This window comes from Barbus barbus, assembly GCF_936440315.1.
Source record: "Barbus barbus genome assembly, chromosome: 9".
NCBI classification, from domain to species: domain Eukaryota; kingdom Metazoa; phylum Chordata; class Actinopteri; order Cypriniformes; family Cyprinidae; genus Barbus; species Barbus barbus.
In genome coordinates this window covers 23427626-23571804 of record NC_136737.1, presented here as the reverse complement: position 1 = coordinate 23571804, position 144179 = coordinate 23427626, and the positions used below count along the sequence as shown (strand labels likewise).

The 144179-nt window shown below is 36.8% G+C and overlaps 6 protein-coding genes and 1 long non-coding RNA gene across 11 annotated transcripts; 5 read left to right on the top strand and 2 right to left on the bottom strand.

Annotated features, from left to right (window-relative positions):
* Positions 1-26759: 26759 nt before the first annotated feature.
* Positions 26760-37574, bottom strand: LOC306874546 (protein SEC13 homolog). The gene is made up of 9 exons (XM_079424680.1): positions 36085-37574; positions 35017-35061; positions 34813-34928; positions 34239-34390; positions 34017-34150; positions 32197-32330; positions 31197-31317; positions 30824-30970; positions 26760-27430 (listed from the first exon to the last, which is right to left on the bottom strand). The coding sequence occupies exons 1-9, from the start codon at positions 36085-36087 to the stop codon at positions 27320-27322; spliced, it is 963 nt and encodes a 320-aa protein (XP_079280806.1). The 5' UTR covers positions 36088-37574; the 3' UTR covers positions 26760-27319.
* On the top strand, positions 36322-47459 carry LOC306874545 (cullin-associated NEDD8-dissociated protein 1-like). Its single transcript, XM_079424679.1, has 15 exons — positions 36322-36518; positions 39188-39331; positions 39542-39696; positions 39769-39892; positions 41074-41330; positions 41521-41626; positions 42491-42636; positions 42791-43077; positions 43164-43305; positions 44525-46027; positions 46155-46250; positions 46347-46516; positions 46651-46815; positions 46954-47061; positions 47148-47459. Exons 1-15 carry the CDS (start codon positions 36451-36453, stop codon positions 47370-47372), a joined length of 3696 nt encoding a protein of 1231 aa, XP_079280805.1. The 5' UTR covers positions 36322-36450; the 3' UTR covers positions 47373-47459.
* Positions 47460-48315: 856 nt separating this feature from the next.
* LOC306875344 (large ribosomal subunit protein eL32) lies at positions 48316-50701 on the bottom strand. Its single transcript, XM_079425846.1, has 4 exons — positions 50614-50701; positions 49889-49989; positions 48914-49095; positions 48316-48489 (listed from the first exon to the last, which is right to left on the bottom strand). Exons 2-4 carry the CDS (start codon positions 49982-49984, stop codon positions 48360-48362), a joined length of 408 nt encoding a protein of 135 aa, XP_079281972.1. The 5' UTR covers positions 49985-49989; positions 50614-50701; the 3' UTR covers positions 48316-48359.
* A 1287-nt stretch (positions 50702-51988) lies between these two features.
* Positions 51989-59054, top strand: LOC306875341 (protein SSUH2 homolog). 5 transcript variants are annotated; one of them, XR_013784728.1, is made up of 14 exons: positions 51996-52051; positions 52357-52409; positions 52658-52747; positions 52837-52906; positions 53892-54021; positions 54109-54169; positions 54263-54381; positions 54467-54529; positions 54622-54704; positions 55354-55446; positions 55835-55940; positions 57193-57300; positions 57784-58729; positions 58844-59054. XR_013784728.1 is itself a non-coding variant. In XM_079425843.1 (13 exons), exons 1-13 carry the CDS (start codon positions 52029-52031, stop codon positions 57925-57927), a joined length of 1143 nt encoding a protein of 380 aa, XP_079281969.1. In that variant the 5' UTR covers positions 51989-52028; the 3' UTR covers positions 57928-59054. The 5 variants fall into 5 exon arrangements, 2 of the variants coding, with proteins under 2 accessions (XP_079281969.1, XP_079281968.1); XR_013784729.1 differs by having other exon boundaries at positions 52003-52051; positions 57784-58536; XR_013784730.1 differs by having other exon boundaries at positions 52003-52051; positions 57784-58653.
* On the top strand, positions 58917-72559 carry LOC306875342 (protein SSUH2 homolog). The gene is made up of 12 exons (XM_079425844.1): positions 58917-59184; positions 63333-63428; positions 66064-66148; positions 67865-67994; positions 68090-68150; positions 68216-68340; positions 68514-68576; positions 69291-69370; positions 69450-69542; positions 69758-69863; positions 71586-71693; positions 72018-72559. Exons 1-12 carry the CDS (start codon positions 59109-59111, stop codon positions 72150-72152), a joined length of 1158 nt encoding a protein of 385 aa, XP_079281970.1. The 5' UTR covers positions 58917-59108; the 3' UTR covers positions 72153-72559.
* A 1114-nt stretch (positions 72560-73673) lies between these two features.
* LOC306874513 (semaphorin-3D-like) lies at positions 73674-134133 on the top strand. The gene is made up of 18 exons (XM_079424627.1): positions 73674-73960; positions 100224-100420; positions 121083-121243; positions 123079-123141; positions 123441-123560; positions 123752-123845; positions 124456-124584; positions 125607-125749; positions 126576-126690; positions 126798-126867; positions 127331-127475; positions 128599-128821; positions 129530-129618; positions 130540-130581; positions 130831-130988; positions 131915-131979; positions 132249-132382; positions 132474-134133. Exons 2-18 carry the CDS (start codon positions 100285-100287, stop codon positions 132885-132887), a joined length of 2301 nt encoding a protein of 766 aa, XP_079280753.1. The 5' UTR covers positions 73674-73960; positions 100224-100284; the 3' UTR covers positions 132888-134133.
* A 6656-nt stretch (positions 134134-140789) lies between these two features.
* On the top strand, positions 140790-142323 carry LOC306875213. Its single transcript, XR_013784721.1, has 4 exons — positions 140790-140871; positions 140984-141325; positions 141444-141569; positions 141681-142323. It is a non-coding gene; the product is annotated as an uncharacterized lncRNA (long non-coding RNA).
* The last annotated feature ends 1856 nt before the right edge of the window (positions 142324-144179 follow it).

The window sequence follows — 144179 nt, the reverse complement described above, 5'->3', positions numbered from 1 at the left end:
TAAAATGTACCTTTATATGTGACATACCCTTTTTAATCATGATCATACAAAATGTATTATAATGTTTTAAAATGTATTTTCTACATAAGTGTAATAATAATTGTCATCATAATATGTATTATTATAAAACAATATACAGATATATAGAAATATGCATATTATATTTGCATATAATGTACATTTAAGTCAAACTTCCAGTCCAATGAGACATCTGTGCTGAGTGCCTGTTCAGTCAGTGACAGTGAAGCACAGGCTCTTGGAAAGCAGCACGTCAACCTGCCCATCAGAGCTGCAGGCAGGGCTTCATTTGTGCTGGAACAGACCCAATCTAGATCCAGCTCCTCCGCAAATACACCAGGAACCTTATTTATAGTTGAATTCACCTTTAAATAAGACATTTATGCTATAATTTGTACACGTATAGCCACACCTAGTAACAGCATAGCATTGCTCTAGTAACCAATGTTGTCTATGACTTGCGATATCACTGTATCACATAGAGAACTCATGCTCACTCTGTAAAAATAAATGTGAGTGCACTTGTTAAACACACTCAAACACTTTCCATAATCAAGCTGACAGACGGTCATTATTTCTGCACCGGTCTGATCTCCTCATGCAGCAGTGGCTGGAAGGAGGCGGATCTCTGAAGCTCCGGTTTAACATGCTTGCTGTGAACGTTAGTGGCCTGAATCTTTGGCCGATGTCAGTCATGCATGTTTGCGCAGCTGGGGGCCAGCGGGGTGCACACGAGCACCACTGGAGCTGAAGGTACCACAGGGACGGCTGACAATAACGCCAATAAGGTCTGATCCCAAACGCAGGACACTGGGAAACCTCAGCTTACTGACTGAGCAAAATATATGAGCTGTCTGGTCTTTGGTAGGTTTACTGCCATGTTATGGCAACACCTTAGAAAACAGCCATAAAAGTTTTATGAAAAAAGCTAATTAGATTTAAATTATTAATGATATTTTTAGAACATATTATATATTTAATCAGAAAGGGTGGATCAAAAAGGGACCGAGGCGCAAAAAGCTGCAAATCGAAATGATACATGCATGCCATATCGGATCGTTCGAGAGCTTACAAACTCCCCATCCGGAAGCGGCACACCGATTAAAGATCGGGATGGCAGGGCCTTTCCTACTCAAGAAGAACGTGAGCGTAGGTGGGTTGAGCATTTCAGGGAAGTCCTAAACCAGGCAGCGCCAACCATGGCATTCGATCCCAGCCTCCTAAATGCTATACACGATCTGCCAGTAAACCTTGATACAGTCACAGCAATGGAAACAAAAAATGCATTCTGGGCACTCAAGAATGGCAAGGCTGCAGGCCTGGATGAGATCCCACCTGAACTACTTATATCTGGTGACCAGTGCCTTGTTGATGCCCTGACAGATTTGCTAAATGCTTGCTGGGCAACCTCAGCAGTCACTGAGGAATGGAAACGAGGTATGATCATCACGCTTCAAAAAAAAGGTGATCTCTCCAAGTGTGATAACTGGCAGGGTATTACCCTTCTATCGGTACCTGGAAAGGTATTTTCTATTGTCCTTCTAAACCGCCTCCAACGAGCTGTCGATGCCTGCCTTAGAGATCAACAAGCGGACTTCCGAAGTGGCCGATCCTGCATTGAGCAGATTTTTGTTCTGCGACAAGTGATTGAACAATCGCTGGAATACCAACAATGGATCTCATTGAACTTTATTGACTTTGTAAAGGCCTTTGACTCAGTGCACCGAGAAACGCTATGGAAGATAGCCCGGGCTTATGGAATTCCATCTCAATTTGTAGACATCTTTCGCAACCTTTACCAAGGCTCTCAATGCTGTGTATGGATGGAAGAAGGAATAACTGATTTCTTCACAATTGAAACTGATGAGCACAAGGGAATGTGCTTTCACCGATGTTATTTCTCCTTGTCATTGACTTTGTCACCCGCCACTCCATCGACCACCTGCACATTTACATATTTACCTTTAATATTAATCATTTTTAGAAGAATATTAGTTTTGGTATATAAAATATAGTAATATTTTATATTAAAATAGTAAATAGTTTATAGTAAATATTTATTTACTATAAAAAATAATAAATAAAAAATTCAAATATTTTCAAACCATTTCCTCACAATAGAAAGACTACAGATGTATTTCTATAGGCTACTTAAAATTAAATAAATAAATAAAAAATAAAGTAACAATAATAAATAAAATTAATAAAAAACACTGCTACCAGTACCGAGTGCAGTGACCAACTGTGAGAAATTTTCCCAGCAGGGTGTTTATTGTTTTTTTTGTGCTGGGGTGAGGATATCATAAGCAGAGGATTGGGAGACAAAAGCAACAATAGGCATGAAGCCCATGTCCCTCACAGCTAAACCCCGAGGAGATAGTCAAGCAGCTTTTGATGGATGAAAAAAGAAAGTGTATAAAAAAAAAGGCAAAGACATAAAAGAATATCATTTATGAAAGGCTCAATTAAAATCCAATCCTTTCTGTCTTGCAGTTTGTCTCAATGCATTGCAAAAACTGCTGCTGGGAAAAACTACCACGAGTGAGGGAAACGACGGGAGCTTTAATTCAGTGTGATCGATGTAATGGTAAATAGATTCCTCAGACAAGCACTATTGATCACATAAAGAGCTGAACGCTTCACAGCAATCATCTGTCATCTTCTGGAGGTCTAATATGGCGTGGTGAGAGAGGGCTCTGTAATCATGGGAATTATGGGAAAGATACTGTGCCATTACTTAAGTATTATATATTTTCATTCTGGAGGCTGAAAGTCAACATGAAACCATCCACAAGCCTTTTTACTTCTGAAATATGATGAAGTAAAACAGGATATTACGAAAGAAAAAAAAATAGTGTTCTATAATATTATCAGAAATTAGTTGGATCGTGGGTGGATGTCAATTTTTGTTTGGTCAATTACTACTAGTGTTGTTACTGTTAACTAAAACTACTAAAATTATTTTGCTAACTAAAATAATATTAAATAAATATTACATTACAAACTTAAAAATGAGAAATAAACGGAAATAAAATTAAATAAATTCTAGATTATAAATAAATATTAGATTACAAACTTTAAAAAAAATCCATTTAGGTTGAAGTAAAATTATTAAAACTGTAATAAAAATATATCAAAATTAAAATAGAAATATTAACAACGAACAAAAAATAATAGCATATAACAGAATTACTAAACTATAATAGCTAAGAAATCAAATTTTAGATTAAAAACTTAAAATTTAGAAATAAACTGAAATAAAATACATTTAGGATGAAGTACTGGAATTACTAAACATGAAATAAAAATATATTAAAAGCAAAATAAAAATAATGTCAAAGCACATAAAAAAATAAAACGATAATTCAAAATTTTAATAAATACTATAATATACTATAGTATATAAATAATTTGAAAATAAAATTGTTGTAATGTTGTGGCAGTAAACAGCCTCAAATGCCTGTGCCATTAAACAGGATGTTTTTATTCAAGCAGATATTTAGTATTATAAACCTGTCAATGGTTTAAAAACGATCTAAAAATCAATTTTAACTTTAACTCACAACAGAAATTCATGAAAATTCATAACTACATGAATAGTTATGAATTTTCATTTTGCTAAATCGATGTATGAACACTTACAATCTAATTCATACATTTTCGTAATTCCTGTGCAGGTTCGTAATGTGAAAATTGTGTTGAATGTTGCTCAGCCTTTACAGTAATTGAAAGATGAAAGAAAGAAAAAAACATACTTTATGCTAATGCTAATGCTATAATGCCCCTTGTGGTAACACTGAGGAGGTAACACATAATTGCGTTGTTTCTGAACTGCGTTCTGATATTTTGGAAAGCAACAACATACAGTGGTGTGAAAAAGTGTTGCCCCCCTTCCTGATTTTTTATATTTTTTTTGTCACACTTTAATGTTTCAGATCATCAAACAAATTTAAATATTAATCAAAGATAACACAAGTAAACACAACACGCAGTTTTTGAATGAAGTTTTTTATTATGAAGGGAAAACAAAATCCAAACCCACATGGCCCTGTGTGAAAAAGTGCTTGCCCCCTAAACCTAATAACTGGTTGGGCCACCCTTAGCAGCAACAACTGCAATCAAGCGTTTGCGATAACTTGCAATGAGTCTGTTACAGCGCTGTGGAGGAATTTTGGCCCACTCATCTTGGCAGAATTGTTGTAATTCAGCCACACTGGAGGGTTTTCGAGCATGAACCGCCTTTTTAAGGTCATGCCACAGCATCTCAGTAGGATTCAGGTCAGGACTTTGACTAGGCCACTCCAAAGTCTTCATTTTGTTTTTCTTCAGCCATTCAGAGGTGGATTTGCTGGTGTGTTTTGGATCATTGTCCTGCTGCAGAACCCAAGTTCGCTTCAGCTTGAGGTCACGAACAGATGGCCGGACATTGTCCTTCAGGATTTTTTGGTAGACAGCTGAATTCATGGCTCCATTTATCACAGCAAGTCTTCCAGGTCCTGAAGCAGCAAAACAGCCCCAGACCATCACACTACCACCACCATATTTTACTGCTGGTATGATGTTCTTTTTCTGAAATGCTGTGTTACTTTTACACCAGATGTAATGGGACACACACCTTCCAAAAAGTTCAACTTTTGTCTCGTTAGTCCACAGAGTATTTTCCCAAAAGTCTTGGAGATCATCAAGATGTTTTCTGGCAAAACTGAGACGAGCCTTTGTTCTTTTTGCTCAGCAGCGGTTTTGGAACTCTGCCATGCAGGCCATTTTTTCACACAGGGCCATGTGGGTTTGGATTTAGTTTTCCCTTCATAAAAAAAAACTTTATTTAAAAACTGCATGTTGTGTTTACTTTTTCCAACAATTTTTCACACCACTGCATGAAAATTAGCTTTTGTAGCAAGAATTTACTGTGGCAAACAAAAACCTCTGTAATTTTTCTCTCCCTAAATGCTCTTGCATCTTTCACAAAAGTATGCTAAAGCCTAGCGGTGCATTTCAGCTAAGCTAAGAAACCTATGTGGCCAGAAAGATGCTTTTGCTGCAGTTTCCGTGGCATCCTGCCAGTTTCACAGCACAGTGAATGGGGTTAGATGCTGTCTCAACACAAGCTTTCATCTTGGATTATATTCTTCATCTCGGCGAGAGGAGAGTCTGCTTCTCCTGCCCTAGAGCTCTCTTTAGCGTCCGCCCACCATTGCACAAAAAAGAGAAAGGCTCCCCACAGACATCTCTCTTGAACATCATCACACCGATAATTCAGATTCCTCATGTTCCACTTGTGTGGCGTAGGGGCAGATCAGGAAAGCGTGAGTGCTCACATGAGACAGATCTGCCAGTTCGAGTCAAAGGTTGAGAGGGAAAAGATCCTTTCGCACTCCACTGGGCCGAATGGAAGCTTTGCACCGATCACGAACGTTTAAAATCACAAGTGCTGCAATGTATTACTTTGGTTCTCTGGAGACACACCTGCTCAGTCTCAAAATCTCACCAGAATTCACTACATGATCACATTTTGACTAATAATATTACTTACACATTACATGTGTGTCAGATTAAACACAACCAAAAATTACCATGGTATTACTGTGTATGGTAATACCATGGTACATTTGGACAATATGCACTCTGGTACTACCACTACTGTTTGGGAAATGTACCATGGTAGAATTATGGTATTCTTGGAAGAGCTATATGAAAACCATGGTGTGAATTTCAGTTGTTTATTTTAAAGTACCATAGTATTACCATTGTACTTATTTTACACTAAAGGATGGAATTATTCCACATCTACCATGGTTTTACCATAACATCTTGTAAATGCACCATGGTGATAACTTGTTTTTAAACATACCATATAGTATATATATATAGTATAAACACCACTGTATATTGGTTATATTGTCACTGTATAATAAAACTGGTTTTAAACATCTAAACGTTAATTAATTTTCAGCAACATATAATAAAATATGACTTACACACAGAAGAGTCTTTGAGGTTCACGTGTAAGACTTTGACTGTATGAAAACTGAAGGTTTGTGCTGAAGAGATGAGAATAGGTTGGATGTTCTTTTAAATGATACGCAGACCTCAAACTCAAAGCGACAGGCCCCTGCTGTCAGGGAACTGTTGTGTGTGTGTCATGTGTTCCTGCCCCTTGTGTCCATATTTGGTTTGTTTCCTGTCATGTCATTAGTAGTTCATTCTGTTCAGCTGTGTTTGTCTCGTTAGCTATGATTTACCGGTGTATATTAGTCCTGTCTGTTTAGTTAGATGTCGTCTGGTCTACTCGTTAATCCCGGTGTGTGATGTCCTTGTCTGCCTTGCCTTGTCCTGCCATGTCTTGATGTTCAGTAAAGTATGTTCCTTGAGTTTCTATCCTCGTCTGCGTGTTCCTGGTTCCTCCCTCGTGTGTGCACCGTGACAGAAGACCAGACCACAACAGTAAGCGGCGCCCCTTCACCTCGTTTTGTTTTTCGTTTTTAAAAGTCTTTTGTTTGTTCCTGTTTGTCTGTCCCTCGCGGCATGGAAGTCGCCGCTCGTCATCCTGCCTTAGCCCGCGTCAAGTGGGCGTGGGAGTTTGGTGGGATCACCGCGAGTGCCGCGAGTCCGCTGGCCGCGAGCCCTGAAGTCAAGCCCGCGGGATCGCCGCTGAGTCAAGCCCGCCGATCGCGGGAGATGTCCGCCGCTGCCCGCGGCTATCCCAACCTCGCCGCTCACACCGAGCCCGCCGTTCGCGGGAGTTCACGCCGCTACCTGCGGTTCACCAAGTCCGCCGTCCGTGGGGAAAGCCAACCCACCGTCGGCGGCTTCACCGAGCCCGCCGTTCGCGGGAGATCAACGCTGCCGTCCGTGGGGAAAGCCAACCCACCGTCGGCGGCTCCCCCTGTTCACGCCGCCGTCCGCGGCTCCCCTGTGCACGCCGCCGGTCCGCCTCTGACTCAATGCCCGCCGGTCCGCCTCTGACTCAATGCCCGCCGGTCCGCCTCTGACTCAATGCCCGCCGGTCCGCCGCTGACTCAAGCCCACCGGATTGCCGCTGACTCAAGCCCACCGGATTGCCGCTGACTCAAGCCCACCGGATTGCCGCTGACTCAAGCCTGCCGGTCGCCGATACCCTCTCCGTGGATCAAGTCCACATGTCACGGCCAGGAGAGCCGTGTTTGTGTTTGTTGTGCCCACAGGAACATTTTAAACTTACCTTGTCATGCCATGTCTTGTCTTGTCCATGGAGACTCGTCTGGGGCAGGCGGCTCCTTGAATTGTGGCCATGGAGGCCAGTCGCAGCCGCTTGCCCCCCCTGTCGCAGAAGTGGAGGAGGTCGCTGAGGGACCCTGTGAGGGCCCCTGACTCCTCGTCATGCCCAGAGGAAGACTCAGCTTCCTAGCCAGCCCAGGAGGGCTTCTGGTTCCTGTGGGATGTCCTGTCCTGTTTGTCTGACCCTGGAGGGTTTCTGTCGTGTCTTGTCGTGTTTTGTCTGTCTAGCCCCGGAGGGCTCCTGATACCCCCTGGATTCCCCATGGAAATTTTGGGGGGGGGTAGTAGAGCTCTGGGTGGAGTGGGTGGGCCGAAGAAGGATGCCATGGCCACAGTTACCACCTGCCATGGCCTCCTGAGCTCCCTGCTCCGCCATGGGTCCTGTCTGTCTGTTCCGCTCTGGAGGTCCCCGTCCTGTGGTCCGTGTCTGTCCTGAGAGGCCTCCAGAGCGCCCACCCCCCCTCCCCGATGGAACTGTTAAGGCTCGGGACGAGCCTTTCGGGAGGGGGGAGTTATGTCAGGGAACTGTTGTGTGTGTGTCATGTGTTCCTGCCCCTTGTGTCCATATTTGGTTTGTTTCCTGTCATGTCATTAGTAGTTCATTCTGTTCAGCTGTGTTTGTCTCGTTAGCTATGATTTACCGGTGTATATTAGTCCTGTCTGTTTAGTTAGATGTCGTCTGGTCTACTCGTTAATCCCGGTGTGTGATGTCCTTGTCTGCCTTGCCTTGTCCTGCCATGTCTTGATGTTCAGTAAAGTATGTTCCTTGAGTTTCTATCCTCGTCTGCGTGTTCCTGGTTCCTCCCTCGTGTGTGCACCGTGACACCTGCAGCCAGAATGACAGAACGCGTCGTGGTTCCCCTTCTTGATCTTGTATCTTGGAGCCACAAAGCAAGTCATCTAGAAAGGCAGAATTACACTGAATAATGCCCATTATGCGGGAAGTAAACAGCAAAAAGGCACAATAATGAGTGCTAGAGACTGCTGAACGCAAACTACTGCGCTGAGAGCCGAGGATAACATCGCAGTAATAGCTAATTTAATCCGATTCACTGAAATATGCCTCCTTAAGACCCAATTAAATCAAAGTTTTGTGGTTTTTAGTCCACTTCTGTTAGAATTGAGGCTGCATTCTAGTGTAGTCCTATAAATTGAAAGTATATTTTGGCAAAATTATTAACACCGCCTTATCTTAGACTTCAAATTTGATTCACATAAACAGAATTTGCAAATCAGTTTATTAAAAAGGCAGTTTAAGCTAACAGACAATGCTGACAATAACAAGTTATATAAAACATCTGTTAACAGACCACAAAAACACATTGAGACCAAATGATGTCAATAAATATATAGAATTACCCTTAATAGTGACAAGCTTTAGCTTTAGCAAGCTAAAACAGCTATTGCTAACTGCTGAAGACATGTTCATGCAGTTTTGCACTGCTTAATGGCCATCTGCCTCATTTTTTCAGAATAGGAAGTATCAATTGTACTAAAGCCAATACACATGGTTGCCATTGCACTCAAAAAAGCGAGAAACATTTCACAGGTGGAAACAAACATGCAGGTGACAACATTTCAACAAGCTTGATTAGTTATTGTTAAACAGAGTGTGTTTTCCTGTACAGCAAAAAACTGATAACAATACTCGACCAACATTTTTCAGTGGTTGATTTGATCGTTATAGCTAGAAAGGTTGGTGGCTAATGGCTAATAAATTGCAGCTGAGTATGTGCTGCAATTTATTCGCCTAATACAATTTGATTACAGCACATGAGACGCATATATAAGCTGAAATTAAAAGTTTTTACTATAATGACATCATTATCAAATGACACAACTGATTGGTTCTCTCCTGTATCTGTAGCCAATGAGCTCGCTGCTCAACATTCAAATACTTGGCTAGTGTTTGCTGTAGCAGTAGCATACTTCAGAAACCCTCCAACAACCCTTCCCCAGCTCCACCTGTATAGATCTGTTACAGGGTGATTATGTATGCTATGGGGGTTATTCATGTTATAAGTGCAACAGCAATATTTCTTACATGCTCACAGCAGCATGTTGTGGATGTATTGGCAGTAGCATGTCTCGATACTTGCTCTGCGGCAGCAACAGCAGCGTAGCATATCCATTCCGCCAAGACCAAATACATTAACATTGTCATGTACTGTTACCATGCCAATCCCTTTAAGAGTTGTCATGACAGAAATATATTTAGGCTGTTGGTACATATAGTAATGGATGCAAGGCAGAGCTAAAACACTTTTATCAAATGACCAAGCAGCAGTATGTTAGAATCTCAAAATTCCCAAATATCTGGAAATATTTCAGTCTATAAAAACTGCTTCATTATAAAAAAACGGTTTTAAAGGTTTGCACACAAATCAATAAGGCCAGATATATAAAAACAGTGCCTCGACTCCTTGACATCAACAGATGCACATATGCACATATTATGGATGGCAGCGGGGCCAAAAGTCATTAAATGGAATGAGTGAAATTTGACCTTGTCAACACTGTTCCATGTCCAGGGTTTCTGCAGGATTTTTAAGCTAAAATGTAAGACTTTTTAAGACCTGCACAAATAAAATGAATACCATATGAGTGGGGTAGGGCAATGTCTATAGTACCATATTAAACTGTAAAATGACTGTAAAAAGCATAATTTACTATTCAGATACAAGTTTTCACAAAAACAAAAAGTTCTATAAAATGATAAACTTTATATTTTTAAGAAAATGGATAAGTCAAAAGTATTAATAATATTGATTTTAACAGTTATTATCAATAAATTATTATATAAATTAACATGCATTAGGGGTGTGTGAAATTGGCAAAAAATGATATCTTGATATTTTCTGGGATTTCATCGATAACGATAATTAGCCGATATTTTGCTAAGTGTGTTATTGTGCTGGTATCTTAAAGATTACCGTGGACAGCTGACTCCTGAATTCTTTTGATATTCTTCATATTCTGTGTGGTCAGTTCACAGCAGTGATAGAAGTCTTTTCCAACAAGTTTTATGGGCATTTTTACCTTTAAGCCACTTTTTTCTAAAAGTGTGCATCATCTTTTGAGTCAAATTCTTGCATTTGGGCTGTTACCAAGCAGCAATTTATCTTTGCAATGTATCTGAATTGGCATTTAGATGTATTTACACACACTTTAATGCAGCTCAGAGGGACATGCTAACCTGCAGTTACAAATGCATAAATGATATTTTGATATTTGAAACATAAAACATTGAAAACTGATGTTTGAAATTATGATACTTTAATATGAGATACTTTAATGTGATATTAAAACGGCAAATAGGTGGCAGTAAGTAAGGGTTAATAAATGAGTCATTACGATTAAACCGAATCATTTAAACGGTTGATTCATTCAGGAACCAATCACTGTCATGTTGCTCAGAGACACAAAACAGTGCTGTGGCTGTGTTTGGAATTAATTTTGTTGTAGAAATGGAGCAAAAGCAGGAAATATGGTGTCTAAAACGTAAGTCTCTTAATATTAACTTCTTGTTTATTGAACTGTTGCATAAAATCAATATCACATTTGTAACCATGCTGATTTTTGGAGAAAATGTCACTTTTCGTGTGATATTAACTACATGAAATGATATAAATATAGGCTATACATTTTCTGCCCCCATATCTTAAATGATGTGATCATTCTAAATGTATTTTAATAGACTGAATCGTGCAGTGAAACTCGTACACGCACTAGTTTAACCTCTGTTAACTGATTCATTTCTGCATTTGGCAGAAATATAACGGTTTTCCCGGTAAAGACAGAACACAAAGCAGCGCAGCACCGGACTTTGAACTTGCAGCGCTCATGTTTATTTAATGAAATCATAGCCTTTTGAAGTTTAATCGTCATGTTCAGCCATATAGCAATTCTTGTCTTTCCGTCTCCAAATGTAAGACCTCTTGAAATCATAATTAAGACTTTCTTGTACAATTTAAGACTTTTAAGGCCTTAAATTTGATACAACTAAATTTAAGACTTTTTAAGACCCCGCGGAAACCCTGTCCAGGATTCCCCAACGACACAAAACGCGCCTCATATCACTGTATTAGTTGACTAAGACCTCAGATCACTTTACTGATGATTATGCGAACTATATCGACAGTTAAGCAGATGTAGAATATGAACGAACGCGCAAGGTTTCACGCTGTTTCCCTCAGAAATCGGTTAAAGAAAACGCATTACGAGGCTCAGTAGCAATGACAGCTATTATTAGGCTTGTTTGAGATGCGCCTCGCCTCATCTGAAGTGTAGGCGTCTACAGTGAGGGGAGGAGTGAAATAAGCGCAGTCAAGATGGACAGTTCTGACCTCTCGAAGTAGATGCCTACAGATACCTACGAGATCAAAGGCGGATATCGCGATAATCTCACTCCTGTGCTGTGCTGCTGATAAACGTGATACCCTACCTACCACGTCGGATTGTGCAGTCAAGCGCAGTTGCTCTCCACCGGTGACACCTGCACTCGACTGCACAATCCGACACAGCTGCCTCGCCGTCGAGAGAAAAACAAATAAATAATAAATAATAACATATTTTTAAATAAATAAAAAAAAATCTGAGTTACATCCACCTTGTTCTGACGTCATGCTTACCGGTGCCAAAAAACTCTCGCAACAGCTAAAATGTTTTATTTAACAAAAAAAATCATCTGATTTCATGTGATTGTGTATTTATTTTAAATTATGCTTGAATATTCCCAAACTATGACAGTGCGATTGTTACGGGGTTGACGAGACGTGAGACATGCGGATCCATTTGCGAAGCTTTATTATAAAACAAGGTCATATTCAGGCAGGGTCAGAACACAGCAAACAGGTATGGCAGGGGCGAGACACAGAGCAATCCGTAGAGCAAGCGTGGGTCGACGATCAGCAAACAACATCCAACAAGACAAGGCAGAGAGATAATCCAGGTACACGGGCAGGAATCAGAAACACAGGAAATCTAACTAGGAAAACAGGGAACGCTTGGTAAAGTAGCTAGGCTAGACAGTACTCGGCAGTGACACAGAGAAAGTCCAAGGCTTATAAAGCTTATAAAGCTGTGAGTGATTAGTGAGTGCAATGGATGGTGGGAAATGGAGTCCAATGTGCTGTGTAGTATGAAAGTCCATGTGGTGAGCGGGTGACCTCTGGTGGTGAACAAATGGAAATTCATGGCCAGGATTCGTAACAGCGATCCCTGTGTGAGATATGTGATTGTTGTCATATATTATTTCTATAAAAATCTACAATACATGTTCTGATGTACTGTCGATATAGTTTGCATAATCATCAGTAAAGTGTGTTCTGAGATCTGAGGTCTTATATCACTGTATTAATTCACTGAGGTGCGTCGCTGGGGAATCCTGGAGTGTGACATATGAGGGGAACCCCAGTATTACAGCACAGCGTCACACAAGCCATGATACAAAGTTACAGAATCTAAGCAACCGAAAGCAATATATGTCTTCCTCAGATGTAATGTTATTTCTGTACTTCAGCGTTGGGTAAAAGCGCATTATAATCTCCTTTGAGGTAGAGAAAGCTGCTTACATGTAGGCTACGGGAAAAAGATGTTGAATTAAACATACACACAATCAGCTTTTCCACGTTTATACTGGTCCCGATAATCAAAACTTCTACTTAGTGCTTGCTCCATTTCTGCAAATCAGTTTTTGTAAATGAATGATTTGATAAACATATAGCCTTCATCAACAGCCGCTTGCGCCACCTGCTGGTGAGTGGCTGACATCAGCTGGAGATCATGCATCGGTGCTCTACTGCTATTCCTGTGGGTCCCGGATGTGCAACGCTGAATTTTCTGCAGAATTTTAACCACTGAATTTGTGACAGAGAATTTGGAAAGTGAAATAAAATAACCGAAATTTGCCTGTCGAATATAATACATCGTATTTTTAAACAGGCTGAATATTTTGGAAGTGAATTCTGGAAGGTGAATATGAATTATTGAATTTTTAATTACGGAAATGTGTGTGAAATATTTTGAACTTAAATTTTCACAGCTTAAATAAACAGCTGTTAAATTTCAGGACCTAAAAATGCAAGTCCTGGAAATATAAGGCATTAAAATGCAAGCACTGTTAATTGTGTTAAATTAATTTTCGATTTGTGGAATTCAGCATGCTTTATGTTTCAAAAACTATTGTCATTATTCTGCTTCCATAGTTGTGCACCTTCACACTTGAGGTTACGGTATGTCAAATACAGGTGCACTGTGAATCAAATGAACTGAAAAATAGCACAGATCGCTTGACGGAGAGTGAAACTCTGAAGCACTCAGCCAGAGTGTTTTGTTAGTGAAAATATATCTGTGCTTAACTTATACTTAGCCTCCAACTCACTTACTAGCGAGTAAATTTATTAGCCATTGGCTAATAATTTATTAGAATTTATTAGCCATTGTCTAATATTAGACATCACTTAGTCGCCCAGAGTGAAGATTTAGTCACATATGCGAGTGATTTACTTGTATTGTAGAGGGTTGTCCATCTTCACCAACACGCAAGTTCTTTGATAAAGCTCTGCGCTCACAACAGTGCAACAGGGACCCCTCTCAAACAGTGTCGTGCCGTGTTCCGAACGTTGTTTAAATGACATACACCGGTATTGAGGTATATTAAAAATTCATATCATAACAAAAATAAACACTGGTATTCAGTATGAACCGGTATACCGCCCAGTACTACTGGTATGCATGTATGGTAACACTTTAGAATACTGTTCCATCATTAATTAATAACTACACAAGAACACATGAGTAACGCAATATTAGCACTCTAGTAACTAACAAGAAACTCTGATTAATGAATTAGTAAGTGATAGTGCTTAGTCAAATTTGGTAGTTCACTATTAGCTAATCGTTTTTCATACCTCCCTAAGGACTACTAAGAACTACTATACAGGTTCATAATTAATATGAATAATTCATAATGTATAATTAATTCTGAAGTAAAGGTCATGGTAACCCACTAGTAATGACTCAAGTATTACCAAATTCTTCTGGAATTACTAATTATTTGGATCAGTATTGATAACTCCCTAGTAATGACTGAAATCATTGTAAACTTTTAAGAGTTTTGTGAAGTATTGGATAGTAACTATTCAGGTGGTACTACATCCTTCTAGAGGACTTACTAATTTTTTGGATCAGTATTCTAAAGTGAAGATCGTGATAGCTCCCTAGAAATTACTGAAGTCATTGTAAACTTTTGAGGTTTGTGTAAGGTTTTGGTTAGTAATTCATTTAGCTAGATTTGGTAACATTCAAATCATTACTAGTGGGTTATAGTGATCTTCACTTTAGAATACTGATCCAAATAATTAGTGGTTCTTTTAGAAGGAATTGTTATTTCTTGAGTCATTACTAGTGGCTTACCTTCATTTTAGAATTAATTATACATTATGCATAATTCACATTAATTATAAACCTGTATACAGTAGTTCTTAGTAGTTCTCCAGGATATATATATATATATATATATATATATATATATATATATAAAAATAGTAGTTATTGATTAGCTAATAGTGAACTACTAGTTTCAACTGAGCGCTATTACTTACTAAATCAATAATCAGAGTTCCTTGTTAGGTAATAGTAGTTACTACAATGTTAATAGTGCATTAGTGACTTGTTCCTGTATAGTTATTCATTAACAAAGGATCAGTATTCTAAAGTCTTACAGCTTGTATGTAAACATCAGACATTATATTTGTTCATTAGGGAAAATGCATATTAGGTAATTGTGTGTGATGTCAATCTTATGTCATGATTTGTCATGTCCTTTTTAATTGTTTAGTTCAACGTTTTTTCTCAGATAGCAAAGTCTTAATTTACATTGTAAAATTATTTTACTTAGCACAGTAAAGGATTAATATGTGGGTAAATCTAGATGTAAATCTGCTTTATAATGTATTACACATTTGAACATGGCCAGAATGAGTGAAGTGAAATTAGACAAACTTGGGGGGGCGCATGTCCTAAAAGGTTGAAAACCCCTGCTTTACACAAACTACACAAACGCTGCGAAAACTAACACCTTAACATGGCCACAATGTGCGGGTCTCCACATATAAAAATAAATGCATTCAAAATTGATGCATTAATGTGGACAAACAGTGACCGTTGATACAGTCAAATTTCACTCAATCCATTTAAAGACTTTTGGCCCCATCCACCCTCCACAGTAAATAAACCAGTAATAGCTTATATAAACACTGCCTCGATACTGCCTTGACATCAACAGATGTACATTTAGTGCACAAGCCTGACAGTCAATTTAATGTTGATAAATATATAACCATTTTTGCATGTTTTACACAATGTCGGCCTGTTTAATCTGTGCAATATAATAGTCTGAATGACAATATAAAGGACACAAATATTCTGTGCCATTAACAATGTAGTGTAGCACTGGAAACATTCAGTCCAGTCTGTCCTCGCTCCTGTAGTTAACACTAATTACACGCTTTGCTTCCTGATACAGTGTGTACATTTATAGCATTCTCTTTATCTTCATCCTTTACTTAAACCCTCATAAATGCCATGGCAACTCCTTTGTGAACAATAGCATTCAACATCATTTATTAATTACTTTAACAAAATTAAAATAGCGCTGTAGACATTGGGCTGAGATAGGAAGATGAGCACAGCGAGTTTCTGAAAAGAACAAGACTATGAACAGTAGCTGAATTTTTTTACAAATAACAACAAAAGAGTAGCTTAGCCAAACATTCTGCTTAATGAAAACAATGTTCATCAAGCAATAATTTACACAGCCCTCTAATAAGTACAATAAAATACTGAGTAACTTACACTTTAGACACAATATTGCCAGTTAAAAAAGGCCGTTTTAAAATAAAAATGCACTAGTGTAAATAGGGCCATAAAATGTTTCCATCCAGAATTTTTTTTTTTTTTTTTTACGAATCAGTTCAATTATTGATTCAATAGACAGTCATTTGTCACCACCTACTAGCGTAATGATGTAACTTCTAATCAAATCCACAAAAAACCAAAAACAATTTAAACTGTTTTCATACAACACAAGAAATAATGTCCTTTTTCAGTGCAAAAAGTTGCACAGCATAACTTTAAATCAGAAAGTTAGACTAAAGCTAAAATTGAGTGAAGTTTTCCAAAAATATAGAGTTTGTTGGTAATAACTTACCTTTGTAAGTACACACTCACACCAATGCAGGAAAGATAAAGAGGGCGATAGTGCCAGCGAAAGTTAGAGGAGATAGCCTGTCCATAAATTTAGTTTTGTAGACATTTATTGTCTGAGCCCGACATTGGTTTTGGTCATTGCAGACACTCGCCCAGTTATTTCATTTATCTCCACAGATAAATGAACCGAGGCAAATGTATTGAGCTGTAGGAAGTGTCAAGCTTTAGTATCTGTGTCGACTATCAGACAGTTTCTATTAATTAAAGATTGTGAAAGTGATTTTGTTTTTTCAGGTTCAGAGAGTGGGGGTTTTTTTACTTTTACTTTAGGACTTAAACTAATGCAATAAAATTAAAACTATATTTAAGGATGTCTTGTATCCATTGACATTTTAAGAAAGCATCTATAACATAAGTCCACAAAAATATGACTTCTCAAAAAAAAAAAAAAAAAAAGGTCCAGTGTACAGTGCTAAAATGTACTACTATAGCTTACCTGGCGGATATCGCTAAAATTGACACTTTGGTTTCCTGCATTTCCTCGCTGAAAAAACAAAAACAAAATCTGTAATGGTTTTACTGGTTATAATGAGAATATAACTTGTAATTGGTCATCTTCTATTGGTGGCTTGTTAAAACCAATAAATCCTAATGGAATATGTCCCAAAACACAAATGTTTTAATGGTTAAAAGCTGATGATTTGTAATGTTTGTAATGGTATTTGTAGTGGAAACTGCTTAGAATTTTTTGTGATGGTTCTATTGTTTTTTTGTTTTTTGTTTTTCAGCAGGGTTATAACATCTGAGAGAGCTAGCTGTTATTTGATTAGGTTGATAATACCTGAAGAGAACTAGCTGTTAGCATTGCCATTCATCTCAAAGCCAGTTAGCTTAGTTGTGGTGTTTCAAAGTCAAAGAAAATTTAAAAAAGTTATTTGAAGGGATAGTTCAACCAAAAATAAAAATTCAGTCATTAATTATAACCTCCTGTTGTTCCAAACCCGCAAGACCTTCGTTCATCATCAGAACATATATTTACATATTTTTGATTAAATCTGAGAGCTTTCTGACCCTCCATAGACAGCAACACATTCAAGACTCAGAAAGGTAGTAAATAGTCCAGTGACATTAGTGGTTCAACCTTAATTTTATGAAGCTACGAGAATACTTTTTTGTGCGCAAAGAAAACAAAAGTAACAACTTTTTTCAACAATTTCTTCTCTTTCATGTCAGTCTTTGGATAAACTCTCACAGGTAAGAATGAGTTGGTTTATTACAGGTTTATAAAATGCTAACTTTTTGTCGCGTAATCTAACAACTTTGTTTTGTTGTATTGTGGTAGCTTAGCAAAGTCTTTTGCAGATATAGATTTGACACTCTTTGACCATTCCAGAATGATGGACACGTACATATACCCGCCAATAGAAATAACTGCTAATGAGGCATCTATATATGTTTATCTACGTCTGCATATTCCAACAGCTGCTAATGTGGCTATGCTAATCTCAACTCTCTGCTTAGGAAATAGTGTTTTCCTGCATGGCTTCGACAACATACAGCAATAACTGTCCCATGGAGTTAAGAATGATATTATTCTTGTTTATAAAAAGACGTTTAACTGTAAATGACAGAACAATTTGTTTCTGAAGAGAATACAAGCAACAAATTGCCAGTGAGAAGGTTTTAAAGGTTAAATGCTGCAACTCATCATAAACGGCTGCAGATGTCACTGCAAAAGAGCACCGCCGTATGTTTGTGAACTAGCTGAACCTCACATCTCTGACTAAGTGATGATCAGCAGACTGTCTTTCGCGGGAGCTACCCTCCCTGTGGTTGTCTGCGTTTACAGGCCACTGCCTCTTAGAGCAATCAGACCCCAGCAGGCTTTACTGCACAAAACCAAGCAAACCCGATAGTGTGTGTATGAAGGCATGGTAGATCAGCCATCGGTGTCGCTCATCACAATGTCAAGTCCGAGCAGGGTGAGTCACGGTGAGCCATATTCCCGGTCACAAAACACTGACAGTACCACACCAAACCACTCATGGGAAACAGCACAGGAAATAAACTTTCCAGACCTTGTATATTATAACGGATTGAAAACGAAGCTGTATTTATCTGCTTGGGTGAGTCATCAAATCACATTACCCACAATTCCAATGAGTGACCTAGATGAAGATTAGCTAATGCTGCTGACACACGTCACATGGCAAAACCCGCATTCAACACAGTCTGTTTGGGGGTTGGAGTCATATATATCCCTCCCTTCCCATGATGCTCTGCAAGGGAAGTAAGTATGAACATATGACAAAAAGAAGTGACGTTAATGGTTGTGAATCATATTTGTTGGATGATCTGCGCTTCATAAACACACCAGTCTGTGGGACAATCTGGCAAAATGCGCTCAGGAAAAACCAGCTAAGCAAATTAAACACTTCACCACATGCTGAAACAAACCCATGATTAGGAAGAATCTGGCCAACATCAATGTGAATATGGTAATTACAAAAAACAAATTGGAGAAAAAAAGATCAGATTATTAAATTTTCATGAAAAAATGACTAACATGATATAATTATCATTTAGGATCTAAAATTAAAAGCTTAGTTCGTCCAAAAATGAAAATTCATGAAGATCATTTACTAACCCTCATGTCATGCCAACACCTATGTCATTCTTCCGTGGAAGGCAAATTGTGATTTAAATTAGAATTGATCTGAATTTAATTCAGTCAGCTATTAACAACTGGGACTGGATGACTGATTCAGTGAGTTGAATCTGCAAGAAGCAGATTCATTAATGAATCATTTAGGTTTGTGAACTGCATAAAATTATTAATTGACAAATGTAGATTCCAAAAAGGTTTTGGTTGAATTTTTCTGTGAGTAATGACATTAATTTAGTTTTTTTCAGTCTGTTCTTTCACGCAAAGTTTTTGTATAGCTTTAAAAGACTTGGAATATACTCAAAAACAAGACTCGATGATGTATTCAATTTTGTGAAATCCATAAACTGATTCACTGAAAAACACTTTGATTGGGTCGAGATTTTCTGTGAATAATGACCTTAATTTTGGCCTTTTCGTTCGCACAAGGTTTTTGTATAGCTTCAAAAGACTTGGAATATACAAAAAAAAATTGATTCATTAATGAATCATTCAGTTTTGTGAGCAGCATAAACTGATTCACAGAAAAATGAAGATTCAAAAAATGATTTGGTCAAGATTTTCTTGCAATAATGACATTAGTTTTTGTCTTCAAAAGGCTCAAGAACCAGGTTCATTAATGAATCATTCAGTTTTGTGAACTGCATAAACCGATTCGCTGAAAAATACAGACTGAAAAAATGATTCAGTCAACATTTTATATTAATTTTGGTCCATTCTTTCACATCATTCTTTTTTTTTTTGTACACCTTCAAAAGACTTAGAATACAAAGTTCTCTTTGATGGTTCTCTTTTGATTGTATACTTAATAACAGGATATGTTAATGAATCATTCAGTTTTGTGTAATGCATAAACAGATTCACTGAAAAATACAGATTCATAAAATGATTTGGTCAATGATAATGTTAATTTTGGTCTGGGTTTTTTTCACACAAAATGTTTGTATAGCTTCAAAACACTATAGCACATTTATAGCACAAGTCATGTGGACTACTTTATATTGCTTTTTGTTTTTCATTTTGAGGCTTGAAATTCTTAGTCCTTATTCCCTTTCATTATGCTAAAAAAGATTTTGAATATTCTTCCAAAATTCAATTTTTGAATGACATGAAGGTAAGCAAGTCATTGTAAAATCTGGTAGAGCTGCACCTGTCACAAAAAGGTGAAGACACATTGTTCTAAATAAGTAAATAAATATATTATTTTTAGTGGTTTAATGCATACTGCACATAATATGGCGCTCTAGACAAATTAGGAATCCTAGTTGGGATAAGTCAAAAAAATATTTTTTTCATCCAAATGAATATATATTTCACCCGTGGAAAGAAAATGAACCATAAACATTTTCATTACAGTTTATTAGGTCAGCCAAACTGATGTGAACTGCATAAAAGATGTCCCGAGTCCCAGAGAGCTTCATGGATGAGCATGTCTAATGAGAATAGCAGCATCCTTAGATTTAATACAAGACAAACAAGATCAAGAATGAGGGTTAAGGTAGGGTTACAGTTTTCTTAACCACTTCGGTAATATATTGTAGAAGATTTGTCAAAAACTATTTTGAACGTGATAGAAACATCTTTGGGAATGTTTTATCAACAGCTATCAGTAATAGGCGTACTGAACAGAGCCATGCTATCGCTTATTGCATTTAGTCATTTTCATTCACAAGATAGCAAACCACACATCTCTTCATTACCGCATCTGCTCGTTCCCACGATACCCCAGAGTCTTCAACATTCCCGAAGTTCTGAATATGTTTATAATGAAATATCAAGCGCTTCTGAGGGTGAGAGCTGAAGAGACGTTGTGGGTTTGTGGTGCAGTGTCGTGAGGGCACATTTACACCTCTAAAGACCATGCGTGCATTTTCAGTTTGAGCGCAGACGGTAATGTGATGAAGGCCTGCTGCTGCTAGTGTCGTTCGTAAAACCGGTGAATTGATAGGAGTGGGATGTTAGCCTGAGGGATTTGTAAAGTGTGGCACCCAAGTAGATTATGCAAATTGGACACGTTATCTTGATCGGTTCTGAAAATACTTAAAATTAACTTGAGCTGAGTTTGGGGGGTGTTAGTGGATCTTTTTGATACTTTAATTTAATGTGTATTTAACCCAAAATGACTCAGTGAAACAGGTTTGATTCATCTGGAGCCAGATTTACACACGACTCAACAGTTTTAGAGATATACTGTATAGGGTTTGACTATGATTCAGTTTTTAAAATTAAATTCACACAAAGGTCACTGTAAAATGACCTGAATACACCTCAGCTATAATGAGAAAGTTTTCAATTTGTAATCTAAAATGAATTTTGCATAATGTAAAAATCCCCTATACTGATATAATGCTGAATAAAAACAAAACACAAAAAACAAAACTTATTAAAAATGTAACATTATTATTATTATTATTATTGTTTATAATAAAAACTGTTTTGGTAAAATATTTGTAATATTTGAAAAATATAACTTGTTTCCAAAAATATAAATAAATAACAATATTTTGTATTATTATTATTATTATTATTATTTTAAAAAATGTTTTAAACTTTTGTTCGCATATGATGCACACAATGCACACAATACATTAATATATTAACACAATATATTAATACTGTATTAATTATTAAACCATATTTTAATAATAACAATAATGAACACATTTTTTATTACATTTCAACTTTTCTTAGAAATGGTATAAAAGTTTTTCAAAACCTAAACCATCATAAATAAGAGTACATTTCTAAGAACTTGACACGTGTTTTAGACTAGATTTTGTAAGAATTGTCCTTTTTTTCAACATGGATAATCTTATTTGTTAAAATAATTAAGATGTGTTCATTTGTCTTATGTAGACTGTCTTGCATGCATTGAATTTCATGCAAAAATGCCTTCAAATTAAGTTTTTAAAAGATTTATGAGTATATTTTCCAGAACTCAGAGGGATTTCACAAATGATTTATATAGCTTGTCGTGTTAAAAAAAAATCATATCACTGCATTCACTGACAAACACACATAACCTCACAATCACATTTTCACAACTGGCCAGTACAAGAAACTACTGTCGAGACAATCTTTCTGTGATTTGTCAAACAATGTTTGCTATGACTGGACTTCAGCAACAGGGCACAACCCTTTGATATTTAACATACATGCGATTCCAGAGCCTTCTAAAAATAGTAGGAGGAAGATGATGGCTCTATAGCGGAGGGCAAATGAGCATTCTGCTCTCTGACCTCATCCTGCTCTGAGACACGAGGCAGAGGAAATATTTCTGAAATGCCATTTCAAATGGCAACAACAAACACAGCCACATTCATTAAAAATAAAAATAAACAGCAAAACATAAAATAAAATAAATTAATATGTCATTATAACTGATCAGAAGAATTGATAAACAGTATAAAAAAAGCAATAGGACCCCAAACTTGGTGCAGAACTCAGTTTAAGGTCTTGAGCATTCATGCAGCTACGATAAATTCTGCTGGAGCTAAACGCAGGAATCTGTCCAGATATACTGCAGCCGTTACAAGATATGATCAGGCAATACTCTATCAGTGCTACAAATTCCTCCAAATGCACACACACACTGTCTGCAAACTGCAATTTCATTCTCTCTGTTCTAATTTAACTTGGTTCTTATGATTAAAGGGATCTTGCGTCTTGGAATTAAAATTCTGATAAGGAAAGAGGATTAGCTCCTGAATGAGAGAGAGAAAAACAGAATAAAAATGCAATTTTTCTCCTTGTTCTTCTGAGTGTTTCATCAACATTTTTGGTCAGCGCTGAATAATGGAGTTCATTGCTAATGAACTATATATGTAATTTACTGATTGTGATTAAAAGTGTTTTAAAAGTATCTTCACACAATGTCTCTTTTTAGAATGTGACATTCTCACCTCTCTGCATGTACAATTTATGAGATCTTCTATGCACAGGAGATGAAAAAGTTGAGGCAAGTTATGCGACTCAGAATTTCTCCCCTGGGCAATGAACATTCAGTCGTTCAACTTCAACTCAAAACACATCAGCAACTGTATAACAATATCTTAAACATCACTGTAGAACATCACTGTAGATCAAGATGCAGAGGACTGCCTCAGGGTTACATACTGGCACATACTGACATCATTTTACCCAAGTGTTGAGTTGAGTACCTCAAGGCTATGTACTGGGGCACATCTCATTTTGCCTTGGACTTCATTATACAGTAGATAGGAGCTCAGGAATACCTCAAGGCTATGTAAGGGGGCCATTCCTGTTATGCAGTTCCTTGTGAATTTTATAATTTATAAATGAATAAATAAATAAATAATTGTGTGTTGTAATTTAAGACAGACTATGTTTAAAAAGAGTATACAAGACTTTTAGAAAAAAGGTTCTGGTCAACCTGAAACAATTCAACTTTATTATTAATTATAACTTAATTCATAATTTCATCATTTATAAATTAATTAACAATTAAAATAATGATCTGAAATAATTATGTATTCTGTACATATAGTATGTTTTGTTTGAAATATTTTTGAGGGAAAAAAAACTATTTCTTAATAATTTGCCAGTTTTTTACATTAGAAGTTGCACAGCTTTGTTAAAAATGGCAATATAAATAAAAGTAGTTCAAATATTTAAAATTCACTTCATTTTAGTGTGATACTGTGATTCATCGAGGCATTACCACAATAAGAATGAGAAAGTTTCTGGCATTACAAAAATTAAAATTGGATAAAATGTATTTAATTTTTAATAAAATAATGTGAAAATGCAACACAATTTTTTAGAAGTTACATAGCTTTGTCAAAAATGCCAATATCCACATAAATAAAAATAAGTAAATTATTTCAAATTCACACAATGTTCAATTTATTGTAATACTGTTATAGAAAACAAAATATGATTTTCATATTTAAAAATTCGCATTTTAACATTTATCCAATATATTAAGACATACAAAATTATTGCATAGAATCACCCAGCTTTTTCGAGGAGAACCTCAAGGCTATATACTGGGGCTTAACTCATTTTGCTTGAGACATAATTTTAGACATAATTACAGACACAAAGCAAGAAAAAACACACAACACTTGATTAACACGTGGGTTCAGAGCAGCAAACGCAGTCACTTGTGGTGAATTCACAGTGCTGTCTATTACGCACACCCTAGAGCTTCATTTGCGCATTTACCAATATAACCGATAAGCGAATTCGCACTAAACTCGATTTATAAGTCTGAAATCCATTTACTTACCATCGTCGTGCATTCTCTGCAGGCAAAAAGTCAGGTTTCTCCTCCAGCTTGGCATTGCAAATAACTAAGAGTAATGCGTTAAATGCGGAGAGAGGCTGAAACAGACGCTCGTTTGTGGGGATGATGGATAGGGAGCACGCAGCCGGAGATGTGTCGGCGGTCAGGTGTATCGTGGACAGATCCTGTGGTGTTCCTGCAGTGGTCCATGAGCGGGCATCAGCTGTCACTCCTGAGAGCGGAGCGCAAATGACTCACGAGTGTCACCGCCTCACCAAAGTGTGTGAACGCGTGGACCGCCGGAACGCTCTTAAGATCCGCGCAATATGCCACAGAAAACTCATTAACCCTTACCTTCTGATGGGCTCGGAGAAGTACACATTCAAGACGTTACGGAATGATTAGCATACACCACGGGCTAGTTTACATATTTTACTCCAAGGTACTGTATGGTCTGTAGATGATACTTTGTTAGTAGAAAGATGCTTTGACGTTTTGATTGCCTAAACATTACTTTTCTTAATTTTAGGAGAAAATTTTCAACTTTTTAAAATGATAAATATTTTGCATTAGGAAATTTTATTTGTTAAATATTGTGATATAATGAATAAAGCACACTTCCTACTATACTATAATAAAAAAAAACAAAAAAAACAAAAAAAAACAATGAACAATGAATAATGAATTGAAATCATCTTGCCCAAACTTTTTTTTTATTTATTTTTTTATTAATGGCAGCTTAAAGGCAGTAGAACAAATGCTACAATTACATTTTATTAATTTAATTAACTTTGTATATCTAAAATATTTGTAATTATTTTTATTATTTAAAAATTGCTAATTCATTTAATATTTTTTGTGATTATTACCATAAATTAGAACATTTGTAATATTAAAGGAATGAGAATTAGAAGTAAAAAAGCTTAACACATATACATACATAATGTCACAATGCAAAAAAAAAAAAGTTCAGTGCTTCATTTACAGTTATGCAAAATATGGTAAAACAAAAAATAGAGGGTTTAAACTTCTGTAATATCAGTCTGCAAATTTTGATTTGGTAATTGGAACAACAGAATATAAAAGCTTTGCATAAAAGCGTCTGCTAAATGACTAAATAAATAAAGAATAAAAAAATTAAAATGGAAACTGTGTAAAATGGTGAAATGTACTGAAGATGAGTGATTTGGCTCCTGTAATACGAGTAAGAAACTTGTCAGAACTGCAAACCGAAAGTGCTAAGCTGATGTGTAACCCAGTGTGTGAATATACATATCTCTCAAAACAATAAATCAACCTGTTATTTAAGTGACACTTCACTTGCGCTTGTGAGAGGCTGGAACACATTTGGAGTTTTTTTCCCCCATTCCAGATGCAAACTCATAACTGGAGGCAGAGGGAGGGTTGGCAGGCCTCTGTGCTGATCTCCCGAACCCTTGGGCAACTCTGCCAAATCTGTAACCGAGGCATAATTTAATATGACAGTAATGGAAACAACTGCCATAGCACGTTCATGCTGGATGTTTAGATGGCATGTGTATTTGACAGCTTTTGCAGGTGATGCCAGCCGTTTCACTCATGGTTTGGTTGTTTTATGGTGCTCCAGGTATTGTAATTTGAAATATGGTGCAAAGTCAACATGAAACGCTGTTTGCAACCATTTATTCCGATGCTCTCATGGCAATTTGTAGCTATTTTATGCATTGGCAAACTCGTGGATAATTCGTATGGATTCGTACAATTTTTATTCATACATTTGCATATGACCTTTGAAGGGTAGGTTTAGGAGTGGATTGGCATGCTTTTTTCTGAACAATAATAAAACTGTAAAAAAAATGCATGTACAGATTATACATTTTCGTAATTAGCGTACCCTTCACTCCCATATGCGATTCTTATAAGCTTATTTCCACCACAGAATAAAAATATAAAAAAAGTTTATTGCGATTTTTTTTCTTACAATTGCGAGATTGTATCTCACGATTTGGACTTTTTTCTCAATTGCAAATTTATATATCGCCCAAATGCGAGTTCACATAGCAATTCTGACTTGTAAAATCAGAATTCTGCAAAATCACATCTCGCACTTATGAACTCACATTTCTAACTTTTTTCTACGAATTCTGGGTTTACATCTTGCCGTTAACGACTCGCAATTCTTAATCGAGACTTAATTGAAAGTTTATGACTAGCAATTGTGAGAAAAAAAGTCTGAATTGTGCGATAAAATGTTGCATTCTGGTAAAAATGTATAAATTAGTATTATTTTGAAAATTGTTGGTAACCAAACTGTTGCTAATAGCACAAAATTTTAAGATTTTTCAAAAATTGGTACGAATTTGTATTTTATTTTTTTATTTTACAAGGTGCCAAATTCAGGAATTTGTAGAAGGACCACCCCTAAATATACCCCACACACAAATCGCACAAAAATGTACAAGCAAAATCGTACGAATTAACCACCTCGTAAAATACATACGAATTGGTAGTGTGATAGTGTTGTATATACTCCCAATACATTCTTTATATCCATTATATTGTACGTAATTCAATTTTAGACAACATAATTTACTAAAATTAAGAAAAAGAAAACAAGTTAGTTATAGTTTAATATAGAACATTTATTCTTCAATGGTCATGTTGGTCTTGAAAATCCATTGTGGCCATTTATCAACTTTTTTTACTTCTCCACGAATCATTTCTCAACATAATTGGCATGTTAAGAATTTTTACAAATAATACAAATCAGCTCAAACATCCTGTTTGGAAATTAACCAATGGAAATGATCTAAAGGTTGAAAACCAAAACCAAATTTCATATCCACTCCGCCGTCTGGGAGTGAGATGCACTTTTAATGTTCAAGAAAAGTCTTTGAGGGCAGAACGATGTCTGATTGGAGGTGTGAAAGAGGAGACAGACTTCACTGCTCGTTCTGTTGGCTGTCTGTGATGGAGGTCACGGCCCCCTGGCCTTTGTTGACGTCACTGATACAAGCCCACTGTCCGTCCACTGACTCCTTCCACAGGGTCACCTATGCGCAAAAATCAATTGGAAGCATAGTAAATGACATGCTTTTCAATTTTGGTTGAACAATCCCTATAAAAACACCACCAGGTTAGACGTCTGATTTACAGTTTAAACTAGTTTGATAATCTATTCTTGAAATAGTTTACTCAAAAAAAGAACATTTGCTTAAATTTGTTCAGCTGTCCCAACTTCAAAATAACAAATAACAAAAATACGCTTACAACTGTGCTGTCCGACAATGGTATTACATTTATTAATATCAAGTTGAAAATGAAAAAGAAGATGTTTAATGGTAGAAAGACTCTTGGAGGACCCTGAAGATGTGACAAAACACAAGTAATTACAGACTGCCGCACAACATATTACAGTTAGCACAGGAACTGCAACCAGCATTATAGAGACCAACAAAGTGTCATGGAGCATTACTGGTTGTAGTTTTTGCAAAAGGCGATTTTCAAAGTTAAGTAGCTTTTGTTTACCTGAGTGTTGGTTGGCTGAGAGTGGATTGTCGAGCTTGATTATGCCATTTAAGATTTCCTAACTAGAGATAAGATACTATTTTGTAAGATAGGATAAGAATCCCAAATCAAGTTAAGATTTGCTTCTGTAATACGAATTTGCGAAAAGATATATGTTAAATTAGGATTTAAGTTAAGACCTAAGATAAGAAACTTTCTGTAATACGCCCCCTGGAGTCCAAACAGCTGATAAAAACATTACAATAATCCACACCACTCCATCTTCTAAAGTGAAAAGATGCATGTTTGTAAGAAATTTATTGATGGACTGGAGTGGTGAGGATTGCTTGTAAATTATTGTAATGTTTTTATCAGCTGTTTGGACTCTCATTCTGACGGCACCCATTCACTGCATCCATTGATGAGCAAGTAATGTAATGCTACATTTCTCCAAATCTGTTTAGATGACGAAACAAACTCATCTACATCTTGGATGGCCTGAGGGGGGAACATATTTAAGCAAATTTTCTTTTTTAGGTTAACTATTTCTTTAAAACGTTCTATTAGTGCTTTTAAACTTGCAAAACATAACAGTGGAAACTGTCAATTTAAATTAATTCAAAATGTCATATGAAATTAAAATAATTGTGGATAAACTACTCATTATTACTATATATTGGGTGACATGAATCTTTTTTTCTATATTTAATGGGTTTTTTTAACTGTACTGTTGTACATAGTTCTTTAAGCATTTATAGTTGATTTGAAAATCCATTAAGCAGTTTCAGAGTAAATGCATACATTATCGTTCAAATGTTCTGGATTTTTAAAGAAACGCTTTTATTCAGAAAGGATGGGTTAAATTGACTGGTTAGGTAGGTTAGAGGCATTAGGAAAAAGCAAAAATGTGTTCCTGTTCCGACACAATCTTGCTCATCTTGGTGGGGTAAGATAATTTTGGAAAGCAAACAAGGTAATGAAAAAATCTTCAAGAACGACTGCGTACACACCATTAGTACAAAAAAAAAAAGTGCCTGCTTTAGCTGCCTAGAATCACCTAGACGGGACTGTATTTAACCTGTGCTTATTTTCAAAGCCTTTTGCATTATTTAGCTGTCTGTTTTATAAATGCATCAGATAATTTAGCTGTCTGTTTTATAAATGCATCAGATAATGGCACCTTCATCTAAGAGTAAATTGCAACCCATTGCTTGCCGTTGAGAATAATTGCAAGGCAGAGAGTCGCACAGAAAGCACGACAACCAAGAGTCTTGATTTAAAGAACGGCGATGTCGAGGACAGATTCCCTCACGCTGGGTGATATAACCTCAGTCATTAATTCCTGAACCTGAGAGTGCTTTAATAGTCAGGCACTGTAAAATGAGTAATGATGCTGGGTAAATGCAGTGCTGTAAGCTGCCCACATGCTCCAGCGGAGCATCTTCACTCCATAATCCCACAGGACGAGAGCCAAAGACTGTCAACATAGGTTTCATGGTGAAAAGTGAAAGAATCACAATGAATTTGTCAGAGAAGATTCACGGCCTGTCCTTTAGTTGGTGACGGAATGAATCATGTTTGGCGCACAGCATCCTAGAGGACATCCAGCCTTTAGCATGAGAGCGTTTGTAAGAAGTGTTATTTTAGAACCATTGAGAAACTACCATTGGTTTTCTTATTATTTTATATTAGTTTTAATAAATTAGCTGCAATTTTAGTTAATTTAGTCAATTTTAGTAGTATGTTTGTCTATGTATTTTTTATGAATTTATTTAGTTTTAATTTTAGTATATTAAGTTAAAGCTAAAGAAAAATGAGAAAGGTCAAATGTAAATGTATTTTAATTTCAAGTAAGGAAATGTTTTTTATATCAGTTTTAGTTCTGTTTATTAGTATAACTGATTATTAGTGCTCATTATTTCAACATCAATAGCAAAAATGGTGTTACATTTCAAACTGCCCATTTTAATGAACTGATTTAAAACCTTTATTAAACATGTATTAAAAAGACTAATACTAAGCAAGTAAAATAGATTCAGGTAAATATTGCTCATTAATACAATATATTGGTGGATATATATATATATATATATATATATATATATATATATATATATATATATATATATATATATATATATATATATATATAAAATGATAAAATATTTGTTTATTTACGTATAAACTACTGTTCAAAAGTTTGGTGTCGGTAGCTTTTTTGAAAAGTCTCTTTTGCTTCACTCTTTTTGCTGCTTTTATTTGATCAAAAATACAGTAAAAACAGTAATATTGTGAAATATTACAATTTAAAATAACTGTTTTCTATGTGAATATATTATACTCTAAAGGGCTTTTAACACTGAACGCAAAAATTACATATACAGATACATATCTGAGGAAAAATACATTGTTGGTTGGCGCCACCTAGCATGCAGGCGTGAATTAGCAGAAGGCGATCAATCGTTTCGAGCAACGTTCGTCGGTGATTCACCTTGCCTTTTCACATCGCGCTCAGTGTGGAACGGCCTTAAGTGATCAAAGCAAAACAGTTGTGCTGCTTCATATTTTTTGTGAAATAAGGATACATTTTTTCAGGATTCCTTGAAAAAAAGAAGGTACAATTTATTTGAAACAGAATCTTTGGTAATATTACACTTTTTTTATGGTCACTTTTAATCAATTTAATGTGTCTCGGTTGAATAAAAGTATTCATTTCTTAAAATAGTTTTGAACAGTAGTGTATTTTATAGATTTAAACAATTTTCATTGAATTATTTTTACTTTATTTAAACATTTTCAATCTGATTGGCTACAATGGCTGATTGGAAAAGCCATTTTTAGGCAGTTTAACGATACATAAATTATTTTAATTTCTGACAAACTATTCCTTTAAATCCAGACTCTAGGGTCGTATTGGAAAGGTATAACAGAGCACATACTTTGTTGTCTCCTCCTGACACAGCCAGGATGTTTCCTGTGATGGACCAGCTCACGTGCCACACCACGTCATTGAATTTGTGGAGAAGTTTGGCCGTCCAGGTGTTACCGGCTGGGTCGTCACATGTCCAGATAAACACACGACCATCCTATGGTGGAATACAACATCATATAAATAAATTATGCATATTCCAGATGCCATTACCCAACTTGCATAGCATTAAAGGTATACATTTTAATAGTTAAAGCATTCCTAAGGAATCAAACACATGGCTTTGCCAGGAATGTATATGCAACAATATAACTTATTCAACAATTATTACTCACGATGATAAACAGTAAAATATTTAGAGTAAAACATTTGACTGTGATCACCTGTGAGCAGCTGGCGATTGTGCTGGTAGGCAGACCAATGGAAGGAGCCCAGCCAACATCTCTCACCCAATCACTGTGCGCCTCCAGCTTCTGGTCCTCTTTCCACTGGCCGTCCTCTTCTCTGGGAAGAAAAATAGGATTGTCAGCACATTGTGTTAATTCAAAGATATTTGTAGACTCAGTCTTATTTTAATAACAATGACAAAAAAATGCATTTTTGGGTGATTTATTACTTTAAATATCATTGGTTCAATAAGAATGTAGTATTTTATCATATTTGCAAATGGAGAACACACACACACACACACACACCCCAAAGTATGGAATGATTAGGATTTAGAATGTTTTTGAAAGATGCACACCAATATTGCTTTTATTTTTAAACATTTATTGCAATTATAGTTAAGTGTAAAATATTAAAATAACTATTTTCTATTTGAATATATTTAAACTGTAATTTATTCCTGTGATGTAATACGTTTATTCTGCAATGACTCAATTAATTGATTAAATTTTAACATTAAAAATGTTACAAAACATTCAACTGTTCAAAGACATGCTGCTCTTTTTAACTTTCCATTTGCAAAAGAGTCCTAAAAAACTCAAATATTATCATATTTTTAGCAACAAATATGAAACAGTGTGACTGTTTTCAACACCGATAATAAGAAATGTTTCTTCAGCATCAAATCAGCAATGATACTGAAAATTCAGCTTTGATCACAGGAATAAATTTCATTTTAGAATGTATTCAAATAGAAAACAGTTATTTTAAATTGTAATAACTTTTCAGAATATTACCGTATTTTGGATCAACTAAATGCAGCCTTAAAGAGCATCAGAGAATTCTTTCAAAATATATATGAATTATTACAAACTTCTGGCCTCCAGAGTAAATATAACATTATTTTATTTGGATTTATATTCTGTGTGGGTCTACTGGTGCCCAAGTGTGACAGTAAAAGTACACTGTACTCTGTAAAATAAGGGCTGCACTCACTTCCACAGCTTGACCAGATTGTCACAGCCTCCAGACACAAATCTCTTGGTGTAGTTGGGCTTCTGTCCCGTTGGCTGCTCAATAAGACTCCCTGGGACAACAGCTGGGGCCCAACTCACAGCGTTACAGCCGATCTGCCAGAGAGAAGGGAGAAACCATTAAAAAACTCAAATAACAGGATGCAGTACAACAAAATGGGCCAGTCTTGTACGACATCTACTGCACTCGACTGAAGCCTCTATAAGCATGTCATGAAGCATGTCTATAAAGCCGTATTGTCCAATCAGCACTGATGCATGTTGAAAAAAGAAAAAAGTTTGGTAACACACTTTATTTTTAGGTGTCCTTGTTACACATTACATGTACTTACTATTATAAAAACAACAATAAATTATGCATAGTTACATGCAAGTAACCCTAAGCCAAACCATATAGTGAGTACATGTAGTTAATTAATATTACTCAGTACTTAGATGTATAATTACACTGTAACAAGGACACCTTAAAATAAAAGTTTCTCTTGCATCATCGAGATTTCACTGTAAAATCAGAAATTTCTAAAGTTTTAAATCCAAGTTTAAGTTCTAAAGGTCTTTGCACACTGAGTCCGAAATTTTCGTATGCGTTTTTCCGCATTCATCATCGTCACGAACAGAAACCTTGCACACCAAGTCAAAATGCTCGCTACGGATGCAAAAAACACAGAAAATCGAACCCGATCCAATTTTTTTATGACGGTCGTATTAGTTAACGTGCGAAAGTTTCAGACTCAGTGTGCAAAAACCTTAACTGTTTCAATTAAAAAGGGGTTAAATATAGTAATAATAATAATGATAATAATGTAGTAAATTAGTACATAGTAATAACACCAAAACTGCCATTTCTGAACATTTACTTAATATTGAGAACTTTTTAAATCAGATACAATATGGTTTTAGTTGAAAAATATTAAGCTACGACTGTTTTATAAGCTCACAGCGGGTCAAAACAGTCCCGGAAATGCAAAAGCTGTCGGCAGTATTTGAACGCATTAGGATGGTTAATCATCATTAAATAATTAAAAATATATATATTCAAACAAATATTAAATTTAACTGTGCAAAATGGATATTTATTTGTTTATTTATTTACCTATATGTTGATTTACTTATTTATTTTTTAGCTATTGTGTTAGTGCTGTCAAACGATTAATCGCATCCAAACTAAAAGTTTGTTTACATAATATATGTGTGTGTACTGTGTATATTTATTATGTATATATACAGTAAATACACACACATGCATGTATATATATATTTGTTTAAAATGTTAAGTTTACTTATTAAATACATTTATACATGATCTAATTTATATGAATAGAAATATATACACATACATGTAAATATTTTCAAAATATATGCTGCATGTGTGCGTCTTTATAGATGCGTAATAAATATACACAATACACACATATATTATGTAAATAAAAACGTTTAGTTTGGATGCGATTCATCGCGATTAATCGCTTGACAGCACTAGTAAAACATACAAAAACTTTACATCTTCGTACTTTTACTGATTAATGAGGAGTTTTTGATCAGATACGGTCTGTTTTTAGTTTAAAAAAAATAATTATTACTGTTATATAAACTATTAAAATGCATCTGGGAGGTTATTCAAAATACTACTAATAATAATAATAATAAACTAAATTACACACACATATATTTATATAAAATCTAAATCTACTATATGTAAATAATAGTAATAGTCACATAATCATTAGAGCCCTGTAGAGGTATATTTAGGATATTATGGTCGCATATAAAGGCTAAACTCACTGTATGTGCATTGTTGATCTTCTTAATATCCCAGTGTCCGTCTCCAGAGCAGGTCAACACTGAAATGGCACCGTCTGAGCTGCCACAGGCCAGAATCAAGCCGAAGTCATACGGTCCCCAACAAACAGAGTTCACTGCGGGAGAACAAATGTGTGATTGTCCACAGCGGGATGCACTTCTGTGTCACAGTGTCTGATATGAGAGTCAACAGCGTGAAGTTACCAGAGGAGTCGTGGCCTGTGTATTCATACATCTTGTCCCAGGTGCCGTTCTCCTCCTTCCAGATGATCACCTTCCTGTCGTAGGAGCAGGAGGCCAGGATGTTGCCATACATGGGGTGAGCCCAGGCCACCTGCCACACCGGACCCTCATGACTGCCCAAAGAGATTGAAAGAATTCAAATAAAAGAACTACAAATAAACTAAGAAGAACTAGTAAGACATTAGCCCCGTTATCAATCATAAGTCACCCTTAAACAAGAGTTTTAGTTTATGATAAAAGTCAATGTAAAATAAAATAAAAATGTATTGATACCAGTAAAACACTTTCTTTAATGCCCATTTGATGCTTTTGTCAGACATATCTTTAAATTATTTTATTTAAATTATTTTTATTTTAAATTTATTTTATTTTTTTCAGCCAATAAATATATACGTGTTGTTTTTCTAGTTTTAAAAGCTCATTTATTAACAAAGCCTTTTAATTCCTCGGGCAATTAATTATTAGATGTGTATTTGTGTTTTATTTTCATTATGGTATCTTTGAAACCCTAGTTTTATTTGTGAGCTTCGCTCACCCCCTCAGATCAGCCACGAGGATCTGCCCTCCGTTTTTGACGTCAAAGATCTTCACAGAGCGATCAGAGGAGCAGGTGGCCAGTCTGGTGCCGTAATAATCCATCTGAGCATCATGCTGAACACACAACGACAAAACAGAGTTAAAATGCTAGGAAAGATGCAGCGGAGGTAAAGGAGGAGACAGAACGGATGGAGACACTCACGATCATATCCTCATGTGAGGTGTCCACTGTGTTAATGACTGAAACCTGAAAGACACAAGACCACAGACGTGCTTGAAAAGGTAAACGGTTATGTGTCAAAAACATATAAATGACTTCAGTGTGCATCAGATTTAACTGACATCAGTAGAATTTGTGATATTATCATGAATCATACATTTCAATAAACACAGTCATGTATAAAGGTATATGCAACTAATCAATAAATAATAATAAATAAATAAATTTCATTATTATCATCATTTAATAATTATTTATCATGTAATTAACTAAATTAAATATTTTACTCAATTGACAAATACTAATATATGCCATTACTCATTCATTTAATATTTTATAATATTTATTTAAATATAATGCAAAAATAAGTCATTTATTTTTCTGCATATTATACAATCATATTTATTTATTTTTCTTTATTAAAGTAATTAACTAAATTATATATTTTAATCAATTGACAACATTAAATACTACACAGAAAAGTAATTTATTATTTTTCTGCAAATACTGACGTGCGATTATTTACTTGTTTATGTATTTGATCATTTATCACGTAATTAACTGATTTAAATACTTAATCATCTGACAGCACTAAATATAATACACAAACTTCATATAAAAAACATTAAATATATAAATCGTACCATGTCTCAAAAAATATTAGTATAATTTATATACTAAGTATAATAACTTATAAACACAATAACTAAATATGAATAATAATAATATTGAGGGGGGGGGGGACAACTGAAAACTCTGGAAATATCGCAATACTGTAACGTAGATATTTGACAATAAAATCAGATCATTGTATATTATCAGGCCTGTTTTATAACGACGTTCACAATCTAATCACACACAAAAAAGTTGCTTTTAATCTCAGAAACAGTTTTGGCATCTAAAAATGCATTTTATTGTCCGTCAGGTCACTTACTGTAAAACTACAGAATCGGGTTTTGTTTAGATTTGTCCATTCATGAGCTCAAGAACTACCGGGTTTAAACAAACATCTGAGAATAATCGAAACCCAGTCGATAACGTAACACTCACCATCTTTGAATATATCGCTCCTTCACCACTGAAATCTTCAGAAAGTGTCCTGGTTGCTCTTCCGAGCTTCAGAAATGAATAATATTTCCGACGTGGCGGACTGTGTCTCCGCTGCTAAACGCTCCGGGTGGAACGAAACAAAGGTTCCGCGTCATGTTTCCGTCCGCGCCCTGCGGTTCACATTGATTCCAGCAGATGACAGCAACAGCGAGTGAAATTATTAATATATCGCTCATCTCTATTTATAAACTGTTCAAACGTGTCATATGTCCCAGTCTGTCCAGTGTCAGGCGCTATGATCTTCATCAAGCTCAACTTTCTGTATTAATTTGTTTTACATACAGTGCAGTACTTTAAGAAGTTAGGATGTCGAATGTCACCTTTTACATTTCCAATCTTTTGGAAAAAATGACATCTACTGACAAGGACTTTCGGTAAGACAAGTGTGTGCTGTAGACGCATGCTTCTGGCTAATGTTTATAAAAATAGGCCAATGACAAGGCAACGGCCTAAAAACATTTCATATCTGAATCATGTTCATACTTTAAAATGCTTGACTGGAGACCATTGATAAGCTACTACTAAATATAACGCAGAAACTTTAAAATAGAAACTGTAAAGCTGCTTTGCAACGACTTGAATTGAATTGAATAAACATTGACTGTAGAAATAAACTGGATGCCAACCGCCGTTAAAATGGAAAGAAGAAGAAGACTTTTGTAACTAAAAAGTAGCTGTTGTGGACTTATTATTATTTACAAGACTATTCTGTTCTATTATATTTTAGTCGTCGTTTGGTTGCCTAACTAAATGGAAACTTGATATTAGATAACATTAATGATAACTATATCACGATTCCTACCGAATTTGTTGTTCTCAAACTGTTTTGCTTTGTAAGATTTTAATTGCATGAGTTCTCAGTTGTGCCATCTTGGTAGTAAAACCATGTTTTGGACATGTACTGGGTAGATTATGTACAAATTGTAGTCTGTTGGTTACAGATTACTTGATGAAAACTGTAGTTATTAATCATTTTAGCTCATGCATTTTGACTACTTTTTAGGTTACCTTTGACATTTGATGACATTTTTATCAAATTTGTTTTCAATTTATACCATTAAATGTACCATCAAGAAAAATGAAGAAGATATATTCCTTGAAATATGTCTTTGTGAATATAATCAAAGCTGAATGGTACGATGCAAAGTAGCATTTTTAGAAAGGAACATTTAAAAGAGGAAAAAATAATTAGAAAGAATGTTGAATAATTTACTGCCACTGTGTGAACAATATGCAATCATGTAATCCATAAAAATTGATAATCTGATTATGAGCATTTTACAATGTGATATACTCTAATCACAAGTACTTCATTTTGGAATCTGATTATGTACAGTGCCTTGTGAATGTATTCATACCCCTTAATTTTTTTCACATTTTGTTATGTTGCTGCCTTATGTTAAACTGCTTTAAATTACCTCCCCCCCCCCCCCCCCCCCCCCCCCACACACACACACACACACACACACACACATTAATCTACACTCCATACACTATAATGGTAAAGCAAAAAACAGGTTGTTAACATCTTTTCAAATTTATTAAAAATAAAAAACTTAACTTCATTGCATAAGTGTCTTATCTGGGACAATTGAAATTTAGTTCAAGAGCATTCATATTGCTTATAGATGTTACTACTCTTTGAGTGAAGTTAATCTGTGGCAAATTCAATTGAATGGGTATGATTTGGAAAGGCACACGTCTTAATAAAAGGTCTACTAGCTGATAATGCATATCAGAGCAAAAACCAAGCCCTGGGGTCAAAAGAACAGTCTGTAGAGCTTAGAAACAGGTTTGTGTCAAGCCACACATCTGGGGAAGAGTTCAGACAAAAATTCTGCTTCACTGAAGGGTCACAAATGCATGCAGTCTCTGTTACCCTTAATGGAAAAAGTTTAAAACAACCAGGATTCTTCCTAGAGCTGGCCTTCTGGCCAAACTGAGCAACTGATGGAGAAGGGCTTTGGTTAGAGTGGTGAAGAAGAACCTGATGGTCACTCTAGTTGAGCTCCATGATCATATATGCAGATCAGAGGAACTTACAGAAGGACAAACATCGCTGCAACACTCCACCAATCTGGGCTTTATGGCGGTGTGGCCAAACTCGATCCTCTCCTCAGTGAAGACACATGAAAACACACTTGGAATTTGCCGAAAAGCACCTAAAGGACCCTCAGACTCTGAGAAACAAGATTCTCTGGTCTGGTGAACCTCAATTCTAAACATCATGTTTGAAGGGAACCAGCTCTGCTCATCACCTGCAGAGTACCATACCAAAAGTAAAGTGTGCTGGTAAGCAGCCTCATGATGTGGGCTGTTTTTCAGCAGCAGGGACTGAGGGACTCATCAGAGTAGAAGAAAAGCTCAATTCACCAAAATATTGAGATCGCCTTAATGAAAACCCAGTCCAGAGCATTCAGAACCTCAGACTGGGCATGTTTACCTTCCAACATGACAATGACCCTAAGCACACAGCAAGAGTGGCTTATTGACAACTCTGTGAATGTCCTTGAGTGGCCCAGTCATAGCCTGGGATTAAACCTAGTCAAATATTACTGGAGAAACCTGAAAATGTGCATCTGCCCCCATCCAACGTGACAGACCTTGAGAGGTGAAGAGGTGAGGAGAAGAATGGCAGATAATTGCCAAATGCTGATGAGCAAAGCTTGTCACATCAAACAAAAAAAGACTTGAGACTGTAAATGTGCTTCAGCTAAATATTTAGTTATGTAATAAGTAATACTTATGCAATGTACTTATTTCAGGTTTTTATTTTTAATACATTTACGAAGTTGAGACAATTCTGTTTTTGCTTTGTCAATATGGTGTATGGAGTGTAGATTGATGTGGGAAAAAGATCAATTTAAAGTAGTTTAACATAAGGCAGCAACATTACAAAACATGAAAAAAATTATGGGGTATGATTACTTTCGCAAGGCACTGTAATCCAGATTACCTGTAATCAGTTACTACCCCGCACTGTCTGCTAAACAATGTGGATTGTGAAGTACATCAACACTAATAAAAGACTGATTTCTTTCAGGTTTATGGCGGCCAATGACCTGATGATGGAGCTCCAGAAGGACTCGATCAAATTGGACGAAGAAAGCGAGAGGAAAGTTGTGGCGATGCTACTCAAACTTCTGGAGGACAAAAACGGAGAAGTGCAGAACCTGGCTGTCAAATGGTATTTTCTCACTCAGATTTTCATGCAAACTTCTTCCTTTACAAGTTTACAGTGATCATGATTACACTATAAAAAATGGTGGGTTAAATGCAACCCAGCACTGGGTAAAATATGGACAAACCCAGCGATTGGGTTGTTTTGACCCAATTGTCAAAATTGTTGGTTGTATTTAACCCAGCATTTTTTATAGTGTATTTCTGGTTTGTGTAGTCTTGGTCCTCTGGTGGGAAAAGTGAAGGAGTGTCAGGTGGAGTTGATGGTGGACACTCTCTGCTCCAACATGGTCTCCAACAAAGAGCAGCTGAGGGACATTTCCAGCATGGGCCTGAAGACTGTCATCGCCGAACTGCCACCTTCATCTACAGGTATCGAGATGATATTAGAGAAATTTCATCCTTTTTGGGATCTTTAGTCATAGCTGTTGTATTGTGTTGAAGGTTTGAGCCTCACAGTCAACGTCTGTAAGAAGATCACGTCCCAGTTGATTGGAGCATTGGGAATGCAAGACGACGTGTCCATTCAGCTGGAGGCTTTGGATATTCTCTCCGACATGTTGGGCAGGTTGGTCCCAATGTCTTGTACTTGCATGCACAGTTGAGGTCAAAAGTTTACACCCCCCTTTAAGAATCTGCAAAATGTTATTTTACCAAAATAAGAGGGATAATTTTTGTAGAATTGACCCGAATAAGATATTTCACATAAAAGATGTTTACATATAGTCCACAAGAAAGTTGAATTTATTAAAAAAATGACCCCGTTCAAAAGTTTACATCCCCTTGATTCTTAATACTGTGTTGTTACCTGAATGATCCACAGCTGTTTTGTTTTTGTTTTGTTTAGTGATAGTTGTTCATGAGTGCCTTGTTTGTCCTGAACAGTTAAACTGCCTGCTGTTCTCCTGAAAAATCCTTCAGGTCCCACAAATTCTTTGGTTTTGCAGCATTTTTTGTGTATTTTTGAACCCTTGCCAACAATGACTGTATGATTTTTGAGATCCATCTTTTCACACTGAGGACAACCGAGGGACTCATATGCTGCTATTATTGAAGGGTCAAATGCTCACTGATGCTCCAGAAGGAAAAAACAAACATGCATTAAGAGCCGGGGGATGAAAACTTTTTAAATTTGAAGATCAGGGTAAATTTAACTTATTTTGTCTTCTGTAGCCTCTGAAGGGCAGAACTAAATGAAAAAAATATGATATTTAGGCAAAATAAGAAAAATCTTCTGTAATAGTTGCATATGAGTTCCTCAGTTGTCCTCAGTGTGAAAAGATGGATCTCAAAATCATACAGTCATTGTTGGAAAGGGTTCAAATACACAAAAATGCTGGAAAACTGAAGAATTTGTGGGACCTGAAGGGTTTTTCTGAAGAACAGCAGGCAGTTTAACTGTTCAGGACAAACAAGGGACTCATGAACAGCTATCACTAAACAAAAAAACACAGCTGTAGATCATTCAGGTAAGCATTAAGAATCAAGGGGATGTAAACTTTTGAACTGAGTCATTTTGATGAATTCAACTATTATTTTCTCTTTGTGGACTATATATAAACATCTTTTATGAAGAATATCTTATTCAGGTCAGTACTAAATAAAAAATAACATGCATTTTGTATGATCCTTCTTATTTTTGTAAAATAATTAACATTTTGCAGATTCTGAAAGGGGGGTGTAAACTTTTGACCTCAACTGTAAGTGCTCATGAGCATCCACCCGCCAGTCTTATACATTGTTTGCTAGGTTGAGCACTGCTCTGGTGAGCTTCCATCAGTCGATTCTGACCAGCCTCCTCGCTCAGCTCATGAGTCCTCGTATGGCTGTGAGGAAACGCTCTATTATCGCTCTGGGTCATCTGGTGCCCAGCTGTAGCCCCGCTCTGTTCACGCAGCTCACCGAACACCTCATGGGCGAACTGTCTCGTGGGCCGCCCACTGCCAACGTCCGCACCTACATCCAGTGCCTGGCCACGGTCAGCAGACGAGGAGGACACAGGATCGGTGAGAGCTGATTTAACATTTCTGCTAAAATTCTGTCAGTTTTGAGGGAATGTAGTGTGACTAGCAGAGGGAGCCGAAGAGACTGGCTAGGGTAATTCAACAAAGTACTAAAAGATTTTTAATATAACATGTAGTATTACAATACTTTTTGAATATTCAAGTGGAGTAATATGAGTCTTATGATCTGAAGGGGAACACCTGCAGAAGATTGTGCCAATGGTGGTGAAGTTTTGTAACGTGGAGGATGATGAGCTACGCGAGTTCTGCTTTCAAGCTTTTGAAGCTTTTGTTAGCAGGTAGAACTATTCTTTCTATATTATTTTGTCTAAAACTAAAAATTATTTTTTTTTTACACATGAGAGAATTCTTTTTGCATTTCTGTATTTTATTAGTTTCGCTTAAATTGTTGCATTTTATTTTATTATGTTTGTTTCAATTATAACTTGCTTTGATATTTTGTGACATTTTATGATTAGGTTTACATTACAGGTGCATCTCAATAAATTAGAATGTCGTGGAAAAGTTCATTTATTTCAGTAATTCAACTCAAATTGTGAAACTCGTGTATTAAATAAATTCAGTGCACACAGACTGAAGTAGTTTAAGTCTTTGTTTTTTTTTTAATTGTGATGATTTAGGCTCACATTTAACAAAAACCCACCAATTCACTATCTCAACAAATTAGAATACTTCACAAGACTTTCTTATTTCTTACTTTAAGAATGAACTTTTTCACCACATTCTAATTTATTGAGATGCTGTATATCATGTTTTGACATTTTTGACTCATTTTATCTTATGATATTCTTTTAAACAATATCATGTTTGTGTCATTTTTGTAACATTTTGTTGTATTATTTTGGCATAACTTATACATTTTTTGTCATTTTTGTTTCATTTTTTTATGTTGGTTTACATTATACCATAATTGGTAATTTTTTGGACTCATTTTATTTTAATACAGTATATTGGTTTAAAGTATATAATGTTTTGCCATTTTGTAACATTTTATTATATTGTTTTGATATAAATTATATTATGTTTCATTTTAATTAGCTATGTTGGTTTATATTATATCGTCTTTTTTTTTTTTACTATTTTATTTTATTACTGTATGTTTATACTTGTAAGTCAGAAATGATTTCCTGTTTTTTTAACAGATGTCCAAAGGAAATGTCCCCTCACATCCAAGCAATCATCAAGTTGTGTTTGAAGTACATCATCTACGACCCCAATTACAACTACGATGCTGATGATGACGAGGATGACAGTATGGACACTGAGGACAGAGAAGATGAAAATCAGGGTGATTTTTATGACTATCATTATGCAACTTTAAGCGAATGAAAAGAATGACAAAATATTACTAATGTTAGATAAAAAAATCAAGTTTTGCTATGAGGCAGATGGCGGAGGAGCATGCACATGTTTTTCACAGTCAGCACACTTGTAATCTATAGATTCTGATGATGAATACAGTGACGACGATGACATGAGCTGGAAGGTGCGGCGTTCCTCTGTAAAATGTCTGGAGGCGATAATCAGCAGCCGCAGGGATCTGCTGGTGGAGCTCTATGGATCCGTAAGCCCAATGTTGGTGTCCCGCTTCAAAGAGCGTGAGGAGAATGTTAAAACTGACATTTTCTCAGCCTACGTGGCTTTGCTCAGACAGACCAGACACCCTCATGGTCCCACTTTGGACACGGACGCTAAAGAGGAGCCTGCAATTTCTCTCTTGAAGAAACAGGTACTAATGTTTACAGGCTGTCGACCCAATTTACATGTAGCATCCAGTGCATATATCCTAAAAACAGCTCTGACCTGCATTTACAGGTACCGACAATTGTAAAAGCCTTACACCGACAGCTAAAGGAGAAAAGCATGAGATGTAGGCAAGGCTGCTTCAGTCTTTTGACAGAGATGGCCAATGTACTGCCTGGTCAACTAGGAGAACACATACCAGCCCTCATTCCAGGTCAGATTAAAAGAGATTTAGCATAAAATGCTATGCTAACACCCTGTCCACATTGTATAAGACTGTCTAAAATGGATGCAAAGCAAAGTGAAGCCCCATTTGAGTTCTAGAATGAAGGACAAACTTATTTGGAAAGTTTGTTTTGATGTGTCCAGTGTAGACAGCTTCAAGCAGTTGAAGCATGATCAATGACTATAGTCACACCTGTTGTACACATGGTGTAAGTCACTATTCTGAGTAAGAACAGCTAACATGCTTACTTCAGGTTGTCTACTGCTAATGGACACTTAAGTTCTGGTCAGTGATGTTCTTTTCTTGCTCTAGTTTCAACAAATACATAAAGTTGCCTTTGGACCTTTGCATCCAGATGTGCTTTTTAAAGGGTTAGTTCATCAAAAAATGAAAATTCTGTCATTAATTACTCACATTCATGTCATTCCAAACCCATAAGACCTTTGTTCATCTTCGAAACACAAATTAAGATATTCTGAATGAAATCTGAGAGCTTTCTGACCCTGCATAGACAGCAATGGTACTACCACCGTCAAGGCCCAGAAAGGTATAGGACATCGTTAAAATAGTCCATGTGACATCAGTGGTTCAAACGTAATTTTATGAAGCTACGAGAATACTTTTTTGTGTGCAAAGAAAACTAAAATAATAATTTTATTCACTAATTTCTTCTCTTTCATGTCAGTCTTCGACACACATTCACGAGAGTATCACGATGCATGTGATGCTGCTGACGCAGGAGCCTCGTTCTGACGTAGAACCCGGATGCACTGCGGCTTGTTTGCAAGCAGAGAAATGCACACTGGTACTCTCATGAACACCCATCGAAGACTGACACAAAGGAGAAGAAATTGTTGAATAAAGCTGTTTTTTGTTGTTTTCTTTGCACACAAAAAGTATCCTCATAGCTTCATAAAATTACGGTTGAACTACTGATGTCACATGGACTACTTTAACAATGTCCTTACTACATTTCTAGGCCTTGAATGTGGTAGTTGCATCAGCATCTATGCAGGGTCAGAAAGCTCTCAGATTTCATCAAAAATATCTAAATTTGTTTACTGAAGATGAACGAAGGTCTCACGGTTTGGAACAACATGAGAGTGACAGAATTAATGACAAAATTTTCATTTTTGGGTGAACTATCCCTTTAACCAGCTTTGTCGCATATAATTTTATATTCATTTAAGCCTCTGTCTCTCTTTAGGTATTATTTACTCCTTGACCGACAAGTCGACCTCTTCAAACATGAAGATTGACGCCCTTGCTTTCCTCAATGTTCTCTTAAGTAGCCACAACCCAGAGATCTTCCACCCACACATTAGCGTCATCTTACCACCAGTGATCCAATGCATCGAAGACCCATTTTATAAAATCACATCGGAGGCCCTCCAAGTCACCCAGCAGATTGTCAAACTCATGCGGCCGCTGGACAAGCCTGTCTCTTTTGATGCCAAACCTTACATCAAGAACGTGTTCGCTTGCACCTCGAAGAGGTTGAAGGCGGCTGACATAGACCAAGAGGTGAAAGAGCGGGCCATTTTCTGCATGGGCCACATTTTGAGTCATTTTGGCGACCAGCTTGGTGGTGATCTGCAGCCCACCTTGCAGATATTTCTGGAGAGGCTTAAAAATGAAATCACCAGACTTGTCGCAGTGAAGACTTTGACTCTTGTCGCTTCCTCGCCAATGAAAATCGACTTAAGGCCCATATTATCAGAGGGGATTCCAATGCTTGGATCCTTCTTGCGGAAAAACCAGCGGGCCCTTAAATTGAATACAATAACAGCCCTGAATGTGATGGTCACAAACTACAGCGACAGTTTCAAGCCGCCTTTGACAGAGTCCATACTGAGTGAGGTGCCTGCTTTGATTCAGGAGAGCGATATGCATATCTCACAAGTAGCCATAACGCTGATCACCTGTATGGCCAAAGTTTGCCCGTCCTCTTTGAGCAAGATTGGGGGGACGATCTTACCTGAAGTGCTTAACTTAGTCCATTCTCCACTGCTACAAGGTGGTGCTCTTAATTCAATACTTGAGTTCTTCCAGGTTCTTGTAGCAACGAAGGCCAACAACATGGGCTACAGTGACCTTCTGAAATCCTTGAGGGGGCCTTTCTATGATTTCAAGTCCACTGACTCAATGTCCATGCATAAACAATCCTACTACTCTGTGGCCAAGTGTGTAGCTGCCTTGTCGATGGCCTGTCCCAAAGAAGCTTCTGGAGTGGTCACCAATCTTATCCAGGAGGTTAAGAACCCCAAATCATCCGAGTCGGTGAGAATTCTCTCATTGCTGTGCCTTGGAGAAATTGGACGTTTTATGAACTTCGAAGGGCAGAAGGAACTGAAGGGAGTCATAATGGAAGCCTTCGGTTCTCCTAACGAGGAAGTCAAGTCTGCTGCATCTTTTGCTTTGGGGAATATTTGTGTCGGAAATTTGGGGGAGTATCTGCCATTTATGCTCAAAGAGATTGGCAGCCAGCCGAAGAGACAGTACCTGCTTCTGCACTCCCTCAAAGAAATGATCAGCGCTCTGTCAGCCGACAGTCTTAAGCCTCATGTGGAGAACATCTGGGCTTTGCTGTTCAAGCACTGTGAATGTGCAGAAGAGGGTACTCGCAATATTGTAGCCGAATGTTTGGGGAAACTCACATTGGTCAGTCCATCTGAACTCCTACCAAGGCTAAAGAAACAGCTGTCATCAGGTAATAAGAGATGAAACGTTACCTTGAATTTACTCAGTAGATAATGGGCTAGTTTCAAACATATGTTTTATATACATAATTGGGCTTCACAAATCTAAACAAAAACCAATATTTATTGTTCTTCCAGGGTCTCCTCTTTCTCGCAGTACGGTTGTAACTGCAGTGAAGTTCACCATCGTAGACCACCCCATGCCCATAGACTCACTTCTCAAAGGATGCATTGGTAACGTGCATGTTTTGACTTATATATAGGTAAATGCATGATAGATACTATGTTAAATCCTTGAATTAATGGCCTAGTTTGTAATTCTGCTATTAGGTGACTTCCTGAAAACACTCCAGGATCCTGACCTCAATGTTCGGCGGGTAGCTTTAGTCATGTTTAATTCAGCTGCCCACAACAAACCCTCCCTGATCCGTGGACTTCTGACATCACTTCTCCCACATCTATACAAGGAGACACAAATCAGAAAAGACCTGGTCAGAGAGGTACAAATTATGAACGTTAAAAGCACAAGAAAAATGCCATATAAAACAAAAAATATTAGAAACACTATTATACAGTACAAGAACTCAAGAAGACTCAACAGACTTAAATTATGGCATGTTTAATCACATCTCAGGTTGAGATGGGCCCCTTCAAGCACACAGTAGATGATGGTTTGGACGTCCGCAAAGCGGCTTTTGAATGTATGTACACCCTGCTGGACAGCTGCCTGGACTGTTTGGACATCTTTGAATTTCTGAACCATGTTGAAGAAGGCCTGAAAGATCACTATGACATTAAAGTAAGTGCATTTTCAGTGAGGTTGTGTTTACATTGGATTACATTCTGACTAAATGTCCAATACATGACATGGGATTGAAAAAAAAATATATATTCACTGTTCATTCCCTTGGAGATGTTCATGTTTCTGTTTTTTCAGATGCTGACCTTCATTATGCTTGCCAGACTTTCTAAACTTTGTCCAGCCGCTGTGGTACAAAGGCTGGACAGGTTAGTGGAACCACTAAAAGCTACTTGCACTACAAAGGTAAGGCTTAACATGACAGCAGTTTGTTACAAATATGGGTTGTCATAATACTCCAGTAAACAATTATCTACTTTTATAACATAAAGGTAAAAGCCGGTTCAGTGAAGCAAGAGTTTGAGAAACAGGAAGAGCTGAGGCGCTCTGCCATGCGTGCAGTCGCCGCCCTGCTGTCCATCAGCGAGGTGGAAAAGAGCCCTGCTATGGCAGACTTTGCCAATCAGATCAGAAGCAACGCCGAGATGGCCACCATCTTCGAGAGCCTTCAAGGAGACCCCTTAACAGGGGCTGTAGAATCGATGGACACCAGTTAGGACTCGCAACTGCAATTTATGGTTTGTGGTTGCAGAACCTGCTATGGACTAAAGTTTTGTGAAAATAAACACATACTTTTAAAGCTTGAAGCATATCATTACATAACCAGCATTTTGTTAGACCTGGGGTTTTCAACCCCATTTCTGGAGCGCGTCCAACAGTGCACATTTTGAATGGCTCCATAAACACATCTGATTTGGGTCATCAGCTCATTAGTAGAGTCTCCCAAGACCTGGGGCCTGTACCATAAAGCCGGATTAGCTGGCTAGCCAGGTAAATTTCAGTTTAGTTTGCAACAATACAGGGTTTTAGGTACCATGAAAGTGGCTTGGCTTTCAGAATCGTTCATTGGTTTGGTTTGTTTACTCAAAACTAATCCTGTAACTCTGAATTTGTTCATCTACCATCATGGTACAGGCCCCTGGGCTGCATCCAAAATCACATACTTCCCTACTATAAAGCAGGCAAAAAACAGCATGTGAGATAAGTATGTCCCAATCCACAATAGCCAGAAAAGAATAGTCAAAAAGTAACCAAATAACAAATTTCTTCCGGCGTGATTCTAAAGCGTTCATATGATGGACACTTTAATATACCATAAGGCCATAGGAGAGGATTTAAGAATGGCTGTTAAGCATCTACTCAGGAGTGTATGCGATTTTGGACGCCACCCAGGGCTGTAAGCAAATGTTTAAGCAGCTGCAATCAAACACATAGGATTGTGAGATGTCATAGGAAGCAAAAACCACTGATGCTGCCTTTAAAATCAATCAGATCTCTCAGCAAATGTGATGTGATTGTCTCTGCGGGCAGCATGCAAGGAATAAGGATAACATTTTCAGCTTTTGGATGCAGGTGTGTGATAAAATGGAGATATTCAAAACAAGCCACGAACAGGGTTGCAAATCTCATATCTAGACTATAAATGAGACAGAAAACGTGTTAACAGTTTTTTCCACTTTATTGAAAACAACAAGATAACCAGATTATTCGTTCTCCTCGCTGCGGAGTCTGGCGTTGGGGTTTGTGACCTTAATGGCCAACTGAGCAGCCCGCTCTACAATGAGCTTCCTGTTCTTTGAAGACACATTGTGGGCGATCTCTGCACAATGGGACCTATAGAGAAAGAATAACCTTATTATCACATTATTAAATAAGCAAATGCAGCATTCATCATTGAAATTAAAGTTATTCGTTTACACAAACTTCACACCGTAGGAGACCCAAATACAAGCGCTAGTCACTTGTTGCAGATTATCTTCCACCTGCTGGCTATAGCAAGAGCTAGAGGTGGAATGGGTATTTCCTCCGCCATGCTATTTCTCCACATTCAACACCTGAGATGAATACGGGCAATTCAGCAGGTATGATCAGAGAGATATAGACAATCCAGACCGCTTTAAACAAATAAAAACTACTAGTTACATATTACTAAGGCCACAAAAAACCACCACATTAAAACATTCAATGGATTTATATGTAATAGTAATCGGAGCACACTTACATTAGGTATAAAACTGGCAAAATATAAAAATCTTACTTGTTGCTCATCATGAGAACTTCAAGTTCCTTGATATTGTGGACCAAGAACTTCCTGAATCCAGAGGGCAGCATGTGTTTGGTCTTCTTGTTACTCCCATAACCAATGTTGGGCATCAACATCTGACCCTTGAAGCGTCTGCGCACTCTGTTGTCAATACCTCTGGGCTTCCTCCAGTTTTTCTGCAGAGAGATCGTTCATATCGGATCATGGATGTAAGTGAAAGCGAAATTAACTTTGAATTCTCCATTAAAAGCAGTTTAACATTGAGCTACTTCAGCTGATCTCTTAATAAATGTTTTGTGTTGTTGGATTTGAGAACCATACAAAGTGCTACCCACCCCAAGAAGATCTGAGAACTTGCTACAAGTGTGCCTTCTAATTTTTGATCAATGTCTAGCAATTATGGAAAATAACAGATAATGCACTGCACTCATAAAAAGGCAGCTTGTGGCTGAAAGCACAACATATTGTAGAACTTAGAAGTCACAACGAAACCAAACTAAAACCAGATCTTCCTAATCACTACACATTTGAGTGAAGTTATCAAGAAATAAAACAAACTTTGTTTAAACAATGTCAAAATGAAATATGCATGGATGAATCACTCACAAGGTCTATAGCATGCACTTTATCAACATACCACCTTCTGTAGCTGTTTTAAATGTTTAAAATGTATCTTGGCTAAAAACAATGAAAATTGCACTTGGTTTAAAATAATTTAATAAAAAAGGCTTTTCACAGCACGACCTAATAAATCAGGTTTCAGCGATAAATGATTTTTAATAAAAAAAAATGCTTGTGATCCTAACATCTAACATTAAAAACTTGGAATGACTTACTAATATGCATTTTTTATTTAATTCCAACATGAGCTAATAAAATCTCTTCTCTATGCATACCTACATTATTTCTACAACTTCTCAAAGCCTGAAAACCATGGCTTCAGAAAATCCCTTGATATGCCTAAATTACCTTGATCTTGACATAGCGGTCGGACTGATGTCTGATGAACTTCTTGGTCCTTTTCTTGAGGATTTTAGGTTTGGTGAGGGGTCTGAGTTGAACCATGATGCCTACAGAGTGAACATGCAGAAATGAAAGAGACACCCAGTTTAAAAACAAGAATAATATACATTTACACACTTTAAAAGAAACCCTAATACGTCGTTCTCGCATCTTGCACCAACGCAATCTGCTTTGACATGTAGCATGTGCATTAGCAATGCTAGCCAGCGGTCAACTCATTCCCAAACACCTTTTATGTCATCAAAAATGGGCAAATTACAGCATAACGCAAGCTTTTATCGTTTAAACTACAGCAGAAATCTATGGTTTGCGCACTAAACGGCGCATAATGCACAACACATGCAACTAGCACTAAACACAACATGCATTATTAAGCGTTTGAACGTCTAAGTCACCGTCTAAACAAAGTCTTAGTATAAAAGGTCTCTTTTGTAATGTTAAAGCGAGCAGAGTGGTATGTAATGTATTTAGTGACTTTTGTGTTTCACACCAATGGCCGCCATGTATAAACCCGGTGCGATTGTTTATATAGTTATCGCTTATTTTATCGCTCCGCGAGCTACAATATCAGCGCGTTTAAATAGAGTGAACACTACTGCAGCGCCATGGACCGAAACAAGTTTATTTTAATCACGATGTTAAAGGATGAATTGAGATTTTATTCCGCTCACCGTTGGGCCTGCCTCTGCCGAAGACAGTCCTGAAGAAGAGGAGGAAGTGACGCAGCGACGCCCTGGAAGTAATATCAGGCAGCGGAAGTCACTCCTGCCACAACATGTGAAACTTTTTTATTTTATTTTTCTCAACATGTGCGAAACTGATTTAGTTTATTGAAAATACGTTGTATTTGCATATTATATAGGCTTATACATCTTATATATAAGCTTAACTAAAACAGCAAGGGAATAAAATGTATAAATGTGTACTTAGCAGGAAATATTTTTCAAATATGTATTTTTTTTTTAAAGATAAGACAAATAATACGTTCTGCCTCTGTTTATATATATATATATATATATATATATATATATATATATATATATATATATATATATATATATATATATATATATATACACACACATACATATTAATCGATGCTTTTCATTCCTAGTCATCTGTAGCCTAAGCCTACTATATTAAAGCATTTGCATTGTTTTTGTAATTCATGTATTTTTTGCGATACCTTGTTAGTGCTACACAAAAAAGCCTCTTGTTAACCTAGATTAGTGCATAAAAATGTCCTGAGGTTTGAATGCGGTTGGTGGGAATGATCAGCTCAGTACTTTAGAGCAGAGGTCTTCAACCCTGTTCCTGGGGACCCAGCTACAACCCTAATCAAACTCACCTGAAGCGGCCAATCAGGCTCCTCGAGAGTGGGTCCCCAGGAGCAGGGTTGAAGACCTCTGCTGTAGAGCTCCTAACTAACTACAGGCCTATAGAGTCCACACCGATGCACACTAATGATATGTCCATTATTAGTCCAAGCATGCAGTGCAGTTTTGTCTTCTGGCACAAAATGCTCAAACTGGTCGATTCTGATTGGCTGACAATGTTTATTTTAAAAATGTTTATGGTATATCAGCTTGAAAACACTTGGGGTGAGCAGGCCTTAGAACGATCATTAAAATGTAATAGTTATTCTTATCATATGTATCATTCTTGGCATGAATGGGCCTTTATGTAGCCCATGCAATGCACTCAAACTTGAGTTTTCATTTCAAGAGTTTGAACACTGAATAACCTACAAAAACTGCAGTAGAAGGGCAAACTACATCTTGTTCAAACTCACTAGATGAAAAAATTCAAGAGGACTGCTGTTTTAAATGTCCATCATTGCACAATGACTTCCTCATTTAAATAACCCATCTGTAAAACACTGGCTATATGCAAAACATCATGCAAATGAAAGGTTTTAGTAAATTATTAAACGAAGAAAAGTAATGTACAGCTTATTTACTGATGTGAACTTTGAATTGGTTTCGTGAAATCTTCTCAGGTTACACTCGGGTTTTTTTTTTTTTTTTTTTTTTCTTCCGTGACTCTCACTTCTCGCAAAACGAAAGTTCACAACTCGATAGCAAGGATGGACAGGACGCATTTGCTGAGGTAGGTTTGGCAAAATAAATACAATTATGAAGCGAAGCCCCTTAGAAACAACAGAAATGCTGCTTTTTAATTGAGAACCGCCAGTAATTTCTATAAAACTACCTAAAACGCAGCAGCGTGTAATATCTTCTGAACCTTGGAAATCGCGATAAAAGATGAAGAACTAAGCCTTCAGTCGTCGCTAAATAAGGACTTGTTAAGGACAATAAGGCATTCTTTCTTTGTCACGGCAGAGGCTGAGGTGTCGACCTTTATTCATGCAGTGTGGTGTAATAATAATATCAATTGTTTTGTTTTCGTAATAGTGACCAGGATGAAGCTCACCCTGGTCCATCGTGTCCTACTGGATCTTATGCAGGTATCATCAAATTATTTCCAAGAGATGTAGCCTGCTCAAATATCACTTAATCTTCAGCACTTCACTTTAAAGTCTATATAATTTGCATATTCAGACAGACAGAAAATTTTAAAATAGTTCATCTCATTGAAGCTTAAGCAATTTTAGAGAAGCACATTTCCTGTCCCTTTCTATCCTCATAGCATGAATAACTGCTGAAAAAAGAGAAGACAGTATGTTGAAATAAATGCATGATGTATGTTATTCAGATCCAAACACAGTTCCAAATGATGGGGCGACGGCTCCTCCTGCAGATTTGATGCCTGTCGTTCCTGGATATGAGAGTTTGGGACCTAATGGTGAGAAGAGCTTCAGTAGCTTCAGCTGAAACTAAGAGTAAAATGTTGGTAATGAATGTGACAGTGATTTTTTGTTATTGCATCCACAGTTATTCCACCGTCAGATTTTGGACCGGCGCAACCACAAGCCCCATCCAGAGCTCCAGAGAGACACTTTGAGTAAGAACTACAACACTTAAGCAGTAAAACACTTCAAGATATCAGTTTAAACCATTTCAGTGGTAAAATACATAGCATTAGTTATAAACCTAGTGCATGCTCCTTGCTTTTTTTCCCTGGTACACTAGGACTGAAATACTTCATTAAGTGGGAAATAGATTTTTATTTTATTTTTTTCCCCTGATGAATAACCTATAACCTATAATCAGGTTATAGGTTATTAACCCCCCCCCCCCCCCCCCGGTACACTGTAATGAACACTGTAACATAGACTCAGTTGATAGTGCAAGCATATCTAAATGGAGCTTAACCAGACTGAAAAAAAAGAGAGAAACTTTAAGCGATCAGCCAGCAGAGAAACTAACCAAACCCTCTCATTAACATGGAATGAGAAATGGAAATAATAAAAAAAATAATAAGAATTTTTTTTTTTAAATTACAAAAGAAGAAATAAATACATAAAAATAAGTAGGTTACAGAAATGTACTAAATTATTAGATGTAAATGTATACAAATCTTTATTTTTTGTGTTATCATTTATTTTGTGCAGCATACACATCAGTGTTATTTTAGTATCATTGATATATTATTTTATTTTTATATTTTCTGTTTATGCTTTATTAATTTTGTTATATTTTATGTCATTTTAATAGTTTTTATTTTTTAAATATGGCTATAGTTTTTTTAGGTTTTCGTCTCAGTTTTTCAAATTTAGTACTTCATCTAAACGAAAATGATAAATGTTTCTTTGGCAACTCGTTGAAATAAAATACGTTTGAAATGTTTTATTTTATTTTCGTTAACTTAGTTTATTTTTCAAGTAATGATAATGTTCTTTAAATGCTCTGAATTTCATTTGCTACAACGGTTCATTCATTCATGCATTCTTGCATGCATGCAGTTTCGTTCATGAGTATTTTGAAAATGTAGCGTTGTAAATGACTGGTCAAAAGTTGCAAACCCAGCTTAAGTTTCATGTCCTCAGCATTCCTGCGATCACTGAAGAACTTGCTCAGGAGGCCTTCATAAAATATGCCAGCAGCAAATGCTGTTACAGCTCTAAACCAGCCAAACATATGGTGTTCACAGATCTGCAGTCCCTCAACACATATCGGGTGAGCAGCGACATTCACATACATCACATCCAGCTAGTTATAGCAGGCATGCTTACATTTATCTTGGATACCTGTTTTTACCAATAGTACCGGTTGGAGACTTTTACTGAGTCCAGAACAACAGAATGGGACAGTGAACCATACAATGGTGAGTAAAGTCATTCGAAACCATATGCTTAGCTATAATTCTAAAATGAAATGAAATTGTATGTTTAAATATGTATGTCCCTTCATTTATCAGGTCAGGTGGTGGATGGTTTCGGAGTGGCTCCTGCTCCGTGGAGCATCCCAGTGCCCATTCCCTCCCTCTTCCAAGACTTCGAGAAAGCCATCCGCGTTCCTCACACATCCTCTGTCAAAGTAAAACTTTCTTCAGTCTTCCATTCATCAAGTTCATTGAAAATTCATCTTGATTAATTTTGTTGTTGTTGAATTCAAAATACAGGGTTGTCATTCATGCCTGAATCTTGGTAGATCTGCTTGCAGTAGATGTGTAAATTCAGGCAGGGTAAGTACCATATGACGATCAGATGTCATTTTTAATCGTTCCTTCTATATTTTCTGTCTGTCTGTTTCATTATAATGCTTCTGTTGTTACAGACTCGATGTGGATCCTGCAGTGGCATGGGTCGAACTGCCTCCAATCAACGCTGTATTATGTGTCAGGGCTCTGGCATGATTAGGTATGAAGTCAGCCTTTTTAATCAATCAATTAATTAATTAATTAATGTATATTTTTTTACATATTAAAGAGTTCTTAAATATAGAAAAACCAGTACAGCTTAATTAAATAAAATTTAATTGATTTCATTTGCTTTAGTTATCTATGTACACTTTGTTTGGCTCTTTTGCTTGTTTTTGTTTTGTTTTTATTTACTTTTCAATAAAATGCAACATTACATGAAATTTCTCAAAAATGTATGCGTACATTTAGGCTAGTATCAAAAATACACAGCTTCAGTTCTGATGCTAATTGGCCAATATAGAGTTCTAGTGCTAAAACACACAATATATTCAATACACAAATCTCACTTTACTGACTTTTTCTTAATTTACTGTTTTTTTCCTCCTCAGAATTATTATAATTTTTACTTCAAGGTGGCAATGCTGTTCCATAAGTATGCAAATCCATAAGTAAATCCAACAACTAGTGTAAAATAGCCATCAGAACCCTAGTAACCACATTAACAACATGCTAATAACCACTTAGAGCACCTTGCCAACTACATAGCAACCACCCAGAACACCCCAGGGTCATTGTAGTGGGATTTGCAGGGTTTATGGGTCAAAACATGTAAGAATATTGTACTCATTTAATTATCTGTATTCTAGGTGTCATTCCTGTGGAGGAGTCGGTTCAATCACGTGCAAAACATGCAAAGGGCAAGGAAAGCTCCTCTGCTTCATCAAACTTAAAATTACATGGTGAGACAACTAATATTTTCACAACACACTTTCACAAGTTCACTGTGTACAAACAAGCTAATGAACGTTTTTAGTAGTGCTGTCAAACGATTAATCGCATCCAAAATAAAAGTTTTTGTTTACATAATATATGCATGTGCTGTGTATATTTATTATCATGCATGTTTATATTTAAGAAAAATGTTGTTTATATATTAAATGTATTTATATATATAATAGAACAATATAAATGTATATACATGTAAATATTTTTTAAATATACTGTATGTGTGTGTATTTATATATACATATATTATGTAAACAAAAACGTTTATTTTGGAATGCAATTAATCGCGATTAATCTTTTGACAGCACTAATATACGTTCGTTTATTTTCCCCTCTTCTTAGGAAGAACAACGTGCATGTGGCTGTGATTGACAAGGGCTCGGGATTCCCAGTTAAGCTTCTTGATCAAATTAATGGAGAGAAACTTCTTACTGATATGGCTCCAATGGTGAGCAAAAGCAATTGCTTTGTTATTTAAAGGAGTGATAACATGATGCATTTTCTGTTGTTTGAGAACTATGAAAACATATTGCAACTTCAGAAGTCAAAAGCAGTCTAAAAAGGCCATTTATTGAAGCTAAAAATGGTTGAAACAGAAACTTGACCAGCCATGTAGCACCTACTGCTCTGCATTTCTATCCACAAGATGTCAGTGATTGTCAGCGAAGTCATTTTTTAACAAAATCTCTGATTATTTCAGTCCATTTCCATATTTGTTAAATATGCAGGCAAATGTTTGAGAATGCATAAGAGTTCAAAACTGTTGATCATTTCATACGCAAAAGGGTCATTTTTGTAGAGGTGCAGCAGCAAAAAATGGCCTGTTTAATTCTAAGGTTAAAAAGGTTGTAAATTATTAAGTGAAGTGACATACTGCCAAGTATGGTGACCCATACTCAGAATTCGTGCTCTGCATTTAACCCATCCAACGTGCACACACACACACACACAGCAGTGAACACACACACACACAGCAGTGAACACACACCCGGAGCAGTGGGCAGCCATTTATGCCGCGGCGCCCGGGGAGCAGTTGGGGGTTCGGTGCCTTGCTCAAGGGCACCTCAGTCGTGGTATTGAGGGTGGAGAAAGCGCTGGACATTCACTCCCCCCACCTACAATTCCTGCCGGCCCGAGACTCGAACCCACAACCTTTGGATTACGAGTCCAACTCTCTAACCATTAGGCCACGACTTCCTAATAGTAGTAAATTATCATGAAAAATTCAAATAAGTATGTAATATAAACATAACAACATATTATATTTTTTAAAAAATACATGGTATGCAAAATACATTTAACCCTTTTGCCTTATCCTTTACCTAATTTAAAAAATTAAATTGTAAATCTTTTTGTCAACAGAGGTATTGTATTGTGTTTTTGTACATTTGCATATTTGGAACTGGTTGATCAAAGGACTTATTGATCTGAGCTCATGCACCTTTTTGAGTGAAAAAAAGCATTATTTGTATAAGTCACTCAAAAATGTGGTGAATAAGTTAAGATAAATCAGACTTCCAATCATTCATCACCAAAAAGAAACAAAGCCTTTTAATTGAAAGTAAACGTTGCAAGATTGAATCCAATATTTGGTGAAATAAAAATTTTTTTGTAGGCCGATTATTTCTGACCAACAGTTATTTTACAACATAACCTTGTTTGTTTGGCTGTGACACTGAAGCTTTGCCTCATCACTGCAGGTTTATCCAGTTGTGAGTTTTCCGGACAGCTCTGTGAACGCTGAGTCTGAAAGTGCCGTGAGGAAACATCAGGCTCAGTTTGCCACCACTTGCCATATTCTGCAACAGGTTAAAACAAATCAAACACTTCTAATGAAACACCAAAAACCTGCGCTTGTCTCTTTAAGGGCACATCTCAGCCTCCCACTCTTCTGGGAATTAATTAAAGTACTGCTTCCTGTTGGCTCAGTCCCATGGAATCCTAAAAGAAACCAGACTAGAGCTTGTGCTTGACAGAAAGCAGTCTGAATATTCCCATATATTCATACAAACAAGACACAAATGATGACAAGAAACAGAAAAAACCTCTCACTGCTTATTTCTAAACAACTATATTAAACAAACTAAACAAAACTGAATAACAAAACAACAAAAAAGTCTTGTCACATGAAATTCACAACAAATTCTTGAGAAACTTTGAAGTAGTTATTATTTCTATAAAAGTATTAATAGTAAAACAGTAAGAAATGCTATATGTAAAGAGTAACTGATGTGGAATATTTTATATCATATGGAGATAAAGCATGTTTTAACTCTGTTTTTTTTTTCCAGAGGCAGACCATTGAGCTCATTCCCATCACGCGAGTGCATTATGTCTGGAATGAGAAGACCCATATTTATTTTGTATATGGAACCGAACACAAAGTCTACACCAAAGATTATCCTGTCAAATGCTGCTGTTGCTCCATTCTTTAAACATGCTGTGTAATGCCTGTGACACCATTACTGTCCGTTACACCTGAGTTATACTGTCTTCATATTAATGCTTAAACACCTTTCAAATTATTACAAAGAAACTGGAAGACAATTAGATAAAGATGGAACATAGAATGTACTAGACAGAACATATAGAGCATCTGTACTTCACCCCAAAATCAAAGGGAAGAAACAAACAAACTGTAAACTTTCAGAATGTTTTTTTTTTTTTTTTAGTGCAGAAGCTTGTTTCCACCACGGGATAAAATATAGGCAAGTTACTTTTTGGAATTTTTTTTTTTATATATATAGTCTCAGTTTTGTCTTTTTTTCTTGCAATTCTGAAAAAAAGTCCCATGTAAACTTGCAATTGCGAGAAATTGTAATTCTGATAAGAAATGTCAAAATTGTGAGCTATAAACTCACGATTACGAGAACGAAAGTAAAAATTGTTAGATAAAATGTGGAAGCAAAAAAATATTATTTTTTGTCCATTGATTTTGGGTAAAATATTGTGTTACAGTATATTGTTTCTTTTCTTTTTTTCTGTCTTTCTTTCCTTTTTTATTATTATTATTATAATTTTTTTTTTTTTACAAATTTCACCATGTATGCTCATAAAGAACACTTATTATGATAGTTGTTACAATTATGACAGTCTATCAAGTTACAAAAAAATTTTTTAATACATTACACACATTTTTTCGCTTAGTTTTTTGTTAATTTGTATATGCATTGTTACACTGTGGCTAAAGTAGCTAGAAAACTCTACACACTCTCATATCGTTCCAAAACTGAACGAGTTTCTTTTCTAATGAAAGTGCATGGAGACTCGTGATGCCATAACATCATGACTAACATCTCAATTTGTGTTTTGCAAATTGAGATGTTAGTCATGATGTTATGGCATCACGAGTCTCCATGCACTTTCATTTGATGTTTTTCTTCTTTCTTTCTTTCTTTCTTTCTGACGCGGTCGCTCATTGCATTTTGTGTCCCACTGGAGTTATAGCGGGTTTGCGAGTAGCTGTGTTATTTTAGAGTGCACTGTACCTTTAAGGATTCTGTCATTTGTGAGTTGTATCAGGCTCGCTTCAATAAACCAGGCTGCTGTGGGCGTTTCTTCATTACTGTCCAGTTTTTTGAGTCCAAAACTGAGGAAAAGCTCTCAGTACACATCAATGGGAAGCGCTGCTGGAACCAGGATCTTTGTGAAACAGACCTCACCAGTTATGGATGACAAAGACGAAGAGACAGGTGGGTGAATGACTTAATACGTTCATTGTTTACATCATAACACTAAAAGACGTTTCAAGTGATTATATTAACATTTTAAAATAACACGTTTTTAGAGACTAGTTTAAATGCTTCGTTTCTTCTTCTACTGCCAAGATAATCCCTTTTGCACGTCAAATCAAGCAATTTTGCAACAAAAACGTTCATTCTGTTTGATCAAAGTGCTAAACTCGTTTTCATCAAATTCACTTTGCAAATCGCTGAATAAATAACAGTTTTGTTGAGGATCTTGGACGGCTGTCAGTTGCGTCTTCAACCACGTGGACGTCTGTTTTGATTCCCAAAAAAACAAAAACAGTGTTGTGGCCTGATATTAAATATAAGCAATCTTGCTAATTGCCATGTAATTTAATTCGACCATCATTACACGAGTGCAAGTTTAACTGAGTAACAATTTGAGAGTTTCTGTGCTTTAGTGATGATCCAAGTTATCTAGTAGCCTCTCATTGACTTCAATGGAAGGAAGGAAAGCTGACCTTTTGCACAAAATGAGTTCACATGATGAATGCCACTTTGCTTTTTTTGTGACTATAGTGAACAAATAGTGCAGAATCCTAATTAGTATTTAACATTATTTAAAAAAGAATCAACAAAAATCTATTTCCAGTTTTAAATGACAAGAAAGAGATCTTTAATGTGATTCAACAAAATATCATTTTCTACTTGGAAATAATTAACTAAAAGGGTTTAAAAAACTACGGTGTTTTGAGAACTAAGCTTAATTTAAGAGGGAACTATATGCAATCAAATGGGAAAAATGTTATTAATTAATCTCATCATAGTCATTTCACATTTTGAAGACTGACTCATACCCTTGTGAAAAACGTACACTAGCATATTTTTTAATATTTATCAGTGTTGGGGCTAATGCATTATAAGCAGTGTTGGGCTAGTTACTCAAAGAATGTAATATATTACTCATTAGTTACTCCTTTCAAAATTTGTATTGTTACTTATTACTTTCTGGCAACACTACTAGTTACTGCAAAAAGTAATATTATTACAGTAACTAAGTTACTAGTAACTAGTTACTGCCCAACACTGATTATAAGTAACACAAGTTATGTAATCAGATTACTTTTTTAAAGTAACTAGTAAAGTAATGCATTACTTTTCAATATACAAGAAATTATACGAGTTACTTTTTCAAATAAGTAACGCAAGTTACTTTGTTTTGCCATTTATTAACTGACAGCAAGAAAGCAGAGCCCAGATATGAAAGTAACACAAAACATTACTTTAGTTTAAAAGTAACCAAGTAACACAATTAGTTACTTTTTAGGGAGTAATGAACGTACATGAAATTGCACGCTATTTACAATAAATTGAATGTGTATTATAGTTTCAATTTATGTTAAATGCAATAAGTACAACCTGAGGTTGGTTTTTGACCAAATTAAGTACATTTTATATGAAATTTAATAATTATACTTGCTGAAAGCATCTATCATTAAAATCTACTTCATTATAATTTCCATTGAAACTTGAATGGCATGTATTTAAATATATTTGTAATTACACATTTATAATGAAGTTGCAATTTAGACTTTAAATGTAATATTAAAAACACACTACAGTTAAAATATAATCAAGTACACATGTGCTTTAGTATATCAACATATCAAAATAAGTGTAGCCTACTTCTTTAAAATACGACAAATGAATATTAAAAGAATGATTTAAAACGTACTTCTTAGAGAACAACTTTGATGTTTCTCTTTAAGTGCCCTTTTATCCAAACTGCAAGTGTTTTTTTTTTTGAAGTACACTTAAGGTCTGCATTCAATACAGTTAAAGGGACAGTTCACCCATACTTACCCTCCACTTGTTTCAAACCTGTATGAGTTTCTATCATCTGTTGAACACAAAAGAAGATGCTTTGAATAATGTCGGCAACCAAACAGTTGACGGTAGCCATAAAAAAATAAATAATACTATTGAAGCCAATAGCTATCAATCATTTTGATTCCAATATTTTTCAAAATATCTTCTTTTGTGAAGCTCATACAAGTTTGGAACAATATTTTGGATCAAACTTTGTCCTATATTTAAAGCCTAAATATTAGGTAAGACGTGTTTATTGTATAACTTGTGCATAATACTGTCTGTTATCTACTTTTTTGAACTTCACTTATAACAATTTCATGTATCGCAAGAGCGGAAATGCATTCAAAAATGTACTATCTGAAACTGTTAACTCTAAATGTTATCTTAAATTTGAACGCATCCTGTTTGCTAAATAGATCTCTGCTTTACAAAGCAGCAGCGCATGTCTGTCAGTAGGAGCACAATTAATCACGCACCAGCTTCTTAAAGGCACAACGGCCAGTTGAATTTATCTAGACCGAAGCAATTGTTTTATTTCGGTTATCGGTGCATTTTATTTGTGCAACGCTATTATTAGACACCAGACTATGTTAGAAAGACTAGTTCTCAGGGTGTTTTCCCTTTCGCAAGTCTGCAAGTGCACATCAAGTGTACGTGTCAATTGGGAAAGAGCCATTGAGCGCTGCAGTAATGACGTATATTTGTAGGCTGACCTGAAGTTTGTGTCACCTCAACAAAAACCCAATACGATTTTTCCATTGGCTTTTGGATTATTCCAGAAAATAACCGCTGTGACCAACAGAAGTTTATTATTCTTACATGCTAATCTTCACAAATGAACACACCTTTAATGAATTTCGAAGCTTAAATACAATCACCAGAAGTAAAAAGTTAAATGTAGGCAATCATGGTCATTCACCACAAAGGACAATCTTATTTTTTTTCATAGCTATAAAATTTTGATGAATGTGTATTGTTAAATTAGCATTTGAATTGTATCTGAGACGACCTGCTCCTCCCATCATTCACCACTGCTTTATATTTTGAGGGCATTGTTTCTGTGGCATACAGGCCTGATTTTGCCCATTCTTCACGCTAAATCTGAAGCACGATCTCTGTTGAAGGAAACCCAGTCCAGCTGATATTTATATCCACTTGTTAGCGGCATTGTTCACGAATGTAATAAGATGTTTGTGTGAAGTATATATAACTCACTGATGCATTCAGACAAGCACTGCTGAGGGAAATAGCCATAATGGCTTAATGAACAGCTGCCAACTCTTGATTGCTAAGAAATGTGTTTGTATTCTGTTGCTTAGCAATGCAACTTGTCTTAATTAAAGGAGTAGTTCACCCCAAAATGAAAATTTGCTGAAAATTTACCCACCGTCAGGTGAATTTGTTTCTTCATTGGAACAGATGTGGAGAAATGTAGGTTTATATCAATTGCTCACCCTCTGCAGTGAATGGGTGCCGTCAGAGTCCAAACAGCTGATAAAAAACATCACAAAAATCCACTAGTAATCCACACCACTCCAGTAGACCAATTCATATCTTATGGAATTAAAAACTTTGTGTTTGTAAGAAACAAATCCATTGTTTAGATATTTTAACTTTAAATTGTCACTATAATAACACTTCCTCCAGTGAAGAAGTCCATCTGCTGTTGTTTTCTCACATCTAAATCCTCACATATATTTGCGTAGATCTGTTTTTGCTTGGAAACTGTTTTTGCTTGATCTCCTGATTCAGACGAGATTACTTTTTCACTGGAGAAAGCAATATTATGGATAGAAAATGGAAGCAAAGTTTATTTCTTATAGACATGCAGTTTTTCACTTCAAAAGACATTAAATGATGGACTGGAGTGGTGTGGATTACTTGTGGATTATTGTGATGTTTTTATCAGCTGTTTGGACTCTCATTCTGACGGCACCCATTCACTACAGAGGTGAAAAAAGTGGGAAAGAAAAAAAAACAGTATTGTGAATGTCAACTGAGTGTCATAGTCATTTTTAGTAGACATTTAGTAGGAGTTTTTTTGTGTGTTTAAGGCGCTAAAATCTAACAGGTTGATAAATATTCCAGGATCCCTGATGATGTTCCAGGATCAACAAGGAGGATGATCATGGGACGACTTGGAAAAAAAAATCAGTCTCTGGTTTAAGGCAGCAACTGTTTGATAGGAATGTTGTTTCAGGACCAACAAAGGATGTTGAAACAGGAACATGTTGCGCTTGAATAAATCAGAAATGTCATAATCTCTCTCTCTCTTGCTACAGACACTTTTGACCCCAACCTTCCCGAGGAGGGTCCATCTGCTCCGCCTCCAGGCTGGCTGGACTGTGTAACAGGCTATGAGGAACACACGGGCGGAGGTGAAAAGCTTTCATGTGAACCACTCGTATACAAAGATAGAATGAAAACAATTACCAACCCGAAACAAAGACAAAAATCAGTTTGATCATGATTTGTATAATGGTATTATTCTTATTATTATTACTAAGACACTATTATTATAATACTACTAGTACTACTACTAATAAAAATTAATTATTGTTAATATAATTTTTTTGATAGTTTTATTATAATACACTATTATATGCACTAAGACATAATAATAATAATATTTTATTATTATAATAATTATTATTAAGGCAATAATAATAATATCATTATTATATAACTATGTCGTCACACCCCATTGGACTTTTCTTCTGTTTTCATTCCTCATGTGCTCGGTGTGACCTAGTTTCTATCTCCGTTTGATTGTGTGATTTGGTTCTGGTGTGTCTTGTTAATAATCCTCATTTGCTCCACTATATTAGTTGTGTTTTGTTCTCTGTTTGTTGTCTGGTCTATTACGCCCATTGCTATGTGTGCATCCTGCCTGACCGTCCTGTGTTTGCCCTATTGTGGATTTATTAAAAGACATAATCTATCTTCGCCTTCTTTGTGTGTGTATCTCACCGTAGCGTGACAGGACCAAGGAAAAGTAACGCAATGTGTTTCCCTCGCATTTTCTTTTCTTTTTTGAAATATATCGCTGCCCTTTTCACCTCCCTAGCCCGCAAAGAACTTCACTCGTTGGAATATGCTGTGGAGTTCAGCCAGCTCGCCGTTCTAACAGCATTCGAGGACACTACACTGAACTCCCTGTTCTGGATTGGGGCAAATTTCCATCACCCCGTCGACCTCCCAGACACCACCGGACTGTGCTGGAGGAAGGCAATCATCCGGTGCCTGGAGAGCGTCTATCCCTGATCCACAACACAGCTAGTCCCAGAGCCCAGCCCACCATCACCCTGCTGCACGGAGCAAGAGCCCGAGCCCACCGATGACGGAGAGCCTGAGCCAGCAGCGACCAATGAGCCATCGCCTAATGGAGCGACAGAGCTTAGGATCGCCTCAGAGCCAGAGCCTCAAGTGACGTCAGACCAGGTGCGAGAGCCGGCACCCAGTGAAGACCTCATCACCTAGACGGCCATCGGGACAAGACCTCTGACTTTGCTGCAGTTGGAATTGAACTGCTGGTTCGTCTGGCCAGAGGAGAACATTTTACATTATTGACATACTATTTTGATATTAGAAAGTTGCTTTGACACAATCTGTATTGTTAAAAGCGCTATATAAATAAAGGTGACTTGACTTGACTGGACTGTGTAGTGGATATATATGCAGACATGGCCCCTCTTCTTCCACCTTCGTCTGAACTCTCTACCTACTCTGCACTGTCTGCCGGTTCTGAAACGACCACTGAGGTTGTCCCCCTGTCTGCCACTCTCCCAGTGTTGGGAGTCGCAATGTGGTGTATGTGGGTGGCACACACCGTCCCTGAACCCTCTACCTGTCTGGATTTCCCACCCTCCCTCTCCTGCCTCCTCTTGTCCTGCTTCTGTCATCCCTGCCTCAGTTCCGCCACCGCTGTTTCCCGTCATCCCCTCTGTTCACCCTCAGCCTATCATCTGTGTTGTGGGAGCACTGTGGGTCTGCCAGTCTCCATTGGCGTTGTGGCTGGAGGATCGCTTGTCTCTGCCTGGCTCCTCCTGCTCCAATTCCCTCATGTGCTCTCCCTGGCTCCGCCCTCTGTCTGTTCCACCTTGTACTCTGTTTGTCGTCCTCCTCCCAGGTGTATGTCCTCTTCCAGAGCCTCCACCTGTCTGGTCTGCCTGCCTTCCTGCCAGCCATTTGCCGTCCCCTGTCACCATCCCTTCTCCACTCCTTGTGTCCGCCTCCTATGTCCTACTCTGTCCCTCCCTTTGGAAGGGGGGCGGTCTGTCACACCCCATTGGACTTTTGTTCTGTTTTTAATTCCTCATGTGCTCGGTGTGACCTAGTTTCTGTCTCTGTTTGATGGTCATTTGGTTCAGGTGTGTCTGGTTAATTATCCTTATTTGCTCCACTATATTAGTTGTGTTCTGTTCTCTGTTTGCTGTCTGGTCTACTATGTCCATGCCATTGCTATGTGTGCATCCTGCCTGTCCGTCCTGTGTTTGTCCTATTGTGGATTTATTAAAAGATTATTTCAATCTATTTTCGCCACCTTCGTGCGTGTATCTCACCGTAGCGTGATGTGTCTTATTATTATTATTATTATTATTGCTAAGACACTATTATTGTAATAAGCTAAGGTACTGTAATAATAATAATTACTATCATTAAGACACTTATATTACTAGACATTATTATTATGCACTGTTATATACACTGACTATTATAATAAATATAACTAAATATAATTTTTTTAGTAATGAGTATCTTTTTTTCTTTTTTTTATTGTTGTATAATAATAACCATTTAGTTATTGTGTAAAAATGATGAAATAATTAAATTGCTTTGCATATCGGTTAGACAATGCTTAAAATATCAGTATTGGTTAAAAATATGTTATATTGGTCATTATTTGGCATCTTGTAAAATCATGTAAATATAGTATGCCATATATGACCTAATATCACAGTTTTGTCTCAAATGCTTGCGTTATTGTTTTCTCACTTGGGTTCTTGTTTGTAGACTGTACAGATCAAATATGTCCTCCTCCGCCAGACTTTGTCCCTAAACCTGAAGATGACAAGAATGCCTCAGTTCCAAATGTCATGTAGGTACAATAATGCTTTTTACTGTTCAGTATAATTTTTTTGTGAGTTACAAATACAAAAACATATTCATATAATATTTGCTAAGGAAAAACACACACACACACACATACACTGACAAAAATTATAAACGCAACACTTTTGTTTTTGCCCCCATTTTTCATGAGCTGAACTCAAAGATCTAATACTTTACACAAAAGGCCTATTTCTCTCAAATATTGTTCACAAATCTGTCTAAATCTGTGTTAGTGAGCACTTCTCCTTTGCCAAGATAATCCATCCACCTCACAGGTGTAGCATATCAAGATGCTGATTAGACAGCATGATTATTGCACAGGTGTGCCTTAGGCTGGCCACAATAAAAGGCCACTCTAAAATGTGCAGTTTTACTGTATTGGGGGGGTCCGAAAACCAGTCAGTATCTGGTGTGACCACCATTTGCCTCACGCAGTGCAACACATCTCCTTCGCATAGAGTTGATCAGGTTGTTGATTGTGGAATGTTGGTCCACTCCTCTTCAATGGCTGTGCGAAGTTGCTGGATATTGTCAGGAACTGGGCCACGATGCGATCCAGAGCATCCCAAACATGATCAATGGGTGACATGTCCGGTGAGTATGCTGACCATGCAAAAACTGGGATGTTTTCAGCTTCCAGGAATTGTGTACAGATCCTTGCAACATGGGGCAGTGCATTATCATGCTGCAACATGAGGTGATGGTCCTGGATGTCGTCACGGTATCTCTGTGCATTCAAAATGCCATCAATAAAATGCACCTGTGTTCGTTGTCCATAACATATGCCTACCCATACCATAACCCCACCTCCACCATGGGCCACTCGATCCACAACGCTGACATCAGCAAACCGCTCACCCACACGACGCTATACACGCTGTCTGCCATCTGCCCTGTACAGTGAAAACCGGGATTCATCCGTGAAGAGAACACCTCTCCAAAGTGCCAGACGCCATCGAATGTGAGCATTTGCCCACTCAAGTCGGATACGACGACGAACAGCAGTCAGGTCGAGACCCCGATGAGGACGACGAGCATGCAGATGAGCTTCCATGAGACGGTTTCTGACAGTTTGTGCAGAAATGATTTGGTTATGCAAACCGATTATTGCAGCAGCTGTCCGGGTGGCTGGTCTCAGACGATCTTGGAGGTGAAGATGCTGGATGTGGAGGTCCTGGGCTGGTGTGGTTACACGTGATCTGTGCTTGTGAGGCCGGTTGAATGTACTGCCAAATTCTCTGAAACGCCTTTGGAGACGGCTTATGGTAGAGAAATGAACATTCAATTCACGGGCAACAGCTCTGGTGGACATCTCTGCAGTCATCATGCAAATTGTACGCTCCCTCAAAACTTGCGACATCTGTGGCATTGTGCTGTGATAAAACTGCACATTTTAGAGTGGCCTTTTATTGTGGCCTGCCTAAGGCACACCTGTGCAATAATCATGCTGTCTAATCAGAATTTTGATGTCACACCAATTATCTCTGCAAATGAGAAGTGCTCACTAACACAGATTTAGACAGATTTGTGAACAATATTTGAGAGAAAAACGCCTTTTGTGTACATAGAAAAAGTCTTAGATCTTTGAGTTCAGCTCATGAAAAATGGGGGCAAAAACAAAAGTGTTGCGTTTATAATTTTGGTCAGTGTATATATATATATGGCACAATGCATAAAGATTTACTTATTTGCTTACTGACAGGGTGCCCACCGTCTCAGAGGATGTAGCGAGAGACGCTCTACTCCAGTTTGTTGGTAAAAAATGGACATACAGCAGCAAACCTGCCAAAAATCTGATCTTCAAAGAGCTGAAGCCTTTTACAGTTTACCGTGTAAATCTTGTTATTATCCATTTGTGATCTGGAATGATTTCTGTATTATTGCATATTATAATAATTACATGACCATATGTTCTGTATCATTTCAGTACCGCTTGGAAACTTTCACAGAGTCCAGATCAAGTACCTGGGAATCAGAGCCGCACACAGGTGCCTGATGGCACAAATACTATAAAAAAGGTATCAAAATAGCATACTGATATATTTTTTCTCAGGTCAGTGTGTGGATGGGCCTCAGAATGGAGTGAGTCCTCCACCATGGCATGTCCAGGTGTCTTACCCACCCAAATTCACAGACGCCATTCAGAAAGTCAGGGTCCCACACTCTTCATTCATAAAGGTATGCCTTTAAACAACATATATTCAAATAAATATTATAACTTACCACCAAAACCAACTCCAAATAAAGAGTATCATACCTAATGTGCCTCCTGCTCTTAATTTATCACCGTAAGTCAGATTTTGCTCATGTTTTGATGCCTGTCAGATTGCATCAGTGCATTGTCATTGCAGCCTTGCCACCGTTGTCATGGTAACGGCAAAGTGAGGTGTTCCCACTGCCGAGGACTAGGACTGGTACGTTAATTTTGATTATTAATAATTAGTGCTGTCAAGCGATTAATTTTTTTTTTACGAATTAATTGCACTTTTTTTTCTAAAATGAATCAATAAATATCACCTAACATTAAAGTTTTTAAATATACTTTTGTATTGCAGTAATTTCACAAGCAATATTCAAATGAATGTACAATTTGAATATTGCTTGACACGCATCGTGTTCTCACATATAATTGCACTTGAAATGATATACAGCGTGCATTTATCCATGCAATTGAAGAGCATGTGTTCCCAAGCACAGTATAACTGCTAACAGGAGAGGAAGATTAGCTTTTACTGACATATTATTGACAGCATCTCATCTGACAGCAGTTCATTGATGTTCTACTGAAGCTCCTCTTCATCTGTACCGTTTCTGCGCTCATTTGAATTGCGTCTGGCGCTGAGGTGAAGTGGAGCACACGCCTGAAATGTTTCCCATTTGATGTGGTCGTAAAGACATTCTGCGCATCTAAATAAACACAATTTCTGTCTAGAAAAAAGACAGAAGCAGCAGTTGTGAGTGGGGTGGCTAACCCTAGCTGCGCCCCTGAATTAATTGCGTTAAATATTTTTAACATTGTTAAACTGGAAAAAATAATCACATGCATTAACACGCTAATTTTGACAGCACTATTAATAATATCTGCCGATGTTTCATCCTACTGACTGTTTTCTCCAAAACAAATTCAGACTCGCTGTATGTTCTGTCACGGCTCTGGTCACAGTCGCAACCGACGGTGTACAACCTGCCACGGAAGAGGGAGAAAAAGGTCATTTAGGATTAAACTGACCAACAATGTGTTTTGTATGCTCGTGTGAAAATAAAAATATCTCACCTCTTTCTTTCAGGTGTGTTTCTTGTCACGGAAAGGGTTACAAAGGCTGCCTCACGTGTAACGGTTACAGAAACCTTGTGCATTTCATACAGCTCAAAGTTACATGGTAAATGTGCCATTACAATTGTGTTTTTTTATGCTTATTGAAAGTATGAGTTAAGATACTGTACTGAAACTGTCTGTGGTAGATGCATCAGTCCATTACTAGTTCTTATGCTATCAGATCCGGTTTTAGTTCCTGTTTTGGTCTACACAATAATCTGGCCCATTCATCTTTGTTTTTATGTGGTTGTCTGTGCATAACATAACACTGTTTCGCAGGAAGAACCAGGTGTTTGTGTTTACACCCAACCGTGTGCCTGAATTCCCACTGAAGAAGTTTGAGAAGGTGTCTGGAGAAGCGTTCTTTGTAGATGAAAATCTCCTGGTATACATTCATTCATTAATTAGGCTATCTGATCAATTCATTATAACCCAGATCTTTAAATAGGCCTAACTTGTTTTACTATATATGCACACACACACACACACACAAACAGCGGTTAAATTGGGATGGGGCCGTCTGGGGCTACCGGTGTTGTGCCGAATTCTGACCCCTGCCAGATTATTAAACAATCCCCCACCCCCCCTACATTTTGGTAGGTTTAAGGTTAGGTGTGGGTTGGGATTAGGGGTGGGGTTAGGATTAGGCAATCAGGTAGCGATTTCAACGAGGGGGGTAATAATTTGGCAGGGAGTTGAAAATGGACACAACACCGGCACTTGCTTACCTTAGTAACTCATCAGAGGACATTCCTTGTACATTTTCAAAATTATAGGCTATAGTTTTAAACACTTTACTCATTCTTACTAATTCAAGCAATGATGCAATGCATATCATTGAAAGGAACCGAGTGCCTTCAGAAAAGCTTTGATTGCATTTCAAATTTATCTGATAAAGTAGCGCGCAGCGCCAGTTTTCTGGGGAAACCACGTTACAAAAGCACCTCCTACTGGCAGAGAATCAAACTGGATATTCAATAAGCCTGTCTGCTGTTTCCCGCATCTGCCCATATAACCCTGTTTTAAATTAATATTATAATTTATACTTCTGACCCGTCTCTTTTCTTTAAAAATTGGTTTAAAGACTAATGTGATGATTGTTTGTTTTTGTGAAAACCTGTATCTCAACTGTAATTAAATCATGTTTTTACAGTCATTTTACAGTTTAATATGTTACCATAGACATTGCCCTACTCTGCTCATATGGTATTCATTTTCATTTTTAAATTTCGTTTTTGCAGGTCTTAAAAAAAGGTCTTAAAAAGTCTTAAATTTGATTTTAAAAATCCTGCAGACAGATGTAGCTTTCCACATTGCCAGCATCTAGAATGATTTTGATCAGCATTTTCATAATAGAGGCCTCTCTCAACTTGTTATATTTTACAGTTTGTCAATTTATATAATTGCTCATTGTTACAATATAATTGTTAATCGTTTGTTAATAGATTTTGTAGGCTTTGCATACACATGTGCACCCCTCAAAAGCCGGAGACCCCATGAGCCCCCCTACATAACAGATTCCAATTTAACCCCTGTGTGTGTATATTATATGTTATATATATATATATATGTGTGTGTGTGACCCTGGACCACAAAACCAGTCTTAAGTCGCTGGGCTATATTTGTAGCAATAGCCAAAAATACATTGTATGGGTCAAAATTATAGATTTTTCTTTTATGCCAAAATCATTAGGATATTAAGTAAAGAAGATTTTTAGATTAGTAATTGCTAAGAACGTAATTTAGACAACTTTAAAGGCGATTTTCTCAATATTTAGATTTTTTTGCACCCTCAGATTCCACATATTCAAATAGTTGTATCTCAGCCAAAATATTGTCCAATCCTAACAAACCATACATCAATGGAAAGCTTATTTATTCAGCTTTCAGATGATATATAAATCTCAATTGTAAAAAATTGACCCATATGACTGATTTTGTGGTCCATGGTCACATATTTATATATATATATATATATATATATATATATATATATATATATATATATATATATATATATATATATGTGTGTGTGTGTGTGTGTGTGTGTGTGTACAGCACACAGATGTTTATTGCCTATACTTTGAAGCACATTGCTTGTTTGCAGGTTTATCCGATAGTGGGCTTTCCTGACCGGGAAATCTGCGATGCCTCAAAAGGAGCGATCCAGAATCACCTGCTAAAATATTCTGCTGTGAGCCGCATCCTGCAGCAGGTGAGCAGAAACTGAGCCAGCAGTGTGTGCTACCAAATGCACAGCAGAATTATGGGTAAAATCAACTAATAAATGACTTTCCAAATGTGAATAGAGAAGATTGTGACAATGCAGTTCCGCATTTGACCACCAGGTGGAAGCACCGCCTTGATCAACTTCAAATTTTGAAAACAAGTGTGCACATAGGCCTGTTTGATTGAGAATGATGCTTAAAACTTATTTTTCCCCTTTTATGGGTTTAAATGTTAGCAATTTATGCTTGCAAATGACATACTCTGTAGCTAATATTCTCTGTTACATTGATATTTTCTTATTCTCTTACAGCGTCAAGCAATCGAGCTGGTTCCTCTCACTCATGTATATTACGCTTACAGTGGGAAAGACTACGATTACTTTGTTTTTGGGCGAGAAAACAAAGTTCACACCACCAAATACCCTTCTTCTTGCAACATTTTGTAATAACTGAATTTGTTTTGTGTCTTAACCAATCTTGCAATAATTCATAATTTCCACGAGATGTATATACAGTGTATATTTATCATGTAATATATTGATTAACTGTAAATTTCTATGAAAACAAAAAAACCTTTCTCCTCATTCTCTCATATAAGCATATAATGTTTTGAACAACTGTTTTATTGTCATTACTTCATTCTGTATATTAAATATACATGTATTAGTATTAAGTATTACAATTAATTTGAGTACAGTTTATTTTTGGTTAATTTTTTGCCATAAGTGTAGTTTATTTGCTACACATTTACACATTTTCTTGATAAATTTCTATATACAGGTATTTTGATCATTTGAAAGGACTTATGTGAATGTCTTAATGTTTTGGCAAATTAAAAAATAATATGCAGTTCCTTTTCACACGTTAATCCTAATTCACAATGTATGGGGTAAATTGTCACAGCGGGAATCTGCTGTCTACCGACCCTGATTTGAGAAGGATCCTTTTGAAATCTTAAGTTAGCAAAGCTGCAACACTCCTAAAATTGCAACAATGAAAAATATCTTTTTTTTTTTTTTTTTAAGTCTAATGAATAAATTCAGAAAACAAGAGACAAAATATGACAGCTTGCCCAATCATGGCGTGAAAAAAAAATATTATTATGAAAAATGCACACTAGTTTGATTTTATTGTACTCACTTAAAATATGACTTTGTTTTTAAAACACTTGCGTAATTAAAAATTGTCCCCTTCCACAAAAAGGTCTTAAATCAAAGCAGACAGTTTTCAGTAATTCAAGTATGCTGCATGCACTGCAAATAATTAATATCTTCTGTAGTGTTGTTTTGTTTTCCAATACAATTATCTAAAGATCCTGAAAACAAGACACATTTCAGAAACAAAATAAAGATATGAAGTCTTGTTTTCTGAGAAACTAATCAAAATGAAGTCCATAAAACAAGAAGAAAACATTTCTCACTGCGGCATGAAAGCTATTTATTTTTTGCTGAGCCTAACAGATATTTTCTCGTTTTAACCATAAACACTTCATTTTGACCCGTTTCTCAGAAAATTCTTGTCTTAAGTAGGCTAATTTATCCAAAACAAATACTGCGGCCGAACAACACTTTTTTACAGTGTGATCAGAATATAAACGTTATTCCCATAGTGGTTGGAAGCAGAGATATGTATACATGTTTGTAAAACATAGTAAAGATTTTAAAGTGTTGCTAATAGTAGGCTACTATTGTGTTCGCCCTACATTTACATTGATATTAAACACTGGCATAGGCCTGGCTAAGGGTTTCTGAACCATGGTTTTATTACAGTAAATAACTGCATTTGTGGATACCGTGGTTTAACTATGTAGTAACCATGTTTCATGTGTGGTAAAACCATGGTTAATTTTCGTATTGGGGCGTTCGAGGCTATTTATTCATTATATTTTGTTTACTTGGTCTAAAAATAGGTCTTAAATGTACCTTCATAAAACCTCAGAAATCCTGTACATGCGACCACTAGACCCTATGAAGTAAAATAATGGCAGTGCATGGCTTGACTTCGAAGAGGATCTCCGCGGCTCCTCGGGTGTTGTTGACCTGCTGCAGCACACCTGCCTGAGTATCACTCTCTCAGAGGGGCTCATCACGGCTCTGGACGGATGTGACAGGACTGAAGAGTGGAGGAGTGGCTCTCTGAGAGTTCGTTTATAGTGAAGGAGGCGCATCCTCACACGACTCTCCTCACTGACTTTACGACAGAAACCGGAATAAAACGACAAGCAACGAGGAAAACGACCGGGAAATAACACTCGGTAGGTTTCCAATTGCTGTTTGTGGTTATTCTGTCAACTTTAAATAACTATGGTAAGGTTACAGTATAGTGATTTAGATGCCAATACCATAGTATTTTGATATATAGCCTTTATTAGAGACCGTATTCATATGTCATAATATTTATATGATATGACTAGTTCTTCAAAATGTTTCACTACAGTAGGCTACAACTTTTTTTCTACATTTTAAGGGAAACGTGTTTGTTTGTTTACATTAAACAGCCTAATGTTGATTTTTACAGGTGCAATCGTTTTAAAAGTTTGTTTTATAGGAAAATGCATTTACCTGGGTGTTTCTGAGACCCCATGTTGAAGTAGCCTATCTGTTAAACTGAAGATGTAAAAACAAGACGTTTGAAACATTTAGCATTTGTTTAAAGTCAGTTATAAGCTCCCAAAAATTGAGAAAAAACTAAACAAAAAGAAAAAACTTGAAGTAGCCTATCAACCTGTTACTGGTTGTATTTAAGCGTTAGGCATGGGGTTCCCAAGACCCAAAACAGAGCATGAGGTTTAATAATTTAATGGGCTTTAAGGCAATTTAGTCTGAGTATGTTGTTTTTACAGTAGCCTATATAGTATACTACAGTATAGCCTTACACCACCTCACTCTTGTGGACAGGATAGGACAGGACAGGACGTACATTGCATTTATTTAAATGTTGGAGGTCAGTGATGTTCATTGTCCTCCTGATTCTTTCCTTTTCCTGTTTGCTGCTGTACATATTGTGTAACTGATTTGTTTGTTTCCGTCCTTCACATGCTGTAAATTTACTCCCGTGTAGAAATATTCTAAAATTATTTCAAAGCATATTTTGGTGTGTTTGAAATCTTCAGTATATTTCAAAGAAATATGTTTCAGATATACCATGACGTTTTATATTACAATTATTTATTTGATTAAAATGTTTTTTTTAGATAGTTTTTTTCTTTTATTGTTAGATATTTATGTTTTTTATTAAGTGCAGTGTATTATATTAAACAGTTATGTTAATAATGTTTTTAGAATTTAACAATATATTTTTGTTTTTACAAACTGAGTCCAAGTTGTATTAAAATACATGTATTAAAAATATAATTGTTTTTAAATTTTAACAATTATTCTTTTTTAATTTAATTTAGTGCTGTCAAATGATTAATCGCGATTAACCACATCCAAAATAAAAGTTTTTGTTTACATACTATATGTGTGTACTGTGTATATTTATTATGTATATATATATATATATATATATATATATATATAAGAAAAATATGTTACGTTTACATATTAAATATATTTGTAAATACATGTAAATATTTGCTGTATGTGTGTATTTATATATGCATAATAAATATACACAGTACACACATATAGTATGTAAATAAAAACTTTTATTTTGAATGTGATTAATCGTTTGACAGCACTAATTTAATTTAACTTAATTTAATTTAATTATTTCAGTAAATGTATCTAATTGATTTTAATTTAAATCAATTACATATACAGTATATATTTTTTATTTAATTAATTAATTATTTTTATTTTTTATTTTATTTTTATTTTTTGAGAAAGGAAAAATATTTGACCAATACATTGGTGACCAATCAGAATCAAGTATTCCAGAAAGCCATGACTTCTTATAAGACCAAATGTATAAAACATATGCAAGTTTTGTGAAGTTGACGGACGCTTTCTCAGATTGGCTTTGATTTGAAGACTGATGGATTGCATTATCAGGATGTGTTGTGATATGGCTGTACGTTCTTGTCAGGGAGGGTTTAGGTTTCACACCCACTCTGAGCACTTTAAAGCGAGAGGAGAAGCTGACAGATTGACTGTGATGTGGTTTTGGGAGGAGTCCTCACGTAAAGCCACATGAGAAAAGCCAGGCGGCGTCTGCAAGGGCCTTATCTGTGCTGGCCAGCCCTGCAGCCCTGCAGCTATTGTTGTTTTATCTGGACTGAGCTTTGTTCTGCTGGCAACAATAGCTCTGTTTCATGTGAGAGCAGGCTTGAAGTCCTACAGTATTAAACAAAGTTACTTAAAAGAAGTTACTTTGCCTTGAGATGTGCTTTGATTTACCAGTCAAAAGTGTAGATTCAACCGCTCATTCTTCACTAGTAGTAACTTATAGGCGAAGGTTAGGATGATTCCAGGTGCCCTGATCAGAGAGGGGGTCCAAAGGGGCCTTTCACTATCTGCTCCAAGAAACTAACTTGCTCCATACATGTCCATTAAAAATGCTAACTAACATTTGTTTTAGCAACCTATTTATTTTATTCAGTTATTTTAATGAAGTTTTTAAATGTTTTTTAAATACATTAACTATATATAGTTTTACAGATTGGATGCAAATATTTGTTTTATTAAGATTAAAATAAATAAAAAATAATATGGAAAAAAAATACTGACGAAAACGATTTAATTATTCATGGATTTTTTTTTTTTTTTTTACAATTTAACTAACAGTATTTGTTTACAAATTGTATGAAGTTATTTTATTCAAATATTTGATGAATTATTTTTAGATTTTAACTGTCTGTATGATTTTATTAGTTAGTTGTTTTTGAGTGAAATTGAGTGCAATTATTTATCTTATAAAATGTTTATTATAATTTTTTGAAAGAAATATTTAAATTTCAGCTAAAAATATGTTTTTAGCTTTTATAAATTGAGTGCAATTATTTATTATGTTGAAGTATCTCTTTATACTATTTATATTAAAATATATATTTAAAATAAGTTTTTGAAAATTTCAGCTAACAAATTTTTTTATAAATTGAGCGCCATTAAAGTATTTTATTAATAATAATTTTATAATTTAACAATACATGTTTTTCTTTTGTTTATACAGATTGAGAGTACATATTTTATAAAAATAAATATTGCATTTATGTAATTAATTTTTACATTATTTTCAATTGAACAACACATATTTTTCACAAATTTAATGTGATTTTTGTAATTGTAGTCAAATATTATTATTATTATTACTACTACTAAATCAAAGAGATGTGTATAGCTTCTGTTCAACCTTAATTTTTCCTTTAATGTTCTATTTATATATGTAATTTTCAGAGGAAGTTATGCATTGATGGATGAGGTTTTGGGGTTGGTTTTCTGATCTAGTGCCGAGAGAAGTTCTGTGGGTTTTTCATTACTCTGTGGTTTCACTCGGCAAAAAATGTAAAGGAATCAAAGCATCTGAGGATTCTGGTTTGGTGTGATATCCATCTGACCTGCTGAAGTTTGTGTCAAGGATATCAGATGGCATTTTATGGAGTTTAGGGAGAAGTTGTTCACATTTTTATCCCTTGTGAACCGATGAATCATTTCACTTTTTGGCTCTGGCAAATCTGATATATCAACGTCCTTTGTACTTGCTATGCATATCTACAGTTTCTTGGGAATGTCCCAATCTTCCACAGGACTGATTTATAATTTCAGATCTGTTTCAGATTATCAGAGCATCTGCATCTGGTTCATTTCTATTATTCTTTTATCTATACTCTTCTGGTTCTTATATATTAAGTCGAGAGCTTTCATCCAGACATGCAACTATGTTTTACTGCCATGTTGCTGATAGTTTTTTTTATAATAAATACACAAAGTAGATGTTTTTAGTATGCAGTTTATTGATTCTAATAATCATAGAGATTAACAAAGAGACAATAAATCATTTAAAAATGTAACCTGATTTAACTCTTTGGAATTACACTAGTAAAAAGAATAGACTACACACAAACACAAGTATGTGTATATATATATATATATATATATATATATATATATATATATATATATATATATATATATATATATATATATATATATATGTGTATATTTGTGTTTGTGTGTAGTGAATAACAATGAATAAAGAGTGGCTAGACTGATTCATTATTTGTCCTTTTACATCTTAATTTAGTATTTCTTATGCAATATAAGATTAGAAAAAAAGTCAGGGGAAATAATAGAGGATATAGACCACCCAACAAGCAAGTCACAAATGCCACTATTATTCACCTATGGCTTTAATGCAGTCTAAAGTAGAACCACTGTGTCCAATTCTGTGGAAAAAATGTGGGAAAAAAATTATAAAATAAACCCTTTTCCCATCGAAAAAAACTCATTTGCTCTCATCAATATGGAAAAGAAGAATTAGATGCCAGTTTTGATTAGGATTTTGCTCGGGTTAGTTTGTTGTTATATAGTTATATGCAGTTTAAATTTTGTGTTAATATGTAAACACTCCAAAAGCCTTTCTGAAAACTTTAAATTTTAGAAAATTTTAAAGATATTTTCGGACAAATAGCTTAAAATACAATAAATATGAGAAGGATTTCCAGTGCAGAACTCCTCATGAAAATGCTGTAGTGTCTAAGCAGAAGACGTCTGAAAAATGCGCAGATAAATAAATAAATATTTTCTAAATTAAAGTGAAAATGCTAATAAATATGTTTAAGAAAGTGAAAACATGAATAAACTCACCTACAGTATGTTTTAACTGTCTTTTAATGGTGTTTAGGTGTTTACTGTCTGTCATTGAACTTGTAACCTGGGCAGGTGGATCTTGGGAAGTCAGCCAGAGATGCCGATCAGACGTCATTGTATTTGTGTGTCTGTAGAAGAATTGCTCTGAATGTGCGTGTGTTGGCGAGACAGCAAACAACATCCTCCGTAAATGACTCAATAGCCCATTGTGGTGCCTCTCTATTATGTTAATTAATTGGCCCTTCTCTCTATCAGCCCAGCAATAACAATGCGCTGGCAAATATAGTACTTCCTTCCCACAATGCATATGTTCGAACCTGCTGTCTGGCGCCAACCCCAGGAAGGTCAGAATGACTCTGGAAGTGGCTCTGTGTGGGCCAGGGCGAAGGGAAGCTCTGTCTAAACACCCAACCAGCTGTTTCGACAAATAATAGTAACTTCGTCATCATTCAGCCAAACTCAGTTTTCAGCCAAGCTAAATTCTGATGCTATTTCTGCTTACCGAGCCCAAAACAAGCATGGTTGTGATTGTACTACCAACTGAGGTTCACAATGTGCCGGTCACGAATCATGTATATTTGTCTTTCATTGTTTCTGAGTGATTTCATTGTTATCTGCACCTGTTTATTCCTTCAGGATTGGGATGGAGTGTGTGGAGCTTTGCGGAATAGGAAACAAATCTAACATTTGTTTACATGTGCCATTTTATAGTTGTAGTCACACACAAAAATACTCAAGATAGCTCTTGTGACATCCATGATAAGCAGCACAGAAACTGTCTGGCAATATAATGCTATAAAAAGTAAGAAAAAACTAGAATCACACAGAACGCTTTAGCAACCCTTTATCAACGCTCTGGCAACATTTCACTTGCAGCATTATGGTGGTCACTTTTGCACAAGGGCTACTGGCATTTTTTGGGGAAAATGCAAAAATCTAGTGCAATCTTTCCTTAAATGGTCTTTTAGTGAATATTTTATTTTGGACCCCATTGACTTTTATTACATGGACAAAAACAATTGAAACTATTCAAAATTGTGGCTTTTGTGTTTTGATAAAAGAAAGAATGTGTGATTTTTTTATTTTTTTTTGCTCTACTAGTAGCACTAAACAGAATGTAAAAAAAATGTTTAAACACTCCCCCGCCACCAAACACATCCCAGGCGTATTATAAAATTGCACCTTTGCCGTCATTTCTGCAGTTATTAAGTCGCTTCATGCAAATTTCGCGACACTTTCAAAGTGAGATGGCACTACAGTGGCCTTACAGGTTTGTTCGGTTTTATCCAAAACAGATGAACATGAATCTGGTAGTGTTTTGTTACGATGGTTGTTGTTTGTATCACAGCAGTTTGAAAATGAAATATCCAGAGAGTTGCGCTAAAATGTTAATGCTTTATTGCACTTGAAAATAATGTAACACTACATTAAACCTGACCCTAAACCTAACCAATAGTGTTAACAAGAGCAAACATGAGATAAAAATCACAAGTTTATTGTAACTTCGGACCCAAGTGCTCCTCGTCGCAAGTGCAATACTGTACCGGGTGAACTAATGAGCAAGTTTACTAGATCAGACAATATAAAACGTTCTTATGAAGAGCCTGTGTGATATATAATACATCAATAATGCATCAGTACTCAATGGTACATTAATAAATGTCAATAAATTTATATTTTTGGAGCTGTGGTGCACCGACTTTATCTAGTCCTACATCTTTCTATGCAATTGGGTAGCATACTTCCAAATAGTAGTCCATTACTGATTACTCTTGTATTATTACTCTTACATCTTGTAAAAAGGAGCATAATAAGTCCCCTTTAAATGTTATTTACACAGTAGGATTTTTGGAAAGGAAACTTTAAAAGAGAAAAAAAAATCATTTATTGTGAATAATTTACTGCTATTTAATGAATTTTATGTAATCAAGTCATAAAAAGTAGCTGTAATCTTATCATGCGCATTTTAAAATGTAATATAATCCAATTATGCATACTTAATTTTTTTGGAATCTTATTACATTTTCCAGATTACATGTAATCACTTACTACCCAGCACTGTTTCTATGCCATAAATATGGAGCTGATGAAAACACCAATAATATATTAGTTTACAGATCATGCACTATGCTGAAAGTGTTTTAAGGTCCTATCATAGTATTGTGCAATGAACTGCTACTAGTGGCCAATGCAGCTGGAAACTGCAATGTATTTTACATAGGTATATGTTTTTGGATTTTTGCCAAAATGTTTTTCCAGTGAGCTCAAGTTGTTATGTCACATTGCTCAGATTACAGTTCTCTTTGGTGCTACTAGCAGTGCAGAAATCCCACACTTAACCTCCACACCCCAATATCACAATACAAATTTTTACTAGACCTCAGAGACAGAGGTGTTTTGGACACATATATTTAATTAGCCATATCCCGACATGCCTGTCTAAACCTCCGAACCCTGCGTTCCTCACCATCACATATCGCTCCACCTGGAGCAGAGATACTCGCACCCCCTCTGGCAGGACGACCCTTGAGGTCCCGGGATGTCAGAGAGCTCGGCGGGGATCCTTACCTCCCGGTATGGGGCTCTCGCTCTGTTTTCTCATCCTTTCAAACGAACGGCACTGAAATTCTTCAAGGCCAAAGAGCCAAAGATAAATCAAGTGAAGATTATAGAGGACTGCGAATCAGCCAAGATAAAACCAAATCATCATGGGGGTTGCTATCATATGTGATTTAGCCTCTTTTTTTGTAGCATCCTACAGGCCTCGATGCTTTTGTAACCGTGTGATGTGGAAGACAAATTCATAGGTATGAAACCTAGCTAAAGGATAAAAGCGGTCCTTGTTATTTAGTATCACTAGTTCATCTGTTTTGGATTAGGCGTCTTAGCGTAAATCATTTGCTAACTCCCATCAAGCGCACAAGTTGTAGAGATGCTCTCTTTTATTATGACGGTTGACCCGTGCTGTTTCATCTCCTACAAATTGCTCTCAAAGGCTTAGCAGAGGGATTTCTAAGCTATCTGTAATTGGCTTTAATTAATGTGCTCCCAGGATCTGTCATGTGAGGTAAAACAGAAACCTCTAGCTTTCCTAATTAACAGCATTTGCAGACAACAAAATGAATAGGACCTCTAATTTTGGTCTATCACTGCTGTAAATATAAGTCCCCTCAAGTGCCCTGGGAACACGCTAATGTACAAAAGAGTCTCTCTGGAAATACTTTGCTTAATTCCACTGGAGTACCTTATAATCATGCCCAGACGAAATCTGCAGACTCTTTTTTGGGATTTTATCCATTGATTTTGGGGGAATTTGTGGAATGGACTTAAAGGGATAGTTAAAAAACGAACATTCTGTCGTTAATTACTCTCCCTCATGTTGTTCCAAATCTGTGAAACCTTCGTTCATCTTCAGATTACAAATGAACATATTTTTGATGAAATCCAAGAACTTTCTAACCCTGCATTTTCAGCAATGCAACTGACATGTTCAAGGCCCAGAAAGGTAGTTAGGACATCATTAAAATAGTCCATGTGAAATCAGTGGATCAACCTTAACTTTATGAAGCTACGATAAAAAAAAAAAACAACAACTTTGAAGTTGTTTCAGTCTGACACGGAAGAGAAGAAATTGGTGAATAAAGGCGTTAATTTTGTTTTTCCATTCCGTTGCTGTCTATGCAGGGAAAGGAAACTCTAAAATTTCATAAAAAATAGCCTATCTTAAAGGGATAGTCCACCCAAAAATGAAAATCATTAACATTTCATTAAAATATCTTAATTTGTGTTCTGAAGATGACAGAATTTAAATTTTTAGGTGAACAATCCCATTAAATTTTGGGTTTTGGGAAGTCGTGGCCTAATGGTTAGAGAGTCGGACTTGTAATCCAAAGGTTGTGGGTTCGAGTCTCTGGCCGGCAGGGATTGTAGGTGGGGGGAGTGAATGTCCAGCGCTCTCTCCACCCTCAATACCACGACTGAGGTGCCCTTGAGCAAGGCACCGAACCCCCAACTGCTCCCCGGGCGCCGCAGCATAAATGGCTGCCCACTGCTCCGGGTGTGTGTTCACGGTGTGTGTGTGTTCACTGCTGTGTGTGTGCACGTTGGATGGGTTAAATGCAGAGCACAAATTCCGAGTATGGGTCACCATACTTGGCTGAATGTCACTTAAAAAAAAAAAAAAAAAAAAAGTCATAGAATGTGACTATTTTATTTTTAAAATGAGTAAAAACTGCACACATATGAATCCCGTTTGATTGAAAGCTATGTTTCGTAGTGGGACTGGTCCGTAAACTCAAACCCATCACAGAACAAATACTCAAGGTAAAAATGTTCCTCTCTCTCCTCTCAGCATAACAATACCTCATTCCAAATACAGCATACAAAAGGAAGAGGCGAAAGACAAAATAAGCATGCGATTTTAAACAATCTGTCTCCACTGGCAGTCTGAGCCTGACTCCAGTCTGCTGTGCGAATGTCAGTACTTGAGGTTGCTCAACGGGGAACCATGACAGCCTGTTTTATGGGTGGTGTGACATCCAATGCCTGGAATGAGGTCACTCGGACCACCGGGGAGGAAAACACACGATAAGTCTGTATCATCTGCTGAGCAGTAGTTTGTTGACATTGTCAGTGAGGTCAGATGTATGAGGAGCGTCACACATGAATCAAGATAATTGCTATTAATGACAAAATTATGAGATAATTAAAGAAGACCACGAATGATTAAAGACATTAATGACAAAATCATGTTTACTCGCATTAGAGAAAACAAAGTCATATTACTCTTCCTCATGTTGATCTAAACTTGTATGGCTTTCTTCTGTCAAACAAAAAATAAGAGAGATTTTAAAGGAATAGGCCTAGTTCACCCAAAAATGAAAAACTGACGAACATTTACTCACCCTCAGGCCATACAAGATGTAGATGAGTTTAAGTCTTCATGGGAACAGATTTTGAGAAATGTAGCATTACATCATTGGCTCACCAATGGATCCTCTGCAGTGAATGGGTGCAGTCAGAATGAGAGTCCAAACAGCTCATAAAAACGTCTCAGGTTACATATGTAACCATGGTTCCCTGAGAATAGGGAACGAGACACTGCGTCCTCTAGGGGTCGCTATGGGGGAACCCCTAGAGGACGCAGTTCGAAGTTCCCTCGAAAGGAAACATCTCAGGTTACATATGTAACCGTGGTTCCCTGAGAATAGGGAACGAGACACTGCGCCCTCTAGGTTCGGTGCCATGCTTCGGACGCAACCTTCAGACGAAGAATTGAATGACATATTTTCCCGGCGCCCCTTTATACTGTTGTCGCGCCGGTAGTGACGTCATAGGCTGTCGCCGGCCAACATGTGGTGATTTTGTATGTATGCTTCAGACACGGGTCACGCTGACGGCGTTCCCCCATAGCCACCCCTAGAGGACACAGTTCGAGGTTCCCTCAAAAGGGAACATCACAGTACTCCACAAGCAATTTTTTTAGATTAGATTAGATTCAACTTTATTGTCATTGCACATGTAAGGTACAGGGCAACGAAATGCAGTTAGCATCTAACCAGAAGTGCAATAAGCAGAGGTACAGGATATACAGTGCCTACAATATGTTACATATGTACAGAATATACAGATAAGGCAGTAGTACTATGGACATAATTTACAAATTTTTAAATACTGTCAGTATGATATACAGATGGGTGATATGAACATACTATACAGATGGATTGTACAGTAAATGTATGTACACTATGAGCAAAAACTATGAATATAATTACAAATGGATATGAATAAGCTATACATTAAGATATATAAATACTAGTGCAATGAACATTGAAAGTGCATAGAAATAAAAATTTCCAGTGCATAGTACTCAGTGTGTGGATGTTTTTTTGTTTTTGTTTTTTAACCGATTTTAATGATGGGGAGGGGTGAAGAGTTTGTGGTGGTGTGTGAGGGGGGTATCATTGGGCAGAGTTTAGTAGGAAAACAGCTGTGGGGAAAAAGCTGTTCCTGAGTCTGCTTGTCCTTGATCGGAGGCTCCTGAAGCGCCTCCCAGAAGGCAGTAAGTTAAACAGTCTATGGTCAGGGTGAGAGGAGTCCTTAAGAATGCCGCGAGCTCGACGTAAACAGCGTTTTCTCTGGACGTCCTCAATGGCAGGAAGTGGTGTCCCTGTGATGCGTTGGGCAGTTTTCACCACCCTCTGCAGTGCCTTGCGGTCAGCAACTGTGCAGTTCCCATACCAGACTGTGATGCAGTTGGTCAGGATGCTTTCAATTGCACACCGGTAGAAGTTCCGCTGGATGATTGGAGACAGGTGGTTCTTCTTCAGTGTCCTAAGGAAGAAGAGGCGTTGGTGAGCCTTCTTGACTAGGCTGGATGTGTTGGTGGTCCAGGTCAGGTCCTCCGAGATGTGGGTTCCCAGGAACTTGAAGCTGGAGACACGTTCAACAACCATCCCGTTAATGTGGATGGGGTCATGCGTTCCACTTTTCTTCTTCCTGAAGTCCACAATAAGTTCCTTTGTCTTGCTGGTATTGAGGAGCAGGTTATTGTCAGCGCACCATGCAGCCAGGTGCTGTACCTCCTCCCTGTAGGCAGTCTCATCGTTGTCTCTGATGAGGCCAATCACTGTGGTGTCGTCAGCAAACTTGATGATGGAGTTGGATCCATGCACAGGCCTGCAGTCATGGGTGTAGAGGGAGTAGAGGAATGGGCTCAGCACACAGCCCTGTGGTACGCCGGTGTTGAGTGTGATGGTGGTGGAGCAGGTGTGGCCTGACCTAACATGCTGAGGTCTGTTGGTCAGAAAGTCCATAATCCAGCTACAGAGGGAGGTGTTAAGACCCAAGTCTCCAAGTTTAGTGATCAGCTTGGAGGGAATGACGGTGTTGAATGCTGAGCTGAAATCAACAAACAACATCCGTGCATAAGTGTTGTTATTATCCAGGTGTGTGAGTACCGAGTGCAGTACTGTGCATACTGCATCCTCAGTGCTCCTATTGCTACGGTAGGCAAATTGGTGTGGGTCCAGTGTGGGTGGGAGGCAGTTCTTGAGGTGTGCCAGGACCAGTCGCTCAAAGCACTTCATTACAATGGGTGTGAGTGCTACGGGGCGGTAGTCATTCAGGCACGTCGGGGAGGAGTGTTTCGGCACTGGCACAATGGATGTGGCCTTAAAGCATGTTGGCACAGTTGCTTGGGTGAGGGACAGGTTGAAAATGTCTGTGAAGACCTCTGCGAGCTGCTCTGCACATATCCTGAGCACACGTCCAGGAATGCCGTCAGGGCCAGCGGCCTTGCATGCATTGATCCGGCTCAATGCTGTGCAGACATCTGTGGAGGTGAGTTTGAGGGTCTGATGGTCTCCTGAGAGTGTGATCTTGGTGGCTGTCTCCTTGTTGTTATTCTCAAAGCGAGCATAAAAGTCATTTAGCTCATCAAGGAAGGAGACGTCTGTGACCGTTGGAGTGGAGTTGCATGGCTTGTAGTCACTGATGACCTGGATGCCCTGCCACATGCGCCGGGGGTCAGAGTTGGAAAAATGCTCCTCTACCTTTAGCTTGTAGCAGTGCTTGGCCTTCTTGATGCCCCTCTTCAGGTTAGCCCTGGATATGCTGTAGGCCTGAGCGTCATCTGATCTGAAAGCAGTGTTGCGGGCTTTCAGCAGGAGCCGCACTTCCTTGTTCATCCATGGCTTCTGATTAGGGTACGTTGTGATCTGTTTCTCTGTTGTAACACTGTCAATGGAGGTATTGATGTAATCCAGTACAGAGGTGGTATAGATGTCAATGTCCGTGTGAGAGCCACTGGCAGCCTGAGAAGCAAACATACTCCAGTCCATCAATTAATGTCTTGTGAAGAGAAAAGCTGTGTGTTTGTAAAAACACAACTTCAAACCTTTGCTTCCAACATACCCATCCATAATCCATAATAAGGATGTTTTTTTCAACTGTTTATCGCACTAGCTGCTTTTTCCCATGCAATTATAATGAATAAGATCAAAAATAAAAGTACCTCAAAAGTATCGTAAAAGTCAAAAGAAAACTAAATAGTTTTGCGTGAGAAACAGACCAAAATGTCACTGTTTTCACTAATGTTGACTTCAAATGAGACGACTCTACCAGGAGTTTACATGTTTTATTTACAGAGACCTTGTTTAGTAAGAACTTTATATCTAGCTCGTAAACAAAACGCTTTGATTTCTCTCTTGTATTTGTGTTTTTGTTCAAAGCAGGTTTTTACAATGAAACAAATGGGATTTAAGTCCAGCAGGTGTTGTCTGGCATTCTCTCATCTCAGACTAAACAAAAAACAAAGATTGTTTAGTAATGTTAACAAGCTGCCTTTAATCACTCCTCTGTTGTAAAACTCCCAATATAGAGAAGAGATGAGCTTTAATAGAGCGAAACATTAAATGCCCACGCTTTCCAGGGTGCCAGAGGTATTTTCCAGTTAATTTCTCAATAGAGTGAATCATGGGGATGGATCATAACAGTTAAAAATTCAAAACTATATCCTCAACGTCTTTTAAAGTAAATGAAGTACTCATCCTATGAAGCACTGCAGATGATCTAATTGATAAATTAGTATACCTAAATATAAAACTACTTACTTTAATAAGTAGAATTTACTTTAAAAATAAATAAATATATGCAAATATATAAGTTGATTAAAAGTAAAGAGACTGTGTTAGTTTCGTTATTCACAATTCTTAATGTAAGTGAGTGGTCACTGTTGTGACCAGTGAAATTGCAGCAATTCTTTGATTTTGGGTACACTGTAAAAAACATCCTGTTAAACAGCTGCTGTGGTTGCCAGATATTCACCCTATGGTCATAATGTTTCAAGCATATATTTAACAAAAAATAAGACACTGATTTTTTTATATGTGCAGGGAATGTTCTTTTAAATTTTTTCCACTGTAAATTATATGGTAATTCAGAGGTTTTACGTTTAAAAAAATATATACATTTGACAAAAAGTACAATAAAAATGACATATATTGCAAGGTTATGTTTTTTACCGTATATGATGAGGTAACTTACTGTTAACTACAGCAGGTTTTTACTGTAGTATTTACAGGAATTCTGTAATTAAACACATTTATTTCATTATGAAGCTGAAATCACAGTGTATCTATATAATAGTGCATTGTTGTAACCAGTGTTAAGTATTATTGACTTACTATTATAATTTGTAATATTAATAACATAATAAATAATATTAATAATTAGAATTATATTTAAAAAAATAATTGTTTTCATTTTAATTTTAGTTAAAGGTTTAGTAGGTTTTCTTGTTGTTTCATTTGTAGTTTTTTTCAGTTTAAGCTTGAGTTATTTTATATTTTTTTGTAATTTCAGTTAGCATTTATTTTATTTCAAGTAACAAAAATGTTTTTTTTTTTATGTTTTTAATTTTAGTTTCAGTTTTACAGTTATTAGAATTAATCAGAACCCTGATTATAACTAAAATTATAGTCAGTGTACATTCATCTGCAATAAAAATATATAGATTGATCTTCCATATTGTACTTTTTAGCATATCTAAAGTGAAAACATGTACAAACACCTACAGTACCAATTTAATTGCAATTAGGCTGTGCCTATAGTGAAGTGAAGTGACATTCAGCCAAGTATAGCTTGGGCTATATGTAAGTGCAAATCATGACTTAAGTACCCGAGGGTTTTCTGCAGTAAAAGCTTGAGAGGAAATCGCCTACATGGATCTTAACCAAACGACTAATGGGAAAATCAGCACCATCCTATGCCCGGCAGCTTCATGCTGTGTTTTAAAGAGGGGTTAGTGTGCTTGAGGCAGTTCCCAATCCCAGGGTCATGCAACTGTGAAGTAAACGGCTGTTTAGTTGTCCTCACAATTACTAGCAGGAATGGCTTGCGGAATCCTTGGAAGGAGGAAATGAGGTGGAATTCTGCACATTGTGTTTAAAATTTCCTATGGTGCGTTGGTTAGGAGTAGCGGTTTGTCATCCAGATTCTCAAGGGAACATTACAGAACCATCTAGACGGTTGTATTCCCAGTTATGAGGGATGTGCAACATGTATTGTTTGACTCCCTCTCAAAATCAGCTGTCTGGAATGAATACCACAACATTCCATCAGGATTCTTGAACTCGGACGATTCTTCCCATTCCCTCCTCAAAGCCAAGTTATTTGTCTGACTGTATTTTCAAACATTTCAATTTCACATCTCACATGCTGGATATTCCCCCGCTTTTTAAAATACACATACACACGGCTATTTATATTAATGTAGTGAGATGTAGGCCTAATGGGCCTGACAGTCAATCACTTGCAGTTGCACGTGTTGATTTAAAACCTTCAGTAGTAGGACGTAAATTGACAGATTACTAATCATAAGACTTTTCCCCAGCTTTTCCCTCTCAAACTGACTCCCAGATGAGCATGGAGCATTTCCGACAGACAATAACAGAGTTCAGACTGTGGTGATTTTGGACATTATTTAGGGTGCGGAAAAGGGAATCTGGTGCCTACCAAGTTGAATTGCTCTGAAAGGCCCCCACCAGACAATCGTAGATTAAGTGTGCTGAAATTGTTCCATGTTGTGTGCAATTTAGAGCCAATAGGCTTCCTGGATGCTGATAGGAAACAGAAACATCCAGCGGATAACTAGACAGTAAATTTTCCTTGACACTACTTTCCAAGACATATAGTTTTGATATATGACATATTACTCCACTCTTTAGTATCAAGAAATAAAGAAAGAGAAAGATTAGTTCAAATGGTTTTCTGGATTTAAATTATGCAATGGCTAAAAAAGTTATTGGTTGTAAATCAGTATGTTGGTTTTATGGAGTTTTTATATAACATTCAGATTTACCGTATGAGGGTACTAGATTAAAATTAATTTCAATCACGTAAGAAATTAGCATTTTTTTTATTTTATTTTTTGTTTAATGATAGACTGACAAATCATTCTTAATCCTAATATTGTTTTGTTTCACCATTTTGTTTTATTTTGCTTTCCTGTTTTGTTTAGTTTTAGCTATTTCTCTTTAATTTCTTGTTTTGTTTTAGTTTGCTTTCTTGTTGTTGTTTTTGCTTTGTTTCTGTTTTATATATAGCTTTGTTTGTTTTGTTTTATTTTGCTCTGTTTTCTTGTTTTTGTTTTGTTTTCCTGCTCTGCTTTGCTTTCCTGTTTTGTTTTATCCTACTTTGTTTTGTTTTTCTTTGCTTTCTAGTTTTGTTTTGATTTGTTTTGCCATTTTGTTTTCGCTTTGCTTTGCTTTATGGTTTTTAGTTTTGCTTTGCTTTCATGTTTTGCTTTGTTTCCTGTTTTATTTTCCTTTTTTGTTTTAGACATCCACCAAGAAATTTAAGATTACAGTATTAAAATCTCTTATTGCCTTAAAACAATATTTTCAGCATGCAAAATTTCAACAGAGATGGCATGATCACAATATTTACTTACTGAGTTGTTACTGGTCTGAATTCTTATAGTTATCGGTCTTCCTTGCATATAGTTATCCATTTATTCTATTCTATCCTTTTTTATTTCTTTAGGAAATGCAAATCTAGTCATTTATGCAATACTACTACTACTATACTAATGTAGAAATGGTAATAATAGTAGAAGTTGTATATTGTTCACTAACTCTCACACATTCAGACACTAATAATACACTTCCTGAGAGGGAACCTTTTTTTAATCTCATTGTTTCTAGCTGGTAAATGGTTAAAAGAAAGAAATGCAAGAAGAATTGCTGGAATTTGCTCAACCAAACATGAAAACAATGATGCCTAGTAAATAAAACATTACTCATGAACGCTGTATATTTGAAAATCCAGAACCCTGGACAAGATGAGGCAGATATTTTACCATTTTAAATATTATTATAACTTCTGGCCTTTCAAGGCACCTCATCACATCACTCCTTAAGGCAGAAGTGGCCGATAGCCCTGGATCCTGTCAGATTGAAAACAGCTGAAGTGGACAGATCATCTGTCTCTCTTCATTTTGTTGCCAGACGCAGGTATCTGCGGGTGAGGAGTGTAGAGATGGGCTGGTATGTGAAGGAGAGGTGCTTTCTCTGGTCTGTTGATTACTGACTTTAGTGCAGAACTGGACTCAAGGGGCAGATCGTGATGTTCAAGATCACTGGGGTGTTGCTGTGGGAGTTGTAGGGGTGTATGGTTGAAAGATCTCACGCACGGGGCAAAACATTGAACCATATGACACGGCCATGCTTGGTTATTTGGCTATGAAGCAAACCAGAGTTTTCAAAACTGCCCAGGGGGTCCATCTGTTAAGGAGTGGGGGAGTTATTGTCCGGCTGAATGCTCACATGAACCAGAATTTGCCTACTACAACACTCAAATTTAAATAAAATAAAAATATAAAATTAAGTGTGAACATATCATTCAGTTGTGTGAATTTAGTATACATAAAATATCATTAGCTTTAACATGGAAATGATGATGGAATATAATACCTTGTCTATCACATAATAATACAATAAATCAGTTGAGATGTGCTAGAAATTACATTTTGAAGACTTTCAGAAACAATTCAAATAAAAGCTGTTATTTTAAACTTTCTACATAACTTTGAAATACAGCCCTGTTGAGCATGAGAGACTATATTAGAAGGCCAAAAGTGGTCATAGTTGAAAATACCCAATAATATCCCAATATAATTGATAATATCACAAAAACACATTAAACACACCAATAAATAAAACGCCAATTGTTCTTGTCTGGATTTCTTCCATGCTTTGATATATTAGAGAATGAGTTCAAGCAATCAACAGCCTACATAAAAGTTTACATTCATATTACATTTATATGATCTCAGCAAGCTTTATGAATAACTTTTCTGCTTAACTACCAATTTACATTCTATTTTAAACACATAAAGCACATTACAACAAAAGAACAAATGACTTTTAATAAAAGCAGAAGGAACGTTTTTGCCTTTGCAATGCCATTTGTACGTAAGTAGGATGGAGGTCCACACACTCATTCAAACATGACACCTTCCTAACATACTCAGATAACCTTCCCACCCTCTGGCACTCGACACTTTTGTCCATATTATGTTGCAGAGAAACTGTAATCCTTCCTGAAAACCTAAAGTCTTCCTAATGAGCTCAGCAAAGTCGTCCTCAAAAAGCAAGGCGGATGCATTCATGTAAACTATCTTTTCTTTACCACAAAATCCGCTGGCATGGCTTGTGTTTGTGTCCCAGAAGCTCACTAGTGCAACATTACCCACAAACTGAATCTGCTTCTGCTCGCTCACTGAATGATTCCCAAGGAACATGAAACCTTTTGACTGTTGTTTCTCTAAATTGTGGATTTTTGCATTATAAAAAGCCTAATGAATTGAGAAAAATTCAGTGTTTTTGCACTCAATGGCAGCGCTTTGCAGAGAATAGGGCTGGTTTTGAATGCGTTTGGTGTTAAAGCGGCCCTGGATGCGTGTCCTGTCGTGTTAAGCTGGTGTCTTTGTGCATGTTAAACAGGAGGCTTGGTTGCTTGTTTTTCAGCTGGTTGAACTCAGTGTTGTTTGCTCACGGGGGTAGCAGGTCTTTTCACAGCTCGCTGCGGATCTGGCCCCTTTCATTCACATTGAGACTTTCAATGAATAAGTAATTTTCCGCATCTCTCTTTGTACAAGTTGGGTTTGGCTGCTCATTTATGAATTCATTTTAATTTTATACCGTTAAATGTAACTTAGTAGTTTTAATGAGACATTTAGAGCTGGGCAGTATGATGGTATGACATATATTTATATAATGTGATATATTTGTGTGGCTATTAGGCTAGTTCGCCTAATGAGAAGAAACTGGAAAGAGTCCCTAACAAGTCAAAACGAGGAAGAACTAGTTGACTAAAAATGTAAAATGCAGTTAAGCAATGTCTACGAATGTGGATCAGCCAATCAGAATTCAGAGTCTTTGTTTTCTAATTTTAGTTGTGCTGGGTTCCGTTTCCCAAAAGCATCATAAGCTTCAGTTGATTGTAGCTCCATTGGTTTCAATAGGTCTACGATTTAAGCTTACGATGCTTTTGGGAAACGCAGCCCTGTTTTTATTCAAGTGTATTAACTCAAGCTTTAGGCTTTAGCACATATGAATAATATAAAACCCGATCTCATGAGAAACGTAACGATTTTACAAATTGGCGATTCCGTATAAAAACGGTTTTGAATGGTTTTGTTGAAATGGTGCTGAATTTGCACCACTGAGGGTTAGTTTTAGGAATGGCGATAGGGAAGTTCCTTCACGCTTAGTTAAAACAAATGCATATTTTGCATGCAAATAAAATTGCACGAAATCATACGGAAAGTGTGTTGTTAATTTATTTTTAATAGCATTTTCAGCAAAAATAACTAAACTAACTAAACTTTCTTTATTGGATGTTTGAACATTCATTAAATTGTGGCGCTACGTATGATTTAATTTAGAATGTATATTTTTGTGGTTGTTGTTTTTTATTTTTTGGGGGGGAATATGTAAATAAAATAAATATTTGTATACAAATATATTAATTATATTAATGTATAAAAACAAATTAGTTTGGTACAATTTTACCACCAATTCACCAATAATTTTTAAGTGTTTTTTCATTGAATTTTCAGCGAGAATAACTATATTATGATATACTATCACCAGGATATAAAATGACTCATATCAAAGATTTGAATTTGTTAATTGCACATGTACATCGCTGAAATGTCTATATGACATTTACAGAATTCTAAACTTTCATTATTAAATGTTTGAATGTTTGATCACATTTTTGCATCTTTTGTATTAGAATGTATATAGAATATAAGTAAGGGATAATCAACTGCTAGCCGTGCATTAAAGGATTTTAATACATGACGTGGAGGCGAAGAACCTCCATATTTTATGAATAAAAATTGTGGGGAAGCGTTGACAAAATTATGTGTGTGTGCAGCGCAATCTGTGATCTCCGACCTCTCTCTTTCTCTCTCTCTCTCTCTCTCTCTCTCTCTCTCTCGCTCTCTGTGTGTTTGTGCGGTGATTAAACTGACTTGGAATTACCTGTGCATTAAACGGTTTTACTGCATACCTTCCAGCCAATCAGAATCCAGTATTCAGACAGACCATGGAATAATACAGTACATAGAATGTCATAACGGTTGCATATTGTTACTCTTTTGTTGGTTTTGATTGCTTCTATTGTCCTCATTTGTAAGTCGTTTTGGATAAAAGCGTCTGCTTAATGACTAAATGTAAATGTAAATAAATTTATATATATATATATATATATATATTAAAATAAAATAAATGTTTGTATACTATAGTAGCCAAAAACTTGAATAAAAGTATATAAACCTGATACTATCACAAAAACACATTTGACACATCCCAATCCCACAATTGGTTAAGTGAATGTTTTATTGTTTATACAAACATACTGCAATTATATTTGGTGCCAATAGTGATCTGTTGACAGGGTCTTAAGTGGTGTTTTATTTTTTTTTGCTGGATCGGATCAGAGGTTGTTGATGCAGAGCAATGAAAGACTCCCCGCCGCTCTCTCTATTCTGTCCACTCACAAGCTCAAGAGGAAGTGAGAGTGTTCATCCATTACTTTGACAAAGTCCCCGACTATGTGTCACCCTGCAGGGATCATTATTTTCCTGTCTGCCTGTTAAGATGTTTGCAGTTTTTCCAAGAGGCTTTTTGTCCTAGAGAAACCTCGGTGTGCTTAACATGTGAGGTCCGGATGGAAAAGTGTCCTGGCAGCAGTGATCGGAGCTCTTCGACTGTATTTTCATCTGTCTAAAGCAGCATTAGTAGGACAATGTCTACAGTCACTCTTCAAGCTTTGCCAGTCAAGGTTGTAAATTAGGTCATTTTTCGACCGTGACCCTGACAGCCGCTAGTTTTCCATGATTCTTAACAACGCAGGGAAACATGTGTCCAAGGAAACAGGCGCTATATCCGGAGTGAGCTGCCATTTCTCTCTTCGTTCACGTTGTGTAGCTTTTGTCGTCTGGAAGTGACTTAATATCAACTACTTCCTCTTCCCGAAGCTTGACGATTTTCCCACAGTTAGTGTGTGTTTCTTGTCTTTCCTCATATTGAAAAAGCTGATGACTAACTGTTATCTAGAACAGGTCAATCTACAGGCAAATTTTGTCTGATACAGCACATGTCTGTTTATTTTGTTCCTAATTAATATTTACAGTGCTTCCCTATTTTTTTACATTTACGCATTTGGCAGACGCTTTATCAAGATACTGCATTCAAGGTTTACATATGATCATGCTCTACCATTTGGGCTACAGGAATCCTTCAGAAAGACGTTTTGGAATAATTTAATATTTGATCAATTTTGGTTTGCACTTACTAGCTACTAAGGCCTTAAACTATAACCACAAATAATATACAAATTTCTTTTATGCCCACTTTTTTCACTTTTCAAAGACATTCAGAGACATTTTGAAACACTCACTATATAAAGTAACTGGATATCCATGAACAGAACTGTTCAGACTATGCTTTGTCTGTGAAATAAATTTATTATTATTATTATTATTATTATTATGAGTAGAATTAGTATTATATTTAGTAGTTTAGTAGTATTTAATTACTTAATTTAACTGGGGGTAATATATATAAAAAAAAAAAAATTATATATATATATACATATACACTCACCTAAAGGATTATTAGGAACACCATACTAATACTGTGTTTGACCCCCTTTCGCCTTCAGAACTGCCTTAATTCTACGTGGCATTGATTCAACAAGGTGCTGAAAGCATTCTTTAGAAATGTTGGCCCATATTGATAGGATAGCATCTTGCAGTTGATGGAGATTTGTGGGATGCACATCCAGGGCACGAAGCTCCCGTTCCACCACATCCCAAAGATGCTCTATTGGGTTGAGATCTGGTGACTGTGGGGGCCATTTTAGTTCAGTGAACTCATTGTCATGTTCAAGAAACCAATTTGAAATGATTCGAGCTTTGTGACATGGTGCATTATCCTCGTGAAGTAGCCATCAGAGGATGGGTACATGGTGGTCATAAAGGGATGGACATGGTCAGAAACAATGCTCAGGTAGGCCGTGGCATTTAAACGATGCCCAATTGGCACTAAGGGGCCTAAAGTGTGCCAAGAAAACATCCCCCACACCATTACACCACCACCACCAGCCTGCACAGTGGTAACAAGGCATGATGGATCCATGTTCTCATTCTGTTTACGCCAAATTCTGACTCTACCATCTGAATGTCTCAACAGAAATCGAGACTCATCAGACCAGGCAACATTTTTCCAGTCTTCAACCATCCAATTTTGGTGAGCTCGTGCAAATTGTAGCCTCTTTTTCCTATTTGTAGTGGAGATGAGTGGTACCCGGAGTGGTCTTCTGCTGTTGTAGCCCATCCGCCTCAAGGTTGTGCGTGTTGTGGCTTCACAAATACTTTGCTGCATACCTCGGTTGTAACGAGTGGTTATTTCAGTCAAAGTTGCTCTTCTATCAGCTTGAATCAGTCGGCCCATTCTCCTCTGACCTCTAGCATCAACAAGGCATTTTCGCCCACAGGACTGCCGCATACTGGATGTTTTTCCCTTTTCACACCATTCTTTGTAAACCCTAGAAATGGTTGTGCGTGAAAATCCCAGTAACTGAGCAGATTGTGAAATACTCAGACCGGCCCGTCTGGCACCAACAACCATGCCACTCTCAAAATTGCTTAAATCACCTTTCTTTCCCATTCTGACATTCAGTTTGGAGTTGAAGTGAAGTGACATTCAGCCAAGTATGGTGACCCATACTCGGAATTCGTGCTCTGGATTTAACCCATCCAACGTGCACACACACAGCAGTGAAAATACACCCGGAGCAGTGGGCAGCCATTTTATGCTGCAGCGCCCGGGGAGCAGTTGGGGGTTCGGTGCCTTGCTCAAGGGCACCTCAGTCGTGGTATTAAGGGTGGAGAGAGCGCTGGACATTCACTCCCCCCACCTACAATCCCTGCCGGCCGGAGACTCGAACCTGCAACCTTCGGATTACAAGTCCGACTCTCTAACCATTAGGCCACGACTTCCCCCGTAAGTTCAGGAGATTGTCTTGACCAGGACCACACCCCTAAATGCATTGAAGCAACTGCCATGTGATTGGTTGATTAGATAATTGGATTAATGAGACATTGAACAGGTGTTCCTAATAATCCTTTAGGTGAGTGTATATTCAAAGTGCAAAGTGGACCAGACTTTATGCTGATTGTCAAAAGTAGTTATGCAACGTTACAAACTCTAGTAGCAGCACATAATAGGCTACAAATCTCCAAAGAGTCATTAATAATGATTGAAACCAAATCCCACTCATTCTATAAAAACCAAGACCACAGAAGGGACCTTTTTAATACAGCATAATTCAAATCTATCCTGCGCTCCCAACTGGATTCATATCTGCTAAATAGAGACATAAAGAATACAGATAGTACTCTAATGAAAAATATGCCTATATTAGTATGTGCCAGACCATCACTACCTTGCACAGCTCACACATAGTTGTTGTGGTGCCAGGAATGATATGTTTTCTTTTGCTTTCTCTGGGAGATTAATAGGTTTGAGTCAACAATCAGAGCTAATAAGAGTCCCTGATCTCTCCTGGAGCACCTGTGCTCCAGCCAACACAGTAAATCCAGTTATCACGACCGCTGAATCCACCCGGAGGGTATAATGTAGCGCAGCAGTAAACCTGATACCACAGCACTTAAAGGAACAGTTCACCTTAAAAAATGAAAATTTGCTGAGAATTTGCTGACCCTCAGGCTGGCCACCCAAGATGTAGATAAGTTTGTTTCTTCAGCAGAATCTAATGAAATGTAGCATTCCATCACTTGTTCGCCAATGGATACACTGCAGTGAATGGGTGCCGTCAGAATGAGTGTCCAAACAGCAGAAACAACAGAATAATACACAAGTAATCTTGTGGCAAACTTGTGAAGTGAAAAGCTGTGTGTTTATAAGAAACAAATTCCATGATCAATACGTTTTTAACTTCAAACCATTGCTTCCGATTGAAATACGAGTCCATAATGCATAATATTTCTTTCTCCAGTGGAACAGTCATCTTGTCTGAATCAGGAGCGAAATATGCATAGATTAACCACCATTTACAAGCCAGCTCTAAACAAATATGTTTGTGGACTTTTATGTTAGAGGACAACAGGAGATGGACATTTTCACTGGAGAAAGAGTTATGTATTATGGACTTTTTTTGGATTATATTTTGGCCAGAAGTGACGGTTTGAAGTTAAAAACACCTTAATGATAGATTTATGTCTTACAGTCACGCAGCTTTTCACTACACAAGACATTAATTGATGGACTGGAGTGGTGTTAATTACTTGTGGATTATTGTGATGTTTTTATGAGCTGTTTGGACTCTCATTCTGACGGCATCCATTCACTACAGAGGATCCATTGGTGAGCAAATGATGTAATGCTACATTTCAACAAATCTGATGAAGAAACAAACTCATCTATATCTTGGATGGCCTGAGGGTGAGTAAATGTTCAACAAATTATCACTTTTGGGTGAACTATTCATTTAAATTCCGAATTCCGGCTATCGGACGTCTGATAAATATATCTCACTTTAAAATGCTTCGGTAATAAATTTTGCCATAAATCAGCATACCGAAGGGAGCATTTGGTTTCCGTCACTCGAGGAACTTGAATAGTGTTATTATGTACGAGTAACAGCGTAATGAGCTTAGATTTTGAGGTGATGAATGGAGCAATAGAGAAAGCCTATCTTCATTTTGCATATGTTTGAGCTCAAGCCCATTTTTCGTGTCGAAACCGTCCCCAGGGGTCCCCTCGCGAGTCTAAGTGGCGCAACATACAATACCCTCATCATGGGAAAATGCTTCCCCTGAGTGCCAACACAAAAACTGCTGCTCTTTCAATGAGCTTGCCAATTGTTGGACTTTCTATACCGCGAAATGTACGAAAGTTGCGGACTGAACTCTAGCATTTTCTTTGACAGTGTTTAGTGGTAAGCATGTACAGGAGGAAGCCGCTCGAGTGTTTCTAGGTTGCGCATGCGATCTGTTTATGTAGGGTGAACTCTTAAAGGAAAGAAAATAAAGATCAGGGCAACTGATTAGCCATGGGAACTTTTCTTGAAAACAATGCTCCGGTTTCCTTCTCCGCGCGAGGCTGGTTCTCGCGCAGTCGTGAGCTCGGCACGCCGCTCACACACTCTGAAGGTTTTGGGTTTCTTGTCTTGAAGTAGCATCTGTTGTGCCTCCAGGTTTAAGCACTTAGTTTTGATTTGAGCAGACTGTAAAGTACATTGGGCGACGCTAGCGTGCTGAAGTCTGGTAGTTAATGCCTGAGGATATGGCATAATCTGTTTTCTATTTAGAAGAGATGACATGGACAGGGTTAATGTCATTGTGAAAGAATGCCATCTGGAGCTTTCCCTTCCATAAGGAGGCAGAACATTTTCAGTTTGATGAGGAATTATAATTAATATTCACAGTGGTTCCCTATTTTTTTACATTTACGCATTTTGGCTTTATCAAGATACTGCATTCAAGGTTTACATATGATCATGCTCTACCATTTGGGCTACAGGAATCCTTCAGAAAGACTTTATGCAATAATTTAATATTTGATCAATTTTGGTTTGCACTTACTTGCTATTAAGGCCTTAAACTATAACCACAAATAATATACATTTTTTATAAACACAATTTCTTTTATGCCCACTTTTCTTATTTAAGACATTCATAGACATTTTGAAAAACTCACTATAATTAACTGGATATCCATGAACAGAACTGTTCAGATTATGCTTTGTCTGTGAAATAAATTTATTATTATTTCTTTAATGTTTATATAATATAATAATTATATAAATATTAAATAGCTGTACATATAAGATATATAATTTTTTTTACATTATATTATATTATATTGTTATTTAATATGGATTAGCATTAGATTACAGAAACAAAATAATGTTACATAAATTATGGTAAATAATGGTATGTGAATGGTATATTGTACTAACGTGTCTTAAAAAGAATTAAAAAATTTAAATATGCTATTATTGTCCAAGATAATATAGTCCAGTTACAGATTATTATATATTAATTATTTGTAGAACTTTAAATAATGCTAAAAAAACATTTTTTGTTTTGTTTGATAAAAATCTAATTTAATTTAAAAAATACAATAATTCTATCAATTTTAATGAATATAAATATATTTTTATTGTAGATTTTGTTTTTATTGATTATATTATATTATATGTTTGATATTTAATATTGATTAGAATCAGATTATAGAAACAAAATAATATGTTGCACTGTAATGTGTCTTATAATCATTTAATATATATATATATATATATATATATATATATATATATATATATATATATACACACACACACACAATTATTGTCCAACATAATATAGTCCAGATTATTAGATGAATGATTTGTAGAACTTAAAATAATGTTAAAACAATTATTTAAAAGATCAAACATAATTTAGAAATATTATAATTCTTTAAATATTACATATATTTTTATTGATTTAAATGTATTTTTATATTATATTATATTGATTGGCATCATTAAGTTGTCAGTGGTGTTTCATGTTTACATTATTACTACTGTATTTATGTTCGATTTACAGTACAAACGGAACAATACAGTATTACTGTGATATTTAATTTAAATTTATATGCTCGTGTCTGTTTGTTGTTTTTCCAGCACTACGAAGGTGATGTGACATAGAAGACATCCTGTACGGTCAGACTACAGGAAGCTGGAGATGAGTATTGTGGGATTGTGGAGGACTGGGCCATACAGTCGCCTGCTGATCTTTCTGCTCCACTCACTGCTGCCTCTAATATGGCCCAGTAATGCTGGAAACCAGAATATACCACGACTGCAGCTCTCTCATACAGGTCAGAACTCACACTCTTACATACTGATTTGGCATTTATTGTCACAGAGACAATCAAAAGACGTTGGAAAAATAATGAAATAATTTCTGCAAAACAAATAGGTATGCACGCTGAGTGTCTTTCCTGTGGTAATCTGCGAATCTTCAGTTAAATCTTCTCTCTGAAGCTGCTTTCACTTATTTCCGTTTAGCCGTGAGGACATCAGCAGGGTCAAGCTGTTTTAACAGACACAATGCAACAGGAGAAGAGTGCCATTAACCTCTGCTTCCTGAAAATCTACAAAGTTAATTAGTCTGTATTTTGCCAGTCTTCTTTTAAGTTTGCTTTGTTTTTATTAAAATGTAATGTAATAATTTAACATAACATTGCTCTGGTATGTGTCTTAAATAGACATAGACGTAGAAATACATTTAAAATGTTATATAATAATTATGTAATATGAAAACAACAGCAATGTGATAAAAGACACCACTTTAAATAATTGTTTAATTGTTTAACAATGATAATTAAAATATAACATTATTCTCCTACATACTGTAGTCCATTATTATGGAAGCGTATTGCATTCACTTGAGGAAAAAAAATGTACTCTGTTTTTCTGAATTAACGAGTTAATTATCTCAGAATTACGAGATAATTTTTAAAGAAAAAAAAAGTTTTTGCTCTGTTTTTCTGAATTAATGACTTAATTATCTCAGAATTACGAGATAATTAAGTCATTAATTCAGAAAAACAGAGCAAAAACTTTTTTTTCATAAAAATTATCTCGTAATTCTGAGATAATTAACTCGTTAATTCTGAGATAATTAACTCGTTAATTCAGAAAAACAGAGCAAAAACTTTTTTTCAGTAAAAATGATCTCGTAATTCTGAGATAATTAACTCGTTAATTCAGAGAAACAGAGCAAAAACTTTTTTTTTATGAAAAATTATCTCGTAATTCTGAGATAATTAACTCGTTAATTCTGAGATAATTAACTTGTTAATTCTGAGATAATTAACTCGTTAATTCAGAAAAACAGAGCAAAAACTTTTTTTTATTAAAAATTATCTCGTAATTCTGAGATAATTAACTCGTTAATTCAGAAAAACAGAGCAAAAACTTTTTTTTTATGAAAAATTATCTCGTAATTCTGAGATAATTAACTCGTTAATTCTGAGATAATTAACTCGTTAATTCAGAAAAACAGAGTAGATTTTTTTTCCTCAAGTGAATGCAATACGCTTACGTACATTATTAGTGATTTAAAAAAGTAAATAATAAAAAAGTTAAATTACAATATTAATAAAAATTATAAAATATAATAAAAATAAAAATAAGTCTAATATCACTGCGCCTGCTGTGCTACTCATAATATCATTGAGCCTGCTGCACCCACGGTTATTTCTTGATTATTACGCCGGAACAAGAGTATAGCTCCTAGCCATATCAGTCTAGAAGATCGCAACTTTTCATTTTCCATCGGTCTTAGTGCACAATGTAACTACAGAAGACTCGAGCTTTAAATAGGAAAATTATCGAAACTCTGGTCATTTTTGATGACCAAATGCTAATGGTCTAATCCGATTCAATGATCTATGCTAAGCTAAGCTAAAAGTACCGCCAGACCCAGAGATCGGCTGAATGGATTCAGAATCGGTAAAACTCAACTGTTTATCTCCATGGGAGTTGTAAAATGAGCCTATTTCCAAAAAAAGTGGAGTGTTCCTTTAAAGTAACTCATATATAGGCCTAACATATTTCATGCATGCACAGTTTTATGGCAGCTTTAATCGCCTTTTTGGTAACTTCATGACTTAACTGATCATGACATTGCATGCTCATAGTTTCTTTCACGATTTGATATGAAATGATACAGGCTATGCGCGCGCCGGCACCTTGGTGCGTGTATTGAAGAGCACGCGCTGCGAGCACAGTACAGTTTCAGCGCTCGGTTGCCTCACGCTGAAGCATGCGTCTGAAACATCTCCTGTTTGATGTGTTCGTAAAGACGTTCTGCGACTGAATAAATGCACTTCTTGTCAAGAAAAAAGAGATAGAATTAGCAGTTATGAGGGGGGTGGCCAACCCTAGGCCCTGTCCCGTGTTAACGGTGTTAAATAATTTTAAAACGTTAACATGAAAAAATTATTCTCCAAAATTTTGACAGCACTAATATATATATATATATATATATATATATATATATATATATATATATATATATATATGTATATACACACACACACACACACACACACACACATAGTTAATGTACTATGTACTAGTACTATTTACTCCCCAATTCTACCTAAATAAAAATGTAATAATAAAATAATGAATAAGATTATTATAATTTCATAAATTCTAATTAAAAGGTTTTACCCAACAAAACACAATTTACACCAAGAGAACTAGTAAATTCCAATAATCTAACCTCCCTACCAAAACAACATTATCACTGATAAGGATGAAACCTCTGGGCCACATTAGCGATACTGCCAGTCACCCAGCAATACATCACCGGAATGCTCTGCGACTGTCTGTCTGGACACCCACGCCACACAGTCTCATCCCCTGAGCCGTCTGCCATTATCAGCACATCACAGCCGCCCCTGTTACTGACCCCTCAGAACCTCCTGGAACATGCGGGATGCGGCCACTTCCTCTCAGGAAGGTTCTGTATACAGTGGCGTCGGACGGAGCGCTGTACCTATAATGTAAATGTGCTTCCCATTATCTTCAGGACTGTTAATAGAATGTGTACATCATCTCAGGGGCGCCATATATTTACAAGTGCAGGGTGGCAGACATCCAAAGGTTGGCAGCAAGATGCAAAAGCCAGATGTTATTCATTAATGGAGATGAGTCACTTGTTTTGCTTGCAGGTATCTTGAAGTCTAATTTGAATGCCAAGCTAAAGAAGACAGGAAATGAGAGCAAGCACACAAAGAAGACTTTTGAAATAGCTGAATATGACGGTTTTATTAAGATTTAAGAAGCGTTTGAGGGACATGACAGTTCAGGTTTGCATCTTAGACTTTTGTTTGGGGGGAGAATTGTAGCTGATCCAACTTACAACAAGGTAACAACCCTACAATACTGTTGTATCTGTAGAAAGTTGTAACTATTGTAGTAGCAATTGTGCTAATGTGTAGAGTTTTGTTTAATGGAAAAATCATAGTTGATCCAATAAAAATATGCTTCCAACCCTATATTAGCCTACTGTGTCATGCAGGCAAATTAATCAGTTGTTTGACACCAAACAGTAGGCCTGGTTGTTAATGTTGTAGCTAATGTTAACATTAACATATTAGGATCTAGTAGTTGTCATATGAATTTGAATGAAAAAATACGTTAGACTAGCATGATTTGGCTCAGCTATAAAGCTTTGTGTGCAATACGGTGTGATGGTAGCAGTTTATCATGCTACAATGCTAACTGTTTGAAATGTAGTTTGTTCCTGGAAAATCTGCACAAAAAAAACACCTGGATATATTTTACATGAATGAAAAATTTATTCTTAGATTCTTAATTTGTTTCCTTCAACATGTTGAACAGGAAGCTGATTCTTATCACTCTATAGACAACACATTTCATTTTATTTGAAAACAAAAGAAAATTCTGCTGTTACTTATTCACCCAATTGACCTATCGATAAGCCCCGCCCCCCTTAGTTACTGTTGCTCCCTCGGACAAACAAACTTGCTCACTGTCTTACAATGACAGCAAGATGTTTTTGCACAATTTTGGACACAGAAGGCCACCAAATGGGAATTAAGTATTCCATGGAGGGATTTATAAAATATTTTAACATAAATACGGTGGGTAACTCGAAGTGAGGGTTTACAGATCAGAATGCAAACGGGACAAGTCTCATTTTACGATCGGTCATCACGATCGCGGATGACAACATGCAGGATCAACACTGTTTATGTATCGCTGGGTACGATTAAATGAATGTACATTTAACCAGTTTAATATGGAGAGGCACTGAAATGTAGACCTTCGTTTATGTGTTTTTGACCTACACTGTACAAGACATGAGAACAGTCCGCTATTTAGGTTTGTACATTAGCATGGACTCACTAACTTTAACGTTAGCTAGTTTTAGCCAGAGATGCCTTGCTAAAGCACAAGATAGCATTAATATTCTGCTTGAGCAGATGAAAATTGTAACTTAATGAGTGTATGACAAGCAGAAAATTAACGTTTTGTCTTCATTTGTATTGCGTACTTGGGGCCATTTTGCTCTGTTTTGTTTGGATTCAGGAAATGTAATAAAATCAATTATATTGCCCATCCTCTCAGGATACCTGGAATCAGTGTTACAAGTACTCCAGGCACATCGTTTTTCCATTTTTGAAGCATAAACCCCATAAAACCGATGCAAGCTTCGGACCTTCCAATGTTTCTCTATGGTGCTGAAACCTAAAGATGTCCGAGTTCCACTTCTCGTGCAGCTGATACTCGACTGCCATTGGCTAGTCTATGTTCGATGGGAGGGGCTTACCAATAGGTCAATTGTCGTTGCAACCAACTTTACAGGCATCTGATACACGGTGTCCCCCAAGGCTATATCTTAGGTCCTATGGAATTTAAGTATGAAGGAATAGTTCATGCAAAAATAAAAATTCAGACATCATTTCCTCATCCACATGTCTAATGTAGTTATTATGTAGTAGTGCAGTAGATAAAGTGATAATGTGCTAATGCTTTAAGTGCAGTTTACTACCCAGCACTACTCTCCTCATGCTTTTATTGGAAAGCAGCTATCATACTTCAACTAATGACTTGGTTCATTATTTTTGAATTGAGTCAACTTCCTCACTTAAACTGCTTATTTAACCTCAAAAGATGAAGTTCTGCTGGCAGACGTACAGTCAAGTGATTTTCCAGTGTCCTCTGACTTTCCCACTGGTGTTTACCAGTTAAACTCCTGCAAATTTGGGGGATTTTCTTTCTGACAGATGGGTGGATTAAAACCAAAAGAAACATTCCTGGCATTTGAGACTGGTTCAATGTCTCAATCTCTCCACGACAGGAAAGATTTTTTGCATCACACCCACCGGTCTCATTTTGACAGCTGCACCACATATTGTGTGCACTAGGAAGATTTGAGAAGAATATTTTAGATATGATCAAAACACTGTGCAAACAGTGAAGATTCACCCACATAACCTTTGCAAACTTATATACTGTATATATAAGACCTTTTGACGTGTTCACAGTGGCATACTCAAAGAGAACCACTAAATTAAGTTGGGTTATTTTTCCAATAGTCCTCAGAGGCCAAATCTTAGCAAGACGGTAAAAATGTTTTATTACAGTCTATGTCACTGCAAAAATACAGCCCTTTGGCACCAGGAATGTGACCTGTGGGATGTAGTTCCTTATAGCTGACACAGTGCTGCGTCACAGTGATGACCCCTGATCGTGTAACCCCTTTATATCCATGACAACAAGGTGCAGGAGATAAGCAGAGCAGATGACTCAGGGTCTCGGGCTCTGGCACGGGCCAATGAAGCCACTGGGGCGTTAACACTGAACAGAGCAAGGAAGAAGAATGTTGAAAATTAGAGGAAGGAAAGATGAAAACAATCTGAATCACTTTCTCTGAGGCTGATGGGGTGTCTATATTTCTCAAAATAGACCTTTAGAGATAATATTAGCTAGATACCTTCTGGAAAAAAGGACACTTCAGCATGCTTTTAAAAAAATGCTTATGATGAAAATAATACACCTACACAGCAAGTGTACTGATTCATGTCAATTCAGAATCACATCTATTGTCTTTATAATATGGTTAATGTTTACTTAAATGCTGACAACCATACTGTACTGTATGGTAAACTAAAATGTACTTTAATATACTTTCAAAACTTGAAACTTGTATGTTGTGTATTTACAAATATTTGTAATTATACATATGTAATGATAAATTTGCAAATTTACTATATTTAATGTATATTAACTTTAAATGTAATATTGAATAAAATAATAATCTAGTACTTTAAATGTGTTTCAACTTTATAGGCATCTGATGAATGGTATCCCCCAAGGCTATAGTTCCTGGCATTTGAGTATTAAAGGAATAGTTATCTTAGAAATAAAAATTCTGTTATCACTTCCTCATCTTCAGGTTGTTTAAACCTGTTTGTTCTTATTCTATCTGTGGCAAAACAAGAATTGTTTATAGAGCTGTTTTCCATTGAGGAAAAGAAAAAGCTTTTACATGAATAACAAACAAATTTTTGGTGTGCTGAGCTATCATATAACAACAGACTTAACAATTTCTTGATCTGTTACTTTCTAGCACTTTACATGTTTAAGTATGCTAGTCAACACATTTAAACATGACAAACTAATTTTAAAACATTTAAAATGTACTTTAATATAAAATGTTTGATTTTAAATGAATTCAAAGAGCATTAATGAAGGAAACAGTCATGTTACTGTACTCTTTAAGTAATCTTAAGTGGCCTTTTATTATTATATGCAAGTACAGTTTTTAAAAAATATACTTTTTAGATTTGAAATACACTGTATGTGCACATTCTGTACAATTCAGACTCAATACTTTTTCTCAATGATAACTTCAGTTTGTTACCGCCAGAGCAGTCCAGTCGGATTGTGTTCTTGAAATGCTCTGACCAAGCGGTTGCATCTGCGTTTGCTTACTTGCAGAGAATGTTTCTGGTCTAACTTGGAACAGATTCCTACATGAGCACGAACCTGGATGTCGGGCACTCTGATCTTCCTTCCTTCTTTCTTTCTAACCTTCAAAAATATATTTATAATTCATTCATATCTACTCTTAGAGCAACATTTGATTTCAGTTGTGTCTCGTTGAAGTGTCCTGACCTCATTCTTTAAAATGCAAGACAAAACATCCACCCAAAGCTTAAACATCATGGTTAATACGCTGACTTTTTATAATCATACTTTCAGAACAGATCACAGCAACCTTGTGACAATTGGTGATAAATGGCAAAGCCATTCACTCTCGTCTTTAGCAAGTCTTTCAGAATGATGATAGATAATGATAGTCTGTCTTGAGCAAAGCAGCAAGGGCTTTAGTTTGGGTCGGGTCATTGACAGGATTTCGTTTGCCTCACTTGACTTGAATATCTCTCACAAACTGCTCTTAAGTAGCGCATACGTCCATGTGCGTGTCCGTTTGTGTTTGTGAGCACACTTTCAACACCTCCAGTCCAGGATTGAAGCAATTAAACATGCAGCCAATGGCTCCTTAGAGAGATTACGTCGTTCCAGAGCGTAATGAAGAAAACAAGTCTGGGGCCAAAGGGTGCTGCAGCAGAGGCCTCTCATCAGTGCTGTGCGTCTGTAGAGGCACACTTTCCCCCTAGAGAAAGGCATTTAGTCCACACTCCTCCTAAATAGGCAGTGAACTCAAAAACACATAGGTCACAACCACAAAAACCTCCAGTGGGATGTGCTGAAGTTAATGTTTCCTTCAGGGCTCTTCAACATGTTGAATAGGAAGTCAATGTTTGTTACTATATAGACAACAAATTTCCTTTCATTAGAAAACACAGAAAAATTCTGTTGTTATTTACTCACGCTTATGTTGTTTCAACCAACTTTACAGGCATCTGATAAATGGTGTCCCCCAAGGCTATATATTAGGTCCTATTGCATTATAAGTATTAAAGGAATAGTTCACCCAAAAATAAAACTTGTTACATAATTACCACATCCCCATGTCGTTCTTAACGGTATGTTCATATTCTACGTATCCGTGGAACACAAAATGAGTATTGTTTTTTGCTCTATACAGCTATTTTCCACATAGAAAAAGAAAAAGACTTTACATGAACAACAAACTAACTTTTGGTGTTCCTCACAATGCTATCATATGACTTAAGCAGACTAATTATGCACTAATTCTTGATCTTTAAAAGGTCTTGAGGTTTTTATCTAATGTTATCTTTTATCTAATGTTTTATTCTAATGCTATTTCTCAGTGTTAGCTGACTGTGGCTGACACAAAGTTTGCAAAAGTTCACTGATCTGAAGTTTGGCACCAGCAGCGAGTTTGAGGAAATACAACAAACTCCTAATCTTTGCTGCAAAGTCCCACAAAGCCTATAAAAACAAACACAAGGACACAAATGAGAAATTAAGGGAGAGTCTAAACCAGACTAGGAAGATGAATTACCATCGGTGGGACATTTCACAGACCAGGCTTACATAGTATTTCATAAGACATAAGGCCAGGACATGAGGATGTCCTCAAATCCAATAGGGAATAGACGTATGGAAAAGACGGACAGGGTTTGACACGGGAACATGTTGTAAGTTGCAGTTGTGTTGTAAGTCACATTGTTTACATCTGAAGGGAATTTGATACTGAGTTAGTAAAAGCTTACAGGGGGTCTGTATTTATAGGCAGTTAATGGCTTAAAACATTGGACTGTTTTTTGATACATAAACAATATACTGTATTGTTTACAGTCAGACATGACAGAGACAATGATTTTTAAAGGCTTTTAGAATGACCTAATAAACAGGACAGGACAAACAATTGCAGATACAAATTTTAAACTAAATCAGGCCAAACATACACTTCTTTAACGTCCTAAAACAGTATCTACTCAACAAGGGTTTATAAATCCATTCATACAAAAGCATCCATTATTTGCCATTAGGATGAAAACCAGAAGATGATAAATGATGCCTTTGGTTTTCCCATTCACTCTGTTACTCTGCTTCTGCTAATGTTGGCGACCCAGAACACAACTTACAACCAGGGCTTATGGGAAATTCAAATGACTAGCTGCCACTGACCCAAAGGAAAAAGAAGTCGGTTGAAATGGGGTCCATCTATGTCTTCCATCACCGCAAAAAGCTTTTCTGGACAGTTTGAAAAAAGACAAATGAGAGAAGACAGGGAAATTGATGAATGTGGGAGATAAATGAAGAGGTATATTGATGTTAACACCTCTCCCACCCTCAAAGCGAGTCTCCTCTGGTATCAGTTTCATGAATCGCACCAAATGCAGTTGTATATTTTTCCATGACTGATGAGGTTTCTTATATTTAGAGAGGAAATATTGCTCTTCAGTTAGTTTTTGAGTGAAGATTTTTTTAAGGCTCTAAAGTCGAAATAAAAGCCACAAAAATAGAGAATTTAATTCAAGTCTATTTTTACTTAAAGTATATTAAAAGTTCAAGCACGCCTTTTAATGTATAACCTACTTAAATGTCATTTATCTTCAAAAGTTGTGTGGTTTGCTTTGGGAACAGATTAACATGTACATACTAGAGGCCTGCTGTCAATTTTCTCCAGACCTGTTTATACAGGAGGAAAAATAATGACAAGAAGAACATTCGCACCTTGAACGTTCTTTGTGATCATCCTGAACAAACTGTTGGAAACCGGCTTGGCAATGAGACTTCAATGCATCCAGGCATTGATAAACAGTAAGAGGACATAGCCACCTGATACAAAAACAAAACAAACATGGCTGTCATTCTCACAGTGTACTTTCAATTTCCCATTGACTTATATAACTTGAATCATTATTTGGCACGTTTCAGGTTTCTAATGAGGATTGTCCTAAGGCATTTTGAAAGGGTTTTCTATGTGTGGTCACTTTGGCCTTCACAACTGTCTCTTAACAGTCAGAATAGTCAGTAGAGATATTATATACAGCTCTTGGGGAACTCTGGGGAATGTTTTATTAGTTGTCATTAAGCACTCGCCCGCAGCCTTTGCTTCGCCAATTCTGTTTTATTGCACGTCATATTGACAAATCCAAAACAGATTTTTTCAATCCAGTTCCATTCTTATTCAGACACTATGTCAGTGTTGTGCTGCTATTACCACAAGATAAATGCTTTGATTGCGCTAAAGACTTCACAAAACTGATAATCTAATATCCAGTGATTCTAATGGTATTACAGTTGTATCGGTTGTTTATAATAAGGGTACACTCAAAAAAATTATTCATTCTATGAACTCAATTTAATTGAGGGCAGGATTTCCATCCAATAAATATGTGTAGCCCCAACTCATAAAAAACTAATTAATGCGATGAAATGTAATTGAGTTGGGCCAACTCAATTTTATCAAATATAGTGTAAATGAAATTGATACATTGAAGTGATTTTTTTTTATTTTATTTTTTTTATTCTTGTTGAACTAAAACGTTTAACTGGAAAATAAATTATCAGGCAGACATCCTTCTACACTCAAAACAAAAAAGAAAGATTTGTTGGATTTACTTAACTTTAGGCATTAGCATAAGCTGGTATTGTTTCATCCATGGCATGCCCATAGTTGTTTTTTTTATTATTAAAACAACTTTGCTTCATGTTAGGAGGTCCTCCACTCAAGCACATGCTCTACACTTTACTACAATGGTAACCCCTCAAAACAATAACATACCAGAAACTCTTTTAAATACAAACATAAAAGAGCATTAAACATTAACAAGTCTCCCAATTTTATCATCTGAATAAAAAAATGCCTAAAATAACATTTTATTTCAAGATTTACTCTGCTTATCCAGCCCTGTGCAAAGCATGATGGGGAGGGGAAATCCACTTCCTAGTTACACAAGTAAAATCATTTGTTATTTCAAAATGAAAATATTGAGTTGAGCCAAAACGTAACTGTTTCAAGTCAGTTTAACACAATGCAATTGTATAAATGGGAAACTTAACATATTGGTGTTAAATGAAAATTATTTTTTAAAATAAACTGAACAGTGTTGGATAATCTTTTTTTTGAGTGTAGAAAGTCTAGTCCTGTAGTATTGATTTCCATCAGTAATTCAGTTTTCAGTCAAAGCCTGAACGTTTTCTAGGAAACTGATTCTTTTCAGGAGAACTGTTGATTGCAGTTTTACTAATGGGTCACTTAAAGTTCATGAAATTTTCTTGACTTTCTTGATTCTCAATCAATCTTTTTCCTTTATCCTCTTAATTGAACATGCAAATACCTCTTATATCTAAATATCTTGCTATATCTAGATATCTAGATCTCATTTATTCACTGTTGCATAACTGTAGCTTAACAAAAAGCTACAAAAACACAAAAGTTTTTTCTCCACAAAAGTGTGAAATCCATTTCTGCCCATACTTTAGTCGCTATGAATCAAATCTCACTGCACTTAGTGTACAAACAAATCTTCTGTACACATTAGTGACATGCATGTTTGAGAAACATTGTAGCTAGTTCCAGGATTTTTGGGAAAATTGCAAAAATTACGATTTGAACGATATGGTTGGTGTGTGAAATTCAGATTTGTGGAGAAAAAAGAATGTCTGGTCCAAACCATATAGTGAAACCAGCTTCCTCTCAACCGCAGACTCCAGATGTTATGTGCAAGACGTTCCGAATGAGTTACAGGTCAAGGACAGTTCAGTTTCTAAAGCACTGTTTTAAAACCTACTGATAACATAGACAGTTGCCTTCACATGCGCTCTGGTGTTCCAAAACAGCTCAATGGAGTGCAACAAAATAGAACAGAATTCAGGAAACCGCTATAGATGCCAAAGCATTGTAACTGAAAATGTATCTAAATGACTGATTTGAAACACTCAACAAATCTGGGTGGCATTTAAATAGCATTTGACTCACACTAGAGTTTGATTTGCCAAGTTAACAATAATAAAACACACAATTACATGACAGACAATTAGTAAATTAAGAGTGATGGTCCAAATTGGTCCATTTTTAATTTTTCATAAAAGATTGTCAGAATTAAGTAAAATATAACTGACTTTTTTGCTCCTCACAAGTTGTTGATTTGAAACACACTTCATAGGCAGCAACTCTGTGTGATGTTCAAGTAGTGCTTGACTCGCTATTGAGTTTGACATTAGTATGTAGCTAAGCTAAGACTGCTAAACACAAATAGATTACATATTTTAAAATAAAAGTGGTAAATTATTCCCTTTTAATTTAATTTAACTTTTTTAATCAAAAGTTATCATAATTATAGCTGCAGTCCGTAACTTTTGTGTGTTCAAAATTTAGACAATTTATATAATAAGCGAGTACATCATGAATCCATTTTCCAAACTGTGTTTTTGACTGAATCACTACGGTAATAAGTGTTTATATTTGGACTATTTAGAGTGGTTCGGGTAGGTACCGCTGCGGAGTAGCCCGGTAACTGCGTGATTCGTCATAGACATTAACAGAGAGAAGTAGCTCCAGCAATCAAAACAATAGCAGAAAGCCTAAACAGCAATATTCTCCTCACCACTTAGGATATACAAGGCCTCAGAGAGGAAACAGAGTCAAATGTATTAGCTTGCATACGTCACTCTGACTTTAGGGACTACCTGAAAAAGTTGGCACTGATAACCGTACAGTAGTCCAACAGAAGGAAGCCTGCGTGTTTCTGCGAAAGATTTATGTTGTTTTGCGTAGACACGCATCTCTTGCATTAGCAGATGGAAAAGATACGTGTGCAGATCCGTGTTGATTTTGATTCTGCAAAGTGCTTTGCTTATTCAAGTGGTCGGAAGCAGATGCAATGGCAGGGAGATGTTCTCTTGATCTTTACCTTATAGCTGAGACTTTTGAGCTCCGACCTTTGGCATTCCAGTGATTTTCCCATCACTCAAGCCCTATACCCAATCAAAGGCCACCAGCACTTGATGAAATCCAAGATAACGAGGAAAACGGACTCCCCGCTGCTTGAGGAGTGACAGAACCTGTCAGTGACCTTAAAAGTCCTCAATAGAGTCCCTTCTCCGGCTAATCAGCTGTCTAATATAATGAGACCTCTGTTTCAAATGTTCATACTGATTTAGAAATTGAATAGGCTGATTAACAGTATTAATTCACACTATCACCACTAGGCCGATCATTCTTAAAGGGACAGTTCACCTAAAATTATTTATACTACTATTATTTATTTACAGGTTATTCACATGTATTTCTGACTGATTATAACAGACAAACTCCAAAAAGAAAGAAAGAAAAAAGAAGCCTTAAAAAAAAAACATTCTGCTAGAGTTACATTGTTAAAAAATTAAAAAATTTAGATTTTTTTTTATACATAATATAAAAAATACATATATTCACAATGTTGCATAAATATTGTTAGGATGTTGCTTGCATATTCTCACGTTTTATGTACCTCATTACAATGCACAATATTTTTTTGCAACGTGTTTACCTAACATTAGAAGATTAGAAGATTAAATATGACACTCCAGTGTGTGTGTGTGTGTGTGCATTTTCAACCCTGTTACTTATAATCAGGATGTCTAAATAAAAGTTTTGTTGTTTTTTGTTGCTTTCTTGCCCAACATTGCATACATATTTTTTTAATGAATACCGAAATATGAAATGATTTAAAAAAAAAAAAAAAAAAAAATGAAATGATACTCTAAATATGAAACTAAAACCACCAGTAGGTGGCAGCAAGTCGATTCATTCAATTGGCTGAATCGTCCAGAAACAAGCCAGCGACTGTATTTATGAATTGCCCACTGAACCACTGACTCGCTCGATTCGTTCAAAAACATGAATTTATTGAGAAACTAAGTGCTGTGTCTTGCTTGAAGATGCACAACAGTTCTGCTGGGGCTTTGTTTGGAGCCATTTTCATTTGTGAAATCGAGCAAAACCAGGCAATATTATGTCTAAAATGTACCACAAAATGAACTTCTTCTTTATTGAACTGTTGCATAAAATCAATACCACAACAAATCATCCTACATCATGTTCGTCAGCAACTGCATGGAGTGTTAGATTTTAAAGACAAATCATATAAATAAATATTATTTTTAGATGAACTGTTTCTTTACAGTTTTAGGGGTTCTGTCTTGTATTAGAGCTACACTTCCTAATTTCTCAGAACTGACTGTTTTGAGAATTTTCACCCTTTTCTGTTCATTTCCATTGCCCTCTGACCTTCAATAGACTTGCGTCAGACACAAGACAGAGCGTTTGAGTTTTACGATCTCTGAAGACTGTGAAGTCACCAGCACCCCATTGCAGAATACTAGAAGCAAAACAACTCTGGTCTTGATTATCAGGATTTTGCTTTTATTGATATTTGGGTATAAAGATACTTTGTCAAAGAGCTCAAAGCCGAACAGAACTCTGGGTGGCCTAATTCTATTTCCAAGACTAATCCACACATTTCGTTACGTGAAGAGGAATGGTAATCAAGACAGGTCACCTTTGACCCCTTAAATCTGTAAGGTTTCGGCAACTTGGCCTTTGAAACGCTTAACTGAGACCGAACAAAAGATACACTGCCTGGTGCATCAATGTCACATAGCCGAAGACGAACAGTGTCTGGCAGTCTACAAATTAGAGGTCATTACTTTTTTTTAAAGCACCACATAGAACAAATCACAGTATTTGTTAACTAACAGTATGTCCCACTTCAGAGGTCTTTACATTCTTGACTTTATCCAACTATTAAATAATTTTTTCTCAGATTATTGTATATATATTAACTAAATATAATCCCTGTTACCCTGTAAATAAATAAATACAAATTCTGGCACTAGGAAAGGACATACATTAGACCTTTTGTACAGCATGGCATGAAGACAAGCAAATAATAATTTAATTCTTTCAGTTTTTACACAATTGAAGTGTTAACTGTATTCATTAGGCTCAATTGTTCAACCCTGTGATCCAAGTAATCTCAAGAAATCTGATGTTGTGGACGAACAGCTCTCTGAAGGTTAAGCTCCTAACGTTCACTGACCTTTTGTTGAAGAAGAAATCAAGCTGACTCTAAGCTTCTTGTCATGGAAAGTGACATCTCGCCACTAGCGGATCCCAAGATGTCCAAACATGATGTTCTGAATAATAAAATAAATATCTGAAACGGTTGACAGCAAGCTAAACACATTAATGGATCAAACAAACAATATTATGTTCGATTCATCAGCATCTACTTGTGTAATACGCCTGGAAATGGGTTGCCAAATATCATGAAAATAAACAACTCAGCAACTCATTAAACACGCATTAAGTAATAATCAAGTTGTGTTATCGTTCACAATGGATGAGTTCAAACATTTATGAATGGATCATTCCATAGTGCTAGAGTCCAGCTGTATCATGTCGACCAGATGTTGGTCTTGATAAGTGGTGAAGATCTCAAGGCTGAACGCCATACCCCCCTCAGTCTTACAACCCTAATCATTTCATCACATTCAGGCCAGTGGAGTCAATTAGCATGCTAGTTTAGTTGCTAAGTAGCATACAATGAATGTATTCCAGTCGTATGTTCAGTTATGACTTATAACTGTTCCAAACCATCATATAATGAACAAACGTCAGTGCTTAGATGTTTTATGGCTGGGATGCATTCATGGAAACCATTTCCTCTTGGATTCTGGCTAGACCTCAATGTGAAATACAATGATATGGACCTGTACTTTGGTCCAGCACCTTAAAAGCCTGAGAAAGTCTGTCCATCATGTTGATAGAAGGACTCTATGGTCCGGGTGGAGTCACAACCAGATGCTTCTCTGTGTGATATAAGGAAAAGAGGCTTTTGTGGCCATGCTTGTTTTTAAGAATTTGGTAATGAGAATGTGTGTATTTAGGAAGTGGGTGGGAAAGGGGGATTTTTCTTAATTTACCAGAAATACATTAAACGACGGTGTGGGAAATGTTCCAGCTCATGACACATGATCAACACATGCTAGAGTCTCTATGGCCATGATCTCATCGGAAGGTTGTTTCTTTTGTCGACAATAAAATAAAGATGTCGAGTGTGATCGTGTGATGCAAGCGCCGTTTTCATGCTATATGTGAACGCACTGAACAAACTAGTGAACAAAACACAGACCATCACTGGAGAGGAACAGATGAGCTTATTATGGATTTAATGGGTTTATTTATTTAAAAAAAAAAAAAAAAAAAAAACTATTAATCTTCTTACAGACTCAAAGCTCTTTTTTTCAGTTTTAATAAGAAAAATAAAGATCAAGATTTTAATTCTGTCAAAGTAAAAAACAAAAAACAAAAACAAAAAAAATTTAAATCACAACCTGAATATATTACCATTGTATAATTTAATATTCAATGTATTTATTTTATTTGTATTTTTATTTTAAAAAAATATTTCTAAATAAAATGTATATATAGACATTACTAAATGAACTGAGAAAGACCCCAGCATAAATATATTACTACTGTATAATAATTAAATATTCAATCTCATATTTCTTTTTTACTTTTAAACAAAGCAAAATAAATAAGAAAGAACAAACTAATTAAAGACCAATTTCTAAAATGATAAATGTGTAAATGAATTAATGAATGAACGAACAACAATTCCTAAAAAAATCATCTCTAAATAAATTGAAAAAGAAAGAAAGTTATTTTTATAGTTAATGTAATATACCAAGTTTACTAATTTGGAAAGTGGAGACTTGTTCAGCATTGAAATTGATCAATATGAGATCTTAAAAAAAAAAAAATGATAAAAAATTAAGTAAAAGTATGGGTCGCCTGTGTTTGAACTCTCAATATGAAATAGTGCCAAATTCTCCAGAGCTGACGAAGAGCGGCTGCCTTCCGGAAACATTATAACACGGCTCTGGAAGCTGCAGTGGAAAGGATTCCAGCAGGTGCTGCTGTGACTTGTATGTTGGCCTCTGTGCTAAATGGCTTTCGTGATGGATAGCATCAACATGTCCCAATTATGAGATTTATTTTAGTTATCGCTGAGAAATCACCTCATGTCATCTAAGAATTCCTTTAATGGTGAGTCATGCAATGTGCAGCTTTAATGGAGGATGAAAACTAAAAAACTGCAGCAGGAAGAGATGTGAAATATAATCCAGGAAGAATTTGGCTTGCATTAATCACAGATCCTAATTGCATTCATTTTGATTATACGGGTTATTCAGTAATTAACTCTATGCATTTTAGTGTACCACAATCCTGGATATTTTTCTGTTTTTAATGGTGGAGTGTAACCATGTTTTTCACATAAATGGTCTTTATTTTTCAAAAATAAATGTTACAGCCTCATTAGCAAGCGCTGAAATTTCCTCACATGGGTTGCATTCGTAACACATACAGACTTTGCTGTCTCCGAGTATATTTATGGTATAGGTTATGAACAAACGTTCTTCCAGAAACGTTAAAGAAGGCTTGTTCAAAGTTATCTGGTCTGTAATAATGTTTCAAAATGTCAGCAAAAAAACATCACTAATTTACATCGTTCATGGAACTTTTTTTTTTCTAAAACATTTTAGTCTAATGTTTTTTTAATGTTACTACTTGTTTCAGAACATTCAACTGTAGCATCCACATAATGTTTGTAAAATGATCAAATGGAATGTTTCCATTACCAAGAATTTTGTTTTATTTTTTATTATTATTTTAAATACAGCATGTTCAGAAAATATTCATAACTGTTTCCACCACTGGAATTCTGGCATTTTTTCTCAAAATTGACCCCTTGCAAAAACCCACCCTCCTTAGTTACTGTTGCTATGTCTGACAAGCCATGCCGCTCTCACATCACACACCATGTCCTCACACAGAGAAAAATACATTGCGAAGCAAAGAGAAAACTGACAACATACCGACAAACAAAACAGAGCAGGTTACTTCTGGTATGAAACAAGGTCTCAGGACTCTCAGCTTTCAAATTTTGTTATTTTTTAAAGAAATTCAAGCAATAAATACCGTTTTGTGGCTCTTTAATGTGTCGTGACAGATTGCTGTAGCACCTCAGTTCAAACGGCACATGAACCGATCGTCTTTTCACTTAAAGCATGAAATAAACATGAATGAACATCAGAATTTATTTTATTTCAACCGCAGAACGACAGCAATAAACACAATTTTTCAAGTTTAAGTCCACCGAAGTTAATCTACTCTCCTGTCTGATTTGTTTGTTGGACAAGATGGCAGATTCTGCGTTATGATTGGTCAGATCGTCAGTTGTGACATATAAACTCGCAATTGCGAAGTATAAAGGTCACAATTGTGAGATATAATTTGCAGTTCTGCCTTTTTTCTAAGAATTTTAAATGTGCAATTCTGAGATTTTTCAATTGTGAGTTTAAATCACACAATTCTGAGAAATTAAGTTAAAATTAGGAGGTATAATTTGCAGTTCTGACTTTTTTTTTCTTAGAATTGCATGATATAAACTGGCAGTTGTGAGTTATAAAGTCAGTATTGCATGATATAACTTCTAAGAATAACATAAAATTATGTGATATAACATGCATAACAATGCACTGAGAATTGGCAGATTTAAAATGTCAAAAAATTTCAAAATGTCAAAATTACGAGTTTATATCTCGCAATTTTGACTTTATAGCAGTTGCGACTTTGTATCATGCAGCTCTGAGAAAAAAGGCAGAATTGTGAGATTAAAAGTCGTAATGACCTTTTTTTATTTTTATTCAGTGGCAGAAACCGGCTTTTATAGAAGTCAAATGTTCCTGGAGATAAACGTAAAAATGTGAAAACTTTACAACATGCTATTAATGCCAAGTTTTAGAAAAGACAAGAAAAGAAGGAAAACAGACAGCAACATCCAGATGCATCATTTAACCTTCACCTTGACATGACCCAGCCAGAGAGACCATGAAGCCAAAAATGCCGTCTCTAAACCTTGAGCTATTTCCTGTGCAACATTTCGAATCCCTTTCATCGATATCAAGGCAGAGTGTGTGGCTAAGAAAACACCTGTCAAAGTTTACCGCAATTCTCCCCTCACCACAATATGCCTGACACCTCCATGAGCCGGACGTTCTGCTAGTCAAACCGCTTGTCGACTTGTAATCATGCACACTTATGCCGAATATGTGGGCCCCTCGTCCCACTGGAATTGTGGGTGGCAGGAGTGCAGCTGTCAAGGAGCGTGTTGAGGGTTAATTGGCCTTAACTAGGAGAGTTGTTTTTGCCTGTTTAAGCACTGGTGAGGGGGGTTTGCAGAGATGTGAACGTGTCTGAATGTGTTTATATGAGAAATGCATCATGTTTAATTGTGTGCGAATGCCGCTGTATGGGAACGCAGATATTTGTAATCTGGAATGAGAGCATGCTGAAACCACTTCAATGTATGATTGCCATATTTATTTTACATATCAATCAAAGATCAGAACCAACTGGCAAGGACCTCAATCTAACAAGCTTCAAACTGCAACACAATCCTTTCAAAATAGGCCTATGCAGTAAAACACATTCTTAAAATAAAGGATCTTTATGGCCATCAATGGTTCCATGAAGAACCTTTAACATCCATCACACAAAAGTTTCTTTATAGTAGAAAAAAGTCAGGATATTGAAAATGTCCTTCACACTAACAAAAATATTTATTTTAAGAATTGTTCACCAGGAAGTTCTAAAAGAACCTTGAAAGGTTCCATGAATGTTAAAGGGATATGGAACCATGTATGTCAATAAAACCATCAGTGCCAGTAACGAACCTGTATTTATAAAGGAACACTCCACTTTTTTTGAAAATAGGCTCATTTTACAACTCCCCTAGACTTAAACAGTTGAGTTTTACCATTTTTGAATCCATTCAGCCGATCTCCGTGTCTGGCAGTAGCACTTTTAGCTTAGCTTAGCATAGATCATTGAATCAGATTAGACCATTAGCATCTTGCTCAAAATTGACCAAAGAGTTAATTAAGTTAATTAAGATAATTTTCCTATTTAAAGCTTGACTCTTCTGTAGTTACATCGTGTACTAAGACCGATGGAAAATGAAAAGTTGCGATTTTCTAGGCTGGCATAATAATCAAGGAACTTTGTTGCCGTACCATGGTTGCAGCAGTCGCAATGATATGACCCAGCGCCTGAAAGTAGTCCCCAGCTAGGTAACTAGTTATGATATAGCTGGGGACTATACTTTTAGGCGCTGCGTAATATCATTGCGCCTGCTGCACCCACGGTACGGCAGCAAAGTTCCTTGATAATTACGTCGGAATGAGAGTATAGTTCCTAGCCATATCGGCCTAGAAAATCTCAACTTTTCATTTTATGTCGGTCTTAGTACATGATGTAACTATTTGCACTTAGTGTAAATAGACACTCCGTTATTTTTAAGAGTGTATAAAGAATCTTTTTGTGGAATTGAAAGGTTCTGTGGATATTTAAGGTCATTCATGGAACCATCAATGCCAGTAAAGAATGTATACTTTTTAAGAGTGTGGTCCCATGGAACCTTTTCATTGCAAAAGGTTCTTTATAGTGAAAAATGGTTCTTAGATTATTAAAATGTTCTTCACACTAAGGCAAAAAAATGGTTATTTCAAGAACTATTCACTGAAAGTTTCTTTGGAGAACCTAAACTGGTTCTTCTACGCTCTTAAAAATAAATGTCCTTTATCAGCATTGATGGTTCCTTGAAGAACCTTTAAAATCCATGGAATCTTTCCATTGCACAAAAAGTTCATTATAGCGGAAAAAGATTTTTTTAATTATTAAAATGTTCTTCACACTAAGAAAAATCTGTTCACTAAAAGGTTCTTTGGGGAACCCATAATGGTTCCTCTAGTAATACTGCGAAAACCCCCTTTTGGACCCTTTATTTTTAAGAGTGTAGCTTATTTTTAATTAACATATTGAGTCTTCTATTTCATGTCATGTGATACCATAACATTTGGATGTTCAGAAAAACTGAACAGACATCTATGTTTGACAATGTCACATTTGAGTAAAACCTAAGTGTCGTTTTCTGGCAGAACTGAGGTCGAGGAACAGCTCTGCTGTGTTCTGGGATGGTGGAGAGGGGGGAGCGTACCAGGCCTTACTGCTGGATGAGGACCGCGGATGGCTGCTGGTCGGAGGCCAAGACCACATCTACATGCTAAACTCTGATAGCTTCACCAAACCGGCACGCAAGGTCAGCGAGCACAACTACCACCATCTGACAGCACATGATGTCATTTACCGATCGCAAGGATAAGGGTCACCAAAGTGAAAACAGACCATGACTACAATGTTTTACTGTTCACATGAATCTGTACATCTGTAATGCTGTTTTCATGGCCTCTCTGAAGTTACAGGATTACAATCTGAAAACGGCTCCACCACATACAGTACATCTGTTGATTAGCACAGAAAAATTAGATTGACTCGTCCCTCGGTTTGTAAAAGTATAAGAAAAATGTATGTAATGTAGAATACTTACAGTTGTAAGTTTTACTTACAAAATGTAAACTATATTATCGCATAGATCTACATGTAAAGTTTTATCTGCACACATACATTATTCACATAAAACAACATATTTATACTATATAGCAAATCACAATTGCTTAATATGAACATATGAACTTAATACGAATTGCAAAATGTGAACTTTATTATCACAAAGTTTATATGAACACTAAAATTACGATTTTCTGTAATGGGTGTTGTGAAAAGTGCTATTTAAATCAAATTTACTAGCAACACGACAAAACACAAATTTTGGTTTTAACACCATTATCATGATTGTGCTGCGTTAGAATATAGGTGTGGTACAAATGTTTACCAACCTTGTTTCAACAAATTTCATGCGATCTTTCAACTCAACCAGAATGAAGCTAGGTTTCCATTGTATATGCTACTGTAAACACACCTTTTGCTAGTTTTAACAAGCTGAGTGTCAAGATTAAGCTATTTCTTGAGGGAATCAACAGCAGGACTGTCCCATAATGTACAATATTCTACATCAGTTCAATATTCTAGCTACGTGTTTGATTTGAACCGCAATGTGTGTTGAAAACTATAGCCTTGCTGCTGGCTATAGTGAATTAGCATTAGCTTGGTGTCTTTTTTCACAGTTTTCACTACTGCAAAGCTATTTTGAGGATATTCTTACTGAGCTAATTAGCTAAAGCTTCTTCATCGTCGTCATCTTCATCTTCTTTGTTTTTTATTGGCAGTTTGGATTCTTAAATAGAGCTAGCTAAAGCTACACAACTTGACAGTTTGTAGCTAGCTTCTTGAATAATAGCACATAGTTTAATAATAAGACATATATTTGAAGGTGTCTCTATTGCCTCCTTGAATATGGATATTAGTATGCAAAATCAATTTGCAATGTGAGCTTGCAATGTGTTTGCCAGACATTCGTGTCTGCATTTGCATACTTCTAGCCTTAATTCTCCACTACACACCATTACTGCTAAATAAACATTACAGTTGGTTCAATATTAATTGATTCTGTCTTTTATAATAGTGAAATACCAAAAGACGCCTGCAAGAAATGATGAGGTCAAACGTAAGGTCATGGCACAGCCATACATACGTGATCTTCAAAAGAACTAAAGCACACCAGGTTCTCAGTCTCCCAATTATATAATTCTGTACAGTGTGCTGATTGCCAGCTAATGATTAGGTCAATACCTGGACGTTATTTCCACATGGAAATTATTATAATTTGAGAGGCATGCAGATTGTTGAGTAATGATGGTAATACGGCAAAGGAGGGTCTGTGCTAATCAACTCAGCTCAGGGTTTTACAAGAACATTAACAAAATTTATACGTTTTAAAAAGTAATATGTTAAAAAGGGGTGTACGAAAAAATTTTTTTTTTATTTTTTTTAAGTAACTACTTTCAAGTATTAAATTATTATTAAATCTAATATTACTATATATTGAACGTTTGAAACAACCCTTACAACGATAATGTGTTATTTTGCTATGCATTATTTTTCGTTCCTTGGGAAAGATATCTCTTTTATTTTTAGATTCACTGGCCAGCTGGACAGGAACACATTGAACGCTGCAAACATGCTGGAAAGAATCTATCGGTAAGTAAAAAGTAAAGCTTTCGAGGACCCATAGATGTCTTTTTAATGAAGTGCTTTCACAGACTGAGATAAAAATAAAAGCTAAAAAAATAATAATATTTATGGCACTATGGGGGGAATATATCAAGTTGGAAAGTCTTAAGGGAGGGTAAGTCTTTTAACATCAGCTCAACCCCAGCAATAGCAGACAAAAATCAGCAGGTGCATTACTGTGTGATTTAAAATACTTCATATCCACTAATCCTCACCATAACTCTTTAAAATCATGCTTTTAATCAAATACCACATGTATCTCTCAGATGGACTGTGCCAATTATGTGAGACTCCTACAGCCCTTCAATAAAACTCACGTCTATGTATGTGGAACCGGTGCGTTCCACCCACAATGCACCTACATTGACCTGGGACACAATCTTGAGGTGAGCAGACTTTCTATTTTTTGGCCAACAACCAATGTAAAAGGCAGTAAACACTTTTAATGGTAATTTAAGCTTGTTATCTTGTGCAAATTAAGAGTTACGGGGAGAATTGGACCCTATTGACCGTAGAGCTGAACTAATAATGTAGGTAATGGTGCAAAGAGAGTGACAGTCTTGTTTTGGTATGCCAGAAACCCACTTTCCGGCTCCTCTGCCAAGTTGGAGAATCCGGGAGAGGAAAATGTCCTTTCAGTCCACAGGAGCCCTTTACCGCCCGACTGACAGGTGAGTCTCCTGAACACACCGTCTTCAAAAACAACCCATAAGCCCTTTGTAGATAAAAATACAGAGGAGACATGCACAAATGGTTAGACGTACTCCCATATGAGTCACTGATAATTGGATCGTATAAATCCTGGCCAAATGTTAGTTTGTGTGGGGAAATTTGGAAGTTCCCCCAGCAAACAGGTTTGTCACCCATATTTGTCTTCATTGGACACTCACTATGCAGTAATTCGACTTAAAGGAGTCTTTAGAAATTGCCTAGTTGCTGTTACAGTGTGGTCAGGAAATGAAACCCAGCTGCAAAATTTATATTATATTTAGCCTTTTTTTGAAGTCATGCATAGTCCAGAAGACTATATTGCATAAGCCATATGCTACCTAATTAAAGGCTATTACTGCAACCGGAGACCTTTTGACCATTTAATGATGCCTTTGGAATAATCGATTTTCCTTTTCACACAAGCTGCTGTAAAACAGAGTATTTTGACAAAAGAGCTGGAGTCAGAGGGTAGAATCATTAAAAATGAGCTATGTATCATAAAAAATCATTTGTCATTTTAAGTCATTCAGGATGTGATTTTCATTAAACGCCTATTAATGCTCACCTTAGATGGGGACCTGTATGCTGGGACGTCCGTAGACTTCATGGGAACAAACGCTGCCATTTTTCGCACATCTGTGCATAGCAGCAATCAACACTATATCCGCACTGAAGATTACCAGGACCAGTGGCTAAACGGTAAGAAGTGAACTAAAAATTTCATTGTTTTTATTGTGTGTGCAAGCATAGCATGGCCTTACTTGCCAAAGTGGACTAGTATGGGTGCAATAAAATATTTGTATTGGCAGAAAGTTTAATTGATAAATAAACTTTCACATTGTTCATAGGTTAAAACACCAAACTATTGTTGATATCACAGTTATAAACACTGTTTGGCCCAATTTAACTAGGAAGCAAGAAGGTCTATCATACCTGGAGACAGCTATTGATTTAGATTTCCTTTCATCTTATTGGTAGTTCCTCAGCATGCATGCAGCCCAAAAATTTGTAAACTCGATGCTGCCATCTTTTTCTTCATGGACACACATGGCCTAGTAGTAAATCACAAAGATCAATGTAAATATGACAATTAATTCAAGTTTTAAGATCATATGTAACATGACTAAAGCTGTAAATGTTCAAATTAAACATTTGGAGTTCTATACTTCTTTAATTAGCTTGCAAGCTAACAGTTAGCTGACTACTGATAACAAATATTGTTTAGTATATTTTGTTAGCTTAGCATAAAGTTGTCTTTTAGCCTCTTAGGTTAGCACACAAACAGCATATTAATATGTTTGATTAGCATACAGCTACCCAAATCAATGCTAGCTTAGATATCGCTGCTACAAAATTAATTTTACAAATGATTTACAAACAGCTACCTTCTGGGATCCAAGAGGAGAGTTTTTTTTTTTTTTAAGCCAGTCATCTGTTGGGTTTATGTCATGTGACTGATCACTCTGTATTCAAACTCCTTGCAGCAGACAGGAAAAAGTCATGAAGTCAAAAATGTGTCATGTTTTAAAGATGTGTAGTGATTTTTTGCTAAAGTACAAGGCAAAATACTGGTTAAGTGGTTAAGAAAATTTTGGCAGTGAATAAGAAGGTGGTTCATGGTCTGAAACGTTTGGAAACCACTGTTTTGGGGTGAGTGGTGCTGCCTAATTAAATTTTGTGACTTCCTCCAATCTCACTCCGAAGCCAATTTCTTTTCACAGAGCCAGAGTTTGTGGGATCATATTCCATCCCTGACACACACAGCTTAGATGATGACAAAGTCTACTTCTTCTTCAAAGAGACCGCCGTAGAGTCCAACCAGCTCGACAAGCGTATCTACAGTCGAGTGGCTCGTGTCTGCAAGGTAAGCACCAAGTCCAGTGCCTTAATGAGCCAATAAAAACATGAAATGGATCCAAAAGACCTTTGTCTGGTATGAAGAATCAATGAGTCTATTGTAGACACTAATGAATGAATGTGTAAGCTTCAGTATCATCTGTTGCACAGTAGTAGAAGTAGTCGTGTATCTAATAATGGATGAATGAGGGGTTTATTTGAGAGTAATTAAACACTAATCTAGTAACATATCTAGCAAACAAGGTTTTCTGTTCAGGCTTTTCATTTCAGAGCATTCTTGTAATGTTTCATATATTTATTTTGTGCTGTATTTATTGGTAATGCATAAAAATGTAATGTACTACTACTACTGTATATTTGTTAGTGAGATAATTTATTGTCATGTTATCTCTTAATGCTGGAATACACTTCTTAAATTTTGCACAGGTTTTATCCCCAATTTATAGTCTGGAGTCAGAGTCAGAGCTAATGTGCAGATTTTGGGCAGTCAGGAGTTGACCGATTTCAAAAACAATTGCATAGTAATGGGCACAGACTCCAAATGTTTCATTTCAAACTGTGATTCCATCCAGTTGGAAGATATCAGAAATGTTTGATATTTTGAGCCAGGTTTAGAACCCAGATTGCTGTCATTTGTCATACCTCTTCTAGCAATGAGGCGCTATGTTTCTGCGTGAGTTTGTTGTGTTTGGAACAACTTAAAGGTCTAGCAGTGTGTTTTTCCTCTGTAACCATTTGCAAAGTGAGCAAGTGTAGGATGCCTATTGTTTTAAAATCGGTTCAGATTTGAAAAGTCCTATAGTGTGGTCTTACATGTTCTTGGTTTTCATTAGAATGACATAGGTGGAAAACGAAGCTTGATTAATCGCTGGAGCACCTTCCTGAAGGCCAGGCTGGTGTGCTCAGTACCAGGATCTGGAGGCATGGACACACACTTTGATGAGCTGGGTATGTTCACACTCTTAATTACACGTTAACATGAACTCAAAAACTCGACCTAGTTAGATTTTTCATTCAACAATCCTGGTCCATTCTGCTCATTTTTTTGTTTTTAGAGGACATATTTCTCTTGGAGACCAAAGATCCACAAAATCCAGTCATCTATGGTGTCTTCTCCACCTCCAGGTAGGTTCATTACATGAAAAGTCTGATTCATGAGTCATTCTTTGGGTCACCACCCCATAATCTTCTTAACTTTTTAGAGCCACATTCCAGCCAGTTATATTTGTTTACCTCAATTCCTGAATTATCATTGGCTCCATCCAAATCAACCAATCCGTCACACTCATTGCCATTTAACTAACTCTTCAGGTTCTCAGACCTCCTTTATTCATTCCAACAACCTAAATCTGATTATCTCAGTTTATCTTGTGAACTGACATCAGTATCAAAACGCCCCTAAAATCAACAAACTGGTCACAAGATGCTCTCCTCCCTGCTCCCGATCCATTTAGAACAATCCGTCTCGGTGCTTCCACCCAAGGAATGGATAGCTTGAGGCCAAACGGGAGGGTGAAAGGTCACCAAGCTTGAGGAACTCTGTTATTCTAACCTGGCATCAGGCTAATACATGTTTCCTTTTCAAAAGCTCTGTCTTCAGAGGTTCAGCCGTTTGCGTCTATTCCATGGCCTCCATCCGAGCCGCCTTCAATGGGCCTTTTGCACATAAGGAGAGCCCTGATTATCGCTGGATGGAGTACAAGGGGAAGATCCCTTATCCACGGCCAGGGACGGTAAGTTCTCAACATGAAGGAATTATGTTTGGTATAGTAGAGAAGATGATTTTTCATGTTGAGGGATGCATCTTTTTGTTGGCAACTTGAAGTACTTCAAACTATAATCTTGGTGTTGTGAGCATAAGTGCAAGCAAGATTTGAGATCTACGATTGATACTGGATTACAGATATGTTGGGGCAGCTTGGAAACCATAAGCCACTCCATGCACTAGCCGCACTGCCTCAAGGGGGTTGTAAAAATGTCGGCAGGCACTCTGGGGGTCACGCGTCAGTGCGGTTAGTAAAGTGGCTGGAGTGTGGACTTTTAGTGGTGAGGTCGCCAAAAGGAAGTCGATTATCAGGGCTGTGAGGTCTACTCCATTAGTTGCCGAAGTCATAACCACAGAGTTGACCTCAACTGTGAGTTGACAGCTAAACCCTCTCAAAATATGGGGTTTGGTGACTTGAACAGGGGTGTCCAGACCTGTTCCTGGAGGTCTACTGTCCTGCAAAATTTAGCTCTGACCCTAATTAAACTCACCTGAATCAGCTCATAAAGGTCTTCAGGATTACCAGAAACTTCCAGGCAAGTATGTGAAGGTTGGATGAAGCTAAACTCTGCAGGATGTTTGCCCTCCAGGAACAGGTTTGGACACCCCTGGACTAGAAAGTGCAATTAATATCATGAACATATTTTAGACTGGTTTTACACGTAGTAAAATTAATCTACTTGAGTTTATTTCATTTAGACACCATGCTTTTATCTTTGCGCATATCGTTTTAAGGTCACCATATTGGTTTTACAAGGTAAAAGCTGGTAAGAACTTGCTTTTGCACTGACAAGATGGGTAAGCAAGTTTATCATAGTAGATCATTGTAACATGTATAACATGCCCTGTTTTGAGGGGTTTCACTAAACCAAATTGTTTGACAACAGAAGATTCCTTCAAAATTGCTTGTCTAAATATGAATAAACAAGAATTAAGATGCTTGCCCCAACATGATCTCAAACAGTGGCCAAAATCCACATCTGCATAAATGTTTTTGACTATTTTTACCTTAGTCTGGGACTGTTACTCCAAATTCAGTCCCCACAGGGTTCCAGAATATAAGCTTAACTAAAGTTCCTACATCCCTTCAGTGTCCGAGTGAAACCTATGACCCTTTGCACAAGTCCACCCGAGATTTCCCAGATGATGTTGTGAGCTTCATGAGGACCCATCAGCTGATGTGGGAACCAGTGATACCCATCTATAGGCATCCTGTCTTCACTCGGATCAACGCTCCCTACAGGCTGAAGAAGCTTGTGGTTGATAGGGTTGATGCCGAGGATGGCCAGTATGACGTCTTACATCTTGGCACAGGTATGTTGGAAAGCGGTCAACAAAAGATTAAGGTGTTCAATGAATGGGATCTTTTATACTAGTAAAAATGTGTGACAACTAGCAGTTGGTGTTCTCTATTATGAAAGCATTAGACCTAAAATTGCACTGCAAATATGGAAATCTCTGCTAGATCCAGTAAATTCTATCAAAGATGACCTCTGTTCCCACGCTGGTCAGTGGTCCTGTTGCCAGGGATTATCCTGACATTCCGAGGAGCCAATGTTTCTTTTCCTGTCTAACATTTGTCCTCCTGGACTAGTGGGTGTATGTGTGAACTCTGCCACATTTAAGTGAATCATTTAGGGCAAATAGATACTCTGTTCAGGACAAATATGCTTAACCTGTGTGTACAGAGAGCCAACTCGCAATCTTACTCTGTAAAGAACTAGAACAGTGTAACAGCTGTCAGCCCTCAGGGTGCTGCATAAATTCACAAGCCAAAAGCCAGTGCTCACTCACCATGGTAATGAAGTAAGGGTGCATTATGGGATATATTTAAAGATGATACAATTGATGGTTCAGGTTGAAGTTTGATGTGAATATCTATCTATCTATCTATCTATCTATCTATCTATCTATCTATCTATCTATCTATCTATCTATCTATCTATCTATCTATCTATCTATCTATCTATCTATCATGTCTGTAAAGTGGAATCTTACATGGTAAATCTTCTGTATCGCCAGATGATGGCAGAGTATTAAAGGTGGTCTCTGTACCTAAAGAGAACTGGGAAACTGAAGAAATCATTCTAGAAGAGCTTAATGTCTTCAAGGTAATATAAAATCTCAGTTTCTTCTCTCACTTCTTCTTGTTTATCCTGCCATCTGTTGGACTCATGACCTCTGACCCTGGGCTCTTATTAGTTGTTGTTTTCATGTCAAGCACTTCCCAAACAAAAATAACTCCTAAAGAAGAAAACCAGATTTCCCATGGCTGTCCACTCACGTGAACAAACCCAGGGACAGGACAGGCAGCGTTGCACCAAGAATATTGTGTTTAGTGAACAAAAAGAAGATATAATTTATCCAAAACTTTAGACAGTGAGGAATGTCTAGGTTTTGCTCTGGGGATGAAGGGAATGTAAGCAAACAGAAGTCAACAGGGTTAATATGAGATGCCTGGAGAATGTTCTGTAGTAGAATGATGGATTTACAATAGCATTTAGCTTAGAGTTTTCAATTTTTAAAGAAATATAAGACCATAAAAGTAGTCTGTACAGCTCAAATTCCAAGTCTTTTGAAGTCAGACTATAATTTTATGCAAGGAACGGACCAAAATTGTACTTTTTAAGTTGTTATTCACTGAACACCATTGCATCCCTCCAATCTCCAGTCAAAAATTTGTTTGTACATCATGAATAAATATTTCAAGTGATTTTATCTGCATCAAAAATGTAATTATATGTATTACAGAGCAGTATGTATCAATCAAACCTTTGTGGAGACATATGATAGCAGACATTGCCTGCCATTTGGAGAAAGTTAGTCATTTTAAGAGTCAAGGCTCATTTGCTGCTATATATGAAGGAGAAATGAACCAACAGAGCAGAAAGCTTTAAAACTTTCACAAGGGCCTGTTATGATGAGCTGCTCCTATTCAGCGCCAACAATGCGTGTCTTCCTCCTCTTTGTTCAGGAGATGATTCATTTTATGTGTTGACATATTTATTTCTCTTTCTTGTTCTGTTTTGTAGACACAAACTCCAATACTAAGCATGGAGCTCTCCACTAAGAGGGTAAGTGGGCTTGTTTTGTGGATGGCCACTTGCTTTAACAACGATGTGAGCTTCATGTTTTTGCTATTAAACCCACCATGCATTGCCCCATAGACAGCCATTGTACAGTAAGTGCGTCACTGTAAATGTTAGATTTGATAAAGGTTTATTGTTCTAAGTACCATTTTTAAGTTATTTGTTAAAGGTTAGTCTGTTTTATATCACATTTAGTCATACATCCTCATGTTTTATTTGATTTTTTGTCTCTAGCAAGTACTATTTGTAAGCAGTAACGAAGGGGTCGTCCAACTGCCTGTGCAGAGGTGTGAGCTGTATGGTAAAGTGTGTGTAGACTGCTGTCTAGCTCGTGACCCGTACTGCGCTTGGGACGGGTCCTCCTGTACCAACTACTTCCCTAGCAACAAAAGGTAGAAAATATTATAATTTCCTAGCAAGAAAATATTCTCATTGGTCATAAAATCATATAGGCCTAATCATTTTAGCATTTCAGTAATTATTTAAATGAATGTTTCTGAAAAAATAAACATTAAATCAGCAATTACAATTGGCAACATTTTAAGTTGTCCTCGTTACACATTACTTACTATACTTACTATATTAATAACTATAGTATACTATAGTAATAACAATAAATTATGCATAATTGCGTGCAAATAACTCTAAACCAAATCCCAAGCATATAGCAAGTTCATGTAATATTACTCATTACTGTAACAAGGACACCATAAATAACAACATTGGTACAGTTTATTACATGTATCTTGGTTACACTTTATTTTAAGATATCCTTGTTACAGTTTAATTATACATTTAGGTACTGAGTAATATTAACTAACTACATGTACTTACTATGGGTTTAGGGTTATGATTAGGGTTTGGTTTAGAGTTACTTGCATGTGATTATGCATAATTTACTGTTATTAGAATCATACGTACATGTAACGTGTAACAATGACACCTTAAAATAAAGTGTTACCAATATTTTGCACATTTGTAAATACAGATTATTGGAGTATGTTACTTCAAAATGTCATGTTTAATTTCAGTGTATTACTTGTTGTTTCTTTGTAAATATTTGTGAAATGTACTTGCAATTTCTGAGTGGAAATTGTTTCTACGCCTTTTTTTTAGTGTAGAAGTGATTTCAATCTTTATATACATTTTTTATCGAGTTTTATTAACAAACAGAGGAGACATTGTAGGCTTGGTTACAGTGGATTTGTATAAATTTTATTTGGAGTTGAAAACAGCTTGAATTATAATACCGAAAACCACCAGCAAACCTGTCAAATAATAAATCTGAGGGTCACTGATGTCCACTTGTGGTCCACAGGCGTGCCCGGAGACAGGATGTGAGGTATGGAGACCCCTGGAGCCAGTGTCAGGACATGAGAGATGGTAATAAATCACTTTCTGTTCACCTCACCACTTTCCACCTTCAGGTTGTATAAGAAATTGGCCAAATTGGCCAAAACAAATGCATACTACTCCCTCTAGTGTACAAAATGGATACTTACACATGCTAAGATGTGTGCACCAGTTCAGTATGAAATCAAAACTGATCTTGTTTGCACTCTTAATACAAGTTTTTGGTCTTGCTGTTAAAGAAGTAAATGAACACATTCCAAATAAATACAAAATAAACAATCGTCCAATCGTCTCTACAGGTTCAGAGAATGCTGAACTGAAGACGGTTTACGCCGTGGAGACGAACTCAACCTTCCTGGAATGTGTCCCGCGTTCACCACAGGCCACGATCAAGTGGATAATTCAGCCAAACCACAGCCAAACCAGCAAAGAGGTCTGTCCACGTCCTGTTTAAGAGATTTAATTGCGAAAAAACATAAAATAAGTGGATATACACTTAAATCATTCACTTTTTAATCTCTCAGCTGGTTCTAGGTGAAGAAAACCTCATCCACATGCAACGCGGGATCCTCCTCCAGCACTTAGCATCCGCTAACGCTGGCCTGTACCTCTGCGTAGCCTACGAACACTCGTTCTCCCGCACGCTAGCACGCTACGAGCTCCACGTCATCCCCCAGAACCACATGTCGAAAGCGCAGAACACCCATCCTGGAAATTACGCAGCCTCGCCGCGGAGCTACAAGGAACTCCATCTAATGGGAGTTAGCGGGCTAACAGCCGATGAGTACTGTGAACATTTTTGGTACCGTGAAAAACGGCGACAGCAGAAACTTCGCACACTAAAGTGGAAGCAGGTGCCTGAAAACCGTAAAGCGAGGGTTAGGCGACAAAATCCACCAAACGAGCCTCTAGACGGAGGTGAAACAGCCAATTTTTGATGAAGAGAAGGACTGTGTGACTTCATCTGGACAATTAGCATCTTGTTTATAGCTTAAAACATGTATACATTCCGACTAGCTGCAATCAGCGAATGCTACTGTTAGCACAACAACAAAGGCTACAGACCATAATAACTTTATTATTCTTCTATTAAGTCCACACTTAAGTTTTATTTTGTAGCCCGTGCTAGTGTTAGCATGTAGCTTTAACACAGTATAACCAAACAGACTAGCTGTGTGACGGTTATGAATTTGTGCAGTCTGGCATCCACATTTCACCTACATTTAATTGTAGTTTGTCAACCTTCTTGAAAGACAAGCACCTATGCTAAACTGATTGGAAAGCAAATATTGAAAATGGACAAGCTAACGCACTGTTTTGAGTGAAATGCAGTGCAACGATGAACTGACTTCTCTTGCTTTCTCTAGGCATGTAGATTAAATAGCCCCTAGGGCTGTATATCATTGTATTACAATTATATTTGGACTCTTGATACAGTCAAATGTACAAATTTAAAGTTTTTTCTGACAACAGCAGGTGCCTCCATGTTCAGAGGAAGTTTGCTGAGGATGTTCCCTTCGTATGTTTCCTTCCCCTTCAAGAACAATCTCTTCTGCTCTTTCCTGAGAACATCCTTGAGTAAATATTGTTTGTTTTACAACTCCTTTGCAAATCACTCTACTCTGCGCCCTTGTGTGTACAGTATGTGTAAGATGTATTCGTGTGTGAAAGCATCTGGGGATGGTAAGTAGAAAATGGCCTCCAAAGATCAAAGAGCTTTTAAATATTCTCCGTTGCCCGTGAAATCATCGTGCTTTTGTTCGTCACCATAACTAAATGAAAAGTTGTCTTTGGCTCATTGTAGAATCTAGGTTCATGGTTGGTTGGTTGAAGTGGTCAGTTAGATTAAAACACTAAATGTACATTGTTTTAATGTATGTTGATTATATAATGGAGCTCACATGTTGGGTTACTCGTATATGTCTCTCTTTAGCTTTTCTGGAGCACAAACATATAGGCCTATACTACAGCCTACTTTTAATGCGGTAGTGATTGCTATATATTTAAAATCCTAATACCTGATTTAGACTTGTGTATATACTACGGTTCAAACTTTTTTTTTTTTTTTTTTTTTTTGAAAGAAATTAATACTTTTATTTTAGTAAATTTGGCCACATTAAGTTTCCCAAATCTTAAGATGTTCTAATGTTACAAAAGATTTCCATTTCAAATAAACACTGTTCTATTCATAAAACAATCCGGAAAAAATCCAGAAATATATTAAGCAGCACAGCCATTTTCAACACTGATCATCAGAAATGTTTCTTGAGCAGCAAATCAGCATATTAAAGTGTTTTCTCATCGTAATTTCAGTGTCATGTGACACTCAAAACTGGAGTAATGATGCTGAAAAGTCAGCTTTGCATCATAGAAATAAATTATATTTTAAAATATAATTTAAATGGAAAACAGTTATTTTGAATAGTAATAATATTTCATAATATTAATGTTTTTACTGTATTTTTGAGAAGACAAATGTAGGCTTGGTGAGCATTAGAGACTTCATTCAAACACATTAAAAATCTTACTGACCCCAAATATTTAAATATTTGTGTATATTTTGTACAATGTAAGTGAACAACTTTTTCAAGCTTAGCAAAGTGCACCCGTTATTTTCATTCATGATCAAAATGCACATGATAAAATATAAAATGCAGACACACAATATATGACCAAAGGTCAAATTGAAACACAATGGTTTGCTTACACATCCTTCCCAGTACCTAGATATAGTTAAGAGTTTGTGGTGTATTGTCTCCAGGTTCATTTTCCATTTCCATTTACAAGCTCAAATGGTCATTACAAACATATATACCCAAAACTAACTTTCTTCTAATATTATAGCTATTTTGGATTGATCATGCTAACGGTCAACGCAAGAACATTCTTTAAGAGAGTGTGTGTTATAACTGTGATAAAAAAAAAAAAAAAAAAAAAGGATTAGGCCTATTTGTGTCTGGTTACTTGCAACATGCAAGATGAGTGGAACATTAACGCTTTGTATGAGGAAATATATTCTTAAAATTGGTACAAACCACAAATAAAGCTGTGAAAAAGGTATTTATAAAGTTTTTTTTTAGCTACATGTACCTACAAATCAGTCATTTTATACACTGAAAAAATTGGTGTAAAAACTATTTTCACAGTAACACCCATTTTTTCAACATTTTTACTGTAGGTTTTTACTGTATGATCACATTATGGGCACATTTTCTGAGGTATGGTGTAATGATCAGTCCACTGAATGGCAAGTTGAAGAATCCAAGTGCAGATTTTATTAAACAAAAGTGATATCCTAAATACAAACATATGAAGACTTGACCTTAACACTCACTGAAAGCAGGGTTAAATACATTCAATACAGACAAGAATGAATGAATGAATGAATGAACGAACAGAGGAAGCAATAGCAGGAATACAAGAGAGCAAGGGATGCATGACACTAACAGCATAAATCAAATTACAAAATAAAAGACATGAAAACAACAACAAGGCAAGGCAAGTTTATTTATATAGCACATTTCATACACAGTGGTAATTCAAAGTGCTTTACATAAAAGAAAGTGAAATAGACATTAAAATCAATAAAAACATGGAAATAAGAATAATAAAAACAAGGAATTTTAAAATATAGAAAATGATTTAAAATAAATTTAAAGAAAATGATTATACATAAAATGTATTGCAGTCAGTTCGGACATACAGCACAGTGCTCATTCAAATGCACAGTTAAACAGGTGAGTTTTGAGTCTTGATTTAAATGTTGCTAATGTTTTAGCACATCTGATCTCTTCTGGAAGCTGAGAGCATTCATGATCTCAGGGGGCGTGGCAGGGCAGGACGAGGATTCATAGACGGTGTTTTTAGCCGTGACAGGGCGAGAGCTCACAGACGGCCTCTTTAGCCGTGACAGGACAGGGCGAGAGCTCACAGACGGCCTCTTTAGCCGTGACAGGACAGGGCGTGAGCTCACAGACGGCCTCTTTAGCCGTGACAGGACAGGGCGTGAGCTCACAGACGGCCTCTTTAGCCGTGACAGGACAGGGCGTGAGCTCACAGACGGCCAAATGGCCGTGACAGGACAGGGCGTGAGCTCACAGACGGCCAAATGGCCGTGACAGGACAGGGCGTGAGCTCACAGACGGCCTCTTTGGCCGTGACAGGACAGACAGTGAGTTCAGGGGCGGCCTTCATGACCGTGACAGGGCAGACAGTGAGTTCAGAAACGGTCTCCATGGCCGTGACAGGGCAGACAGTGAGTTCAGGAACGGCCTCCATGGCCGTGACAGGGCAGACAGTGAGTTCAGGAACGGCCTCCATGGCCGTGACAGGGCAGACAGTCAGTTCAGGAACGGCCTCCATGGCCGTGACAGGGCAGACCATGAGGTCAGGAACGGCCTCCGTGGCCGTGACAGGGCAGACAGCGAGTTCAGGGACGGGTGCCACCACTTCGGGAGGTTCTGCAGCGGAAGCCGCCACCTCTGGAGGCACTGGAGCAGACTGACCGTGACAGGGCAGACAGTGAGTTCAGAAACGGTCTCCATGGCCGTGACAAGGCAGACAGTGAGTTCAGGAACGGCCTCCATGGCCGTGACAGGGCAGACAGTGAGTTCAGGAACGGCCTCCATGGCCGTGACAGGGCAGACAGTCAGTTCAGGAACGGCCTCCATGGCCGTGACAGGGCAGACAGTGAGTTCAGGAACGGCCTCCATGGCCGTGACAGGGCAGACCATGAGGTCAGGAACGGCCTCCGTGGCCGTGACAAGGCAGACCGTGAGTTCAGGAACAGCCTCCATGGCCGTGACAGGGTAGACAGTGACGTCAGGAACGGCCTCCATGGCCGTGACAGGGCAGACCATGAGGTCAGGAACGGCCTCCGTGGCCGTGACAGGGCAGACAGCGAGTTCAGGGACGGGTGCCACCACTTCGGGAGGTTCTGCAGCGGAAGCCACCACCTCTGGAGGCACTGGAGCAGACTCGTGGACAGGAGAGGCCTCAGGAGCACAGTGTGCAGGCCACACACTCAAAATGGCAACCGCCATAACGGGAAGTACTGAGGTCAGGGGAACAGTCTCTGTAACAGACAGGGTTGAGGCCCTGGGAATGCCAGCTACTCGCACTGACATCAGTGGTGGGTCCATCACACTGGATATCAGACAGGGAACTTGAAGGACTGACCTTAAATCCTTGGGTGTGACAGACTCTGGCTGGAGCACTGTGACGTGAGCAGACTCTGGCTTGACGTGAGCAGACTCTGGCTTGACGTGAGCAGACTCTGGCTTGACGTGAGCAGACTCTGGCTTGACGTGAGCAGACTCTGGCTTGACGTGAGCAGACTCTGGCTTGACGTGAGCAGACTCTGGCTTGACGTGAGCAGACTCTGGCTGAGGAGCTGAGTCGTGGTGTGACTCGTGACGATCAACTGGCTTGGCTTGACTCGTGACGATCAACTGTGGCTGCCATTTTGTAAATGGGCTCTGCTGCGGCCTCCATTTTATTCACAGACGAGGTGTTGTATTCCTCTTCCACGATACCCACAGTGAACGAAGATTGAGCACACAGTAAAGCATAGTCCATGTAATCCTTCAGGCTGCAGTTAAATTTTCCCTCAGGTAGCCAAGACTTAATGGCCTCATTTATACCGAGGCGGAAAATGTCTTTTAAAACGGTCTCGTCAAACGGGCTCCCGTTTGATAACTCACAGAATTGTGAGACATACTCCTCGATGGGTGAATTCCCTTGTCGAAGGTTGAGCAGCTGGTCAAATAGATCCATACCTGGCCAGGGTTCTTTAGAAAAGCTGCTGGATCCTTGTTTGGCCGAGTATTCTGTTACGGGGCTGACGAGACGTGAGACATGCGGATCCATATGCAAAGCTTTATTATGAAACATGGTCATACAGGCAGGGTCGGGAGACAGCAAAACAGGTATGGCAGAGGCAAGACAGAGCAATCCGTGGAGCAAGCGTGGGTCAACGATGAGCGAACAGTATCCAAAGGGGCAAGGCAGAGAGATAATCCAGAGTTGAGAGCAATAATCCAAACGAGGTGCAAACACAGTCCAAACGGCAAGGCAAAGGGGTAAATCCAGGAAACACGGGCAGGGTCAGACACGGCAGGAAAACAAGGCAAGACTAAGGCTAAGAAAATGGCTCTGTAAGGTAGCTATCGCTTGGGGAGTGATAAATGCTAAACAATACTCGGCCCTGAGCAAGAGCAAGTCCCAGGCTTATATGGTGTGTGGTGGTGATTGGAAAATGGTGATCAGGTGTGTGTGATGTGTGAATGGTGACAGCTGTGATCTGTGCACTGGATTGTGGGAAATGGAGTCCAATGTGCTGTGAGTGTAAAAGTCACTGTGGTGAACGGGTGACCTCTAGTGGTGGTTGACAGGGAGAGCATGGACCAGATTCATGACACATTAATAGCGATGCTATTTATGAAAAGACAATGTTTAGGTTGCACTGAATATTTGTGCCTGAAGGTTTTTTTTATAGTAAAATGTTGTTGGTGGGTATAAGAATGAGTGTAATATCGCAACCGGAGGACCTGGTAAATTTAGCAAAAACCATGTGGCCTCCTTTGAATCAAGATTACAGTTTATAGTCACATTTTGACCCAAATCTGTTACTTGATCTGTTAAAGTCTCTGTAGCTTGACACCATATGAGCAGATTTACGAGAAAGATAATTAGAAGTATTTTGCTTAGGATTTTCATTCAAACAAGAAAAAACTAAAAATATATACAGGTGCTGGTCATAAAATTAGAATATCATGAAAAAGTAGATTTATTTCAGTAATAACTGAAACATTCAACTGTATACTGCAGTCAACTGCATTCAACTTTGAATGTCAGTATAACTGACATTCAAAAAGTGAAAATTGTATATTAGATTAATTCATTACACACAGACTGATATATTTCAAATGTTTATTTCCTTTAATTTTGATGATTATAACTGACAACTAATGAAAGTCCCAAATTCAGTATCTCAGAAAATTAGAATATCAATTAAGACCAATGCAAAAAAAATTATTTTTAGAAATGTTGGCCAACTGAAAAGTATGAGCATGAAAAGTATGAGCATGTACAGCACTCAATATTTAGTTGGGGCTCCTTTGGCCTGGATTACTGCAGCAATGCGGCGTGGCATGGAGTCGATCAGTCTGTGGCACTGCTCAGGTGTTATGAGAGCCCATGTTGCTTTGATAGTGGCCTTCGGCTCTTCTGAATTTTTGGGTCTGGCGTATTGCATCTTCCTCTTCACAATAGCCCATAGGTTTTCTATGGGGTTAAGGTCAGGCGAGTTTGCTGGGCAATCAAGAACAGGGAGACCATGGTCCTTAAACCAGGTACTGGTAGCTTTGGCAGTGTGTGCAGGAGCCAAGTCCTGTTGGAAAATTAAATCTGCATCTCCATAAAGTTGGTCAGCAGCAGGAAGCATGAAGTGCTCTAAAACTTCCTGGTAGACGGCTGCGTTGACCTTAGACCTCAGAAAACACAATGGACCAACACCAGCAGATGACATGGCACCCCAAACCATCAATGACTGTGGAAACTTTACACTGGACCTCAAGCAACGTGGAGTATGTGCCTCTCCTCTCTTCCTCCAGACTCTGGGACCTTGATTTCCAAAGGAAATGCAAAATTTACTTTCATCAGAGAACATAACTTTGGACCACTCAGCAGCAGTCCAGTCAAGACGCTTCTGACGCTGTCTCTTGTTCAAGTGACACAAGGAATGTGACAGCTGACACTCATGTCTTGCATACGTCTGTGCGTGGTGGTTCTTGAAGCACCGACTCCAGCTGCAGTCCACTCTTTGTGAATCTCCCCCACATTTTTGAATGGGTTTTGTTTCACAATCCTCTCCAGGGTGCGGTTATCCTTATTGCTTGTACACTTTTTTTCTACCACATCTTGTCCTTCTCTTCGCCCCTCTATTAATATGCTTGGACACAGAGCTCTGTGAACAGCCAGCCTCTTTAGCAATGACCTTTTGTGTCTTGCCCTCATTGTGCAAGGTGTCAACGGCCGTCTTTTGGACAACTGTCAAGTCAGCAGTCTTCCCCATGATTGTGTAGCCTACAGAACTAGACTGAGAGACCATTTAAAGGCTTTTGCAGGTGTTTTGAGTTAATTAGCTGATTAGAGTGTGGCACCAGGTGTCTTCAATATTGAACATTTTCACAATATTCTAATTTTCTGAGATACTGAATTTGGGACTTTCATTAGTTGTCAGTTATAATCATCAAAATTAAAGGAAATAAACATTTGAAATATATCAGTCTGTGTGTAATGAATTAATCTAATATACACGTTTCACTTTTTGAATGGTATTACTGAAATAAATCAACTTTTTCATGATATTCTAATTTTATGACCAGCACCTGTATATAATATAATAATATATAATAGTCGATATGGGATCTTGAGTGTAGTACCTCCATATGTGGTTTTGACAATAAACATTTTAGACCTATTTTTCCTTGTGTATTTAATGCTGACCACTAGCAAAAGGTGCATAAATACATGGGACTTTTGCTGTAAGTGTCACCATATTTACCCGTGAAGGCTGCGTATTATTAATTAAAAGGTACATATTAGTAACTAAAGTGAAAATATAAGTACTTAAATGTTACATGTACCACCCCAGTGACAGCTTTTCCACTGATCAGAAGTTTCCATTGCACAGAAGTTACTTTAGTTTCTTGTTTGGCTCGTCACTTCACAGAAATATAACTGAAATGCTCTGTAGAGAGCCATGCAGCCAGGAATAGTTATTTTTATACTACTGGCTTTGACTTCCTCTGCTTGTTGTGCCTAAAACACCCCCCCTTAATGGTTTTATCTCAAGGTTTGATCTCAAGAGCAGTGTGAAACAAGACTGCATCATGTTGAAGATCTTACAGCTTCAGCTCTGTGAGTTTATTTCGAAAATCTTTTCATATATTTGTAGTGAATAAATGGATATTTGATGGTCAATATTTTAGTCATTTTAATTGAAACACTCCTATTTTTTTTTTTCTCATAGATCTACTTGCATGGTGTCAAGTTTCAGAGATTTTAACAAATCAGCTAACAGATTTGGGTCAAAATGTGACCATAAACTGTGATCTTGACTTAAAGGAGGTGACATGGTTGCTATTAAATTTACCACATCCTCCAGTTCTGATATTACGCTCCTTTTCAAACCCACCAGCAGCATTTTACTTTAATAATAGATTCAAACAGAAATATTCAGTGCAGCCTAAACATAATCTGATCATATATGATGTCAGTATTGATGAGTTAGGAGTTTATTACTGCACAAACATAGATAGAACTGCACAATTCAGCAACGGCTCCAGACTAGATCAGACCACACGGATCGTTGGTGAGTGATACTTCACCTGTTTCTTCATAAGAATATGTTGCTCATAAAAGCAATTGCTTACACTAATATACATATACACCAGCACTTGTATATACAGGTATTTCTGTTTAATTTACAGTCCCAACTCAACCTACAGAGTGTCAGAATCACACTGTAGTTGTGCAACCTACAGAGGTGACATTGTGGCAGACTGCTACTGTCATATTTGGTCTGATCAGTGTTGTTCTGGTATTTGGGTTCATAGGTAAGTTGGAGTTTAAGTTCTACCTTATTAGCATTAAGTGTGCATTAGTATGACTGTTGATGTATATGTTGTTCTCAAAGTGAGGTTCTGTTTTTTTCTTCACATTCTTAGGCCTATTTAAGTTTTTTTGCTGATCGCAGTAACAAACACCCACAACAACGAAGATACTGACCTACAGCAGCTTCAACTGATAGATCCTGAATAGGGTGACCAGACGTCCCTTTTTCACAAGGTGTGTCCCGGTGTCCAGACAACTGGCAAAAAAAATTAAAAATGTCCCAGTTTCAGCTATAAGGGTCACTGGGTTTAATTTACATGGAACAGAACCCCAACATAAATTTTAGAATATTAATGCCAATTTTCTTGGATTTACTGAATCCGAAATGTTTGCGTAGTTAACTTAACACTCAGCAGATGTCTGTTTACAAACAGTGTATGAGTAGCCATTTTTGAGTAGCCCTTATTTCATGTTGCTTAATAGCATACATTGTAAAAGACTGTATAAACAAGTTTGTAATGCATTTTCAACCTGTTGTGTTCATTGCTATCTTATCATTGCTAAAATAAATTCAGACCTGCTTTTACAGGAAATTACTGTGGAATCTGATCAGCATGACAGCTTCATGAGTTTGAAATTATAATATAAGCACTTGAATATGGATTTGCATTTTACAATATTGCAATATTTTGTGCTCCGTTATTAACTAATTCGTTTGTAATAGTTTGCTTTAAATAAAGTGTTGAGACAAGCTCTGCAATGTTTCACTGGCTTTGCACTTTATGCAAATAAGAAACCACAAAAGTTTCACCTCAAGGCAGGATGTGCGAACAAGATTATCGCCTACTTGATTTTGGTAATTGACTGAGTCACAGCTCTTACATTTACAAAGTGTTTTAAATTGTTTTGTGCATTGAGAGTATTATGCTCTCTGTTTGTATTAATTGGACTATAATTTGTTCTTGCATGCATTTTTAAATGCTCAGATTTCTGTTGTTTATATTGGTCAATTTTGACATAATAACTCTCTTAAAGTCTTCCTTCTCATCTTGACCAACTAATAAAGTAAATTTAAGTATTTAATTGTCAGAGACCAATATAGGCAGTTTCTCAAACAGAAGGCTGCATCCTCCGGAGGTCGCATTTGTAGGCTGCATACGTCATAAAGAAGATCTTTTTTAGAATATTAACAGTTATAAATTTGACCATTATTCTTAGCTAAGTGTAAATTGTTGTAATATGCTTATGACTAGCAAATGTAATGCTCAGTTAACTAAAATAAACCAGGCTTGATGTCGTAAGCAGCCTACAAATGCGACCTTTGGAGGATGCAGCCTTCGGCCTTAATGTGACCTTCTTGAGTCCTTCTTGTGTTTCGTTTCTGTTTTGGCCTCTTTGGTTATTACTGGTGGTGTAGAATGTGGCCATCTAGTGGTATTAATAACATATAGTGTACCAAACTGCCACTGATTGTTATTGTTATTTTAAATAATAGATAAATAATTAAATCTGCAATCTATGCTTTTTTTTTTACATAAGCTTTTGGGGGGCTGGACCGGGAAGGGTCCTCCAGCCAAGATTGAAATGTTGAAATGTTTAATGTAAATTTTCAATATGACCTTGAAACAGTTTGACATTTTTCCTTTAGAACATCCAGTGTGATTAAAAATAAGAACATTTAATTAACGAAAAACACTCCTCGTTTGAAATCAAATGGTTGGAGACTGTGATGTTGTTGCACTTGCAGTGACCCAAGTTCCAGTCTCCGACCTCCATTCCTTTCCCACATTGTGAGTCACACTTGCGGTCTTGGCCACTTGAGAGCATGTGCATACACCAGGAAGTACAGTAAGTGTGCAAGATTTTCCCAGGTCTTCAAAACGTCAAAAGTGAACACACACTTATTCCACACTAACTGGAATACAGCTCCGGAGTGGTATTCAAGGGGAGTACCATGAGACTTTTTGCCAAGATCCCACGAGATGTAGTAAATCATAAAGTGTTTCATATTCCCTTATGAAAATGAATCATGGTTTTGCTGCAAATTAAACCAAAAAACCATGGTTACTAAAGTTAAGCCATGGTAACCACAAATTAACCAAGGTATGGCTACATTAACCATAATTTAACTATGGTATTTGTAGTAAAACTGTGGTTACACAAATGGTAATCAATATGCCAAAAAAAAAAAAAAAACCCATGGTTCCTACACTTTTACTACAATAAAACCATAGAATCCCCTGAATGAGGGAAATATTCTCAACTCCTGAATGAGTCTAGAATGTGTCGATCAAAAACACAGATGAGGAAGACAGAAACAAGTGATCTCACATGTAAGTATATGACAAATAATGTGATCATTAAAACTAAGCTGCATGCATATAAATGAAAACTGTCTAATGTTAGGAGTGAAATGTCGAACCATTTCACTCCTGAAACTGAAATGTTGATGTAACAACGTGTTTATATCTACGTGTGAGTTGTTTACTTGTTTTTTAAGATTAGTCTTCCCATTAACGCCATAATATTGTTCATTCATACTGATTCGTGAACTCACACAAAACACAAGAGGTGGGATTTATCACATGAACCAATCGCAGCCAAATGTAAAT

Coding starts and splice junctions, on each gene's coding strand:
- LOC306875344 (XM_079425846.1), bottom strand. CDS start 49,984: ATGGTTCAACTCAGACCCCTCACCAAACCTAAAATCCTCAAGAAAAGG. Junction 49,096..49,888: donor ACCGCTATGTCAAGATCAAG/GTAATTTAGGCA, acceptor ATCTCTCTGCAG/AAAAACTGGAGGAAGCCCAG. Junction 48,490..48,913: donor GTTCTCATGATGAGCAACAA/GTAAGATTTTTA, acceptor CTTTCTCTATAG/GTCCCATTGTGCAGAGATCG.
- LOC306874545 (XM_079424679.1), top strand. CDS start 36,451: ATGTCGAATGTCACCTTTTACATTTCCAATCTTTTGGAAAAAATGACA. Junction 41,627..42,490: donor TTTGAAGCTTTTGTTAGCAG/GTAGAACTATTC, acceptor TTTTTTTAACAG/ATGTCCAAAGGAAATGTCCC. Junction 46,251..46,346: donor ACTTCTCAAAGGATGCATTG/GTAACGTGCATG, acceptor TTCTGCTATTAG/GTGACTTCCTGAAAACACTC.
- LOC306875341 (XM_079425842.1), top strand. CDS start 52,029: ATGGACAGGACGCATTTGCTGAG. Junction 52,410..52,657: donor TCCTACTGGATCTTATGCAG/GTATCATCAAAT, acceptor TATGTTATTCAG/ATCCAAACACAGTTCCAAAT. Junction 54,530..54,621: donor GATGTGTAAATTCAGGCAGG/GTAAGTACCATA, acceptor CTGTTGTTACAG/ACTCGATGTGGATCCTGCAG.
- LOC306874546 (XM_079424680.1), bottom strand. Junction 34,929..35,016: donor CCTCACATGAGGATATGATC/GTGAGTGTCTCC, acceptor TTGTGTGTTCAG/CATGATGCTCAGATGGATTA. Junction 27,431..30,823: donor TGTCAGGAGGAGACAACAAA/GTATGTGCTCTG, acceptor TTTTGCGCATAG/GTGACCCTGTGGAAGGAGTC.
- LOC306875342 (XM_079425844.1), top strand. CDS start 59,109: ATGGGAAGCGCTGCTGGAACCAGGATCTTTGTGAAACAGACCTCACCA. Junction 66,149..67,864: donor GCCTCAGTTCCAAATGTCAT/GTAGGTACAATA, acceptor GCTTACTGACAG/GGTGCCCACCGTCTCAGAGG. Junction 71,694..72,017: donor TGAGCCGCATCCTGCAGCAG/GTGAGCAGAAAC, acceptor ATTCTCTTACAG/CGTCAAGCAATCGAGCTGGT.
- LOC306874513 (XM_079424627.1), top strand. CDS start 100,285: ATGAGTATTGTGGGATTGTGGAGGACTGGGCCATACAGTCGCCTGCTG. Junction 126,691..126,797: donor CACACACTTTGATGAGCTGG/GTATGTTCACAC, acceptor TTTTGTTTTTAG/AGGACATATTTCTCTTGGAG. Junction 128,822..129,529: donor CGTCTTACATCTTGGCACAG/GTATGTTGGAAA, acceptor CTGTATCGCCAG/ATGATGGCAGAGTATTAAAG.